The 136,577-nt window shown below is 42.9% G+C and overlaps 6 protein-coding genes across 7 annotated transcripts; 3 read left to right on the forward strand and 3 right to left on the reverse strand.

Annotated features, from left to right (window-relative positions):
• The first annotated feature begins 7,468 nt into the window (after positions 1 to 7,468).
• LOC149288760 (beta-citrylglutamate synthase B-like) lies at positions 7,469 to 11,694 on the forward strand. 2 transcript variants are annotated; one of them, XM_089491565.1, is made up of 6 exons: positions 7,469 to 7,640; positions 10,084 to 10,314; positions 10,500 to 10,586; positions 10,786 to 10,989; positions 11,189 to 11,519; positions 11,565 to 11,694. In XM_089491565.1, exons 1-6 carry the CDS (start codon positions 7,469 to 7,471, stop codon positions 11,692 to 11,694), a joined length of 1,155 nt encoding a protein of 384 aa, XP_089347691.1. The 2 variants fall into 2 exon arrangements, with proteins under 2 accessions (XP_089347691.1, XP_089347690.1); XM_089491564.1 differs by having other exon boundaries at positions 11,189 to 11,694.
• A 2,707-nt stretch (positions 11,695 to 14,401) lies between these two features.
• Positions 14,402 to 49,232, forward strand: LOC149288761 (alpha-2-macroglobulin-like protein 1). The gene is made up of 33 exons (XM_089491453.1): positions 14,402 to 14,407; positions 15,128 to 15,347; positions 17,925 to 18,039; positions 23,905 to 24,094; positions 27,239 to 27,398; positions 27,488 to 27,540; positions 28,379 to 28,399; positions 29,017 to 29,176; positions 29,385 to 29,469; positions 29,579 to 29,636; positions 29,838 to 29,955; positions 31,072 to 31,181; positions 31,584 to 31,748; positions 32,194 to 32,424; positions 36,239 to 36,388; positions 36,835 to 36,931; positions 38,057 to 38,171; positions 38,492 to 38,717; positions 39,904 to 40,080; positions 40,388 to 40,439; positions 41,011 to 41,097; positions 41,375 to 41,551; positions 41,638 to 41,719; positions 42,081 to 42,237; positions 42,476 to 42,550; positions 42,627 to 42,789; positions 42,966 to 43,159; positions 44,242 to 44,457; positions 46,113 to 46,237; positions 47,009 to 47,099; positions 47,511 to 47,579; positions 48,055 to 48,157; positions 49,186 to 49,232. The coding sequence occupies exons 1-33, from the start codon at positions 14,402 to 14,404 to the stop codon at positions 49,230 to 49,232; spliced, it is 4,095 nt and encodes a 1,364-aa protein (XP_089347579.1).
• Positions 49,233 to 49,992: 760 nt separating this feature from the next.
• On the reverse strand, positions 49,993 to 70,774 carry LOC149288762 (alpha-2-macroglobulin-like protein 1). Its single transcript, XM_089491455.1, has 32 exons — positions 70,742 to 70,774; positions 70,356 to 70,521; positions 66,257 to 66,309; positions 66,036 to 66,056; positions 65,689 to 65,842; positions 65,124 to 65,208; positions 64,596 to 64,719; positions 64,094 to 64,208; positions 63,459 to 63,571; positions 62,805 to 62,972; positions 62,133 to 62,351; positions 61,868 to 61,931; positions 61,582 to 61,730; positions 61,200 to 61,349; positions 60,870 to 60,966; positions 59,972 to 60,055; positions 59,342 to 59,392; positions 59,039 to 59,165; positions 58,190 to 58,415; positions 57,794 to 57,920; positions 57,314 to 57,435; positions 57,100 to 57,151; positions 56,675 to 56,761; positions 55,447 to 55,623; positions 55,096 to 55,177; positions 54,819 to 54,975; positions 53,940 to 54,177; positions 53,449 to 53,660; positions 52,901 to 53,116; positions 51,925 to 51,993; positions 51,344 to 51,446; positions 49,993 to 50,147 (listed from the first exon to the last, which is right to left on the reverse strand). Exons 1-32 carry the CDS (start codon positions 70,772 to 70,774, stop codon positions 49,993 to 49,995), a joined length of 3,996 nt encoding a protein of 1,331 aa, XP_089347581.1.
• A 2,703-nt stretch (positions 70,775 to 73,477) lies between these two features.
• On the forward strand, positions 73,478 to 85,618 carry LOC149288763 (transient receptor potential cation channel subfamily V member 6-like). The gene is made up of 15 exons (XM_089491456.1): positions 73,478 to 73,620; positions 77,994 to 78,091; positions 78,410 to 78,532; positions 78,853 to 78,993; positions 79,525 to 79,623; positions 79,715 to 79,887; positions 80,290 to 80,436; positions 80,539 to 80,751; positions 81,396 to 81,482; positions 81,996 to 82,072; positions 82,585 to 82,750; positions 83,372 to 83,438; positions 83,966 to 84,234; positions 84,775 to 84,881; positions 85,354 to 85,618. The coding sequence occupies exons 1-15, from the start codon at positions 73,478 to 73,480 to the stop codon at positions 85,616 to 85,618; spliced, it is 2,175 nt and encodes a 724-aa protein (XP_089347582.1).
• A 1,441-nt stretch (positions 85,619 to 87,059) lies between these two features.
• On the reverse strand, positions 87,060 to 99,526 carry LOC149288764 (transient receptor potential cation channel subfamily V member 5-like). Its single transcript, XM_089491457.1, has 15 exons — positions 99,459 to 99,526; positions 96,285 to 96,382; positions 94,490 to 94,612; positions 94,042 to 94,182; positions 91,921 to 92,019; positions 91,093 to 91,262; positions 90,807 to 90,953; positions 90,505 to 90,717; positions 90,258 to 90,344; positions 89,813 to 89,889; positions 89,499 to 89,664; positions 89,199 to 89,265; positions 88,621 to 88,889; positions 87,919 to 88,025; positions 87,060 to 87,519 (listed from the first exon to the last, which is right to left on the reverse strand). Exons 1-15 carry the CDS (start codon positions 99,524 to 99,526, stop codon positions 87,060 to 87,062), a joined length of 2,292 nt encoding a protein of 763 aa, XP_089347583.1.
• Positions 99,527 to 107,627: 8,101 nt separating this feature from the next.
• On the reverse strand, positions 107,628 to 117,976 carry LOC149288765 (transient receptor potential cation channel subfamily V member 6-like). Its single transcript, XM_089491458.1, has 14 exons — positions 117,885 to 117,976; positions 115,408 to 115,505; positions 114,554 to 114,676; positions 113,649 to 113,789; positions 113,071 to 113,169; positions 112,666 to 112,838; positions 112,399 to 112,545; positions 112,099 to 112,311; positions 110,908 to 110,994; positions 110,285 to 110,361; positions 109,534 to 109,699; positions 109,014 to 109,080; positions 108,248 to 108,516; positions 107,628 to 107,738 (listed from the first exon to the last, which is right to left on the reverse strand). Exons 1-14 carry the CDS (start codon positions 117,974 to 117,976, stop codon positions 107,628 to 107,630), a joined length of 1,863 nt encoding a protein of 620 aa, XP_089347584.1.
• Positions 117,977 to 136,577: the final 18,601 nt, after the last annotated feature.

The raw sequence follows: 136,577 nt of genomic DNA on the forward strand, positions 1-136,577 counted from the left end.
ACACACACACACACACACACACACACACACACACACACACACACACACACACACACACACACACACACACACACACACACACACACACACACACACACACACACACACACACACACACACACACACACACACACACACACACCAAAGCAAACTTTGCAGCAGCCATCACGCGCTATAATTCGTGTCAGACCGCCTGCCTCGCACTTTATATATGCATATGCAGCCCCTGCTGACATCATCGGAAACCCCTTGGGCTCAGTGTTGCCAACTGTCCCCTAGCACGAGCTCGTCCAATCCCGCCCACTTAAGTTTTAAGGCCCGCTTCCCTCACACGCCTGGCCCAATGATCGCAGGCCCTTCCGCCGCACCCTCCGTCAATCTACTTCTCCCGCCTCCGCGTCTTTACTCCGCCCTCCCCTTTCTCCTCCATTCCCGCCAGCCGAGCGCGACCAATAGGTGTCGCGGTTGGCTGTGTTGGCCCAATAGTGCTTGGCTTGCGGTACGTGTGGGTGTGGCGTGGTAGCAGCGCGTGCTGGCGAGGTTTCAGTCGCTGGCAGCTTGAGCGCAGTGCGGACGTGTCGCTGCTGAGTTCTGTCTCTGTGTCCGAGCGGCGGCGGGGTGACCGCCCGGGGGGTGAGGAGGGTCCGGACCGCTCAGCAAGTTACCCTCGCTTAGGGCTTCCGCTCCCTGCCTCGGAGTGGTGTGCAGACCCCCAGCCAACCCCACCCCGCTACAGGAGAGAGAAGGACAAAGAACCGAGCAGCGTGAGTGTGAGCGGGAAGATGCGGAGGGATGCTCACCTGCGGGTATCGAGGAGGGAGTAGTGTTTGAGGGGGATGATGCTACGGATGGCGTACAGATGGAGGGTAGCCGGGGGAGGTTTGCTCGTCGGGGTAGGTATAGGAGACGGGGGGTGTCGGTGATCGGAGTGACGCTGGGGCTGGGAAATGCATGTTTCAGGGGATCCAGCTGAGACGGGGGAGGCCGCGAACCGGGGTGGGGGGGAGAAGACAGCACGTTTGTGGGGGGAGTCTGGGTGTTAAGGCCCCTGCGGTGATGGCATCTTTTGTGGGTTTTTGTTGGAATGATTGTGAGTCACGTGGCAGCGGCATTCCGGGGTCATTCTGGAGGAACCAGTACCGTGATATACCGAGATTTACGGAGTAAGTGCCAACGACCTGGATCTGTGATTTGGAGTGTAGTGCGTGGTATTGGGGTGCACGCAATCTCCGTATGCTTTGGCACAGTACATGGTTTGAGCTGCAGTGATGGAGTGTACCCCACTACTGGCATTACCCAGTGTGTGGGTCCCCAATGTCTCTGTTGCTTTTATGGGGTATCTGGCCGGAGACCTTGGCTTTTGTCTTCTGGGGTTGCAGGATTCACAAGTTCTTACAGTGATAATGGGGGGGGGACTCCTGTGAGCCATATGGTGTGTCATTTAGCTCCTTGCAGTTCCTTGTAGCATGTGGAGTTGCGCTCTCTTGGGGTATATACAGAGTACATCTGGTGTTTCTCTCCATTGTGCCGGGGTAAATCTACAGCTGTGTGGGACGAATACTGCCCCTGGATCGCGCCACCAGGCTAAGATGAATGTCCGTTTCGGGGTGAATCAGTTGAGCTGTTTGAATGACAGTGCTGCATGGAGGTCAGGGTAATGCTTTATCCCTGGGGTAAATCTTCACCCACTGCACTGCAGTGAAGTAACTATGTAACACTGCAGGTTGAGGGCAATGCTTCATCCAAGGGGGTATGTAGTCTGCTGCTGCATCTCCAGGTAATTATATAGGGGGTAAAGATCAACAATGGATAAGTCTGTTCTGGAGCTTTACTGGGATGAGGTCCTCGAGGAGACTGGGCCTTCAGCGTGATGCTTGATAAGGTGTTTGGGAGGAACTGGCCTTGTGGTCACCATATAGATGCCTTATCCTTCAGGGCACGGAGTCTACAGGGGGCAGGAGATGGCTTGTGTTATTGGCTCTTTTTCTACCCTGTGCTACCCCACTATTAACCCAGCTAGATGACCCCCCTAATGCCCCACTCTACCCCCAACTGGAGAAGGTGCAAACTGCGTTGGTGAGATGGTGCTATCTATGCAGCTGTGTGAGGCCTATATATGTTCTTATCCATTCTGTCCCGTGACTCCGGTCCACATTGTCTTCGAAGCAGGACATTGTCTTCTGCCGGACCGGTGGCATCGGTCTGGTTCTTGTGTAACACCTGCAGACAGATGTTTGTCTCCACCTGTGTGAACGCCGGCCCCACACCTGTCTTACGGCTGGTAATACCTGGTTTGTAGTGAAACTTTACACTGATCCTCGGCGTTAGTCATCCGACGCTCTTGGGTTTCACTTGTGATGAATAAAGTAGGAGGTCCGGTGTCTGATGGGATCGCTGTTGGGGGGTGTGATCATTTCTCAGGGTTCTGTGATTTAAGGCCACGGTGTGATCTGCAGTGACATGTAGGGCAGGAAGGCACACTGTCTTGTCATCAGAGGGTGAGTACAGACTTCAAAGAAGTGTTCCACCTTGCGAGGCTGTTGCAGAGACTTGTAGAAAGCGCTTCGTGTTTGTCTGCGGCTTATTTTATTTGAAAGCAGGATTCCGGTGTTTTTGGTTAACTTCTTATCCACCCTGCGATAAAACTGACATTCGGCAACATGGATTGCGTCGTCTGTTGTGCCCAAAGATGGACCGGGTCTATCCATTTATCGGACCCACGGCTGCTCGGCAAATCGCGAGGCGTAAATAGTCGTGTTCATCCCAGGGCATGCTAGCCTTCCTCCGGCATCAATAGCCTTCATTGTTTAGGAATCAAGCAACATCCTCTGTTGCGCCTCCGGTAGCCATATCTGTCGGGACACGGTATGGATGGACACCTCTTCTGCCTCATTACGTCTTGTCCTGCCTGCCCTTTAATGTCACCTTTAAAACACATTTTTTTAAATTTTTCTTTATTCCCACAAAACACTTCTATGATGTTTAATAATGTAAAAAAAAAACCCCTTATTCTAGAAAACTATTCCAATAAGCGGCGGGTTAATAGTCTTTGGAGGTCAGTAGTTGATGGCACCAGGCAGTCTGGATTGCCTCATCTGCTTTTGCTGCTAATTATACGATGGGGCGTCAAACTTTGTAATACATTCTATAAGTGTGCCGTTCCCAGAACCCTTTAATTTTTTTTTATTTTTTTTTTCCCCCTGCATCTAGTGATTTTTTTTTTTTGCCTCAAACAGTGACCCCCCCCCCCCACAACTAATGAATTATTCATGGTAGGAGCTCAAAATTGCAAGTTCAGCCACATGCAATTCTTGAAGCATAGTTCCGTAGGAGATATCGGCGTCCACGAAATCGCACGTCAGCTGGAAAAGCTCGTCGGATTGTCCGTCGGGTTTAACCCCGGGGGGGGGGGCACCGAAGGAAGAGCTCACTGTTTAAATGTTTATAGATTTATTTTGCGGTGCCAACCGCTCGGACGGTGCCAATTATTCCTAGAATCAGGAAGCTGTTGTCTTTTATAAAGGGGCAACTTATTATACTTTAGATAAACGGTTGGCTAATTTCCCCTTAAAATCTCTACGTTAACTGCTAGGGTGCGTTTTTGAACCCTGAAACCTTAAGAGGCTCTTTTCCAGCTGTGTCGTGTTGGACCTGAGGGCTGTCCACATCCTAAAATGACTGACCTTAAGCCAGATCCTTCTTATTGCGAGCCAAATCCCAACGATGTTACAAATTAAATAATTACCATCTGCATTAAAAACTACACACCTTTTGTATGTACCATAAAATTAGCGATCTTGGCTCCCTGTTACAAGGATTAGCATAATAATTCCTCCCCGATATGTTAATCCATCCCTTTTCGGTGGCTTAGTCTGGAAGCATTAAACTTTTAAACATGAAGAGGAGAGTTCAGGGGTGGAAAGTAATTATGATGTCACGTTTGGGGTTTTGTTGGTTGGAAAAGTATTTCCGAAGCATTGACCCGGGTTCAAACTTTAGAGTCATGTTTTTCCATTCAGATGAGTTGAAGTTAAATTCATAAAGACTCTGGGTTTTCACGATCAGTCTACGCAAAGTCATCACTCTGTATTATGGGAAACAGTTCCAAATGAGTTTTATGCCGTTGGTTTGCCTGTAACTCTTGATATGATTGGCTCTGGGCTCTACACCTGTTGGAAGGGTGCGGGTCTTTAGTTAAAATTATAGTCGGTCCTGACCCTCTTAGAATAGGTGTGGGGTCACATCTGGGGCTTTGTCGGCTATAGAAGAGAGGCAGTTCCTTGGGGCAGTATATTAACATCAGTGCTCTACAGTGCGATAGTTGCGCTTCTTCTGTTTGGCTCTATTTCATCAGCCAGAGAATGCAGCTCACAGCTGCGTGAAAACATTTACAGTGAAGTCTTCATTCTAGACCACGAGAAACTAACTTAAAGTGACGGCTGCAGGTATTTTTTCCATCAAACGCTTACTAATTCGGTCAGATAATATAAATCCAGTGGCTGTAAACTAGCAACATGTAGCAACGTGTTACTACTTTGTTGTGCCACAAAAGTGTCAAGAATGGTGCTACGTGTGGTCGGGGAGTTCTGGGCTTCTATCAGCCGGTTACTGAATGTCGTGACTGTGGCTGCTCTTGATGACAGAGGGTCTACGGCGATTGAGATATTGGGTTTGGGCACCTACTGGAATTCATTGCCCCCTTTCTTTTTTTTGTTGATGTTACCAAAGATTCCATCACAGAAGCAGCTTGGATGTTGCCCTTTTTAGTGCATTCGCTTCCCGTAACTTTCGTTCCTTGATCGTTCCAAGCCGTCACAGCGCAATAACCAAACCGATGAAGCTGTTTTCATGTCAACATATCTCAAGGCTGTTGGCGTGCTCGTAACTGTAGGATTTTTTTGGTTTGTTGGGACCAATGAGTTCAATGTGGAAGAGGCACGGGAGAGCCACAAATATGCACTAACCGTACCTTGTGGGTTTATTAACCAAGGTAAGAATTCGGAGGAGAGTTAGAACTGGCCGACCCTGGCGAGTTCCTACCGGGATGGTCTAAGGTGGCCCCTTCATTATGTGTAGCTTCGCTTGTGGCCCTATCATCCGGCCCCTATCTGGCTTTCTGGTCTCACTTTCCGCTGCCTTATTGGATAGCGGGAAGGGGTCTGAATCTGGAATGTGCGGATGAGTATTCCTTGAAGGCAGAGTAACATTCCTTAGGAAACATGGAGGAAACATGGAGGAGGAACAGAGCTTTTTGGAGGCCTCCTCGCTCGATATGTATTTATAGTATACCCGGTATGCTCTTTCTAGTATGTTTATGCAGTGGGTGGGACGCCGTATGGAGTTAATACCCAGCTTTCAAGAGCCTCTCGTACCCCCCCGAGGCAGGAGGTGTGAGCCGCAGACGTATGAATTTGCTTTTATTTTTTCTTGCGTGTTCACATTAGGGGATTAGCATGTAGTAGTAAGCGTGTTGCGTGACAGGTTTGTGTTCTAAAAAAAAAAAAAATGCAGGGTGTGGGGCTTAAGCCTGCCATCGCTTAAAATCACAGCATTAGCACATTATGGGTCCGCTGCCCCTCTCTGGGGGATGTGGGGGGTACCCGTGGAACCTGCTATAAAGAATGTTTGACGTCGCAAGACTGGGGCTCCCCCCCGCTCTCGTACGTTGGTTTTAATCCTCTCCCCGTATCCTGTTGTGGCGCATGTGCACGTAGTATGACTTCCCTCTGAAAGACATTCTTCGGATATTTAGTGTCACATGATGTTTTCCTCGGTCATCGGGATTGCTGCGTACTGTCTGCAGCCTCTCGTCTCCCGAGTACGCACGTTGACCAGGAATGGGTTAAAACGTTTACATTAAAGTAAATGGCTGGAGACCCCCCCCCCCCCCCGCGGCTTTGTCTGGCATTGGCTTACAGCTGGGCTGATGGCCCGCTATCGAAGCCTTTTGTTGCAGATTTGGTATTGAGGTTGCAGGGAAAGGGTTAAAAAGGTGCATGCGCTGTATTCTTCATCTGGTAGGAGGCGGAGCGCCTTGGTGCCTCCATTAACCCCTTTGTGCACAGAATGAAGCCTGGGGCTGCTTCCCACAATATAACCTCCCTGTTGCCTCTGCATTCCCCACCATCGCCCCATCCCATCGACTGTTCCTAAATTAACCCATGCCTGCCAGTGCAGCATTGGTCCATGACCTTTACGTATGTGCAGACCATGCGCCTGAGCAGCTCCTGATAATCTAACGTGTCCTTGGAGTTGTTCCTTTATTACTGGTGGAAGACCAGAAGAGGGGGGGGGGGGAATCTGCCAGGATTTTTGTGCTGATGCCGCATTCTTTCTGTAAGGTGGTCCGCCCAACAAGAGTCTGTCTGCCCTCCATCCTTTCCCTGATTCTAATGGCTTTCCTTCATTGTAACTGAGCAGGGGGAGGGGGGCGGGGGCTGGTTTCAAAGAAACCCTTCTAGGTGATTAATGAAAAGGGGTTTTGCCTATTTGCTTATTGTGGAAGGGGGCAGTAGTGGGGGGAGGGGCTCTTTCTCGGCTGGGGGAGGTGGCTGGATGCAGCCTGTCCCTGCATCTCCTTTTGTGCAGGCTGCAGGCTCCCCGGGCTGTGGGGCGGATGGGGGAGGGACGCCCGTGGCTCCCCATGTAACATTACACGGAGCCTATTGTCTGCTGGATGCATCTCTGCAGCTGGGGGGGGGGGGGGGGTTGTTGAGCAGCGTCATCGGAGGTTATACAGCATCGCCAGCGTGCATGGAGAGGCGAGGGAGGAGCAGCATGGGAGCTCTTTGTAACGTCAATGATGCTCGGCGCATAAAAATGGAAAGCTATTTCCCTTGTTTCCCACCAAGGCGACCCGTGGCTGCGACGATTGCATTACTAGGCAATTTCGTTTAGCTCCACCAAGCTTACGACATAAGTGATTAAAACACATTACAAAGGGACCCATCTCCCCAAAGCTCGTCCCGATCGGCTAAATCAGGGGTGCTCAAACTGCGGCCCTCCAGCTGCTGCAGGACTACATCTCTCATACTCCTCAGCCAGCCCCTTAGCTGAAGGAGCATTATGGGAGATGTAGTCCTGCAGCAGCTGGAGGGCCGCAGTTTGAGCATCCCTGGGCTAAATGAACGTCGTGCGGTGATCTCTGGCTGGTTATTATACAAATAAAATCACACGGCGTACGTTTCAGTTATGCGTGGGTTACTCTCTTTTAGCAGATCAGCAGATCCATTTCTCATATCTTCCAACATGTCCGCATCCATGTTATCCCTTTTGTTTCCCGTGGAAGCCATAGTGGTGGGAATGGCCAGGGCGCTTATCGTAGACTAAGGGGGGGCGGGGTTTGAACTGGTGGGGGTCTTAATATGCTATTTTATTTTTGCATTTCTTGGTGTAATTTTTAATTTCATATTTTTGCAGAAATCCTATTAGGGAGAAATCCCATATCTTTGTCTCGGAGCCTTTGAAGATGTGCAGCTCCAACGGCCGTATTTGGTTCCTGACAGACCGTAGAATAAAAGATGACTATCCCCAGCAGGAGATCCTGCGCGCTCTCAAAGCAAAGTGCTGCGACGAGGACTTGGACTTCCGTGCGTTGCTCATGGATGAAGTGGTGCTGACTGTTGAACAAGGCAATTTAGGTGAGTGAGCCTTGTGTAATTGTGGTCAGTGCTCATACACGCCTTACACTCACATCTCCTCTAAGACATTAACTGATCCCTGTGCGGATCCGTTCCACTGATTATGGCGGACCCTGTAGACTGATCCATTTCAGTGACTGCTTGTAGACGGTCTGAATGTTGGTCAGCGGTAGGGTTTACATTTGGCCTCTCTGGCATAACTACATGACACTTTATGCAAATGACAGATTTGCATAAGGGGCTAGAAGCAGCCAATACATCACTAAACCACTTTTTATCTTGATTAGACATTTAACGCTTATCTGCAATGCATGCTCCTTCACCATGCTGGAGTCGAAGCCATGCGTCAATTTAAATTCCGTTCTGCAGTGATTTGGGGCTTTACATCATTGTATTCAGAGTCTAGTGAGTGAGGTCAGAGATTACCTAGAAGTCTCCACGCTGATCATATGATGGCGGCTCAGCAGACAGGGCCCATCCCTACCGGGTTTGATCTTCTTAGTCTCTTTCCTTGTGACTCTTTAGTCCCCAGGCTCCTGCAGAGATGGTGTTTTTACCCCGCCAGTGTTGAGTAAGCGCCCCCTGTCTTTGTTTCTGCGTTCTCTTGTGCTGTCTCTCCTCTCGTTGCTTTGTGACTCTGAAAGCGTGGGCGTCCCGTTGCTGCCTTTCCTCTCCGCATCCATCCTCTTCTCTCTATACACACGCGTTGCATTCCAAATTGTAACCAGTCTGTCAGAGTGAAGAATGTAAAGGAGGGGAGGGTGGTGGTGGTGGGATCACGAGACCAGTGCCGAGCGCCCCCCCCTCCTCTCAGAGCTCCCCCCCCCCTCCGGATAAACTTCCTGCCAGCTGACCTGTCACAGGAAAAAATGCGGAGGATCCAGTGAGGGGCAGCGTGCCGAAAAACTGGCAAACGCTCCTTCGTGTGGGCAGGATAAGCTTTTACAATAACTGTTGGCATTGGAACGGTCTGGGTGGGCAGCTTTCTCCTTGCCGCCCTGGCAGCGGCGATGGGTACGCGTTTTATAAAGAAGTAGGAACCATAGTGTAAATACAGATTCATATTATATTAGTAAACGCAGGTTGTGTATCCAGGGTTTTCCAGTTAATAAAACTATGCAGAGGTTTCTGCAGATTTAAATTTAGCTATATATTTAAAGGGACTGCCTATTGTACCAAACAGCCTCACCAATGATAAAGGCACGTTAAAGTGCACATCGGCTACCTCCACCTACCAACAAAAAGGACCTGCCGGAAGCACAGCCTAATTACTAAGAATAAACGGGGCTGCTGTCTGTGCGGGGGGCTCATTAGACCCCCCTGGAAACCCCACGTGAGCCAGTGCTGGGGCTGGCCGACCAAGTTTCCTTGCGCACAAACGCATCTGACCGAACATATCTAATGCCAACCAAGACCCCGCAGTGCATGGAAAACGTATGTATGTGTGATATGTATATACAGTGTGTGTGGATATACCACTTTAAACAGCAATTGTGTATTAAGGGTTGTATGACTGTGTATGGGCCGTCACACATTGTGTAGTTTTAAAGTATTGAGGGGCATTTAATTCATTTTAGGGCAAGTAATGAAAAGGTTTGCTTCGCAAGCCCGTAAAGCGGAGTCACCCGCCCTTCCCTACGCTTTCAGTTCCCAATCATGTATTCTGCGAGACGCCTCCCTGTCTCTGTACAACAAGAAACGCTCTCTGCTTCCCTCCGCCGCTCGCTCTCTGCTTCCCTCCGCCGTCTGCAATGCGGCAGCCGTGAAAGTAGCAGCGATACGGTGGGGAGGAGCAGGGGAAGCGGAGTTGCAAGGGCTGTCCTTTGCGAAGCTTTAACACCTTGCCTTCCCCACAGTGGAGCCCAGCCGTTTATGTAGCCGGTGCCTAGTAATTTCTCTTATTCAGCCTCTCCTTATAGAGAATCGAATGCTTCTCATGCTAACGCACCTTCCTGCCCCCTAACCCCCTCTGTGCCCCCTGACGTAGGGGCAGATCATCTTTAATCCTGGTTGCGGAAGGTCAGAGGTCAGTGAGCGCCACACAGTAAACACAGGCCTGGTTGGACGCAAACATAATGCGGCTGCTTTCAGAGCTCATGGATGTGTGAAGTTGGCGTTTTTGTTGAGGGCCTTCCTGTTTCCTTGCTGACCGAGCAAACCCTATTTCTGCTTTTATTTTTGGCGTGGTTTTTATACATTGCTCCTCAATGTTTCTGACATTTTATATTAATGTATATATTTACATTATATCAATCTCTATTGCGGTTCCTGGTTTCTAACGTTACATCGGTTTGTCCTGCCCTGTTTCAATAAACTATAAATGTTGTTTTATTAAGAAAATGTGCCGTCTGTAGTCTCGCCCGTTCAGTTTGTTTTTGGTTGCCGTTTACGGCACGAAATAAAGTGTAATGATATATATATTTTTTTTTTCTTTCCTGTTTAGGGCTGCGTGTGAATGGAGAATTCATCTCCGCCTACCCCCAGGTGGTGGTTGTCCGCGTACCTACGCCATGGGTGCAGAGTGACAGTGACATAACTGTCCTCAGGCACCTGGAGAAGATGGGCTGCCGTCTGATGAACCGGCCCCAAGCCATCCTAAACTGTGTCAATAAGTTCTGGACGTTCCAGGAACTGGCTGGTCATGGCGTACCTCTTCCAGACACCTTCTCCTATGGTAAGAGTTGGTTGCCACATTCTAGGCTAATGGGGCATAAGAGCGATATTCATTCAAATTTCAGAAGATTTACGGAACGCTTATACTCGGCCGGATGTGTCCTGAGGCTGTTGGCCTTTGTAGATCAGCATCGGGGAAAAATGTACTTGTGCATTGTGAACATTTTTTGGTTAATTTACTTGTAGGAGGCCATGAAAACTTCTCAAAGATGATCGACGAGGCGGAAGTCCTAGAGTTTCCCATGGTGGTGAAGAATACTCGAGGTCACAGAGGTGTGTACTCAATATGCAGACTTTTACGTAAGGTGATGAATAGGGTACAAAGCAGTTTTCCGTTCTACGTATGTTTACCTTGTACGTCTTTAGATCTGACATCAGTGCTCAGCTAGAACAAAGCACACAAGTGACGCCTCTGATTTCAACCCCCCCCCCCTTTACGCCTTATTTACCATTTATTTTTTGCGTCTGGTAGGTAAGGCTGTGTTTCTAGCCCGGGATAAGCACCACCTGTCAGACCTGAGCCACCTCATCCGTCACGACGCTCCCTACCTGTTCCAGAAGTACGTGCAGGAGTCGCATGGCCGGGACGTGAGAGTCATTGTTGTCGGAGGTCGAGTTATTGGCACGATGCTGCGCTGCTCAACCGATGGGAGGATGCAGAGTAACTGCTCGCTAGGTATACTCGCGATGAAATCTTTGTTCTGGGAATCTAGATCTGGTACCCCCTGTCCTGTGTTTCTATCCCCCTCCGAGTCTTTTCCACCTTCTCCAGTAGCATGATCTTGTCATGCCTCCTTAACTTGCCACGTTCTAGTTTTAACGCATGTTCTGCGTTGCTCTTTTCTTGACCCAATTCCTCATCCCTCTTAAAACAGGAGGTGTTGGCATGATGTGCACGTTGAGTGAGCAAGGGAAGCAGTTGGCAATACAGGTCTCCAATATCTTGGGCATGGACGTGTGCGGCATCGATCTACTGACCAAGGAAGATGGCTCCTTCTGTGTGTGCGAGGCAAACGCGAACGTGGGCTTCATTGCCTTCGACAAAGCCTGCAACCTGGATGTGGCCTCTCTGATTGCGGACTATGCCTTGTCGCTTCTACCCAGCCGACTGACTCGACGAATGTCCCTCCTCTCGGTCGTTTCCAGCGCAAGCGAGACCAGTGAACCCGAGCTTCCTGGTGTAGCTTCCGGCACGGGGATTGACGTGTCCGCTCCACTTCACCACCACCACAACCACGAGGCTGGCGACAGCATGAGTGCCAGCTCCAGCTCTGTGGACAGTGACCCAGACACTGCCACGGAGAGGGAGCTCCTCACTAAGGGATCCATTTTTAACATGAACCAGCTTCTCGCCAATGAAATCAATCTTTTGGTGGAGTAGAAGACGGGGAGGGGGCAGAATTGGGGGGGAGGGAGGGTGGGAGGTGGCCGCCTGTTGGGTTTACAGCACGTGTAAATATTGAAGGGGCCATTATTGCTGGGGGGGGTGAATAGGGTTGGAAGGGAAGGGTTAACTTGCAACTCCCTGTTGTGGATGAGGCTGCACCACTGAGCTATGAATTGGGGAGAGGGTTATGATAGGAGACGGGAAACCACTTCTGCTATATTATAAGGGACCTGACGTTATAAGATATTTAAACGGCAGAAGCGTAGCCGCTAACAGCCTCGATAAATGCAGCCCTTATCCTAACTGCATGGAGGAAGTCTTGAGGAGTCATGTTGTTTCTGGAGATGTCCTTTCAATACGGCTGCCTTGTTGCTCTGCCATTACATCCTATAAAAAAAAAACAAAAAACTTGGTGAATTCCCTAAATTTCTTGATGGTCCCTTGTAATCTGGCGATAAGAAGCTGGTTACCTATTCAGGCGAATGTCCGGTATACGCCACGCAAGTGATTTGGTGGGGAGGGTTCTGTCCTAACTGCATATAGTGCTGCTGACGCATGTCCCTTGGAGTAACGCATTTAAAGGCTGGGGTGCGACATAGACGGTCTTGTACCCCTCCTATACGCTGCATGTGCATGTAATATCCCTTCATGTATTACTGCAAAGACCAGCAAATGGTCTGCGACCTGTAAAGTCCTATTCCTGGTCACGTTAGCTAACGTCCCAGGGGGTTCCTCCTCTGCTACGTCTGAGTGCACGAAAGTTTATGCAGCTGGTTTTTGGAGACCCACAACCGGTGCTGTCACTTCTGTGGACCGAGACTCGGTACAATCATCATGTCCTGAGACATTCTCTTAGGACGTGTAGAATATTGATTAGACACCTAAAACTAACAGTATTATCTCTTTAAAGTCCTCCATGGGAGGGACAAATTTGTATTCTTGTGTCCTTTTCCCCTAAAACCTGCAGCGATTACTTTGGAATATTGGCGTACGAACTTTGTGACGAGGAATATTACTTTCTGCAGGAAGCTCCACCAGCCTTCATTAGTGGTCATCTAATGTCCCCTGTTTGGTTGAGCATGGCCACCCCCTGGGCCTATTTACTACTCAGACTCCCTGTCCCCTCTTGTCTTGTGCCTCAAACCTGCCGCTCTTGTATGTCCTGACCCTGGTACTCCTGCTACTGCGTCTTTATCCAAAGCAGCCTTCTCCTCCGTAGAATCTCCTCCATCACTGTTCATTGCAGCGCATTCCTGTGTGAGTGTGATAGGTATGTGTGTATATGTATACATGGACACGCACACTCGCATATATATATATATAGCAAGAGCATAACTTTATGCATGTTATATGTATAGATATACACATTCATGCAAAATGTACTCGGTTTACTTTGTTCTGACGCTTTTCTGTCGGAAAAGCCACGGTGGTCTTCGCACCAGTCTGATCACAGCGCATCTGACGGTGAAGGGTTTATGCTCCTTATCTGCCCTCCTTCCCCACTTTCATTCCTTAACCCTGTCATTGCTTATGTGTGGAGCCAAGAAGGACCCCACTCTAGCAGTGAGAGGGTTAACAGTGTTACATATGATGCGGTTTTTATTGCCTTTGAAGAAAGTGTACATTTTTTTTTTTTTTCATCCTTTTTAAACCCATATTGCTGCTTTCCTTTTTTGTTTGTGTTCTGGGTGGAGGGGCTTTTGGCAGAGGGGGGAGTTATTATTATTTTTAGGTTGCGCATTGCCCCTATATCCTGGTCCCCCTGTAGGGCCACAGGGTTTAGCTGTTTTGATTACATATTAATAGTTCTCAGACACATGCCGAATAGGGGCAAGAAAAATCTGCCCCATACAATCTCTTGGTTTTTTTACCCACCCCTGTTAGCCTTTCCTCCCTCTCTTTCAGGATATGATGGGGGTCTCATCCCGTAGTCAGCACCATATGTTAGGTTACGGGTGAGTGTGAAAAAATAAATAAAAATAAAGCCCAATGAGTTCCTTGTTTCTGCCATCACGGAACATGCGCAGTGTCCCGTTGGGTTCTTACGTTTCTACCTCCTTTCCTAAATCAAAGTGCCCTCCATGTCTGAGCCAGTTTGCGTATTATTGCACGGATTCATAAAGGGGGATCCCCAGTCATTCGGGGGTCCCCAGTCTGTTACATTCCTACCTCTTCCCCTGCCCCTACCTGTTCAGTAAATTGCTTGCACCCACACACTACAGAGGGAACAGGGGGATCTCCCCCCTCCTCTCGCTCCTCCATCTCAGACTTTACTTTTTTGTTTGTTTTTTTTATTTTTTATTTTTTTTAAAGTCTTATTTAAGCAAACAGCCAAAAAAATAATAAAAATTACAAAAAAAAGCTGGAATGTAATAAAATGTCATTTGACCTAACATGCCTTTGTCTTGTTATAGTTATTGATTTCATATAGCGCCAGGTAATGGCTCTAAGTACCACATAATTCGTTATTGGGGGTGAAAGAACACAATCTGCCGGCAGATCCAACCCACCGCCCATCTAGTCGCCCGTTTCTCCTGCTGTAAAGACTCAAACCGTAATCAGTCGTTGGTCTCGTCTTGTTTAAATCCCCTCTACCACTTCAGCTGGGATGCTGTTCCACGTATCTACTACCTCAGTAAAGTAAAACTTCCTTGCATTATGTCTGAGCCGCTAGTTCTTTCGTTCTAACCGTTGTACATTGATGGAGGTCGGTATTCTATGCCCAAAGACCAAAATAATTAAAATGCATTGGCTTACCTTGCTTAAGGGATTTGTTTCTTATATTGACCGCATCCCATTGGCTAGCGGTTCTGAGCATGTGCATACTGAGGTATGCTCCCTGCTATTGGAAGAGGCAGCTGGGGAGGAGTCCATTGTTTCGTTTTCTAACTTCAATAACTAAAGAATGCCTGCGTGGATTTGAATGCCGTAAATGGCACTGGAGTCCTTATGAAACTAACTCCAGTACCTGTGTAACTTGAAAATAACGCTGGGGTATTATGTATCATGACACTCGCACGTCCCCACTGAGTAATGTATACTAGATGGGGTAGCATAAGCCTGCAATGTGACTGGTTTACTTAACAGTGGGCAGTAGGTAAGTGGAACTGCCTCCCAGCCGAAGTAGTAGATGCTAATGCGGTAATGCATTGGGTAGTCAAGACAAGGGACTTATTTAAGGGTTGAGTCTTTACAGCGGGGAAAAACAGGCAGACCGGACGGGGCCGAATGGCTCTGATCCCTCATTGCCTACGTTGTTGCCATTCTCTTGACTTCTGGCCTTTACCAGGAATCTCGTAGGTCACAAAACGTGTTTTCAACTTAAGTAACACCTTTACAATGAATGTATCATTACGCACCCCAGGGGAGGGCAAACCCCACGAGCCTTTATGCTGCTCTTTAACTCTTTGTGTGATCATTGGGCCAGTATAACAAGTGGCTTCTGAAGCTGTCGGCCTGGCTGCTGCTGAATCCCGTTTACCGCTGGCAGATGTGGCTGCAGCTTCGTGCTCCGGTCCGGCGTGTCCTCGGCGCCCCGTCTGTCAGTCTGTACATCTCTGCGCGAGAGCCCGGCCGAGTGTGCTGTCTATACGTTTCCTTCGTATCGGATGAAGACTGTTCCGGTCACATGCTGGGCTACCGGGCAAGTACCGTTGGCTTTTAATGTTTTATTAAATTTAAAAGCATATTTACAGAGACAATACTAGGCGCAGTAAACGGTAATTCATGCTTCGTGCAGCTAACGTCTTTTCACTTTTTTTTTAATTATTTTTATTAAATAGCTCAGTTTTGAATACGTTCCTGGTATATTTTGCTGCAGTTTAACCCTTTTTTGTGCTTGTATGATGTATGATATATATATATATATATATATATATATATATATATATAGCGAGGCGGCGTTTAACGATGCACGTAGAAGTACTTTAATACGCATTCTTCAGTCTGTATAAATCACTTACCTTCAGGAGAAGCGGCAGCTCCAGAGACAACCTGTGCCTGCCTATTTTCACTCCACTGATTCATTGTAGCAGGCAGTCAATCAATCAATGGAAGTTCTTTCTTTGCATGCGCACTGGGGGTCTCATGAGACCCCCTCCCCGGTTTCTTGCTGCGGTTGGGTGCCGGCAGCGGCTCCTACAAACTAAGCAGCTACGGGGGGTGGCAGGAAAAATGGTGGCTGAGCAGGATGCCGCCGCGTGTCTGCAGGGTCGGGGGTGATTATTTAAAGGGACCAGCCCCATGATGATCTGCTCGGAGCTAAATGTATCCCTGGTGAGCGGTAGGTTCTAGAAGCTCGGTAGCTGGGGGTCGCAGGAAATGCACGGAGGGGGGGTGTGATTGAGCAGGATCGCTCCATGCATTAGCAACGGGGAATCATTATTTAAAGGGCCACCCGGCTATCATGCATTAAAGTGCATATAATGCCCAGAATGTCCCTTTAAAGTCTTTTTGCCCCGTTTAATCTTTATCGCTTGCTCTATCTCGGCTCTGAAAGCGAAACTTCCGTCTCATCTGAAAGCACAGAGGACGACGACAGCAAGGATCTTGGCCGTTTATTTGAGAAGGAAGAAGAAAAAAAATAAAATAACGTTATTGCCCCATTAGTATCTCCTACTGAGAAATGGTTCCCTAATTACCTGGCAGGAAAAAAAAATAAAATAAAATTTATATCGGTACTTAAGGAATTGGCAAAAAGCAACAAAAACCCGGACTTAAGGCTTGTACGCGACGCCGCGTGAGATGCCTTCATTAATATTCTGCAGGAAAAAGAAAACATATTTTTTTTAAAGCTTAATTTTAAACTGTATTATAATTTTTAAATTCTAATAAACTGATATTAGAAATAATAATAATAAAAAAGGTTATTTTTAGGATTATAGACTTGAGGCATCGGGTGTGAAATATTTGCAAATGCCGGAATTACACCTTCGTGTAAAAGATGCGAAGAGAATTTGGGTAGAAAGAGGGAAAAATGTCTTAATTCAATCTGTTCTGTTTTTATCTCTGAATCACTATTTCCGATGAATCTCTTAAGTAACTGCTGTTGTATTCAAGCCCCCTTCCCATCGGTGGCTACCCTTGTAGGACAGAAGTCATTCGGTCGTAATTATTGCTTTAAGTATCGCCGTCGTAAACCATGGTGTTGTGCAATGGACACACAGGATGGGGGGGGGGGGTGTATGTTCTGGGTAACTATTACTGGCATTTAATTTTCCTGTGGTGTTTACTGGCCCTGCATATTAACGTACTCTGTAAGCGTTTAGCATAATTCCTCCCCGTTCTAGGCCATACGCATATTTGGGACTTTCAGCCTGTCTCGGTCAGCTTTATCTGGAGACCTTGTGCCATTTTTGTAGCCCTTTGACCTTTATCTGTTGTATTTGTCTTTCCAAGAGATAAGGGATTGTACTGAGTAACCCAGGGGATTGCAGGAGAGTTAAAGAGTTAACGGGGAGCTGTCGCTGCCAAACTCCCTTATTTAAACCAACTACAATTTAGTTTTCTTGTTTGTCAGTCTGATCTGGAGTTAAAAAGCACGCTTGAAAAAAAACTGTTCTTTTTATTTAAAAAAAAAAAAAAAATTTAAATTGTTCAAGTTTCAGGCAGCTGCATATCAGCCATTAGTATGATTCTCGCTCTGTTATCTGAGCCCCGATCTACTAAACCCCCCACTCCTTATCATACTGCCTGTGGGGAACAATAGAACGGCTCGGTCTTAATCCCCCAGCTGGACACTTTGACTAATGAATGTATGGAATTGCTGTAAAGAATCAGCCCGGTGTGGTGTCTGAGCAAGCTGTACTGTTGATGAGACAGGGAGTGTGTGTGTGTGTGTGTGTGTGTGTGTGTGTGTGTGTGTTACACATACACTAACACGATTAAAGGAGGTGGGCCGGGGCAGGGCTTATAGACGTATCTGTCTACCTGAATTTTTTGTGGGGAACAATAAATACAATGGACACAGTGCAGAGATGCCTTTAAGACACAGCACGCTGGCATGTGGTATGGATGTTGCCCTGGGCTGGGGCTGGGGCTAGGGCAGCGCTCAAGGCAAGTACACCCATGTGAGACATTTTAGCTAGAATGACCCCGTTCTAGAGCTGCTGAGGTCTGATAATCCTAAGGATTCCAACAGCCGTCTCCTACGGACGTCCCAACTGTCCTGCTTTTGATGACCGTGGGAATCGTGGACAGGTCCTGTAGAACCTCTGATCTCCCAGGACCAGCCCGACGTGGAATGACATCGATTGAGGTCTATGCCCCCGCAGAGCACGCTCCGCCATCAGCCCCCACGCAGCCAGCCTGCGACACATGGAAGATGCAAGTGCAGCAAGGGTAAGGTAAGCGGGTGGTCGTGTACTGGTCATGTCTGTGACCGCGCTACTAATAAACATGTCCCAATTTGGGCCATTTTCTGCATGTTCGAGATTCCTGACGTTAGGGATTTTTAGAATTTAAAAGCCAAATGTCTATAATAGTCTATAAAATAGTTATCAGCACCAGCTACGGAATATCACCGTATGCATCATTAGTTCAATGTTGGACCCAACACAGGGTAGCTTGCAGCGGGGTAGAGGAGGCACCCTAATGAATTACGGGAACTTTTCCAACGTCCATGAAGTTCTGAATGGGTATAGAGTCCCAGCTGCTGGTGCGTTATCTCCACTATAATCTCTTCCAGTCTAATCGGCTCACGGTTAATCTTCTTGCAGACAGACGCCTTATTGAGCAGCGCCAAACATGAAGAGTCAGCTGGTTTCCTTCACGGCTTGGCCTGGCCTGGCCCGGCCTGGATTGGAAACGTCTGGCGAAAACAATGTAGGGTACATTAAATATAATGAACGTGATTCCCACCGCAGAAATGGTAACAGTAATGGGGGGAGCATGTTTGGATAATATTTCTGCACCGTAACGGGGTCACCGAGTGCAGAGCCAAGTACAATGCCAAGCGTTGGATCGATGGGGTGTAAAGCAGCCGCCACTGGACTCCGGAGCAGCCGAAACGGGTTCTCTGCAGTCTGATGGGCGAACCTGGGTTTGCCGGATGTCAGGAGAACGTTACCTGCCTGACTGCATTGTGCCAACTGTGAAGTTTGGTGGAGGAGGGATAATGGTCTGGGGCCGTTTTTCAGTGTTTGGGGCCCTTCCTTCCTGTGCAGGAAAATCGTAATACTTCAGCGCTTTCAAGCTTGTGGGAACAGTTTTGTGGAAGACCCTTTTCTATTCCAGCGTGGCTGTGACCCGGACCACAAAGCAAGCTCAACAAAGACATGGCTGGATGAGTTTGGGGTGGAAGAACGTGACCGGCCGCACAGAGCCCTGACCTCAACCCCATCCAACACCTTTGGGATGAAATGGAACAGAGATTGTGATCCGGACGTCTCATCCAACTTCAGCGCCTGACCTCACAAACGCATGAATGGGCAAAATCCCCACAGAAACTCCCCGAAATCTTGTACAAATACTTCCCAGAAGAGCGGACGGGGGGGGGGGGCGACTTCATATTAATGTCTATGTATTTAGAATGTGATGTCATCAAAGTCCCTGCTGGTGTAATGGTCAGGCGTCCCAATACTTTTGTCCATATAGTGTAGTTCCTCTGACAAAAAAAATAAAAAAAGCGCTTTTAATGAGTGTAATGTTAAGATCTGTCAATGGGGATGTATCTTGTGATAATGGGGCAAACTTCAGCTAGCGGGTCCCCCAGGCCAAGTTGTACCTGACACCACCAGACCAATGCTGGGAACCCACAATGAGCCGCCCTCCTCACGTACAACTATACGGGGTCTAATGTTAGAACTGCTGTGGCCCCTAGGTGAGGCTGGGCCTAAACCTCTGCCCCTTTCGCCCTGTGTTCAAGATCCTGGCTGTCATGGTGACGTCACCCCTTTAAATAATTTTCTAGAGCTTCCCAAGATTTATTATTTAGTCAGGAAAACAAATGTCTTGGAGTGGCCATTAGTAGCAGTCTGTCATGATTTCTGTATTCAGGAATTTCTGCACTAACACCGTCATTCTTTTTTATTCCTGAAAAGGCAGATGAGATGTACGAAGGGCAAGTGTTCCTGAAAAAAAGATGGCTGCCAGCTCCTCAGCCCCCACGCTTGTGGACACTTTTTCGTCGTTATTTTCTAGTATTATTTTTTTTTTATTATTACATTCAGGGAAACTAATTATAGGCGTCATTTACAAAGCACACTCTTACCCAATTTTTCGCTAAGTAATATCAAAACCCACATCTTGCGGAAGTAATTATATCTAGAGACAAACTCTGTACAGTTGAAACCAGGTCGACCGAGGGGGCTCGGTGAAGTATTTATCTATGTTATGCCCGTACCTGGGAACTTTATGGCTCCGGCTACCAGGAGCCCTCCCTTGCGGGATGCTGGCAAGGAGTCGCAGGGTGGTCCCGCTGATGCCAGTGAGCAGGGGAGGGCTGGCAGCCTAAGGCCTGGGGGGCAAGTCAAGTGAAGTGGCCCGTTGTGCCACGAATCAGCCCACCATACATGCCCATCTTTTCCTGAGCGCATGTTCATTATAAAAAGACAAATATGATTCAAATGTGGTTCGGCATAAGTAAATGTAATAGCAACAAAGGATGGTAAAAAAAAATAAAAATCAAACCCTAATGTTCCCCTGATGCTCAGCCAGTTAAATGTCCCCCATGATACTGGCTGAGGATTATGGGAAGTATAGTACACAGCAGCAGGGAAATTGTAAAGGCTAATATGAGTACCCTACCAGGATCATACCTTAAAGTGGGCTGATTGGGCACAGAGCTGACACTGAAGAGCTGAATGGGGACAGCAATGTCAGGGGGGGTCGAAAAGGGACAGAGATGACACTGGGGAGCTGAATGGGGACAGTAATGACACGGGGGGCTGATTGGGGACAGAGATGACACTGGGGAGCTGAATGGGGACAGCAATGACAGGGGGGGTCGAAAAGGGACAGAGATGACACTGGGAGGGGCTGATCGGGGACAGAGATGACACTGGGGAGCTGAATGGGGACAGTAATGACACGGGGGGCTGATTGGGGACAGAAGTGACACTGGGGACACACTTACATACACACACATATACCTATTTTTTTTGTTTTTAACAAATACAAAAAAAATATTATATAGCTTGTACAAAAATAAAATTGGTTTACTAACCTTCTACTTCCACTTTTGGGGGGTTTCGTCTAGACCTCCATACCCTGGTAGCAACAGACGGTTTTCTATGTAGACAGGATGTCAGTGACACGACATCCGCTGCTCAAGCAGCTTTCACCCCTCACGCTGCTCCCATCACTATGCGGCCATCAGACTGCTGGAAAACTGATCTAAACGGCCGCTGGGTGCTGACGCCGTCGGCCGGAGCTACTTTAATACTTTTAAAAAAAAAAATTAATATGGCAAGCTGGATCGGCTATTAAATTAAAAAAAAAGTATTAAAGTAGCTCCGCCCGGCGGCATCAGCACCCAGCGGCCGTTTAGATCAGTTTTCCAGCAGTCTGATGGCCGCATAGTGATGGGAGCAGCGTGAGGGGTGAAAGCTCCGCCCCCTCGCACTCACCTTTCACCCCTCACGCTGCTCCCATCACTTGGCGGCCATTGCATACGGCCGCTGGGTACTGATGCCGGCGGCCGGCGCTACTTTAATACTTTTTTTTTAATTTATTTAATTGCCGATCCGGCTTGCTATATTACATCTTAAAAAACAAGTATTAAAGTAGCACCGGCCGGCTGCATCAGCACCCAGCGGCCATTTAGATTAGATTTCGGGCGGCCTGGGGGGCAATTGCCCCCCTGCCCAGCCCGCCCCTGCCAGTGAGGGGTCCCGCTGACGTCAAGGAACACACAGCTGTTTTATTGGGAAATCGGTGGGGAGTGGGCACTCCTGCAACCCAGAGTTCTCTGGTGATGACCCACCACGGTCACGTAGCTTGAGGTCAGGCGTATCCGGCCGATAGCACTCAATGCGCTGCGGGAATGGGAGGGTACTCGCCCCGTGTGCAATGGATGGTAATAGGATGGTCATCCTATTCGCTTAGGATGAGTTGGCACGAGACCCATAGATTGCCCCCCTTTTGACCTGTAAACATATCAAATTCATTGTTTAACACAATGGTACCAACTGAATAAAGTCACGCTGTTACAGGTCTCCTGTGACCTTCTCGTGTCACCATCCATCCGAACAAAAGATATAGTGAACAAATCATTTTCTGCTCATAACTTTGCCACGACGGTCACTCCGGCAGCTTCTCACATCACTTAAAGAACCCTTAACAGTTACATGGAGAGGTAGAAATGGACAAAGACGGCCGGGAATTACTTAAAGGGTTAAAAACCTGGACCGGCAGATCGGCCCCATTCGGCCCCCGTCTAGTCTCCCCGTTTCTCCTGCTGTAAAGACTCAAACCTTAATCAGTCGTTGGTCTCGTCTTAGATTCAGATGTACATATAGGGACATGCGGATACGTATAGAACAATGGGTCGGAAATTCTTGGCACTGACTAGAAACACAATCCTTCACCGGTCCTGATATTACACTTTTTAGATCTAAGTTATTCTCTGTTTTTAGAAAGCGTTGGTTGGAGGTTAGAAGGACAATAGTCTGAGCGCCTGTTTGTACGAGGGGCTGATATTCCACCCTCATCCATTATTATACCCTGGTTGAAATAACTCTCGGCAGCCACAGAACCAAGGCGGCTGTCGGTGGCCAGGTGAAGAGTCCTTGTGCGCCCCGGCTGGACCAGGCCTTGCAGGTTGGGTAAGGTTATCTGGATTGTAGATTTGATGGGTTTGGTGATGAAGTGAAGTCAGTGGAACATTTAGACTGGTCGCCCAGCGGGAGCCTGGATTTAATTCATTATTTTATTTTGTGGTGGTCTCATTTTGTAAAAGAGACGGTGACCTTGGTAAGCATTCAGGATGCGGTAGAAGGCACAACTTGCCTAAGTTGCAGAAACCTTAGGACTGTCCCTGGATCCAGAAAAATATTTAAGGACCCAGAGGAAATGTTTTTACCCCCCTATAAACAGTACATATATTTATATATATATTGTATGTAGTCTGCTATGGGTGAAGATGACTGTGAGGTCTCCTTGACAGCAGTCAACACACAAAACAAGCACTAATACCATGGTGGTTCACAGGTCCTCCTTGAGTAGGAAACCACCCCTATTTATACTCCATCTGTAAGAGAAAAGCAATAAAATAATATTATTTTGTATATTTGTATCTCTGCACATGGTGGTAGAGCGATCAAGTCCACTCATGTCTGATTTATGCCCCACGTGCTTCGTGGTTGTGTACTTTTTTTTGTCTCTTATCAGGTTAGTGAGCGCCCATTAATCTTCAAACAATAGGAGCAGAAAGTGTTTGAAGATCTGAGAAGCGAATTACGTATGAATTATTGGGCTGGACGGGTACAGGACCCCGAGACCATTATATATAAAGAATCACTTGGCTGCAGACAATCAGAGGGACAGGGCTGAGAGCATGAAGTAGAGTAATGCAGACAGTAGAGATGTTTCTCCTGAAACCAGGACAATTCTATTTGGAGTGTAAGATGTTCCTTGTCTTCCTGATTGTTCTGTTCGGGAGAGTAGAAGCTCAAGCTCCTCAAATGTAAGTTCTCTAACTGGAAAGGGAAAAGGAAAAATGGGTGGAATAAGGGTCCAGGAGAGGTTCTGCTGAGGACAGCAACCAAAAATATAACCAGGCTTTTAACCATAATGACCACGAAAGTGATGGAAGAGGTCATGATCATGCATCTAGGTTGTCCTAGCTTGGCACTCTTTATGGCTACTGGGTGGTTTGTCCAGGCCGTGTAATCTTTATTGTTTATTGTTGGTATTTCTTATATAGACAACGGGGAGTGAAGATCAGATGAGACAGAGGAGCAAGTATACTGTACATGGTTAGTAGTCAGTAGGGGTGGTTTTAAGGGAATTTAAACATGCATGGGATAGGGAAATGGCTCCTGAATCTAAGACGAGACCAACAACTGATTAAGATTTGAGTCTTTACAGCAGGAAAAACAAGCAGATTAATGGGGCCATCTTCTACATCATCTCAGACTCTCCCCTCTATGGTTCTGCTTCATAAGGTTCAATTGTTGGCCTCTTTTCCCTCTATGGATAATCCTAACCTCCTTCCCTCCCTGCCACTATCTCCTCTGGGTTAATTACTAATTCATTCTTCTCCAGATACTATGTCCTACTGGTGCCATCCGAGCTCCACTTCCCTTCCACAGAGAAGATGTGTCTGCAGTTGGACAGTGAACAACGCAGCGTTGTAGCCAGTGTTTCTGTGACCTTGAATGTAAAAGGACAGATTATTACGCTGTACAATGGGAAGATGCCCCCTACTGGCTTCCTCCAGTGCTACAGCTTTCAGGTGAGGTACCTCCAGTCCATCGGGAGACCTTCAATCTCTCTTAAGGAGGTCGTAAAATCTCATTTGTTTTTGTTTTTTTAAAAATAATTTATAAAAAGTTCTTTTTATGGGAAACTAGGTTTTTAAATCATTCCTCTTTGTTTACACCTGTTGACTGGCCACCGGGCAAATGCCCAAGTGGTCTGGTGGCCAACAGCGTCACTTCAGGCTCGATATGCCTGGACACATGCATAAAAAGAGCAGTGTGCGGACTTAAAAGTGCCAGGGCCACCCCACCATCGCCAGTCCGCCCCTATGGACAGGGGGCGCCATTGCCATCGAGGAGGAATTATCCGAGACTTGGTAAGACATGATGACTGCTTTGGAGAGAGACATAGTTTGCCTTAGTGAATCTTAGAAAAAAAAAAAGTGATTTCATCATCATCCCTAATTTTACCTAATTTGCTGTTTTTTCCCCTCTCTTTCTATAAGCCTGGCAGGATAAACAACATTCACGTGAAATTGCAGATGGCGCATAAACCAGAGCCTCCGGAATAATTGTCATGTTCATTATGGGCACGTCTGCTTTATATGTAGTAAATCCAGATAAACGGCTGTATAGCCCCCAGCTGGATGAGATTCCTATAGCGGTCCGACCAGCTGGACCGTCCCTTCCGCCCATGAATGTATTTGGTGAGATCATTTGGGGATCTTCTGATCTTCAGCAGGGGAAGGAACAGACAGACACCATATAATATTATCATTTATTGATTTATATAACACCGTCATATTCTGCGGCGCTGTACAACGGACATACGACCATCACCAATGATGATTTTAATTTTGACCACATTTCCCATCCTTTTGCGTGTTGGTGCCATTATCATTTATCGTATATAATATTAACCCCTTAATGACAAAGCCTGTACATGTATGGGCTCAAAATGCATTGTTTTCAATGGGTTTAGGGACCGCCCATTGTCCTTAAGGGGTTAATAACGAAGCCGGGGTACGTGAACTGTACATCCATGGGTTTTATTTGGACTGACCATGACCAACGGGGATCAGAGGATCGCACCAACCGGCTCTTTGATACCTATTGTGGGATAACACGACGGTGCCTGAAAATCAGGACTGTCCTATAAAAATTGGGACACTTGGGGGGCATGAAAAGGGACAGTGACATAAACTGGCTGGTCTGTACAGAAAATGTCAGAATCACCCTCTTAAATCAGCCGGAGGTAGGAATCAATGAGCTCATCGCATCATTTTATTGTATATTTCATCATCAAAAGCGTCATCTTCGCCGAGTATGGAGTATTCTGAAGAAATAGTATTTTTTATAGGGAAGTTTTATGAGTTTGAGTTTATTACGGTTGTTACGTATGTCAATCCAATGCGGGCGAACCGGTAAATCTACATTCTAATTGCTTCTATTCCGTCACGCTTTGAGCTCCCGATTATTTCGTAAACTCCGAGATAATTCTTAAATTCCCCTTTATATCTCAAAATATTTGCCCGTGTAAAAAATGTAATCACGAAATGTAATTAACCGCTAGAGGCATAAACAAAATCACTATATTTTTGTTTATTGTTTATATTTTGGAAGCGTTTTGGGGCTAAAATGCAAAAAAAAGCAGGCTTTTTTGATGCACTTTTTCCGTATTTTTTTATGCAATATTTTGCTCAGCTTTAGCTGGTATCTTTTGTCCAGAATTATTATTATTACATAAAAGAGGCTTAGATGTAATGCAAGGAAGTTTTACTTTACAGAAAGGAAGGTAGATAAAGGGTGGTAGATATGTGGAATGGACTCCCAGCAGAAGTGCTAGAGGGTAATACAGTGAGGGTATTAAACATGCGTGGGATAGACATACGGCTCCTGAATCTAAGACGAGACCAACGACTGATTAAGGTTTGAGTCTTTACAGCAGGAGAAACGGGCGACTAGACGGGGGCCGGATGGGGGCATTCTCTACAATAATAGACATGCACACGACTTCAAATAATGACTTTGGTGCCACCTTGTGTTAGAAAATAATATTTAGCAAGCGCTATCATTGTGAAGTGGAAGCGTCTAGGAGTAACAACAGCTCAGCCACAAAGCAGTAGACCACTCAAACTCATAGAGTGAGGGTATCGAGTGCTGAAGCGCGTAACACGTAAAAAACGCCCGACTTCTGAAGCATCACTCAGTACTGAGATTTAAACTGCCTCTGGAAGCAACATCAGCCGTAGCGCTGTATGTCGGGAGCTTCACGAAATGGATCTCTATGGCCAAGCAGCTGCATACAAGCCGCAGATCAGTGTGCCCAATGCCAAGCGTCTGCTGGAGTGACGTAAAGCCATCTCATGTATGCACAAGTCCACAGAATTTTTTTAAAAGTAACTTTTAATCGAAAACAAAGTATCTTTCCCTAAAGACACATAAGAAATATACAGTACTTTGAATTATTGGTTAGGGGATAGAGTTTGCTACAATGTAATTAGGATGCGTTAGGAAACATCCCAATTAATATTAAATAACATATATAAAATATATATAAAATATTACCCCAACAACTAATCAAGGCGAACATGGCAATGTATGGGTGTGATTGCCATAGTAAAGCAGTAAAGCATAGGAAAGTCATGTCTAATCTCACATTCATGTAGCGATTAGTTTTATTGAGGTATGTAAAGACTGAAAATGATGGAAGTTTGGAAACGAAGATGTCTCCGATAGATGGATCTTGGTGCGTCTGGTAACTGGGGTAACTCTCATCTATGGGTGGCTTGGGGGTCACCTTTACTGGTCCAGTGACAGGAAGACCTCTTGGTCATAGTCACTTGGTCTATCTCCTAAAATGGTCTCTTAAACCATTGGATTATTCCTTTACAATCCTACTGATGGGTCCTGATGCCTCAGATACATTGCGTTCTTTTTGATTTCCTTTCTTTTTTCTGTGTTCCTCCGCTGTTTTATTTTTTCGACTTTTTTGGCCGAATAAAGAAAAATTGGTCTGTGGAATAATCACCAGATTCATAGAAACGTCATTTGTTAGTCCTTTGATCTTGTTGAATGTATCTAGGACACTTTACACTTTTATTAGAATGAGCAGGGTAAATAAGCACAGATTTGGAGGATTTAGGTGGTAACGTCGTTCTTCTGCATTTTCCACACAGGTTCCACCACCCTCAGGGGGACAAGACGAGGTGGCTGAGATCCAAATATCAGGGAGCGGTGCCGTAGAGTTTAAAGACAGTAAATCTGTTCTGATTCAGAGAATTAACAATGGCGTTGTCATCCAAACAGATAAACCTACGTATAGACCGAGCCAGACTGGTGAGTGACGGGGAAAAGACGGCCAATGGTTAGAGAGTTTTGGGCGGAGGATACCTTCATCTCATCACAATGTTTCTCTCTCTTTCTAGTTAACTTTCGTATTGTGACTCTGGACAAGAAATTTGTGGCTTCTACGAAACCGGTGAGATAGTAGACCATGAACGAGGGTGTTACAGGGTCACCGTACCCAAGGCTGGGTACCCCTGTTTGAGGGCTGAGGAATCACCAGTCAGTCCCTCATACGGATCGCACTCAGCTATCCACGGATCATCCAGACCACCATTCGTAGCAAACCAAGAAGAACTCTCTTTATTACAAACACACAGAACTTTATACAATCTCAATGCAATGAGTACCGAACCCAACCCCCAATCCCATCAGCCACATCCCATCACAAATCCCATCAGTATACGGGGGATGTATCAGGTGAGGGGATTACAGAATACAATGGGTTCCCCCACCTGTGTTATCCCCCCTGTAGTGCGGGTGCCGTCTGGGCAGACAGGGCTGTGTTGGCTGATTAAGAGCCCCAGCCAGATTATAGGATCGTCTCTTTGAAGGCTGGAGCTGAAGCCACATCAGTCTCTGGGCCGGTTACACAATAATACACAATATAATATATTACCGGGTCACGGTATACGGAACCGGACACAAAAGTGCTCCATGACCCGGCTAAACTTCATATGACATATGAGCCAGCTAGCCTGGCCCTGTCACAGAGGGTAGATAGTAGCGATAAGTAATGTGGCAAAAGAGACGAGGATATAGTTTGTGTGTCTAAGAGAGGTTCTGAACTCTCGAAGTTTGCATCTCTGTGGGTTGAGAGAGAGGAGGAGAAGAAAAATGATGGATAGAGAGGGAATTGGAAAGAGGAATTGTGCCGATGAGATGGGAGATCCCAGGAGACGTAAAGGGAGAGGAGATAATGGGATGAAAGTCTTACTGATCATCTCACTAATCTATGTCCTTCTTGTTTGCAGTATCCCATTGTGCAATTAAGGGTGAGTAGTGATTTTCCTGGTGTTGGCAGCATGGGCAGTGATGGCTTTCAGCGGGTTTATAGATGGGAATAAGGGTAAATGAACAGACTCATGGGGATGTTAGCGTGTAGGATAGTGTGAGGGGGGGCAGGTGGTGAAGGTGGATTACGAATTGATGAGATAAGGATGAGGAGGTGGATTACAAATGGTTGAGGGTCCGGGGGAAGCAAGGTGTGGATGGAACTGATAGAGTAGGTGAGGGAAAGAGTTGACAGATAAGAGAGAGGTGCAGACAGTATTAGAAAGGGTGTAGAGGTAAAGGTAGTGGAAATATAGGAAGGCGTAAAGTGAGGAAATAGGAGTGATGAGGATATGGAACGGGTTGGATCTGAGACATAGGGAACTGAGAACGAAAAAGACCTGAGATGCTGGGGAGGGCAATGCAATATTGGAAGGGAGAGAAGAGGGGCTGGCTTATGGGTGACTGGGGGAGAAGGAGACTTGGAATAGAGATGGGGTACACGGAGTGAAGGGTAGGGAGCAGGGCTCAATTGATGGCACAGTGCAGTGCGGGTTGCTCGGTAGGGTACTCCACCGTGATACTAATGACATTTCCTCTGTTTTTATGGGATAAACAGGATTCTAACAATAACCGAATTGCTCAGTGGCTGGAAGTTCAACCCAATATGGGAATTATTGACCTGAGCTTTAACTTAGCCTCCGAACCTCTTTTGGGAATCTACACCATTAGCGTGGACAACGGGAAGGCTTTGAAAACCTTCATTGTTGAAGAGCAAGGTACGGATGTTCTAGAATGCAGTTCTTGGGATCACTGTTTTGTGAAGGTCCATAGAACATCGTTAAATGGTCTCCCACAGACCCCAGTAAATGTCCACCATGACCAATGTTGCTACCTACCCCTTGTTGCAGACACGTCCACACGAGCCCACTCACAGATCTAATTCCACGCTAGATCCATTTTCCTCAGTTCTCTTCTGTCTTCTAGTTCTTCCCCGTTTTGAAGTCACCATCGAAAGCCCTTCTGACATATATGCACCGGACCCCACCTTCCAGCTGAAAGTCTGCGGCAGGTGAGAGGCTTAGAGATCGGCGCCGTGCTCCGACAAAAATAGGTAGAGCCTCCTGTCCGGCCCCCATTGCTGTCCTACTTACTAATGTGTGTTTTTGTCTTATTTTCAGATACACATACGGGAAAGGAGTAGACGGTCAGTTCAGTGTTAGCATGTGCAGGGAGATGGTATGGTACTATATGAATGGAAATACAATTTGTAGTAATGCTGACGGAGAGGTGAGTTCACATTATTTACTTGATATGTAATATATTCCTTGTTTTCTCTGTATCTCTCTCTGTTTCTCATTCTGTTTCTCGTACTCCTCTCTCTTTTTTCTTACTCTCCGTATCTCTCTTTCTCACTCTGTCTCTCCTCCCTTCTCTTAGACAGATGTTAACGGCTGCTTTTCAGCTACGGTCGATACTACCGACTTCAATCTGACGGAGTTACGATACTTTAACTTTTACATTGTGATGGTCGCTTCTTTGGTGGAAAGAGGAACAGGTGAGAGTTCTGGCAATTCTTTGATCTTCATCAACTGGTTTCTATAATTTAAAGCAAAGGAGCATATTTACTAGACTTGGGCGCCGGCCAACTCCTCGTGTTCGTCTTCGTGGGGAAAAAAATCTTTGTGTACATTATTCATGTTTTTTTTTTTCTTTGTTTTTTTTAATAATAAGGGGTTAATACGGGGTTAACGTGGAGTGCAGCAGCTTTGGCGCCAGGATTTTAAAGGTCCGTACGAGCAACTCTGTTGGTCACCAGCAGGGGCCTCCTCTGCCAATGAAGTGCAGCTGCTCTTCATTGGTTGATGTCAGACGAGCCCCCTGCCTGCAACCAATAGAGTTGCTCATACGGCCTTTAACGCCTGACGCCGAAACTTGGCCTGGGGAGGGAACAGGCGTTAAAGATCCATAAGAATGACTCTATTGGTCGCCGTCAGGGGCCTCCTCTAGCATCAACCAATAGAGTCGCTCGCACGGACCTTTAACGCCTTGAGCGATCCTACGGATTCCCGCTCCCGTTAACCCCTGCGATGCTGCGTAGACAAGGTAGGCTAGAAGGAGAAGGGACCAGGGAGATTAGTTAGGAGATACTAATGAAGACGAACACGGAGATAAAAAAAAACATTGGGTGGGACGATGAGAGTTTCCCATTAAGCAATTGTGAAGGGTCCCTAGTAATCCATCACACCCCTTACAGCGGCTTGTGCTTCCATGTTGCCTCTGTAGAGTGCTAGGTCCACTTTCTACCGGAGACCTTTATAGTGAGATGAAAGGTAAAACTATGGGTCAAAGAGCTCATGTTTCTCTAGAAAGACAGCAGTTTCTGGTATTTTAATAAATAAGATGAGTTCTTAGTCTCAAGGGGAATCAAAGAGATCTTGCATTGACCATAGAAGGTGGTAGAAGACACGGTCATCTTTCGACATAGTGAGGCCTTCTATTGTTCCAGTGAGTTATGAAGATCACAGTCGTCTTAAAACATGGAATAATCCTTACTAAGGTTTATAAAGCCCACAATCTCATACTGGAAGGATGGACATTTCGGGTTATGGAATCATAGAAGACAAAATGAGACATCCTTTATTTAGTTCAATATTTAACTTGTTTATTCCAGGGGTAAAGCTTGAGGCATCTAGAAAAGTTCCTGTTTCATACGTGTTGGGAACACTGAGATTTGAGGACGTGGACACATACTACAAAGTTGGATACCCCTTCCATGCAATGGTAAGAGATGGTCTTTTAATGATGTTATTGCCGATACGGTCTTTTGTTGGAAGTTTGAAGAAAGAGAGAACCCCAAAGCTGATTTTGTGCGGAGATATTGGGGTAACATGAAGGCAATGCTCTCAAGGCTGATTCTCTATGAGGTAGACATTCCCTAAACAACTGTACATTGTATAGAACGCTACAATTTTAGGATCAGAATAAAAACAGCGCCTTTGATCACTACCTTGGCATTTGGACCAAATCCCACCCATGGTCTGCCCAGGTCCAGCCTATGTCCCAAATACAGAAGACTCGTATCGTTCACATTGTTGGGTTTTATTGAGTTGAGGGTTGCCATGGCCTTTGTGTCTCTGAGCTTTTGGGATTTCAATCCGGGTGCATTTTCCGCGTTTCGTGCAGTTGGTGGTGCTGAACCGGAATGGATCGCCGTCCAAGTTCCAGAAAGCTTCTCTCCAGATTCAGATAGCAGACGCCGTGATTGAGATGGAAAAGCTGACCGACAACATGGGACAAATTCACTACAGTCTCGACACCTCTAAATGGACCGGGACCGTCAATCTGAGAGTGAGTTCAGGCTTTCACCTCGGCCCATGTCCTTTATACCATTTCACGGCAGTAAAGATTACATATAAAAGATTTCTCACAATAAAATGATCGAATCAAGGATTAGATAATCCTTTTTTATTCATTATCCTTGGACATTACTGATTATGCCTCCCCGTGTAGTTAGTAATCTTATCCTAATTAGAATATATGTGTTTAAAGTGAGATGTTCTTACAACCAGTGGGATTTCTGTAAATTAAGTTCCACTGACTTGGTTGCTGCTTGTGTCAGACTAACAATACTGTAGTTCCCTGACTCCACGTCTGTAATAACCTTATCTCGCTTGTATATTGTTTCTTTCAAGCTCATTTCACGCATCTTGTTCCCAGTAATCTCACTCTCTCATTTATTTGCCCCTCACTCAGGTTTACCTCTCTCTCACTCATCCTGTGCTCCCCCCCCCAGGCTTATGTGATGAAAACCCCTTATAACAAAGCATGGCCAGGGCTGACTCCCTATTATAATGAGGCTTATCACGCGGTCCTTCCGTACTTCAGTGAAGCTCGTAGTTCAGTGAAGTTAGAGCCCATCTATGGGGTCATTTCTTGTGGACGCCAAGTGAACATAAACGTTACCTACGAGCTGAGTAAAGAGGACCTGAGACCGAACAGCAACAGTGTGGCGTTCTACTACCTGGTAAGTGCTGAGCTTATTGCATGTTGCGTGTCACGTGTTTATTGGCGCGCGGGGTTATATCAGAGCAGTCAGTATAAAGAATGCAGAGTGTGGGGTTATATCAGGGCAGTCAGTATATAGAATGCAGCGTTTGGGGTTATATCAGGGCAGTCAGTATATAGAATGCAGCGTTTGGGGTTATATCAGGGCAGTCAGTATATAGAATGCAGCGTTTGGGGTTATATCAGGGCAGTCAGTATATAGAATGCAGCGTTTGGGGTTATATCAGGGCAGTCAGTATATAGAATGCAGCGTTTGGGGTTATATCAGGGCAGTCAGTATATAGAATGCAGCGTTTGGGGTTATATCAGGGCAGTCAGTATATAGAATGCAGCGTTTGGTGTTATATCAGGGCAGTCAATATATAGAATGCAGCGTTTGGGGTTATATCAGGGCAGTCAGTATATAGAATGCAGCGTTTGGGGTTATATCAGGGCAGTCAGTATATAGAATGCAGCGTTTGGTGTTATATCAGGGCAGTCAATATATAGAATGCAGCGTTTGGGGTTATATCAGGGCAGTCAGTATATAGAATGCAGCGTTTGGGGTTATATCAGGGCAGTCAGTATATAGAATGCAGCGTTTGGGGTTATATCAGGGCAGTTAGTATATAGAATGCAGAGTGTGGGGTTATATCAGGGCAGTCAGTATATAGAATGCAGCGTTTGGGGTTATATCAGGGCAGTCAGTATATAGAATGCAGTGTGCGGGGTTATATCAGGGCAGTCAGTATATAGAATGCAGCGTTTGGGGTTATATCAGGGCAGTCAGTATATAGAATGCAGTGTGCGGGGTTATATCAGGGCAGTCAGTATATAGAATGCAGTGTGCGGGGTTATATCAGGGCAGTCAGTATATAGAATGCAGTGTGCGGGGTTATATCAGCGCAGTCAGTATATAGAATGCAGCGTTTGGGGTTATATCAGGGCAGTCAGTATATAGAATGCAGAGTGCGGGGTTATATGAGATGTAAAGTTCGTTGACTCCAATATGTTTAAATACTTTGATGCAGGTTATCGGTAAAGCAGGGATTCTGCTATTTGGCCAAACACCTATTCCGATTGGCAAGTCAAACCGTAAGTCAAATAATGATAGTGAATGAAAAAGCATTGCTCCCGGGAACCCTTTTGATTGGCTGCAGTAGAAGGGAACTCAATCTGTCCCCCTAAATCTTACAATTTAACGTTCTATCCAATGATCGAATCTGAGATAATCTTACTGTATGTACATACCATAGAAGCAGATCCCTGTTATTGGGATCTGTACGATTATTCCTCCCCAGTAACATATTGTTAAGTTGCTGATTGTCCCTGATTGGTTCAGGCAACCATTGGCTTTAATATTTGTATACGAAAAGAAAAGAACTACGACGAGCTCCTGTAGCAGCTGCAAAAAGGACCCCAAAAACCTTAAAATGTGCCAAGAAAAAAGAAAAGTGCCCTGTGCAAGGGAAATAAGAATGGAATAAGTAATTCATAAGTTAATGAATTCATCAATAAAATATACTAATTCATCCATCTAAATAAAATAAGCAACATATAAGCGATATAAATAACTATATCAAGAAATATATAAATAAGTGAATAAATATCTAAATAAATTCATAATATATAAAGAAATAAATGAATAAATAAAAGAAAAATGCATAAAGAATGGACATAAAGCCAGATTTTTTTTTTGACATTTTTTTGTTTGGTTATTATTTGTTGATTTATTGATTGATTGATGTATTATTCATCTATTTATATATTTATGGATTTAGTTATTTGTATGACGTATATGTTGCTTATTTAGATGAATGAATTAGTGTATTTTATTGATTCATTAATTTATTAAATTATTATTTCACTTATATTTAGCGCAGGACACTTTTCTTTTCACTTGACTAACAATACTGTAGTTCCCTGACTCAATAAATATATAAATATGTTGATACATTTATAAATAGATGAATATTTATACATAAAATTATATAAATTGAGAAATAAACTAATCAATCAAAAAAAAGACATAAAGGTTGGACATATACCCAGAGTGTTTTGATGACATTTCGATGAAATTTTTGCATTGATTGGTTTATTGATTTCTCTATTATTCATCTATTTATACATTTATTGATTTAGTTATTTATATCCCTTATATGTTGCTTATTTAGATGGATGAATTAGTACATTTTATTCATTCATTCATTTATAAATTATTTTTTTCAATCATTATTTCACTTATATTTAGCGCAGAACACTTTTCTTTTATCTTGACGATTTGTGTCAGACTAACAATACTGTAGTTCCCTGGCTCAACAACGTTCTTTTTGATGCACAATTAATTCACACTACTTTTTCCCCAACTCCCAAGTTGATATTGCTCCTTACTCAAGTTTACTTATCCCCTCTAACTCATCGTGTATATCCCGCCTCAGGGTTATGTGAAAACCCCTCATAAAGCGGGGGTGATTGCCTATTATCAAGACATATGTCATGTGGTCTCCCTACCCCCCCATTCTCACTATCTACCCTCTCCCTACCCCCTTCTCACTTTCTACCCTCTCCCTACCCCCCCTTCTCACTATCTACCCTCTCCCCACCCCCTTCTCACTATCTACCCTCTCCCCACCCCCCTTCTCACTATCTACCCTCTCCCTACCCCCCCCTTCTTACTATCTACCCTCTCCCCACCCCCCTTCTCACTATCTACCCTCTCCCCACCCCCCCTTCTCACTTTCTACCCTCTCCCCACCCCCCTTCTCACTTTCTACCCTCTCCCTACCCCCCTTTGTAGGTCACTTACCGTGCAGTCCTGTGGTGGGGGCACAAGGCCTCTGTCTCGCTGCTCTGCCGCGGTGCGCACGGCTTCACTGCTAAAGCGCCGGCACCCGAGACAGACGCCTCACGCTCCCACCACTGCAGTCGGGGCAGCGCTGAGGCAGGCGGCAGTGGCAGGAAGCAGAGGAGACAGAAGGGAGCCGAGCGGTTGCTGAAAACGACCGCTCAGCACCCCTTGGGCACCCCTGACTGGCAGGACTCCAGGGCCTGGTTGCAGTCCTGACCCCTGCGACCCCGGTAGTTCCGCCACTGCATGTGGTACATCCATATTACAGACATAGGACCAATGGTTTAAAAGCCCCGTGGGCCCCAGGCTGGGGCCAATTGGAGATGTGGGGCATTATTATCATATGAAGATTTAGACTGGTAATTGTATCATTGTAACTGCAAGATACGTGTGTCGGAGTCCTCTAATCCAATACATCTCCTTGTTCAGCTGTCAAAGGGGTTCTAACGGTTCCGTTGGTCTTCACCTCCGACTTCGCTCCAGGACCTAAGATGATTGGCTACATTACGTTAAGAGATGGGATGATTATCGCAGACAGATTGAAATTCAAAGTGGAATATTGCTTCTGGAACAAGGTGGGAGATAATTTGGTTTATAATTAGTTTGTTTTATGATTTCACTACCCACAATCGCCGAAACAGAACCCAGCAGACAAGAGCCCCTTATACCCTCCTTATGGCTCCCCAACCCTCCATGTTGTATTTTACTCCAATCATGTTTCACGTTTTCAGAAATCCCATTCGTGCGTCCGGGTTGCCACGGAAACAAGAAAGAAATGCTTAAAAGAACAAAATTGTCAAGATTCTCCTTCTTTTAGTCTAGTTAAAATGGCGGCCATGGTGATGAACCAATTAATGAATAGTTTCGTATTGCACATGCTAGTTTTTCCATTCTAAGGACGTTTATCAGATTTCAGATGTTTTTTCCCCGCGTTCTCTATGTGCAGGTGAATCTGAAATTCCCTCAGGAAGAGGCTCTCCCAAAATCTCAGCTGAATTTACGCGTGGAAGCCGCGGCAGGATCCCTGTGTGCCCTCCGAGCGGTGGATAAGAGCGTCCAGATCTCCTACATGGATCAGGAGCTGACTGCACAAAAGGTATAGAAAAAAAGCGTGTGGGGGAAACAGAAATGGGAAAAGAGAGGAAAAAAAAATGAGACTGGCAACTGAAACTTTATCCACTTCATCCCCAGATTTACAATCTGTTTCCATTCTCGGAACGCTCCGGATACAATTACCTGGTGGATGAGCTTCAGTCCAATCCATGTTGGGAGTTTCTTACTCGGAGGTGGAAAATTCCATATGAAAATAACTTTGTGGATATTCTAGGTCTTTTCAGGGTTCGTTTTTTCTGGTTTTCCCATCTTCTCAGTTTTTGTTTTTTTTTGTTTTTTTTTAAACACAATGTCGTTTTTGACCACCACAAAATCTCACCCGTTAAGACCTTTTTACGTGATCCATTCATGTAGAAACCCTCACTTCTTCCGTAACACGATTTGCTTGATTTCATATGTCTTTATATTCTCTACGATTCATTTTTTCAGGACATCAGTGTGAAGATTTTGACAAACCTTCATATTCAGAAGCCGCTAGAGGAGCCGGAGCCGTGTAGAGGTCCAATGGTTGAGAGTCTGTTTCAGCGTAAGATATAGAGATTATCCTTAAAAGTCATAGAGAGTCCTGGCAATGCGCTTAGCTATCTGTTCATCGAGAAACAGATGGGAATAATTAGGTGTCCGTCTTTCTGAGTGCAGGTGTAGGGTAGGGAATGGTAGGTTATGTTGTGGTGGTTTTGATGGCTGTTTTATTCCATGGTAGTTCTGGAATCTAGGTGATTTGATGGTGGTTTGGTTATTTAGCGGTGGATCCAGTGGCTGGCGTATTCCATGGTGTTTCTGGTAGTTGGGTGATTTCGTGGTGGTTTTTGTTGTTGGGTTATTTTGTTGTAGTTTGATGGCTGGCTTATCCCATGGTGGTTCTGGAGGCTGGTCTATTACATGGTAGTTCTGGAATCTAGGTGATTTGATGGTGGTTTGGTTATTTAGCGGTGGATCCAGTGGCTGGCGTATTCCATGGTGATTCTGGTAGCTGGGTGATTTCATGGTGGTTCTGGAGGCTGGCTTATTTATTGGTAGTTCTAGTGTCTAGGTGATATCAGGGTGGCTCTTGTTTTAGGTTATTTAGTGGTGGTTCAAATGGCTGGCTTATTCCATGGTGGTTCTGCTGTCTGGGTGATTTCATGGTAGTTTTGGTGGCTGGCTTATTCCGTGGTAGTTTTATTGTCTGGGGGATTTAATGGACGTTCTGGTTGTCGGGTTATTTAGTGGTGGTTCCAGTGGCTGGGATATTCCATGTTGGTTCTGGTGTCTAGAAAATTTCATAGTGGTTCTGGTGGCTGTCTTCTTCCATGATAGTTCTAAAGTTTGGATGATTTTATGGTGGTCCTGGTTGTTTGGTTATTTAGTGGTGGTTCCAGTGGCTGGATTATTCCATGGTGGTTCAGGTGGTTGGTTTATTCTCCAATGGTTCTGATGGCTGCGTTATTCCACGATGGTTCTGGTAGTTGAATTATTTTATAATGGTGCCTGGAGTATGATTTTACTGGTGGAATGGATCATTTCATAGCGATCGTGAGTTAGTTCAAGGTAGTTCTGGTGTCTGGATTGAGTAATGCTGGTGCAGGGTTATTTTTGTGTTATTGTTTATAGTCTGGGTCATTCCTGCAGTTATTTGGTTATTGAGTACTGTTTTTTTTGCCCCATTCAGCCTTAATGTTGAAAGAACCTGTAGTCCCTGAGGCCCCATTAATCAGAGGTGATTCGGAAGAGAAGATTCGCAAGTATTTCCCCGAAACCTGGATATGGAAACTTGTGCCAGTAAGGTGAGGCCATTCAGCACATAGATACATCTAGATACAGCTCCAATGTCACTAGTATTTCAAACATTACTTTGTACCCCAACTAGAACAAATACAACTACCACTTCTTACCACCTCAAGTAGACTCGGTACTTCTAATACTGCCTTTTACCATTGCTGCGCCTGTTATTAGTATTATTAATGCTTTATTTTACCTTAACTATGTAAACTGAAACTAGACCTCCTCCATTCCTATGCTTAACGTAATAATATATGCTGTTTAGTCATCGTGGGAATTGAAACCATGTATTTCTTTCTTTATTAACCCCTGCCATGCCTCTCAGTAAGATGGGCCGAGCAGACCTTACGGTCACCGTTCCGGATACCATCACCGAATGGAGCGCAGGGGCGTTCTGCACGGGACCGGACAGCTTCGGCCTCTCTCCTGCGGTTTCTCTGCGGGGTTTCCAGCCATTCTTCGTGGAGCTCATTCTGCCGTACTCTGTGGTGCGAGGAGAGAGGTTCGCTCTCAAAGCCTTGGTTTTTAACTACCTGCAGCAGTGTATAAAGGTGAGTCCCAGCTTTCATACTGGGCGTATTAACAAAAAGACTGGGGGCATTTACTGTAAGACCTTAGGTCGGTTGTTACTAGGCCGAGGCTAGATGTAGGGACTGGGAATATTGTAGGTTTCGACTCGGAGGACTCTTACACGCAACCCTGTAGAGGGCCAGACTAGGGATAACGAGGCGGCCCTGGCACTTTAAGGCCGGTGGCTGCCTAATGGTGTAAGTGCGATAGGCTGTGCGTTATGTTTTTATACTCATGTAGTGTTCGGCTGGGCATATGTAGCTGGCGGCCACATACTACGGCACTCAATCTGCTTCTAGGGTGAGTATGGGGTGTCTGACCCTGTACCCACCCGCATAGGATCCCTGAAGAACACCAAAAGTCCTCACTCAGGAGGGGATAGCCTGGAACCAGGAGGGACAGAGAAAAAGTACAGTTGACAATGGCTAGTGCAAAATCCTCTCGATACACACGTGATAGGTGCGGGCAAATGCTATTGTGAAACACGTGAAGGACTGGATCTTTTTTGGGAATGTTAGGGCTACTTGATTGAAATCCAGATTCCAGATAGAATCCTGTGTTCCCTAGATAATCATTTTTCACGAGGCAGTAATGTGCCAGTAATCTCTGGGTTGGAATACAGGGATTGAGTAACAGAAATGTTTTAAATTTACATTTGTGGGATTTTTTTTTAGAATTTTGGAAGGAAATTCCATCCAATGGAAAAAAAAAAAATCTTTTTGAAATGAAGGATATATTCTTATTACCTATTTTTAAAATTAAGTGCGTAAAGACGTATAAAGAGAATAGCATTTAAATATGATTAAAATTTAAGTCTGAGTAGAAAATTAATTGACTTATCAGAGATATTACTTTATTGCCATACTTCCCTAGTGTCCCTCTTTAGGAGGAACAGTCCTTTTGGCCCCAAGGCTTACGTATCTCGTATTGTACCCTTTTCTTTTCAAATGTCTTTCTCTTTAGACCTCAACAAGACAGGTAGAATTATATTAGTGCATATATATATATATAAAATATATTTATATATATTGTGCATGTGTATTACCTTTTTTAAAAAATTTTTTCATTTTACAATTATCGATCAGATAGCGGTATCGTTATTGCCCTCCCAAGACGTACAGGTGTCGAACTGCCTGGGCTGCAAGACCTCTTCCTGCGCATGTCCAGATCGAGCTGTTGCCTTTGAATGGGATATCACTCCTCAAAGAGTCGGTAACCAGACCTAATGTTTGCCCGTCGGCGGCTGAGCTTCCGCCTGTGACCACATTGTTAGAAATAGATCTCTCCGTCTTCATCGTTTTCATCTTTTATCTCTGCTTGGGCTTAGGCTCCGTGACACTTACAGTGAGAGCTGATGCCATAAACAACAACATAGAGACCTGCGATGGAAAACCGTTTTTTAAACCCACTAGTGGACAGACGGACATTATCAGAAGACAACTGCTGGTTAAAGTGAGTCTGTTTGTTCCATTTTGTCCCCTTCCCCTTTGTACTGTACCGCTGCCATTGTTGACATGCCTTGCAAGACGATAGGTATACCTGTCATGAGTAAATCCTGGGCAAACCCGGGATTAAAACTGGCCACATGTGGACGTGTCCAGCCTCTCTCCAGCTCTCCCACTCATGTTTTTTTTTTCCTTTTATCCTTTAGCCTGGAGGTGTCAGGAAAGACATCACCCAAACTTTCTTCTTGTGCCTGAAAGGTAAAATCTTCTCACATCACAGAATCCTAAGAAATGTGTGGAATGAGTGGAGATTCCCTGTTAAATCCACAATGTTAACTTTGTTTACATATCCATCCAGTAGCTTCCTAATGTTGCCTTTCCTTGTTGTAGCTTCCACTTTTTACCCCTCTCCCATTCCTGACCTTCTTTCTCCACCAACTGGCCACCATGTTTTCCACTCTTCTCTCTCCACCATTCTACCTACAATTCCTTCCTTCATCCCTTCATCAGGGAATTCCAATTCCTGCCCTTCTCTCTTCCATCCAAAATTCCAGTGGTTTCCACCTTTTTCTCATCAATTATGATACCTTCTAGTGGCCAGGATATACAGGGTCAGACATCCTCAGAGGTGCCACCACCTCTCAGAGGTGTCTAGCCTCCATCTCTCCCCTCCATCTGAATTCAAATTCATTGTCTTCTCCCTTTATGATTCAACTCTCCATATGGCCTCTAACTCTTGCCCTTTGCCCATCCGGTATGTCATTTCACATCCACTAGAATATCTAGTAAGTAACACCAGATATTGTGTTGGAATCTCTTGTTTTTTAAGGTCCCACTGCAGTTCAGGAATCTTTCTCCTTGGCGCTCACAGAGGTGCCGGTGGAGGATTCTGTTAGCGCAGCAATCTCCGTGATGGGTGAGAGATTACTATATGTTTACCCGTGACAGTTGTATGTATCTATAAGTGACAGATAGCTCTATGTGTCTCCTAGCGACAGCTATATGTACCATGTAGTAGTAGTAGATAGCTGCTTGTATCTCCTAGTATCAGGTAGCTTCATGCACCTTCTGGTGACAGATAACTGTAGCGACAGATGGTGCGTGACACCTAGTGACAGCTCCATGGACCTCTAAGTGACAGACAGCTGTGTGTTTCACCCAAAGACAGGTAGCTGTATGTCTCTCTGTTGCAGGGGACGTGCTGGGCAGTGCTTTACAGAATCTGGACCGGCTGATTGTGGCCCCGTACGGCTGCGGGGAGCAGAACATGCTGAACTTCGCTCCCATTATATATGTCCTGCAATACTTGGAGGCCACGGGTCAGCTAATGAACGAGCTGAAAACACAAGCCACGGGCTACCTGCAGAGCGGTGAGATATGTCCGCACACATTCACACAAGACCCTAGACCCCGATACCGAACGGTGTTAAACCTGTCTAAACCTCCCCGCTTTCAGGATATCAGCGGCAGCTCACTTTTAAGCATATGGATGGATCATTCAGCGCCTTCGGACAGTCGGACGGTGATGGCAGCAGCTGGTAGGTAGCGGCTTTCACCTATCATTAAATCACCCATCCAATCCTGATAGGATTATAGATAACCAAAAATCCCCAGTGCCGCTAGACTCACAATCACAGACTATTTACCCCAAACCTCTCATAAACGAATTCTCACCTGATCTGACTCGGTAAGTTTACAAAATATATGTACGCCGTCGCCACTACCTCTGTACCTTCACCTGGTCCTCACCCACTACTTCTAGGCCGCAAGTCCTCTTCCTAGCTCACTTTTCTTGACCCTGACTCTTGCCTTCAATCTAACGATGGTGTCATTCTCCATGCTTCCTATCCTTTAGCCCAATCTTTCTCCCTTTTGACCTTCTCTCCTTTTTTTCTCCAGGCTCACTGCATTTGTGGTGAAGTGTTTTTCCCAGGCAAGGAGTTACATATTTATTGACTCGGACGTGATCAGCAGAGCGGTCACTTGGCTTTCATCCCTTCAGGAGCCTGGGGGATGTTTCACCAAAAAAGGGAAACTTTTCCACACGCTCATGAAGGTAAAACACTTATTTTTTTCGTAGTCAGTGCAGGACCTGTGGGTTATAGCTGAAGTTCAAGGCAGGAGAACCCTATTCTTGGTCCTGTTCTCAACTTTTCATCCCGGGCCAGTCACTGATTTGGTTCTACCTGCCATGGAGCTCTCTTCCTGTTCCTTATTCTTTATTTGTAGGGTTAGTGTTTCATTTAGTATGCTATTGTGGGAACGTCATGTTCTTCTTCTTCTTCCATCGGCAGGGCGGTGTGGAGGATGATGTATCGCTGTCTGCATATATCACTGCTGCCCTGCTAGAGGTTGGCACCTCGGAAAACGTGAGTATTTATTTAATATTTATTAAAGTGTGCGGCTTTCGCTTTTGGAGACTCAGAGCGAGCTTGTTTTTTGTAGGACATCATCCTGGTCAATGCTTTGAACTGCGTGAAGGGAAAAGTCTTGGGGTCAACAAATCTTTACACCCAAGCTTTGCTTGCCTACACCTTTTCGCTGACTAGCGACACTGCAACGAGACAGATCCTTCTGGATAAGCTCTACTCAAAAGCCACAACATCGGGTAATTCCCATGCAGATCTCCCACATAATTGGGCTAAAGAGATATAGGGCCATCAATGTAAGCTCTTATATGTTTATCCAAAAGAGGTCACATGAAAAGACCTTCTAGAATCTAGAACTTATCGGGTTTTCCCTGGATCAATATAATTTTTCCAGATTCTACCCCTCTCTTGTTAGGAGGGCAGATGTTCTGGGAGTACAAGCTCCTCGCTTCGAGTGCGGTGTCAGCCAACGTAGAGTTAACTTCTTATGTTCTGCTGGCCTTGGTCTCAAGACCCACAGTGAGTTCCGAAGAGATCCAGAAAGCATCCCAGATTGTCAAATGGTTGACCAAGCAGCAAAACCCCTATGGTGGATTCTCGTCCACACAGGTAACGGAAAAACAAGCTGGATTATGGCCAGAACGTAAAGGGTTACTCTGTAAGGCAGTGTCACTGTTAGGCTCTGAAGGGTTATTTAAGAAGCATTAAAATCCAGTGTATATAGTAATTCATAATTTATCTCATTTTGCTCCTGGAGCCGCCGTCGCTGTCAGTCATGTGATATTTTGGGTGACTTTCCCGGCTCAAAGACCACACTGAGCTGATGCTTTATGGCAATGCTAATGAAGTCCGTTCCTCCATAGACTTTCATTAGTCCGGGGGTCAGGCTGGGAGATTCATTCTATTGTTTCCCAAAGGCGGTATGATAAGGAGTCGGGGGGGTTTGTCTAGTAGATTGAGCTCAGATAACAGAGCAAAAACTCATACAAAAATGGTGCCTTAAACATTATATTATGGGGCAAAAGCTAGAACTCTTTAAAACAAAGAAAACAGAGCTATATTTTTTCTTAAAACTTTTTACTGATACCAGAAATAATAAAAACAGTGATTTTTTTACAAAAGGTCTTAAATTAAATGGCAAATGATTTTGGTAAATTAGAAGAATGAGCAAGAGTTTGCCAGCTGACGTTTGCGAAATAATGCACTTTGGGTATAAAAAAGACATAATACAGAATTAATTTATATACACACTGTGACGTGTTCTGGAATATGGTGGCAGTGCCAGGGTGGGTGGCATCAGACCCTCCCTATTGGTCGATCAGGCTTCCAGGCACAGGACCGCTCCATGGGCTGGTATATGGGCCCTTGTAACTGGCCCATATACACTATGGAGGGCCATAGCTTGTGGAGGCAAGTGGTGTCAGAATGGCTGGAGAGCTGCCCAGGCCCACGATCGCGCCCCGCCAAGATGCGCTACTGACTATACAGCGACACAGGACAGACCCGAGGGAAAGGCTTTCTGTAACCCTAAAGAGTGGCCGGAAGGTAGAAACCTCTAAGATTTGCGGGGCAGAGTGTGTAGCTACACAAGGTATATATTTGCACCCGTACCCCTCGGGTATATATTTGAACCTGTACACCCCCCCACAATTAGCATTTTTTTTAACCCATCCACTGCTGCCTCTTCGTAGGATACAGTGGTGGCCATTCAAGCTCTAGCGAAATACGCGAGAGCCACGTTTAATGACCAAGGGAGCTTGTGTGCCACGGTGACCGGAGCGAAGGGCTTTTCCAAGAGGTTCCATGTGGATAAACGTAACCGGCTCCTGCAGCAAACGGCCGCCCTGCCAGCGGTGCCGGGGAAATACTACCTTCTTGTTAACGGCAGCGGCTGCATCTATATACAGGTAACAACGTTTCTGCCTCATTGTCTTCCCCTCCCTATCTGTCTTTAGAAACATGAATTTATTGTGTCACCAAGCGATAAATACCAGATTTGCAATGGAAATATCAAGAGTTATTACAGGGGATGGGCCGGCACCTGCTGGCCCTAGAGGGGGCAGGTAGATGAGTGACCCCTACCAGGTAACTAGAACACGCATTAGAACACACACACAGCTCTTACAGAGACACATTTACTCACTTCAACACACACTTACACATTTACCTTAAAACATGTTTATTCTACCACACGGCTTCCTTTATAGCTGTTTGAGCAACCAACTTATTACAAAAGGGTCACGTAATGTGGACTGGTCCGGTACCAGCCTTGTTTGAAGAACTTGGAACTACCCAGGGGGGCAATTGGCCGCCAGACCATCCCACCGTTACTGTGTACAATTCTGCTTTCCAGGGGTATTGCTGCAAACAGCAGGGGTTTTGACTTGGCGTCAAGACAAACATGTCCACAATGTTGAACCCTGTTGGTCTGCAGCTGACATCTAATTAAAAATCTTTGATGTTGGAGAAGAAGAGGAGAAGTGGAGAACTCAAATGCCCTTCTTCACTCAGCAGAGATGGAGCAGACAAAACGGAAGAATGTTGGTGATTCACCAGACACCATAGAGGGTCTACAGAAGCAGGTTGGGGACATGGAGACATTTTGTCTAAGCCTCCAGAGCTGCCATGGATTAACATCTGAAGCTCTTTCATCATCAGCAGTTGGAGACCATGGATGAAGCAGAGACATTAAGAAAAAAATAATGAAAACTATGGAGAACCTGCTGGAGTCTCAGACCCAAGAAGCAGAGATGGTGGCGAGAGAAATGGAGGAATTGGCAACATACAGTATAAAACTAAGAAAGAAGTACAACAGCCTGAAGGAGGCACAAACAGCATCTTTGGAGATGACTGAGAATTTAAAAAGGGAGTCTGTCTAATGAGAGGGCCCAGAAAGGGCTGACATTAAATTTTAGGAGCTCAATACCATCCAGATGGCTCTCAGTGTCATCCAAAAAGATCTCGGTGTCACAAGGAATTAGAGAACACAAACCAAGTTATCACAAGCCTTAAGAACAAAGTCGAGGTCCCAGGGAAACCTCGTGCCTCTCCATTAGTAGCCCAAGATGCCATCAGCTGAACTCCAGCTACTAAAACTCTGCCTCCCTGAATTCATAAACCTCACAGTTCCGAAGAAAGTCTACAAAGCTCTGAAATACTACTAATACTTTAAAAATAATCTCTCTTGTGAAATACGGTAATTGTTTCCTTGACAAAATGTGGTCTCTCAAAATTGTTTAGAAAAAACACTTTACTTATATAAGTGTAATTTCCTGCATTTGACTCTTTGACATTTAGTCGTTGTTGATAACTTTTATTCCGACGACATGGAAAAACGTATGTAAAGTTGCATAAGCTTTCAAGTCCTGGGAGAACCACGAAATGTCCGAGGTTCCAAAAGTCTATGTGACTTCACGTGTTGGTTTTTTTAATGGTTATATCCATTCTCCTGTCTATCAAGTTGAAATAAGTAAGTAAAAGAAAGCTCCTTCTATATGTGTTCTTTTTCTTGCTACCCCCCTACATCTTCTCTCAAACCTTGCTTTACTTTCTTACCCCACAGAGTGTTCTAAAGTACAACGTGTATCCAGAACAGAACAACTTGGCATTCAACCTAAGAGTTGAAGCTCATCCTTTCACTTGCAGCAATGGGACCCTAATTGAATTCCTACTTCCCATCTGGGTCAGGTAATGTCCTAAAACCCAAGGAGCCTTGTGTGAAAGAATATTATTTAGTATAATAAATAATCATAGCTGCAAAGAACATGTTGCTTTGTTTTGTTTTCTTCTACATCGTTAATCTCCCCGTCCCTGCCGCTAACGTTCTCCTAAAAATGTCGATGTCGTCACGTATTGTCTCCGTAAGTAGTGGTGCTGGCTGCATCCATATTATCTCATAAGTAATGTGGTTTGGGGCTTATATAAAAGAGACCACTTGAAAGGCGATCTTATTATCCAGATCTTGGTAAATCATTCCGTTTAGATTCCCGCCGACTATACCTGGGAAATCTCCAGGTTTCACCCAGAGTCTCAGGGTGAAGTTCTGCTTCCCTGGGGTCTCCGGTTCAGTTTCCTCTTTCTTCGGTCAACAGAGCACCATTTGATCCCACTCCCTCCCTGCCCATCACTCCTCCTACCCCTCACCCACTAAAGCCTATCTGGGGCCATACTAGAACAGATATTATATTTCCTCCTATTTTGGTTATTTGTTGAATCCCCTTTTTAGGGGTAGGTAGTCTGCAGTAGACACCACCTCCATGCCGTGGTGGGTGCAGCTGACCCTATGTTTGATTTGTATATTACTTGTTCATTTAAAACAAAACACATCAAATAAAAACCCAATAATTTCAGATTACATTTTTCAAATTATCAAAAAAATCAATTTTTCTATCAAACTAAACATGTAATATATGCATTTAGCGCTATTGACCTAATCTGGCGATTGTTATTTTTTTTCAGTTACAACGGGAGTCGAGAATTTACCAATATGGTTGTCATAAGGGTGGAAATGCTGTCGGGGTACAGAGCACAAGAGGACACAATTAAACTGGTAACGTTTATCGCTGTCACTCCTCCTTGTACCTTCCTCGGCATGTGTCGTAGATCACAACAGTATAATATGATGTGGGGGTATTAATTGAGATCTCTCGTAAGTTCATTGTTACCACTGAAGAGAAAAATATATATATTTTTTTAAAAAAATTTTACAATTTCTTTTTTTCAGCAACAACAAATCATTGGCGGCTTTTGTGTCGCATGACAATTATGAATTCCCTAAAAAAAATATGAATAAAAAAAATTACACTAATAAATAATTGTTTTGGGCAAATTTTTGAGTATAGAATAACACTTCAAGTGCTACATTTAGTTTTAGTAGTGATAAATTCAGTGACGCCTTTAATAGGTACAGTGGAAAACAACCCCAAGAGCTTACACTTTTTTTTTTCTTCATATTCTGCAGCTTCTCAGTTCCCCTCTTGTTAAGAAAGTCAGCATTGATCTGGATTCTGTGACCATATATCTTGATGAGGTGAGTAATTATGCTTTGTATTCACAATCTTTTATATTATTAATATAATATAATAATTATTTTGAATAATACATTATATTATTATTCATTTGTGGGTTAATTTAGCCGTACACATATTGGTGCATTATATAAATAATAAATTAAATTAAATAATAACCACACGGAATGTAGGCACTGTGCTGATTAGATATCGGAGGATCTCCCCAGCCCATCCAGAATCCATACTTTTAGGAAAATCAGGACTGTCCCGGGACACTTGGCAAATATGGGTACCCGCAATCCTATAATATACCCCCCCCCCATGATCATGCTATGGCTTCTCGTAATGTCTACATTTGCTGAGTGAAGAATTACATTTGGTGGGAAATTGTCAAATCAATGACATTCACTTGGGGGGCTCCAAGCGCTTTGCATTGAACCTAATAGAAGCAGAAGGGAACACAATGTATATAAAATGTTGCGTTCATCCCTTCAGCTCAAGCACAGCACGGAAATGTATTTGTTGGTTATTTCACAAACGAACGTCGTCCAAAATCTGAAGCCGGCGGTTGTCAAGGTTTACGACTATTACACTCCAGGTAAGAAGGTGAAGAATGCTCGGAACATACTTGTTAATAAACTTATCTCTTATGGCTTTAAAATATGCCAAGGTTTCTGGATGTCTCATCATTCCTATCCCTTTGTCTCATTCTCACTGTCTCAGGCAGACTAATTCTGGTCTCTAACTTCTCTTTAGCATCCAGCTCTTCAAAAGAAATTATTATTATCTTTTATTTATATAGCGCCAACAATTTATGCAGCGCTCAATACAACACATATATATTCAAGGGGTCTGACCAGACGAGAATTGACAGACTAAGACAAACCGATACATTAATCAATGACATCATACATGTCTTCTTGAGTTCACCTGTGTAAAATTTTAGGACCTCTTCCCACCAGGAGAAGAGAGTCAATCAATGTTCACCGTAAACACATTCTTTGGTTTGGGAGGAAACTGAGTAAGGACAGAGCCTGGGACCTTCATAGGACACAAAGGGGTTGTTAAGCCATATATATGGATTTATGGCGGCCATGATCCTTATGAGTGTTGAAGCATTCCTGTGAATTAGAGTCCATGGGTCCATTACTGGTCTGGCTGGACACAATGAACATATCTCCACTGGACAAGATTCCAGTAAATAGACCCATATATGAATGAGAGGGAATTGCAGATTCCCGTGGAATCTAACTGTAGAGTCAATATCCTTGTATCAGAAGCTTCTAAGATGCTGTCAGGTTACACCTGAGCAATCACGAGACTGCAGGGTCTCTCAGGAATGCTGTTATACAGAGACAGCCCAATACCATCTACAACTAATCTATTCAAGTATACAATGTGGTGTGGCTGAGAGTTGTCTGAGTGGTCGACTGATTGAGGTTTGAGTCTTTCAAGCAGGAGAAATGGGCAACGAGAGGGGGCTGAATTTGGCCAGCAAATTCTATGTTTCTAAGCAGACTTCAAATTTTTTCTTAAAGATGATCAATTTGGAAGGTTTCCCGTATGTATTTCTCTGCTTATCGTATACTGAGGTCCTTTACTCAAACTTCATACATTTCATTTCAGAGGAAAACACAGTGGCCAGCTACATCGCATCCTGCTACGAATTTTAGACTCTACTCTTAAATTCTTTCTTATTGCTTCCAAAAGTGTTGGTGAAGGATACCTGGCATGCAAGTGGCCCCCCGGGAAGACGTTCCATTTTCTGTCTCTTTTCCAAATGATAATGTAAATCTTACAATTGTACAAGAGAAACAAAAGCCAAAATGATGGGTTTTCTTAAAAAAAAGAATTGCAGTCCTATAAAGGCACAAACACCAAGAACCCAACACTTCTAAAGTCAAATCTTACCTTTTATTAATATGTCCTAAGAGTGCTTTAACTTGTAACTATTCTAAGTACAGCAGCGTAAATGCCTGAATCGCAACAAAAAAAGTTTAAAATTTTGCTTTCAGTTTAATGTTCTGGGAGGTTGTTGCTCTTCCATGCCTGATGGTAACATTCTAACTTCTGAGATGTTAAATAATATCAACCCTGAACATTACTAGTGAGATCTGAACTAAATGCAGAGAAGAGACCATGGAAAAGGGTCATAGAGAGAGGAGTGGGGCTAAAATAGTGCATTATCCACTAAATTCAGCAAAAAGAAAAAATCCCTCTTATGGCATATTAATAAGTTTTCTATTAGAAATCTTGGGTTGTTAGTGGTAATTATTGAATTCCATAATTAATTTACCTATCATCTATCTATCTATCTATCTATCTATCTATCATTCATGTATCATCTATTTACCCGCAAGCTACAAATAAAACACCCAGCCGCAGACTCATTCTCGGATGTATTTTTAATCCATTGATGCTGAAAACATAGGTTTACTGATAACTGCATAACTTTTTCCTGCTTGGGAGCGGGACGTCCAGGTGATCCGTGTGTCCATTAGAGAACGTTTCAGGCCTGTGGGAGACGATGTGAATCATATGACTGTCGACGTATACCCTGACAATTCTAACGCTATTGGGAGAATTCCCTGCAGAGGTACAGATACACATGGAATTAGACCTTAAAGCAACTTTCTAAAGGAACTTGCTACAAAGACAAATTTTAGGATGTTATCAAAGGGTTAATACATTCTAGAGTTTGCAAAGGGTGCCAGAGAGTTTTCTAAAGCAGGTCTCAGAAGGGGTTAAACAGACACAGGCTGGAGTACCACTTACCTCAAGGACAATTGCTCAGGTAGGTGATTGTCTTCTCATCATCTGAAATGATACATAGGATTATATTCTTACTGGTACAGGGCTGTACATTACGCCATCAAGAGTTAAAGAGTGTAATGTGAGATATCATAACGCAATAGGACTGAGTATCTCCTGCCTCTATGTAACGTCCAACCAAATGTTCTCCCATCCTTTTGAGACCAAGTCGCTTGATACACATGACCCGGAGCGAATGGTAATCTCAAAACTTCTTGGGTCTACTGAGACAAAGTTACTTGTATACATCTATAAATCACCAATCACCCTGCCTATAGTTATATTTATTGACGTCCGTAGTGAAGGGGTTTCATCCTTAATGTGGGATAACAAGATGCTCAGTTGTATATTCCATTAATAAACATAAAAAGTGATGCCGGTGTCTGTAACTTTAAACCGTGTGAGTTACGGTTGAGTTTTTACAAGCTGACAATTTTCAATGGGCCAAAGATGAGGACTGAAGGGTGAGGGCCAAAGATGACGACTCTAGGATGTTGATTAGCAATGGACCTTCTTTACATAGTTCCTGTCACTGTTCCACCCCCAAATAGTGCATGCGATGGAGCTCATTCTTTCTTTCTTTCTTTCTGGGGTAATTAGACATAGGAGATAAATAGCTGTTTTTTTATTTATTTGTTGTCTTCTATATGTAACTCTCTTCATCCCACAGCATAAGGATTGGGGGAAACTACCTGCCGTCCTCAAAGGGGTGATGTGCATTTTCAGCCCCTTCAAGTAATGGAGAGAGCAGTCATGCCCCCTTAAAGGGTTAATCTTTATTTTAACCGCCGTCATTCTACTAAGCGCAGGATGTAGGGGCATTGGTGGGCTCTATGGCTCCCAATAGGGTTTCCTCATCTCAATCCCACCAAAGGCAAATAATGAGCCCCCCCCCCCACAAACGGTAAAGGAAAAGGGGACCCCACCCCCACCCTTGGTTAAACCAGCTGACAGAGTCATATTTTTTTTTTACCTGGTATGTAATAATCATAAATTCTCAAAACAGCGGGTTTCAGATCAGTCACTTGGACTGTCCGCTCAGCCGCAATCATCAGGGTCTGTGGCTGTGAGGTCACCTGGGGATAATTGAAGTAATTAGCAATTTAGTAAAAAAAAGGGATCACATTTTGGGTGACGTGTCCGTTTAGTGCTCTCCAGCGTCTGTCCTGCTCTTCCCAAAAGCTATTTCTGAACAGCATGCAAGCCATTGCAGTTTGGTTTAGAACTGGTGCAGGACTCGCATAGCGTCTCACTTGCAGGCTGGTTAAAAATCTTCTCTTCCATTAAAAAACATTTACAAAAAAATTTAAATGAATTTACTAATTATCAGCTAAAACAAATCTGATATTAATCTAAGAAACCCTGAAAATATGGTGGGTCTTAAGTTACAGGGTGGGGATCCTTGGTGCCTGAGACCAAAATAAGTTTAATGTTAAATGCCCCCAGACCTTGGGCCACGGAATAATCATAGGTGAATAGTTTATATCTAACTTCAGCAACAACCAGACAGGCTTTAATGTTACATTGTAACAGGATTGGAATGGCGGCTCTTACCTCTTCTATGTAGATTGTTACCGTGTCTTCTTTAGATTCTACTCTCTTCACCAGGGGTTTTTTCTTCAGCTGAAATACAGGAGAGGGGCTTTACATACAAGCTTCTGAAAGTCCTACAAGTCAGAAGGTGGCCGACTTACAGTATACTTGGCTCTGGGGTTTAGATTTGGCACAAAAGACCTGATGGGTGATTGTTACTGGGTTTTAGCTTTTTGGACATTTTCACCAGCCCTTATCACTAGATTCAGAAGCTATGGCATCACTAGGAGAACCTGAGCAATTCTACAATCAGTAATTCTAAATCATTAGCAGTATCTCTATGGGAGACTTTTAGGACCTGTTAGATCTAGGGTTTAACAGAATGAGTTGATGGTAGGGTTACCCGGAGAGGTGGAACTTCAACATGACTTACGATGGAGCAGATGTTGTCCTCTCTAATCTCGCTCTACTGACAGGACCCAAGCATACCTTTTCTATGGATTCTTTTTGTGGAACATATCCTGAGATCACCTTCAGTTCAAGCAAAACCATATTGGTGGATTGACGTTCTCCATGGTACCTGTAGTGAATGGAAACAGGTCCACCCTTTGCAAATATCCTCCAACAACCTCACATTTTCTACCCCCTTCTACCCACTTTACCCCCCCTGTTTTTTCACTTTTAAACTGTTCTCTTCCTTAACTTCAGTCTCTCCTTGTCTAGAAGATTCTGAAGTATACCTTAAGGATTCCTCATTACTGCAGATATGTTTTTCCAATGACACGATCGTCCTTACCTGAACTGCACCTCGACTTCCAGTACATCTTTCTCCCTACACCATGTCTGAACTGACAGATCGAATGCGGCTTTCTTCTCTGGAGGAGGTGTGTGATATCTCTGAGTGATCTGCCAGACATTTGGAGACAGATAAATGTATGGCAAGGACTATGAAAAATGTAAAGGGGAGGGGGAGGGGGTCGCAGTGGACTCATCTCACCTGCACGTAGACGCTACCTGTGCCTTTTGCGGACACCGTGTATTCCCCAGGGATGTGCGGTAAGAACACTTTCTGTAGGATAAGCCGGTTACTGTCATCCACATGGCGCTCATGCCAAAACCCTTCATTTGAGATTATTGTGACCGTCACATTCCCTCCTTTAGTATGAGTCAAAGAAGCGAACTTGGACAGGGATTGAAGGGCCACCACGGTGTCCTGGGCAGGCAAATGGTAAATGAAGTTAAATACAGGCAAATGTAAAGTTGTGCATTGTGGGAAAAATAATAACAATGCAACATATTCTTTAAATAGTTTCTCCATGAGGAAAAACTGCTAAGGATAAGGATTTAGGAATAATTGTAGACAAGTGCACAATGCCAGGCAGCAGCTGCAAAGGCCAATAAGATATTGACATGTATAAAGTAGGATATGGATTCACAGGAGGAGGTACTGGTCCTTAAAAAGGATATTATGGAACTAGAAAAGGTGCAAAGGAGACATTCCCATTACCAGTAACCTCGCACATCTAACCTTAAGTGTTGGGTTACCTGGGTAGAACAGAATCCGCCATTCCCATTCTGCTGCTTTGATAACCAGCGTACGATGGACACCATGTTTCCGAGATCCATCTTTGATGCTTCTACTTTAGAAGCCAGAGTCAGAAGAACGTAAGACGTCAGCTCTACGTCCACTGACTTAGGTTTGGACCAGTACATATCTGGATCGGGTTTGGATTCTTGAGTCCAGTACATTAAACCATCTGCGAGGAAAATGGGAAAAAATGCTCACTTTATTCAATATTTAAGTTTTTCCCCCAAAAGAAAGATGCTTCACCATGACAACCTGGCAATCCCGGGTTTTTGTGGAACAAACCTAATTTTCAACAAATATTTCTCATTCACAACCGAGAAAACATGCAATTTTGCACCGTTTTACACCCAAACCCCATATTTTCTTTTTTTTACCACTCCTGACACTGGGATTACTCTACCTGTAATATTGAAGTTGCATATCAAAATAACATGGCTTTATAACCTACCTGATTTGATTGCCCTGTTATACAGTTTCTGAAGAACATCGGCTCTGGCGTCTGTAAGGTCGGCCAAAGTGAAGGCGTACGCCATGAGGGCCAGTTTGTAGGTGCTTGCGTCCTCTATCGATGCGTTCCTCAAACACTTTATTCCTTTTTCCACCATGGCATCCTGAGGGGTTATTCCAGTTTCCATAAGAGCAGCCAGAATATAACCAGTCAGAGAAACCTCGTCATCCACACCCCCCTACAGAAAAAAACAAAACAGGGCATGAAGGAAACAGCAATGACATCATCAGATCAAAATGCACCCCAATGACATCATTAAACAAATGTGCAGTGCGTACCACTGACATAATTAAACCGATATGGAGATTATCATGAGCCTAGTCTCTGGAGGGGTACCACAGCCCCAAGTGCTTCTATGATATTATGTGACCCCCTGGGGCAATATTTTTGGTGGCATCATTGATTCTTCTTCCGGCAACCCGTTGGCCTGCCAGTGAGTTAAAATTGGTGAGGCACTTTAGATGGGCCTACGTCTTCCTGGGGGTGGAGATAGTTGCCCTTCTGCCCCCAGATTCTAGTATGGTTCAGGCTTGATGTTGCGCTGTGTAGCGTATGTACAGTTTCTATACTGCGCTATATAATGGGGGTCTAGTTGGATACTTTTCTGGATAATCTATCTCTGAATCCCCCTGTACATAAGATAACCTTGAATTAATGGCATGGAGTTAGAGTGTTTCCCGGGGTATACCGGGCGCTGCATTGGGTAAAGGGGTCTCCGCGTTGGGCATTCTGTAAGACGCGTTGACGCTGGCTCCTGCTCCAGTTAAACTTTATTGAATGTGGATACTCTTTTCCCGAAATGTTGCCTGGCAGGCTCACCTTCAGCGCATTGTTTAAAAGACGACCTTTAGCTTGGAAGCATCCATCAGACCTTTGCTGTTTCTTCAGCCATTGAATCCCCTGCTTGATAACATCTTCATCTATGAAGACATACGGTCTGGCCTGGCCAAAGCATTTAATGACAAACGCAGTGAGCCTGAGGGGCGCAGAGAAAGCAAACGATTAGAGGGCCATAGGCCGGCATCCTGGCGGTTATTCTATACATTGCGATGCACCTAAACCCCACTTATTAATTATAATATTAGCCAACACTTGCCACGTGCTGCCCTCCTTATCGCTCTCTCCGAAGGCGCTGTAGCTTCCTTCGCGGTGTTTGTATTGGAGCTGCCTCTCGTAACCTGAAAAAAATAAACAACATATAGCCAACAATACAGAAATACAATATAGAAACTTAAAACCTGCCGGCCCCATTCGGCCCCCGTCTAGTCTGCCGTTTCTCCTGCTGTAAAGATTCAGGAGCCGTATGTCTATCCCATGCATGTTTAATACCCTCACTGAATTACCCTCTACCACTTCTGCTGGGAGGCTGTACCCACCATTCCATTTGTTAATAAGTTTGCACAAGAATTAAAATTATAATTATAATTAGTAATTCTGATCGACTTGCCTCCTATTAAGAAGTCCTTGGCCTTTTTGTTGATCTCGGGGCTGAGTTGCTGGGAGCTATCCAAATAATTCAGGATGTAGATATTGGGGGCAAAACGCACCATGTTCTGCTCCCCGCAGCCATACGACATGGTCAGGAGATCGTCTATGTTATTGAGCGCAGATCCCATTATGTCTCCTGAAATGAGACAACACACCAGGGAAAAAGAGACATATTAAACACAAATCCTTCCTTATAACTAGGTAAAAACTAGCCACAGCATGATGTCATCAGTGATAAATACATGTTTACTATGTTATTATTTTAAAAATAGAACATAATCTAAATTATATATTATATACACTTCCAATTAGCCTTTTAAACTTAAACTTGGATCAGCGAACACAATGTGCCATTGGGACACAGGAGTGATGGGAGTGATAAAGGGCCATTGGAACACAGGAGTGATGGGAGTGATAAAGTGCCATTGGAACGCAGGAGTGATGGGAGTGATAAAGGGCCATTGGAGCACAGGAGTGATGGGAGTGATAAAGGGCCATTGGAGCACAGGAGTGATGGGAGTGATAAAGAGCCATTGGAACACAGGATTGATGGGAGTGATAAAGGGCCATTGGAACACAGGAGTGATGGGAGTGATAAAGGGCCATTGGAATACAGGAGTGATGGGAGTGATAAAGGGCCATTGGAACACAGGCGTGATGGGAGTGATAAAGGGCCATTGGAACACAGGAGTGATGGGAGTGATAAAGGGCCATTGGAACACAGGAGTGATGGGAGTGATAAAGGGCCATTGGAGCACAGGAGTGATGGGAGTGATAAAGAGCCATTGGAACACAGGATTGATGGGAGTGATAAAGGGCCATTGGAACACAGGAGTGATGGGAGTGATAAAGGGCCATTGGAACACAGGAGTGATGGGAGTGATAAAGGGCCATTGGAGCACTGGAGTGATGGGAGTCATGAAGAGATTCCATTAAAATCAGCCATTTTCAGCTACAATAGTCATTTACAACATTAACCCCGTCTGTGCTGGATTTCTGATCCATTTCAGGTTTTTTTAATGGGGAAAATCTGCTTTTTTCAAAAACAAGGAAATTTCTAAGTGACCCCAAACTTTTGAATGGCAATGTATACAGGCTATATATATATATATATGTTCTGTGTGATGATCTGTTTTCCCGAGTAACTCTGCCTCCTATTTTTAGATATCCTCTTGAAACCAACTTACCGAAAATGCTGATGGTAGCCTTTGCTGAGCCTTCAACGCTATTCTGATGAAGTTCCAGATTCACGCGTTCTACTGACTCAGAGGATTCTGAAGGACGTTTACAATGTGTTAAGGTGCAGCACGCACACGATACATATCATAACACATTATGGAATTTCATTAAAAAAAAAGAAAAAAATAATGGCGCTTGAAAAGTTGAGTGAAAGCACAGAAATCTTTATCTTGTTGACATTATGGGAAGTTTCCAGGAGAGTTGTGGTTTCTACAACCCCAGTGAGACAACCCTGGTGGCCGGTAGAAGACGTAGTCCGGTGACTTTCAATTAATCCTAATAATTTTACTTATTTACCCGTTCTGCCAAACTATAGAAAGCCCTTATAGAAGGGTCCCCGGTAATGCATCGCCCCGGTACAGATCACACTCACCTTCGCAGATCAGCAGGGTGTTGTGAGTTTGTTCCACCAGTGTACCCTCGGGCTGAGATAAAACACATTATAAACCCAATTAAAGCCTTGAATTATTCCGGACCCCCCCTTCCTCATTTATTCTAAAACCACACATATATCCTTCTCACCCACAGAAATAAGCCAGCGCCAGCTGCCCCCTTATCCTAAAAGTTTCAGACCACCCCGAACTCACCTCCACCAGCACCGCCTGGGTCAGGGCGTCCGTCCGTCCTTTCTCAGGCAGCACAATTTCCTGGCCCTTGCAGAGCTCCGGACTGCTGACGGCCTGAGAGGCGACCGTAACGTTTACCTCTCCTGAAATTATACACAACGGGTGGGCGTCCGTTCCCCCAAAAGAGCTGCGTTACGGCGCATTATTAGAACGCTCGGCGTGCCATCATATCCGAGCGGTTACACATGGCAGGGGCAATCTGTTTGTTACTCATGTTAATACATGAATATGTTATATTAAGTAATATTAATTTCATCCATTGTTTGGACCCCCATTCTTTGTGAAATTTGTGACTTGGTGCCAAACGTTGGCGAGTATTCCATGGATCCTATTCATGAGATGGACCAGGAAGCCTCGTTATCCATCCCTGTCTGTTTGTGTTTAATGAATCTTAGATGTCGCAAATCTGAGTTTTATTTGATGATTTTTAATCGTTTTTACCTAGTTTGGTGGGTGTCACCTGCCAAGTGACGGTCCTCTTCTCCCCGGCGCAGAGGCAGAAAGTGTGGTCGCTAACGGAAGGGTCTTTCAGATGGAAATCTTCAGAAGGAGGAAGGGTGACCACAATCTAAGCGTTGAAGGAGATACGAAAAGGTGGAGAAATTAATAGAGAAAGGAAATCGGTGTGAAAACGGGGAATGATCAATGGTAATTGTTCCAACTTTATGGAAAATTTATGGAAATCCTAAACTTTATTGTTTTCATGCTCTTCTTGGTGGGTTCCTTCATGTCTATCTTGTAATTTTTATTCATGATCTTTTTATATCCTTCTATAGATATTGCTGACTTTGGAGGGTTACATCGTATGCGTGGATGGTAACAAAGTGTGGCCTTTACCTTGATACATTGTAGCAAGTAGTTGAAGACCGTCGCTTTGAGGTTGAATGTTTCTCCTCGTTTCACGGAGTACGGCAGGGTCAGGCCCACAAAGAAGGGCTGGAAAACCTTCAGTGTGGTAGCAGGGGAGAGGGCGAAGCTTCCGGCGCCTGTACAGAACATCTGCCCGTTCCATTCCGTAATAGAGTCCGGGGCAATTAGCTCCATCTCTGCATTGCCAGAGGACCTGGTGAGGAAATGCAAGGGCATGAGACTGTCCAACATGGCAGGGCATAGGACTGGCCTTTCATAGGAGAAAGACACTGTTAGGTGAACCTTTTTGCTATACCAGGGGCATAGGTGGGAACTCTCAGGGCTTGACCCTGAGTCTCATAATTTTTGCCCAAGTCTCAGGGTCTCAACGGGAAGGGGCAGAATCTCAGGGGTCACGCAGTCTGGAGAAGACTCCTTCCTATTCTCCCCCACTGTGATCACATCGAAGACTCCCAGCCTGTGCCTTTGCTCCCAGTATGTTATGGTTGACATTCCTGCTTGAATGCAGGTGACTCAATTTAGTGTATCTTTATCTAACGACAAGTCAGGTTTTCCACGAGGGCCGGGATTAGAGCCATTTGGTTAACACGCATGTTCACAATTGGGCTTTTAAATGGTTAATATTTCAGGAGTCTCAGGGTCATTTAGAAAGGAAGAATAAAGGAGTGACGATTAAATACATGTTCTGAGACGATTCTGAGAATCCCTGGGAAGTTCCATAATATTCCAAACGAGAAGGCCCCTGCGTATGAATTTGTTATTATGGAATCCCATTCAAAAGCTCGTAACGATCAGCAGAGAATGAACTATGCTCACGGGATTGGCTGTATATCAAACAACCAGGTTTCGGGGAAAAATGTCCGGATTTCTTTTTCTTGACTTGACTCAATGGCTGCTTCATTTGGAGAATCATCTTCAAAGGCCGTCGCCTTCATAACACTTGCTGAAAAACATATCAACAGAATGAGCAGCATATACAGTGTCCGGCTTTTCTCGATAATAATAATAATAATAATAATAATAATAATAAGGGCATTGGGTGTCTTTACTGAATACATTGTACGGGGTATATATATCGGGGCAGTCATGATAAGTTTTGGCGGTATTCAGAGCACCTACCATACGTGGCGCTGGGGGCAGAACGCATCATTGAATGTGCTGGCATCATGTCTGCGGCACAGAAAGGCAGTTTTACTTCTACATGTATGTGCCGGTCACGTGTTATACATCATGTTACAAGAAGAGTATAAATGCATGTTAATTACGCGTTATTATAAAACACGAGTAAAATGCTAACAAAAGTACAAAGTAGGGCTTTCTTCTGATAATATTTTTATATGTCGTTTAGTATGAAAAAAATAAAAAAAGCAGAAGGTTGAAAAAAAATGTTTTGCCGTTTTACTTAAATTGTATAATTGTATAATAAATATAAATTGTACACAGAAAACACCCAAGTAGTTTCGTGTACCTGTCCTGACTTTGGATTCACCCCGTTTCCCAAGGAACTTCATTTATTTCAGCAGTTTTAGGGCAAATATTAAAAGATGCACAATTTTCCCCAAATTTTAATATTTTTAAAATGTCCCTACCTTCAATAGTGCCCACATAATACCAGGGCTGTATACCCAGAGTAATTGGCACCCGGGGTAGATTCTAGATTTGGCAACCCCCCCCCCACTTTAAAATGTAAAAACACCCACACTCTCACTCTTACTCACGCTATCTCTCAACGTCTCAGAGTCTCCCTACCTTCTCCGCTGACCGCTTCTATGTCCCCGTCTCCTTTCCCGCAGCTCCCCTTTATCTCTTGCCCCTTCTTGCTTCTGTCCTCTTCTGACAGAAGAAAGAAGACAGAACAAGGAGCGGCAAGAGAAGCCTAAACCTTTTTATATTTGGACTTTTTAAATACTAAAAAAAATAATATTCTATTCTATATATCTAGAAGAAAGCAGTGCACCATATCCAGAGATACATGACGAGGCAGCCCGTATAAAGCGCTATCATTTGGATTGTCTGTTCTGTACGTTTGTCTATCACAGAGAATAGGAAGTGTTTGGAGGCAGAACATACCATATGTTTGAAATCTACAAGTTGTTGGAGCCACGATATCCCAGGTGGTAAGTACTGTGAGTCCCATGTCCTGCGGAACAGCAGAGCATCCATTTTACCGGTGCTTTCCGGTACCATCTTACCATCTACAAGCACAACGGCGTACGTTGGGTATCACGCTCCTTTTGGCTCATGTTTGCTAACATTCTTCTATACGTATGCTGGGAATACTCCACATCCACACACCTTCTCTCTCTTTCCTCATTCCTGAGTCTTTGGTGGGACTCCATCTTTACTTTAGCAATGGACGTCACTTAGGAGCCATATTTGTTCAGGATTCCTCCATACCTGTATGTTCTCAGTTCTCTTTCCAGAACAGCCAACCCCTCACCTTCACCGACTCACCTTTCCTTTTAACAATAAATCTTCTTGCCTCACATGCAAAATCACATCTTATCTGCTTCCTGACGGTTATCTGAATCCCCTGTCCGTCCCCCTAATGAAATACAAACCTGGATCAAGTTCTGGACATCCTTCTTCTTCTCTGGATATGAATAAGTGTGACGCCATCCTGGGAAAATGTCAGGTAGCCATGTACCAGAAATGGAGTTTGAGGGCTCTTGATTTTCGCAAAATTTATAGTCCAGGCTCTCATACGGGCGATAAGACGGTTCGGCTTTTACAAGATTCTGTATCTAAAACCATAAGAAAATGCTACATTAGAACATGAAGAACTCTGAGTACAAGATCTACGTCAAGGACTACACTTGGGACAGGCAGAGAGACCTCGAGAAGCTCAGTTCAGTGGTTAATGGGCAGATGGATTCTTATGTATCCAAAACTCCTTCCCGTCTACTGACCGGATAAGTAACACTGTTACTTTATCGTTACTAGTGTTAGGATGACTGTCGGTACCGATGTGTCTTACCTTGGCCTCCGTCAGCTCATCCTCTGGTTTCATAAGTATAACACTCTTGTCCACCACTCGCAACGCACAAAAGGAACCTGCCATGGCTTTGAGATGCAACTTGACCTCAGAACCTGGGATGACCTCACGCTCGGAGAATCCAAGACTCACCTGAGACACAAAATAAATAAATAACTATCATTTATACCTGCAGATACCCCCGCATTGGTTTCAGAATGCGAAATGTGTTCAGCACTGGTCTTGAATTGGGGATTAAAGACGAGCCCCTGGCCCCTAGGCATTACCCATGTCCCTAGTTACCCCCCTAATGTTTCATGGAGAGGTGTTTTTTTTTTAAAGACCAGTGTTCGATCAAGTGATATAATCTTCCCCCGACACTCACTTGTTGTTTCAGGCACGGAGACACTTGTAATGTTGCGGTGTCAGCAGCCACGGCGCCTGAACACGTCACAGAGAAAACCAGAATCTTTCCAGAGGGGGACATTTCTCGGACGGGAAGAGAGAGCTCCAGAGTTCCGGATAAGTCGGGAACTGCGGGAGAAGAAAAGGGTACAAGGAGCTATAGAGAGAGAGCTGCAAAGATATCCATTTAACAGAAGAGATCGTAAGCACGTTTCACGATAATAATAGTAATAATTCATAATACCAATACATGGAGGAAGACTTACTATCCGTATTAACAGCCCTTACTGTCCTCTGGCCGCTGAGTGAGATCTTATTATTTACAAGGACCTGAGAGACAAAGAGACAAATTTGAGTCATTTAGAGAAGCAGCTCCAAGAGGGGAACAAACAACCCCTCTGCTTCCCTGATAACCCGGGGTGAGGGCAGCACTGGAGGTAATCATGTCCCAGACATGTGATGGACATATTTCTCCTGAAGATAACATTCCAGGGCTTTGTCTACTCTGAAGATCCTACGTCTCATACTCACGAGGTAGAAGAAGTCCACATCTCTCTTTGGGCTCTCTCCGAAGTTGTAATCAACTCGGACGGTCACATTCTCGTGGCAAGCAGCCGAGCTCTTCATTGGGTGAATATAGACCGAGTCACGGCTGCTCATATAGATGTCTTTGAGATGTAGGTAGGCTCTGCCGTATCGAGCGCTGATGTGATAGCGCTTGTACTCCTCGTCTTCGTCATCTGTGGATGCCTGAAAAAAAAACCATGCAATTACAGAGGTGTCTGCGTTCTATTTGAGGGTTATTGTTATCTATTGTTGCGTACAGGGGGTAACAATGTAATTACATTCATATACATTACAGTTATGCTGAAGAAAAGACTCCAACGGAAGGGCTTAATACGGCATTCGTATTTTGCTCCTAAATTATCCACCGTAGTAATATTGTCCTGTTTCTTTATTTTGAAGACTGTGGTCCTTCCAGAAGAGTCAAAGTTTGTTGAGAACCCACCTAAAGCACCATCTTTCATCTCAGGGTATTTAAAGTTACAAAGGACACCTAGGAGTGGCCAGTTGGCAGTTTTGGGGATTGGAAAGGACCCCAGGTAGTCTTCTAGAAGCTCATTTCTAGATCAAATTTCACCAAAATTAATCTCCTTTGAGTTAAATTTTTTCTATAAACATATTCTATTACAGCATACTCACCTGTAATGAGATGGAGCCTTCACTCCAGTTCGAGGTGGACAGTTGGAAGGAAGCTTCTCCGTTGGAGTCTGTGACAAATGTCTCCTTGGTGGATTTTTCACTCAAGGAGACAGAGAGATGTAGTTTCTGCCCACTCAGGGGCTTCCCGTCAAAAGATTGCAACACCAGCTGTGGAAAGAGAACAAGAAGAGTTTGGTAAAACTAAATATTTGGTTGATTAGGAACCTAACTGAAAAACTGCGGCCCATGGAAAGGGACCAATCCAACAAAAAATAAAATAAAAATAAAAAACACAGGAAAAAATAATCCTCATGGCAACGGAAAGCAATGAATTGGAAAATACTTTGCTTTCTTCATTGACTATGAGGGTTATGGAGGATTGAAGGCTGAGGGAGGCATGGTGGGCACATCCCTCCCCAAAGGGGTAAAACTCTTTTATCCTCCTAATCCGACTGTGAATGGCGTGGGGTGGCAGGGCATAGGCTGACCATATGCCCTTTGAGATTTTTTTAGCCCCCTATCCCACTGTGAATGGGTTTGGGGGTGAAGGTGGAAGCACCGGTGGTCTCCCTGCCTCCCCATGGCTTTGTAATTAAAGACCTCCTGTAATTCTGTGTGTCACAATGAAGCCGCATGTTTCTCATCGTTGCCCACCTTTCCCCTGTAGGGGGCTCCAGCTTGATAATAGGACTTGGTGTCTTTGAATGAAAGCTTGGTGATTTGAGATGAGATTTCACATTGTCCTCTTGTCGCGTTTATCGTCACTCCTGTGGACAACATCGAGAACGGAGAAAAAGTCATCCCGAGACGGACTTTCCCAAAGACTATATTACAATTTAAATCATTCAGAACCGACCGTGCAAACTCGTACGACGGCCCCCTGTCCAGAATCCTTAACGATGAGAACGTTAATGACAGAATTGGCCAGACTGCCGGATGTCGGATTAGTCTGTAATCATTTACAGGTCATTGAATTTGAGATGACAAATTACTTTTTTTGTGTGTAAACCGGATTGTGTGTCGATAGTGAAGCAGAACTAATCCCCAGCTGGAATCCTTATTTATTTATTAAATTATACCTCCTGTACCTCTCACGTCTCACTAACCATATTTACTCAGAGCGGTTAGAGCCAAATAACCTTCCCCCTTGTATCTCTTATACTTCTTAGTACTTTCATGCGATTCTTCCTTCTTAATTTCTTAGAATTCTGCGGTCTCCATCTCCCGAACTCCTTTTGTATGTCCTCCTTCTCGCTCATTAACTGTCCTCATAATTCTCTAGGACTCACCAGTCCCTTCTTCTTCCAGCGATGCCTCAACTTCCAATCTTCTGTTGTATCCGTTGTCGCGTATATTGAAGTGGGAAAGGTCCACGACGGTAATAAGGCAGCCTGATGGATCATTCTGTGGAGTGGAATAACTTGAAACGTTGGATAATCAGACACATTGTAACACTCCATTTGATACATTTTACGTTGGACCCCACACCTCCTCTTAATATTCTTTTCCTGTCTCCTTCCTCCCGTTAGTGGCAGTAATCGTCTATCCCCGGCTCTCCCCTCTTCCTCCCTTCCACAACCCCCTTTCTAAGGGTCTGTAACCGCATCTCCCTAATTCCTTACCTAAAATTTGAATAGTTAACAAGCCGCCATTGCATCTGTCGCCCGTTTTCACTTCTACATCACCCCATTACTATTATATTCTGGCCTCACTCCCCTTCTTTTTTGATCCCACCTTTGTCACCCTCCCTCTCGTGCATTATTTGATCTCTCCAACCTCCCTACGTCTTACCTTTTCGGTATGGACGTGACACGGATTCTGTTTCTGACCCCTTGGCTGTCTCCAGTAGGACCAGCCTTTCTTCTGGCAAATCTCAAACGTCACGGTTCCTGGAACTGGTTGTCCGTATGTATACCTGTCCGCCGCAAGCGAAGCCACACATCACCGGTCTCACCAAAGCTTTGTTTCATCCTGACCTCCACTATCCTAGAACCTCCTATCGCTGTCATGATTAGCGACTCCGTGTCCTCAGTGACAGTCAATTACTTTGATTAACTCCTGTTCTTCTCTTACTCAAGTCTAGAGGTAGGCGGAAAAACTTTCCCCCATAAGAAGGTTGAGAATGTGTTTCCCGTTCAGAGGTTCCACTACAAGTTCTCTAACATTTATCATGACTGTTAAGTCTTCCCCACGAGTTATTGCAATAATGTGTCACGGTCCCGATATCGCTTGCCCCGGTGGTCTTGTATTTGTGACAATCAGCCTTTATCTCTAAGTGATTTGGAGGCTCCCTTAAAGTTACCCCAAGCGTGTACTCACCGGGCGCAGACCGTCACAGTAACATTAGTATCAAAGATTGTGATGGTCGATGGGGCATGAATCGTTACTTCAAACTTTGGCAGTACTGAGGAGCAGAGAGAGAGAGAGAGGACAGGAAAGAGCTTAATGTCCGATAGAGACATCAGACATGGAAACGTTCTGTCTGCGCATCGAGCGATCCAAATTGGAATGGAGCCAGAAAGAGTTCCCAAAGCAGGACCGTTCTTCAATTACTTCCACATAACGCATGTATCAGAAATCACCATAAACATAAAAAGTCATCATTTCATCCGCTTCAAGAAAATGATACATTTTTTATCTAATTAAAAGAAAGGGCTGGTGTTGAGTCTTTTGTTTAGTGCTCTTGGCTCTGATTTATGTAGGTTTTTTTTGTTAGTACCTTTATATTAAATTATATAATAAAATAATTTACGTTCTTTCGGTTTGCTTAAACTCGACTTTCTTATATCCAGTAAGCTCCAAATACGAGCCTTGTGCGTAACATCCGACTCAATCGTCATTAACTCCTTTATTGCTCTGCGTTTCTATTATTTTTTGCCCTCACCATATTCTTCCACGGAAAAGTAGTGCCTTGTTGCTCCAGTTTTGATTGTGTACATGCCCAATGAAGGCTCGGGAGACAGCTGGAACGAGAGGTCCACGATACCACTGTTTGGAGCCACATCTTTCCACTGGGCAAGACGGTTCTTCTGGGGGTCCTGTGGATAGAACATTAAGTTCAAAAGTAAGTAAAAAATGCAGTTTTAGACACAGGCAGAGGCTACAAATTACCCCAAGTAAAAGTTTACCCCCTTGGGGAAATTTATGGAAGCTCCTGCGCTAATGTTCCAGTGTTTGAAGGGTGTTGTGAAACGTGGTTGAAGGTTAAAGAATAAATCATATAATACTTACTTGGAGCTCTACCAGCGAATACTGCCAGAAAAAGACAAACAGAGACACAATGACAGTGACAATGAGATTAAATACAAAAAATAATCATAAAGAACTTTATACATGCTGTTCTATGAGATTAAATAATCCCGACGATGAAGATAACTAATAAAAATACATATATTATAAAAAAATATATTGAGTTCAAATTTTGCGGCATAAAACATAGACAGATTTCTTACCTTCTCGTTGCTGGATTCCAAGTCCTGATTCAGTGTTACCATTCGGAACCTCACTGAAATGAAACGAGAGGGATGAGATATCCTTAAACCGTCAATAACCAAACAAATTTGGTTCATAATCAACCGATATTATTGAATAATTGAATAATTAATTAATTTATGTTCTTAGGATAATTCTTGAGTATCGAGGAAGATGTTTGAAATCTGTCTGCTGCTGGTTCCATGAGAACGTTTACAATTCAACATGGTGGCAATGGCTGTGAAGATCATCTCAACGGCCAAGTCTCCGCTGAGATCAATGGGATCCTAGCCAAGCCAAACAGATCCTTAGGGTCCAATAATTTAGATACTCTTTGGTTGAAGTTGATACTGTCAGGAACCACTTTTTTGCTGCCTGAACCATGGCTTTTTCATACCTGTGCCATTTACATCTGCTACCACTAGTGGCCACCCTCCGCCCTCTGGAGCACTCAGAACTCAGGTGTGCCTTGTTACCTGGGTTAAGCCCTAGTCAATACATCCAGCTGGGCCTTGTTACCTGGATTACCCTGCCTTTATGAACCTGCCCTGCCCTTGAGTCAGGGCCTTTGTATTGAAGTCTATGGACCTTCCTGCTGTGGCTCTGCACCTGTACTGTTCCTGGGTCCCTGCTATTGTGTCCTTCCAAGTGGACTCCCTGCTATTGTGTCCTTCCAAGTGGACTCCCTGCTATTGTGTCCTTCCAAGTGGACTCCCTGCTATTGTGTCCTTCCAAGTGGACTCCCTGCTATTGTGTCCTTCCAAGTGGACTCCCTGCTATTGTGTCCTTCCAAGTGGACTCCCTGCTATTGTGTCCTTCCAAGTGGACTCCCTGCTTTGTGTCCTTCCAAGCGGGCTGTGTGCCTTTCGTACCCTTCCAAGCGGGCTGTGTGCCTTTCGTGCCCTTCCAAGCGGGCTCTCTGTCTGTCGTGCCCTTCCAAGCGGGCTCTCTGTCTGTCGTGCCCTTCCAAGCGGGCTGTGTGCCTTTCGTGCCCTTCCAAGCGGGCTCTCTGTCTGTTGCGCCCTTCCAAGCGGGCTCTCTGTCTGTTGCGCCCTTCCAAGCGGGCTCCCTGCCAAAAGACTTATTACCTGTATTTTATTTTGCCATACGTCCGGTTACTTGCTTAGACTATATTACCCTTATTTGCTGGCCCTGTTATATACATGAAATACACTGCATTACCTGGATTTCTGTTTGTGGTGTCTTTGTTTGCATAATCATGCACCGTGGGTTACATACTGAACCCCAAGTATCCCCTGCGCATGGGCTCCTACCTGACCTGATCACCCGAGTCCTGACAGAATACAAAGGCCATTACAAGGAGTCTGCGGGGTTACTTTCAGTCATCAAAGTGATAGGAGAATGCTTGCTTGAACTGTGCAAATCATTAATGCAAATCTGGGACTCCAACTCCAATCACTCTCATGAAGACCATTCACCTACACCTGCTAAAGCACCTGAGAAATCCAACGAGCGTGTTACCAGTATTAAAAAGGAATCTCCTAGGAAATCTAGGAAACGTGAACCCCTTACCACAACCGAATTACAACAAAGGCGTGATGAGGAATCTTGCTTTTACTGTGGCAAAAAGGGACACTGGATCACCCAATGTCCTCTGAAACCTCCCAAACCCTCTGTACCGGTTGAACAGTCTACGTCACAAGCACAGAGCTCTCCTAAAAGGGGAAGTAGCTTTATTCCCCAGGACAGTGAACCTATGGAGTATATACCAACCCCTGTGATTCCTAATGCTTATCAAACTCCAGTGGATGTCCAGCTGAAGCCTGATGATGATTGTTCTGTGATGGAATGCAGTGTCTGTGATCCTATAGTCTGTAGCAGTGTGGGTTGCTCCCATATGGATAAACTTCCTATTGCTTTCTGTTCAGCCGTGATTGCAACTCCTATCACTGCTACCTCAGCAAAGTGTGATACACCAGAGACTACCATAGCCCCTAATATCTCCTCTGGACTGGTAACAAAGATGCATGACCCTATTCCATCTCTGGGTAAGAAGGGGCCTTCCATCAATGCTTCCCATACTGAACTGCCCTCAGTGGTGCCCTGGGTACAGGGCAGCTATGTGACCCCTGGTACATGGACAGAGAAAGCACTGAACCATACCTTCTCCTCAACTTCAGCATCCAGTCCTACTTTGACCTACAATTGCACCACAGATAACCTCTCCTTTGATTGTGTTATTACCCCTAATGGCAATATAATCCGAAAGGAAGACCTGGAGATCTGTGAACAAGCTTTACCGAAAAAGAAAAAGAAGAAGAAAAAGAAATCACATTAAGTACACCCTTCTGCTCAGTTTATTAAAGTTGTACAGGTTTTGTTTAGACTGTTCGCGTTCTGTGACCGCTCCTTGGGGAGGGGGTACTGTCAGGAACCACTTTTTTGCTGCCTGAACCATGGCTTTTTCATACCTGTGCCATTTACATCTGCTACCACTAGTGGCCACCCTCCGCCCTCTGGAGCACTCAGAACTCAGGTGTGCCTTGTTACCTGGGTTAAGCCCTAGTCAATACATCCAGCTGGGCCTTGTTACCTGGATTACCCTGCCTTTATGAACCTGCCCTGCCCTTGAGTCAGGGCCTTTGTATTGAAGTCTATGGACCTTCCTGCTGTGGCTCTGCACCTGTACTGTTCCTGGGTCCCTGCTATTGTGTCCTTCCAAGTGGACTCCCTGCTATTGTGTCCTTCCAAGTGGACTCCCTGCTATTGTGTCCTTCCAAGTGGACTCCCTGCTATTGTGTCCTTCCAAGTGGACTCCCTGCTATTGTGTCCTTCCAAGTGGACTCCCTGCTATTGTGTCCTTCCAAGTGGACTCCCTGCTATTGTGTCCTTCCAAGTGGACTCCCTGCTATTGTGTCCTTCCAAGTGGACTCCCTGCTATTGTGTCCTTCCAAGCGGGCTGTGTGCCTTTCGTACCCTTCCAAGCGGGCTGTGTGCCTTTCGTGCCCTTCCAAGCGGGCTCTCTGTCTGTCGTGCCCTTCCAAGCGGGCTCTCTGTCTGTCGTGCCCTTCCAAGCGGGCTGTGTGCCTTTCGTGCCCTTCCAAGCGGGCTCTCTGTCTGTTGCGCCCTTCCAAGCGGGCTCTCTGTCTGTTGCGCCCTTCCAAGCGGGCTCCCTGCCAAAAGACTTATTACCTGTATTTTATTTTGCCATACGTCCGGTTACTTGCTTAGACTATATTACCCTTATTTGCTGGCCCTGTTATATACATGAAATACACTGCATTACCTGGATTTCTGTTTGTGGTGTCTTTGTTTGCATAATCATGCACCGTGGGTTACATACTGAACCCCAAGTATCCCCTGCGCATGGGCTCCTACCTGACCTGATCACCCGAGTCCTGACAGATACCTTTTATTGGGCCAACACAGACAAAGATACAAAGTTACAAATGCTTTCAGAACCTCAGAGGTGTCTTCTTCAGATGGAATTAAAGGACGAAGAAGGAAGGTCCCAGAACCTTGTGTCTATATGTCCCCAATGAAAGGTCTTCTCTTCAACAAAAGACTACATTTTCTCTTGAGCTAATACAACTGTATACACTTTCTTCTACTTCTCTTTCAGACACAAGACATGAAGTGGACAACAAGAAAGCCAACGTTTCACTCTTTCCCTGCCTCTTGACACCGCCAACGTTCCAAACAAACATTCCACTATTATTCATAATTCCCACCCAATCCAGAAATTGTTTTTGGAAAGTTTTCCCTTTTCCCCCGTCAAACTATAAATGAACTTAAAAATATTACCATCAACCTGTCCAAAAAACCTAAACAAACTGAAAAAAACCCATAACAAAATAATCTGAAAAATCAATCATTATTTTAAATATTTAAAAAGTAATAAATCTATTTTTTTCCCCCTATCATTCTATATTAATAGTAGTATCAACAAAAAAAAAAAGAGTCCAAGTTCAACCTCGCTGATGATCCAGAAGGAGGCAAAATCCTCACATTGAGACAATTTTCAACTTTGGCCCCCCAAAAAAGGAGGAAAAATCCCTTCTTTACTCCAAAATGTCCTCTAATTTATCACGAGATCGAGGTCTTGGTGATGTCTCTTACCATTTTGTCCTGGTTTATAGACAGACTTGTCGGTTTGGATAAAGGTCCCGTTGCGTTTTGCCCGAATCGTCACTTGCTTGGTGATGATTTGGTGACACATATTATCAGACGTGACCCCTCTTATCTCGATATTGACTTTTTGTTTGGTGCCAGATGGTGCCGGGACCTGTAAGACACAAGGTGGAGGCGTTAGCGAGATCAAGTTGGCCAAGTGTCACGGAGGCTTAGAAATAATGTAAGGAAGTGTTACTTTACAGAGAGGGTAGTAGATAAGTGGAAGAGCCTCCTAGCAGTAGCGGTAGATGTTAATACACCGAGGGAATTTAAACATACACGGGATTGACATCTGGCTCCAGAATCGAAGACAAGACCAACAACTTTTTTACAGAAGGAATAATGGCCAGACTTGAAGAGCCCATTCGGCCAATTTTCATATTCTGGAATATCCCAGTAAATAAGAAAATAAAACTATAACTGATTCACCTGGAAGAAAGGGCAGTGAAAGGGTTCGCTTCCTCCATTCACCCGGTAGATGTTTGTGTCTCCGGAGTCTGTCTCCAGATTTACCGACAAAGATGAGAATTTACCGAGATCTCCGCCGGTGTGAAAGCAAAAGGTCGCCACGGACGGAAAATAGAGGTCAGACGGGAGAAAGAGACCTAAATATCTGTAAATATAAAATATGAACGAGCTCTTCTTCATATAATAATGTCCATGTAGAATATATCCAATTTTAATCAACCCTCAAGACCATAATATAAATTCCACATAAAAATTTTATAAAAATTTTTTTGTTTTCAGGCAGCTGCATATCAGCAATTTGTATGATTCTCGCTCTGTTATCTGACCCCCGATCTACTAAACACCGCGACTCCTTATCATACTGCCTGTGGGGAACAATAGACTGATCCAGTTGGATATTCTGACTATCTGAAAATCTATGGAGGAGCGGACTTCATTAGCATCGCCATAAAGCATCAGCTCAGTGTGGTGTTTGAGCCGGGAAAGTCACCCAAAATATCACATAACTGACAGCAACGGCGGCTCCAGATATGCAGATAAAGGGAGTTTATTGGAACAAAATGAGGTAGAACAGGTTTCTGTTCAGGTGGGGGTTATTACTGAATACATCACTAGGAGTATATTACTGTATACAGCACTGGGGGTTATTACTGTATACAGCGCTGGGGGTTATTATTATTACTATATACAGCACTGGGGGTTATTATTATTACTGTATACAGCGTTGGGGGTTATATTATTGTATACAGCGCTGGGGGTTATTATTATTACTATATACAGCACTGGGGGTTATTATTATTACTGTATACAGCGTTGGGGGTTATATTACTGTATACAGCGCTGGGGGGTTATTATTATTACTATATACAGCGTTGGGGGTTATATTACTGTATACAGCAGTAGAGGTTGTTACTGTGTACAGTGCTGGGGTTTCGGTTTATGGTAGATTATTTATGGGCCAGCATTAATAATATTTGATAATATTTCACACAAGGTATTTATCTCCCATTCCAACTTACGGGACGCTATGATCCTTAGCCAGGCCCAGGCCCAGGCAGAGGAGCAGAGATAAAATCCACCCCATCGGAGCCGCCGGCGATCAATCCTAGGGACGGCACAGAGAAAGAACGACTGAGAAACTTGGGGGGAAATCTCTGAAAATGCGAATTGTTATGAGATGCACAACTTATTATATCCTGTTTAAACAATCAAAATACTAATAATTAGTTTCATCTATCTATTTATTATCTATCTGTCTATCCATCTAATATCTATCTATCTATCTATCTATCTATCTATCTATCTATCTATCTATCTATCTCTATCTATTTATCTATCTCTATCTATTTATCTATCTCTATCTATCTATCTATCTATCTATCTATCTATCTATCATCTATCTATCTATCTATTTATCTATCATCTATTGATTATCTATCTATCTATCACCTATTTATCTATCTATCTATCTATCTATCTATCTATCTATCTATCTCTATCTATCTATCTATCTATCTATCTATCTATCTATCTATCTATCTCTGTCTATCTATCTATCTATCTATCTATCTCTATCTATCTATCTAGGCAATTGTTTAAAGAAAGTATGTTTTGAAACCCAGAAAACGGTGGCCATGATGTAACAAATGAATGAATCAGTGGCGGGTAAAGTCTCCGTTGTTTGTAGTCTCCGTGTCAGCGGCTGTCTCTCTCCTCGCACGCCTGTTTGTGTGTCACACGCTATGTGTTTTGTGACTGTCTCTAAATCACATGATTTATGTGTTCTTCTCCTTTGCCTTCTAGCTCCTGGCATCTGTCACATTGTCTCCCTCGCTTTCTCTGTCTTTTCAATGTTTCCAGTGAGTTTATCTTTGGATCTGAATTCTAAAGGGTTGTTGCCCATAGCAACGTCACCTTTTTTTCCACTTGGGCAGTTCCAATAGCAGGAGAGATCTGACAAATGGAGACCGCAGTGACTCGAGGTGATGGGCAGAGCGCCCTATAGATGTTTGATTGATTACCTGACCAGATCGGCAGGTAAATGATCAGGTAAAGACTAAGGGATCTCATTATGTATGGGTTGGAGGAGAGAAGAGAGAGGGGATGGGAGAGAGACATTAAAATACATAAGGTACAGGAGGGAAGTTTATTTTAAAGAAGGAGAAATGTTAGAACAAGACGCCATTATCTAAAACTAGAGGGCCAGAGGCTTAGATGGAATGTAAGGATGTTTTACTGTACTGAGAGGGTGGTGGATAAGTGGAACAGCCTCCCAGCAGAAGTGGTAGAGGCAAATACAATGAAGGAATTGAAACATGGATGGGATAGACATACGGCTCCTGAATCTAAGACGAGACCAACGCCTGATTAAAGGTTTGAGTCTTTACAGGAGGTCCTGGAAGCCATAAGTAGAATTCCAAATAAAAGAATGTGTCTGCAAACACCTATACGTTACTGTATAATACATTCGTTATATCCCGGGATCTCACTCACCTGCGATGCAGCTCTTTGTGAGTCGGAACGTCTCCCTGGTAAAATGCTTGTCCTCGTTCTGAGATTTATTGCCTAATTTTAGTGATGCTGACGATGGTGGGGGAAAGATGGGACGTTCTGTTGGTCATCACTCAGTAGACCAGCACTTGGCCAACTTCACGCTCATTGAGCGCGTGGACATTCTGGCAGGTGCCCTGTGGAACTTGTTTAATGCCAATGGAATGGTTGGACGATATAATATGTGGTCTTTGTACGTTCTTAATTCGGGGTAAAAAAGGTGAAAAGGCTACCTTGTCTGGCTTCTGAAGACTGATGTATATTTGGAGTCACGCAGCCTGGTGGGTGTAATTCGCTTAAGAGAAGGACTTACTGAATGAGAACAGATTACTAAAGGACTTTGGTTTCATTTAATTAATAGAATTATGAGCCAAAATGAATCATTTTCCTTGAAACTGTTAACCTTTCCTTAACCTAGAGGAATTTATATGAATTTTGTGTCTGTTTAGAGCAGGGGTGCTCAAACTGCGGCCCTCCAGCTGCTGCAGGACTACATCTCCCATACTCCTCAGCCAGCCCCTTAGCTGAAGGAGCATTATGGGAGATGTAGTCCTGCAGCAGCTGGAGGGCCGCAGTTTGAGCATCCCTGGTTTAGAGCCTCTAGAGATTCCAGAGAGCATTCAGAGGGGGCAACTAAAAAGATGAATGGTTTACAGGATAAAACCAGGAAAGAACAAAGGATCTCGATCTGTCCGGCTTGGAGGAGAGAAGTGAGAGAGGGGAGAAAGACATTTAAATACTTAAAGGGATTCAGTACAGGGGGGAAGTTTGTTTTAAAGAAGGAGAAAAGTTACAACAAGAGACCATCATCTAAAACTAGAGGGTCAGAGGCTGAGATGGAATGGAAGGAGGTTTACTTTACTGAGGGTGGTAGATCCAGGAGCCATATGCCTGTCCTATTCATGTTTAAATTAATCCACAAGAAAAAGCACCAGACTTTTTTTCCTTATTAAAACTAAGTCTGGTCTTTTTAATCCACGTTGCTTTATTTACTCCATGAAACCGGCCCAACTGGGATTTTTATTGGTTTATCTGGTGTTGAAACCAAATGTTCATAAGTGTGGTGAGCGAAAGTGAACTTGCAAACATTACGTATATATACTTATGCACGGTGCGTGGCGATCAGTGACTGGCATTTACTTGCTTCAAAATAATGGTAAAAAGAGACCTTTTTGCATACCAAGAATATACGCCATTGTCTCTATTTGAGGAGTTATTTCTATAGCTACCGCTTTACTGTTCTCTTGCTTTGATAAAAAGGTGGTGGATAAGTGGAACAGCCTTCCAACAGAAGTGGTTAATACAGCGAGGGAATTTAAACATGCATGGGATCGGCATACGGCTCCTGAACTTAAGACGAGGCCAATGACTGATTAAGGTTTGAGTCTTTTCAGGAAAGACGGGCAGACTAAGAGGGGGCCGATCTGCCGACAAATTCTGTTTTCATGAAATAGACTGTAAATACAGCAGCTGAACACTAGATGTCGCTATTGTAATGTGAATGGATCAATGGTCAATGACCACACCTGACCACCAGGGGCAGCACAACCATTGTCTTTATGAATTAGGGCTGAATAGATACTGTATAATATTATGGATACATTGTTACTGTTCTGTTAACAGGTTCTGTTTTTGTCCAGTGTTTTTGTTTTATTGTAAACTATGTATCAGTTAGTGATCTTCAGTTAGTGATATGTAGCCATTACTACCCCATTAAGGACCATGTGACTTGAATATTATGCCATCTTTTGTCGACATATAAATGACTTGATATTTTTTTATGTTGGAGAAAAATTCATATAAGAACAAGAGGGATTTTATCATCCTTGCGACCAATGAAATGGTCCAATAAGCGAGAACATTGCTTCTGCGTCCAGCGCCATTTGTTATTCTGTTGACTGGTTCGCTTTGACGTTTTGTTTCGTCTTCCATACTTCACCTTGGAGGCAGATATCAATTTATCATCTGCCTCTCTGGTTTACTCATTAGTAATACTAGTTATAACGAAAATTATTAGACGGGGACTTTTTATGGTTGAGCGTCCACAGGCACTAGTTCAAATTAACCTGTTAAATGCCATAACATTACATTACATTTATTTATAAAGCGCCTGTATTACGGTATGTATTTCTGCCCTTGGAGTCACACCACGACATAGTTTTGTTTCCAGCCCCAGGGGAGGTTATCTCGCTCCCTGTATAGTATGTCACATAAGTCCTTCATCAGGTCTCTCCGCATTCTTGAGCTTACATTGGGCTTCCTGTTATCCTCCCTCCTCTAAACACTTCAGACCTGTCTGGTTATCGAGTCCTTTCCTGATCAGACAGGCGAATATGGAACTTTAATCTTCAAAACCACCTGCGGACAAATAACCTGTTCACAAGGGCTGCCCCAGTACCACCTCGTGCAATATTATGGCGCTATAATAGAGAGGAGACACCCGCTTGGCACCTGTACCTACTTACTATTGACCAGGATAAAGGTGAGTAACCTTTCACTTGGGCTGGCTGTATCTCTATATGACTATTTGAGCATTAATCCATTGATAGCCCATCGTAAGATCCTGAATGTAAGACGACCCTATAGGAAACAAGTTTTACCAGTAAATGTTAATTCATGTAAACTATTTTTTTAAATAAAAGCTATGATTAAGAAAAATATTTTTTGTTTTTATTTCCCTTTGTTTTCCAACCTGTCCCCCAATTATGCACATCTGCCTCCAGGCTTACCACTCCTATATGGCACTGTGGCCCATGATATGGCACTTTGGCCCCTTTTAACCCTCTAAATGCCACTGTGCCCCATGATATGCCTTTTGACCCCCTATGTGCCACTCTGCCTCCAGAAATGCCTTATACCCCTATATGCCACTCTGGCATTTAGGGGGTTAAAAGGCATATTAGGGGGCAGAGTAGCATATAGGGAGGTATAAGGTATTTCAGGAGGCAGAGTGGCGTATAGAGGGTTAAAAGGCATTTCTGGAGGCAGAGTGGCATTGAGGGGGTTAAAAGGCATTTCATAGAGCACTCTGCCTACAGAAATGCCTTATGCCCCCCATTTAACACTCCACTGCCCCCCACACACACACTTACCGGTGCTTTCGACTTCCTGCTGTGTAGCCGGGGCAGAGTGTAGACGTGTACGCGATTCGCGAAGGCAACTTGGCAATACAGATGTATTGAATAAGATAAATTTTATGTAAATATATTGTGTGATATCACTGCAGCCCAGAGAACAGCCGCTTTATTACCCTCTATGTTTATTTATTTTTATTCATTTTTTCTTTCTTTATTTTTTATTTCTACGTAATTAAATTTTCTTTTTTTTTTGTGTGGTATTTATAGAGTTTTCTACATCACAAATCTCCTGTAGATAGTTAGATAATTTACATTCTGCTATTTCACCTATTTTAGGCATGACTTTCCTAACCTGAAAGTCAAGATGATCCAGAAAAGCATCCATGATCTTTGCTTCTGTATCGGCGGCTTGGGATGTATGGAAAAGGAGGTCAACACAGACCTTCTACAGCAAAAAAGGTACCTAATTCACATTCGAATTATTATTAATACGATCGCTGGCCATGCTGATAGAATGTTTAGGGGTACATATATTAATTGATTTAGATCAGTGCTCACTTAATTAAGCAGTAAGCACATAAGGCGATCTATACATTGAGCTAACAGAACTGCAGGCAAAGGTATAGATCAACAAGAAATGGGTTTTAGAATTATTTATTATTATTATTTGTATTATTATTATTATTTAAATATTATTTATTGTTATTATTATTATTTGTATTATTATTATTATTTTATTATTAAAATATTATTATTATTATTATTATTATTTTATTATCATCATTATTATTTTTATTATCATCATTAGTACTGTCATTATTATTACTTTATATAGCACCATCATATTCCGCAGCGCTGTACAAAATGCTGTTCAACAACTGCAATAGAGAATAATGAATTTACATACGGTGCCGAATGCTGATGTCACAAATGAGGGACTGATCCTGCGACCATATCCCTAATTGTTCTTGTTTTTTTTAAGTTATTTATAGAAGATCTTTCTATTATTTGTATTAATTTTCTAAATCCCGGTTAAGTGTTAAAGCACAAAAGTACCATGATTGTAAATCACAATTGTAAATACGGGTTTAAAATTCCAGTGTTACATCCTATTGTCAACCTTTATGGGGATCTTGGGTGAATTTGTGTGAATTTTTTGTAAAATGTTTAATTAGCATTTTTTCAGGCAAAGTAAAGCACTACGCAGTCAAGTCAGATGTGCAAAAACAAGCAGGTTTTGGTGAAATGAGTTCCTAAAATTAGTTCTTTTTGGGTTTTACCCTCCAAAATAAAGAAACAAATTATCTACATTTCTACTTTCCCTTAAAAAGGAAAAAAAAAGTTTCTCCGAGAGACAACCAACCGTTTGGTTGGTAGGTCTGATGACATCAGGACGTATTTTTTTCTTGATTTGCTACATAGAACGTTCCATGCGATCGTTAGAATCATTGGAAGCCTCGTCCAGGAACAATTTCTCTTTTTTTTGTAGTATTTGGGAATTACCTCTGCTTCTCGCTGCTAAAGAGAATAACGTCGAACTTCTCAGGGAGCTCCTCGCGTCGGAAAAATGTGACCCTTTTCAGAGAGGTTAGTGAAAGAAACATCTCACTGTCTTGCTTCTTTCCCAATAGTTTGTTTTTCTTGGGTCTGTTGGCATCCCAGCCACACTCAATAATGTTGGTAGGTAAATGGAACAGCCTCCCAGGAGAAGTGGTAGAGGGTAATACAGTGAGAGTATGAAAGATGCATGGGATAGACATACGGCTCCTGAATCTAAGACGAGACCAACGACTGATTAAGGTTTGAGTCTTTACAGCAGGAGAAACGGGCGACTAGACGGGGGCCGAATGGGGCCGATCTGCCGGCTGTTTCTATGTTTCTATGTAACCGAATTTACTTTTTCAGGAGCTATAGGAGAAACAGCTCTTCACATGGCGGCTCTGTACGACAACTTAGAAATAGCCGAACTTCTCTTAACGGAGGCTCCTTACCTGGTGAATCTTCCAATGACATCTGAAACCTACCAAGGTCAGACAGGTCGACAACAATACATTTCTGGATTCTACGCGTTCTTCTTTATCCAACCATCAACCTTATTCTTGCAAAACTGTCAGCATTACACAAATCGATAAAAATGGGCAAATTATTAGTAAAAATCTATATTTTTTTTGCTTTTATTTGGTATATTTTAAACATTTTTGTTACCATTAAGTATATTTGTAAGCTTTTACTTTCCTTATCTAGAAGTATTTATGCACGTTGGACATGGCTTCCCACCAGAATTCATATATATTATCACGTCTCATACGACCTTCAATGGAAACTCATGATTCTGGCTCTTCTTCCAGGACAGACGGCTCTGCACATCGCGGCCGTCAATCAGAACATGAACCTCGTCCGCATCCTGATCCAGAGAGGGGCCGACGTCTCCTTGCCTCGGGCAACCGGGAACTTCTTTACCCAGAAAGCCCAAAATCTCTTTTATTTCGGTGAGCCAACAAATTAAACAGTGGAATTAAACATCAAATAATCAAAAAAGTTTTATTAAAATATTTATGTATTAGAATGTATTATATTTTATCGATATATAGTTTATATTTTTTTATTTTATTTATTACTTTTTTTACTATCATCAAAATGTGTTTTATGGTTGATAGACCGCCGAGAATTAATGTAGTTTTATTATTCTGTATTAACCTGATTTATCGATATCCAGACCCTGATATTATCTGTATATATTCTACCCCTATAGACCAGTGCATTATTATTACCAGTTAATAATGAATGAATAATTAATAATAATTCTATTTCACTATGCTTTATATGTGAATATCCACGAATGATATCTAATAAATATAATATTTTTTTCCCACCGTATTAACCATTTCTCTAAGTCAAATTGTTACAATACATACTACTTGTTGTGTCCTGTCTACCCATTGTACAGCGCTACGGAATTTGATGGCGCTATATAAAACAATAAATAATAATAATAATTTCTAGTTATTCTGTATCCCCAGGGGAGCACATCCTGACATTTGCGGCTTGTGTGGGAAACGGTGAACTTGTGAAGTTACTTGTAGCTAATGGGGCAAACTTGAGAGCTCAGGATTGTCTGGGTAAGAACCAAAGGGAATTCTCCCCAACTAAATCTCAGATGAGACCCCCCGTGTCCCCTCTTGAGACCATTACTGCTTTCTTTCCTTTCAGGAAACACAGTCCTTCACATCCTCGTCCTGCAGCCCAACAAAACCATCGCCTGCCAAATGTTTGATCTGCTCACGTCTCTTGATTGCGACCGTAGATACCCCTGTCTAAACCAGATTGAAAATAATCAGGGCCTAACGCCCCTAAAGATGGCGGCGGCAGAAGGTAATGTCACGGTGAGTGAATATTCCGAAAACGTACGGTCTTACTTCGCTCATAGAAGTCGGCCGGCGCGTCAAATTGTGAAGATGCACGGAATGAATTGTTTGATTCCATCCTATACGTAATCAGGGATACAAACCCAAAGGCCATGGAGGCAAACGTTGAATCAAAAGTCAACAAGGATACCAAAAATAACAAAGTCTATGAACTAGGGACAGAGATGACGGGCGATTTCCTACAAAAATAAAATATGTGCCTTTGCTACAAAGTTGACCCTGACAATAGTAACCATTACATTTATTAGAAGATTAGTAGCAACAACGCTTGTCCGTCCGTCCGTCGTGGTGAATTAAGATCGCTCTGTGCCTGATGTTATCACCAATAATAACCACAGCCTTTACCCTAATACCTTTCAGATGTTCCAGCACCTAATGCAAAAAGATGTTAAAAAAGTCTGGTCGATGGGTCCTGCTTCGTACACGTTGTACGACCTCACGGAAATCGATTCCTGGGGCTCTCCGTGCTCCGTGCTCCATCTGCTGGTTTCTTCTAACAAGTCCGAGGTGACAAGATGCCAAAATTCCGAATTCTTTATCTTACTCTGCAGTTCCATCCTTTTCTTATCACCTTATAACTTTATTTTCCTTCTCATCCTTCGTGGTCAGGCCCGTCGAATCTTGGATCTCTCTCCGGTGAAAGATTTGGTAAATGAGAAGTGGCGAAGCTTCGGTCGCTCTTACTTCTGCTTCCTTGCTGCCGTCTATGTGCTCTATATGATTTGCGTGTCTCTTTGCTGTGCCAACCGTCCGCTCAAGCCACTCGAAAAAAACGGGACGGATCCCCGGGACATCACTCTGCTGGTACAAGCCAACCTTCTGGTAGGAGAACATTTTATGGATGTCATCGAATTCAAACAGCAAGTTATCTATTCACTAAAAGTAAAAATGCTGTTAGATTAAAAGCTGTCGTGTTTGAGAGCTTCAACTCCCACTCGTGTTGTGATTTGAGTGGCACTCAAAAGCTAGTGAGCTACTGACAATCACCAATGACACGTTGACCGATGGGGCTTCAATTGCCTTGATCGTCTCGTTGATAGCCCCATTTGTCAGCCTCTCTAATTTATCGAAGGTCTGATGTTTTTTTTGGGTCATTTACCCACATCTGAGGATTCGAGTTGATTTTGTCCACTTAAAGCGAATTTTAAACTAAAAAAAAAAGGCAATTTGATTCAACTTGTAGCTGCCAAGATTTCCACTGATACAGTCGAGCAGTCAGTCGAGAGTTATATAGTTGTTGAGTAAACTTTTGTGATTAGACAATATATGACATTTCAGCCAACTTGGTTTAAATTGACCAGACAACTATACATTTCTGCTTCAAATGCACCCAAAACCTTGTTCTAATTAATTATTTATTATATTTTTATATATTATTTATATATATATATACACATATATACATAAATAAATATGTACATATGTATAGATATATATAGATAATTTTGTCATTAATCTCTTTCTAGGATTCCTACCAAACTCCGATGGCTGAGTTAAGACTAGTGGGTGAGCTGATCACAGTCATTGGAGCGGTGGCTATGCTTCTTCTCAAGGTAAAACACATTGAGTGTTTGTAGATGAATGAAAGATACATTCCTTCTATGTAACAAACCTTCACTGTCAAGACATTCCCGCTGCTTGCTTGGCGCTTCAATGTCACTCGCTTTTCCAACGTCGAATATATGGAACGCTCTCGTAATTTATTAGAAGAAGCCCACATGTACCTTAAATGAGCTTTAAATAGGGTATGGTGGTCAAGATTTAATTACTGGAGACTTAACCGTCCTGATATGTGATTCTTTTATTACAGTCTATGTGAGAACTAAACCATAGAAAAATAAAATATGTCTATCCCATGCATGTTTAATACCCTCACTGTATTACCCTCTACCACTTCTGCTGGGAGGCTGTTCAGCTATCTACCATACTTTCAGTGACGTAAAAATGATAGAGTTATCATTAGAGTTGCCAGAAAGGCAATTATGTTCTAAAAGTTCTTCCGTACAACAAAGGAACGTAGACATCATCCAGCTCTAAATACTCACGCGTCTCCATTCCTTGTGCAGATCCCAGTACTGATGAGCGTTCGGAATATTTCCTTTTTCACCGACACGGTCTCCGGAGGGGTTTTTCATCTCATCCTGTGAGTAACTAGATGATGTATTAAAACACGCGCCACGACGAGGGAGAAATTCCCCCCAAACTCCATGGACAAATTCCATTCCTCAATCAAGGACTTAGCGCATTCAGAGCCCTCCAGGGCTGGACTGGCGATGGTGGGGAGGGCCTGGCACTTTAAGGCCGGTGGCCGCCTGATGACATGAGTGTGACTGGTAGCTGGATATGCGGTTTTATGTTCACGTAGTGCGCGGCTGGGCATATCTTGATGCTGGTTGAGTCCGTGGGGGCTGTTGGCCAGCGGCCTGTTGGGCATTTGCCCCGTGTGCCAGATGGCCAGATGTGAAGAAAGTCCTTCTCTGCTCGAATGGACCCTCTAATCCTCACATCTGGCCTCATATTCTATCCCGTCCTCATCACGTCAATCACGTATGTAGAATGTTCTAGAGGCGAATGGACTAAGTATATTGTTGTACCCCAATCCCTCTCCTCCTCCCCATACCCCGTAGACCTCATGCTCCGTCATTGTCTCCTCAGCGTGTCTTTCTCCTGCCTCATCCTGTTGACCCTGGTCCTGAGGCTCACGGATTCCGGAGGGGAGGTGGTCCCCATGTCTCTGGCCCTGGTCCTCGGCTGGTGTTATCTCATGTACTTTGCCCGAGGGTTTCAAATGCTCGGCCCATTTACTGTCATGATCCACAAAGTAAGTAAAACTCTTTCCCATTATCCGAAAGTTCTTTTGGAACACGGAGACGATAAGCGTTCATAACGACACAATCGTGGAGATCTCGTTATTTAATAATCACGTATTGGTACAAAATTCATCACCGATTGTTATATTTTGTTGCATAATCACAAAATTAGTTAATATAATTGTTGCAATTTTGTTATCTGAAACATTCATTAAAAAACATTACTTAATTACTTGAATGCTTACATTGGCAGTAAAATTAAAAAAATACATTTTTTGACATGGTCTCGATATTCTTGATCACTCTTGAAACTCTCCAACCAACTTGCCAATGTTTCGAGGGAACTTTAAAAAAAAATTAAAAAATATTATTTTTATTTATTATTTAAATATTATCTAATCGCATTTTTTTTAAATTAATATGGACCAATGTCCTTTTTTTTTACAGAAAAGAAATCCAGTCCATTTTCTAGTTAATCTTAAATAACAAAATCCAGACCAAGCAGCACCATTTATTGATTTCTATAAAAATAATTAGTAATCGTATCAGTCTTTTGAATGTTTGACCCTTTTTATCAATTATTTGCTTGTTTAAATATATCACAGAGGTTTTTTTTTTTTTTTTTTACACAGATAATGTTTGGAGACCTGCTGAGGTTCTTCTGGCTCATGGTGATCGTCATTATTGGTTTTGGAACAGGTGTTACATTTTATCAGAAAGACTCATCTTACAATCTCCTTCCCGAAGCCAAAATCACAACCCTGTCTCAATAAACCAATATACTCAGTTGCTATGGTGATAAAGCCACATTTTAAACTTTGCATTAGAATCTTTTTGCACATTTAACCCCAACTTTCTTCTTTCCTTTCCCCCAATCTTTCATCTTTCTCTCTTTCTCTTGCACTTCTATTTAACGTGAAACTCTCTCTTACTTTTTCTCTTTTTTTTTCTCCCCTCTCTTGTTTTTTTCCATTCTTTCTTTCATATGCCATCAATTTTTTCTTATTTTTTCTGCTTTTCTCCCATTTTTCTGCTCCCTCTTTTTTCTTTCTCCATCTTTTTTGCCATTTATCTCCTCTCCGCAGCTCCTCTCTTCCTTATTATCCTTCTCCTTTCTCCAGACATTCTCTCTCCCTGATTGTCCTCACTCCCCACCGCGTCACGTCTTCTCCTCTTGACCTGACATTGGCCGTAAATATATACAACGTGTTCCATTTTCTTTCCAGCCTTCTATGTGATTTTCCAAAGCGAGGACCCCGCATACATGGGGATGTTTTACAGTTACCCCATGTCACTCTACAGCACCTACCAACTCTTCATCAATGTCATGGACGCCCCTGATATTTACGACGTTGACCTTCCTTTGGTCTTCAGCTTCATCTACTTTCCCTTCACGTTGATTTCCACCCTGTTGATGCTGAACCTGCTAATTGCCATGATGGGCGATACCTACTGGAGGGTGGCGCAGGAGAGAGACAAGCTGTGGAGGGCACAGGTCAGCGGGGATAATCGCCGTTCTGTTACATTGTATCCTGGCCAGCTTGATGACAATCTTACTAAATAAGAAGAAGGAACGTATAAACTAAACAGAAAAACAGAAAATAAATTCCCCCAATTGACCCCTAATTTTATAACGTAATACTGACCATGACCATTATTACTAAAATACCCTGAGAAGCTTCAGATATTTACCCTTTAATGACCCATTATGAATATTTGATGTAGTGACTCACAAAATGTGTTACCCAATTGGCTCTTATTCTGTCCTCATGGAAACCTTGACTTCATGGAGTCACCTAAATTCAAGCAGGGATATCAACCACCATTTTGGTAGCAAAAGCACCTTAGATATGATCACGGTCGTATAGAATAGGAAGGAGTCAGCTTTAAGGTCCGCTTGGTTCTAACCAGTACAAACTTGCATAAATGATCTCACCAACTGATATTTGCCCTCTTCCAGGAATATAAGCCACGCTACCCGCCCTGCCTGTATGACCGTCATTATTCATAACAATTTCTTTGCCATCCCACGCAGCTTGCAGCCATCACGGTGATGTTGGAAAGTAAACTCCCCCGATACTTCTGGCCCCGACTCGGTGTCTGCGGGTCCAAGTACGGGCTTGGGAACCGCTGGTATTTGTGGTAAGTGAAGCTCCGGCGAAATTAGCGATAAAACAGGAAGATGAATAAATAATAACTCCGTCCATCAAACCGAGGGCCATCAAACTTACAGCATCCGATAGCAGATGGCGTGTTACAATGTATCTGATTGACATCCCATGTAAATAATGCATGATGGCTTAGATGGAACTGAAGGACGTTTTACTTTACTGAGAGGGTGGTAGATGAGTGGAACAGCCTCCCAGCAGAAGTTTTAGAGGCTAATACAGTGAGGGGATTAAACATGCATGGGATAGACATACGGCTCCTGAATCTAAGACAAGACCAACGACCGATCAGTTTTCACAATGAATCCACATTCATTACAACTAACCAAAAATACATATTGTCGCACTTATACCTGGCGTAATAATACCCTTTAACCCACGATCTTCCTGAGCGAATTCACTTTCGATTTTACCGCTTTTTATTTTGCTGATTTTTATTGTTTTAGCGTGAAAGACACCCAGGATCCTCAGAAGTCAGGAACCGTCCCGCCCAACAAGACTGAAACCATGCAGAACACATCCGGGAAAACCATCCCCAAAATACAAATCTCCCCCCTTCTGGAGGATGAGGAGCAGAGAGACCTGGTAGAACCGTTGGCCGAAAGAAGGTCAAGCCGAGGCTGGCAAATCGTACGGAGGGCAACCATCGACCAGTTACAAGGGATGGACGTGTTGGCCGGAGAATCGGAACACGAAGTCTTTCATATCTAGACATTTCTACAGAACGTGAAAAAGCACCACGCAGAACACGGATTGTTGGATAATCACTGCCAGGAAACGCTTCATTTATTATTACATTGACTTATGACACGGACTTGGTTAGCATCACTATGAATTACGTTGGGGAGATGATGTCATAACACATCAAGTGGTTCTGTAGGACGTCCACCCTTATTATTATTTCAGATTATTAAGAAATTATAAACCCTTCAAATTTTAGGGAGGGACGTCAATGAAAAAAAGGTTAATAAAAATGTAATAGAAATACATTTTTGGTCATTTTTTTTTTAATTTATGAGCCTGAATGTAGTTTTATTCAATGTTATGCATAAGAAAACATTATGATTTAACGTACCTCCCACCCATCGCATTTTCCATAGGATAGTCCCAATTTTCAGAAGTTGGCAGATCACAGATGGGGGGCATTAAGTCATATCAAGCCACGCCGTGTTTTAAAAGGCACGCAGCACCTTTTAGTGCAGTCTATGGTGGCTATGCTGGCTCGGTACAGCATTCAAAGTGTAAATGGGCCGGTCCTGGAGATCAGAAATCTCTCCTGTAACCCCTCTCCCTTTACATTTACCCCCTATCATTAAAAAAAAAAATGTAACAACTACGTAACAATGTTACCAGATTGCAATACGAAATATACATTAGAAACCCATACCCATGAAGAGCAGCCGTCTTAATTCCCTTTCTAAAGATATTCATGCTTATTTAATAAATAATTGCTAAAAATGAAATGTTAAACGTTTCTATCGAAGTCATCAAGAGTTTAAATAGACAATTCTTAATACGTTTGTACCCGACGGGCATTCTGTAACTCGGTTACCTATATCAGCTCCTTCCATAAAGCAGCTTTTACGTGGAGTTTTACCTCTTTTAGTGTAGTTTTGGGAGCGAATGTTAGTTTGAGATACTTTGTGATAATTGAGAGGTCAGTCAAAACCAAGAGCTACACCCATAACACTTTTTATTGATAAAAATAGTGATGTTTTTGCTTCTAAAATTTTTTTTTTTTTTTTTTTTTTGCATTTTTTATTATAATTTTTATTTTTATTTTTTTTTTACAAAAGTGGCTTATTTTTATATCATGTGATCCCACAGATCCACGATGCAAATGTATCATCCTTATTTAAACCCTTACTGCGCGGGTACATTTGTGTGGCAGACAAACGGTTAACAGCAGCGACACTATAATATGGCGTGTAACAGTTTTAGGCCCCTTTTAATGTCTTAATCATTTACGTTAAAACAATCCTGGTTCATTTTGGGGTAACACCAAGAAAGTCAGTCAGTTTTGGCCGGCACCTTCTTCCGTTTTGGCTTTCCCCGGGGCCACAGTCAGTTTTAGCATCCGCTACTGCATAGCTCTGGCATTCTAAAAGACCCACAACATCTAGCCGTGATTACACCTTAGGTCATGCATTTGTCACACGTGGTGTATCTCCTCCAACTCCTCTGTGCTACTCTGTGGTATATGTCCACGTAGCTGCTCAATGGTGATTGACCTCACGATCTGCCAGCCACGGCCACTGGCCTTTCTCACTGGAACCGTCCTGTTTCCTGAAGCTGTGGGGTCTGTCCTTGTGTCTTCTACACATATTTGAGGCAACTCAAGTCTGGTTGCACATGGGTTATCTTGCCCAGAAAATGGACCTTGGTTCCGTAGGTAACCCAGCGTTTGCATGCTTTTCGAAGGTTCGTTGTCCTCAGTGAACTCGAAGGTTGGGAGATTTCCTGGGACGCTGTAGATTATCCCCTTGGTCAAATGGATATTCCTGGTACGAGGCTTCTCAGGTTTAGGTTTCTGGTGTTCGTTTTCTGGACCTTGGAACGCCTCGACGTAACGGCGAATCTTCTGCTGGCTGAGGTCCCTCCTGGCCACCACTCTGCAAATAGAACCAGATAAGACCAAGATTTATTCCAAATGATCAAAAAATGTATAATAAACCTTCCAAATGTAAATTCTCATCATTATTTTATCTTCAAAAGTGATATTATCCACCACTGGTCGTCCGATGGTTTGTGTAGAGAGTTTTCTCGATGCACATCCACAAAAGTTAACAAAAGCCAACAACTCATATTTGCAAATGATCTGTGGTAGAACATTTTCAAAGTGGATACCAATAAAAAATAAGAATGTGTGGGAGAATTAACAGAAAGCTTAAGAAATATATATATATATATATATATATATATATATATATATATATATATATATATATATACACATACACACACACATTTTTTTTTTACTGTTGAAATAGTTCAAGTGATGGTGAACTCACCGGAGGTACCAGCGATCCCCCAGTCCATAATCTCTGCCACAGACACCCGATCGTTGCCATAGGCAACGTGGAAGTTTTCTCTCCAGCATCACGGTGGTGGCTGCGACCTGGAAGGTAGGCCGAGGAAGGGGATATTATAAAATTTAACTAAATTGACAAACGGGTCAAGAGTAGCCAATATGTGGTTCCTCAATCGGCATTTAATACAAACAAAAAAACAAAAAAAAAATCCTAAATAATAATGGACAGCATTTAATTTAGCAAAACGTCTGCATAAATTCTAACTTTGGTCCAGCATATCTCCCTAAGCGTGGCATTTTTTTGTGGGAGAGTAAGTAAGGTAGGAGACTGGGCCTAGTCTTTAACTCCATCCGCCTATACTCTCCCACGGAAGGTGTCCCAACTTGGACACATGTACATAAGGTCGATTCGTTTTTTTTTTTTATTTTTTATTTCTGGAGACAACCATTTATTACACATATGTACGCAAAACATCATAATAGAGAGATTTCTGACAGGGCAGCAATTCCGGACTTAGTTTCTTAGATGCAGAAAACAACATTTTCTCAATTTATTCTACAAATATTCCTGAAGATAAGTCATAAAAAAAAATAAAAAAAATAAAATAAAAAAATAAATAAAAAGGAGCTCTGATCAACTGAAAGAGTAACGTGAATGGAGAGGTCAGATGTCGCTCAATACCTGTGCTCTCCACAGCTCATCCCGCTCTTGCGCCACCCGCCAGTGCGTGTCCCCCATCATAGCAATCAGGAGGTTCAGCATCAACAGGTTTGCAATGACCGTAAAGGTGAAGTAGATAATACTGAAAATGTAAGGGAGGTCCACATCATAATTTGTCGGGGAGTTGATGACATTCAAGAAAAGCTCAAAGGTGCTGAAGAGAGACATGGGGTAGCTGTAGAAATGCCCCAGCTTGGACGCATCCTCCGTCTGGAATATGATATAAAAAGCTGGGGAGACAGAGAGAATTGGTTCCTATGAAGATCAACCAACATTTTCTTGACAATACATTAAATAGCTTAATATTTAATCTGTGGGTTTCGCCATGTCCATTGGTTTTGAACTGTTCCATAAAGGTACTCAGCCAATCAGAAGCAAGAGAATCATTGATATGCCAAAAACGTCCACAAAATATAAATCAATCTCAACTTGATGGCTTCCAACGGTACCAAGCGCACAAAGTTTAGTAAAGTTATTATTAATTATTATTAATATATGGCGATTCTTCCATAAGATCAACCCACGTATGATTTACTTACCGGTAGCAAAGCCAAATATGACGACAGCCATTAACCAGCAGAACCGCAACAGGTCCCCGAAAATCATCTGGAGAGAACAGAGTAGAATTAAGGGATTAGTGGAGGACGTTTCTATGGAAGGAGCTAAGAAAGCATAAGAAGCAAATTGAAGAACTTGTGGTGAAATACTCTCTGAAGGTTGAACATAGCTTATTTAGACCTCACTCTGGCGCCAACTGACATTATAGAGGTTAGTAACGGTCTTGGGTTTTGTGAGATGTTCGTTAACTGGTAGACTATCATCCCTTTAATTCTCCTTACTTTGTGAATCATGATGGTGAAAGGTCCGAGCATCTGGAAACCTCGGGCAAAGTACATGACGTAGCACCATCCGAGAACCAACACCATGGACATGGGGACCACCTCTCCGTCTGTGTTAGTGAGTCTCAAGATAAGGGTCACCAGGATCAGGCAAGGAAAGGAGATGCTGTCCGGGCACAGAAAATTCAAAACGATTAAAAAAAATAAATTTTTTTTTTTATAACAAATACTTTCTTTTATATAGTGCCATCATATTTTGTGCAAATATAATATTTAGTGTTCTATACAGAAATATAAAATTCCGCAACACTTACATAATAAGGGTGAACGGCCCACCCTGGACAGCTTGCGTGAGGTACCTAGGATTTTTTATCTGCAGCAAGTCAGGGATCTGAAAGGAAAATCGGGAAGATTGTTGAAATTCTAGAACTGAAGATCTTCTAGTTTATTTCACCCTTTCTGGGTCGTTCTCTCCACCGAATGGAGAATCAGGGGGCAGGTCAATGGAAGAGCCGCCATTTTGTTGGACGTTCGCACCAGGTTATGCCCGTGGCGATGGGGACGAAGATATAGAAAAGATAGAAGATGTGGAAGGGGTTGGCAGAGAAGGGAAACTGTTGGAGAACACGAGAGCTAGTGTGAGTAAGCGCGCCAAACTTTACAATCGCTACGTCAACATCTACTCAAAAGAAGGGAGCTTTTAAGTTGTTTTTTTTTTCTTGTTGGAAAATATAAACTTACACACATCAGGATATTTACCTTCAGCAGCAGAATTATTATTGCCCCGATAACACTGATCATTTCCCCACCAAGACGGGCGAGGTCTTCAGGTGTGGAATAGGCTTCCTGCAGAAAAACAGCCCAAAGTTACTGAAGAAATATTTCCATTTTGAGATAAAGTGACAATTTTTTTAAATTTTTGTAACCCATTACACATATATTTTCAGCATAATTGAAGAAAATGACTATTGTGATATATAAAATACATAGTTCACCCTTTATTCACCTTTAGGGATTTTTGCACAAATATTGTGATGTCCCTGGGGTTCGTGGAATTTTCGGTTTTGGATTTTAGAGGCCGGTTGACACAACAGAAAGAGACGCAGGCCATGTATAGGATGTAGAGGACCGCCAACGACCAGAAATAGGGCCGGCCAAACCTCTGCCACTTCCTATTAACCAGCTCCTTAACCGGGGAGAGGTCCAGAATCCGACGCGCCTGGAAATTAACCAGACACGTTTGGATGAATTGATGCACAATAATAAAACCAAACCCTAGAGCTATCTTTAATCGGGTCATCCCGTTACCTCTTTCTTTTCTCCAGAAACCACAAGATTGAGGACAGACTTGGGGTCCCCCCACGTGTCAATCTCAGTCAGGTCATAAAGGTAACAGCTAATAGGGCCAAAGGTCCATTGGATCTGTCTTCTCTTCTGAACCAGATGCTGAAACATCTAGAATATGAATAAATATATAAAAACTTAGATATTCCATTAAGCCTACATGATGAGAACGGTCAACTCTTCCATTGGCTTCCATCCTAAAGATGGCTTTAAGTTCTCTAGCACTCCGGATGTGTTGTAGTTGACGTACCACAGTGTTACCCTCTCCTGCGGCCGTCTTTAGAGGCGTGAGACCGTCATTGTTGCAGATGTCCTCTAATGATCCTACTTTCTCTTTGTGATAGGCCAGGATGAGGTCATACATTTGACAGGCGGCCATCTTGTGCGGCTGAAATGCCAGAATGTGAAGGACGGTGTTACCTGTGGACAGATAAGAAAATGCATAACCTTGAATTAACTTTTGCTCCAAAAACAAAAATATATACAATTTTAATTTCCTTGTCCGGTATGACTTTGGGGTAGGACATAACGCGCTAGCTTACAAGCGGAACTTCATTTACAGAAATACAAGATTTAAAAAAAAAAAAAAAAAAAAAAAGAAGAAGAATGCAAAACAAGAGAAAAAGGTTCCGCAAAAACAAAACAAATATATAATCCTCATTTTTTTCCTTAATGTGCAAATTCAGGAAACTTTTCTTATTTCTGCTTTGACTAGTTCATGACACAATGGCCATTTTCTCAGGATTGTGTTCTCTGTCATCTATTTGTAAATATTTAGAAATGCCAAATTAACAAAACTTGGAGTCTCATCACATCAGATGTCAAGTATTATAAATGTGAACGATCGAAACAAAACCCTTTGCTTTTCACCAACTTCCATTTTTTTGATCCAGGCCAAGTTTGCCTTCATGAAGGTCGATGAATGGCTGGCCGGCCGGCCAACAAGCAGCAGAAAAAAAAAGGAAGCAACGGGGCAGGGTGAGCGGTTCCAACTACCACCAACGATCAGGAAAACCTAATTGTGTTCAGTATTTTGGGTCCGTAATAGCCCCAGTAACTCAACAGAACCATTCTGTACCCAGCGAGTCTTTGGCCTCCGGATCTGCTCCATGCAGAAGTAATAACCGAACAAGCTCAGCATTCCCCACGCAGGCAGCGAACGACAGAACGTGTTCTCCTGGAAGGGGAGGAAAAAATAAAGACAGCAAGAGACGTCGTTAGCTGGAAAATAATAAAAAAAAAAATCTTATTTGAATTGAAACACAAAATATTACATGGTTATATATTACATAAAGAATGTATATTTCTTACATATCGCATACAAACGCACATTCCTGTCGCACACAAACGCATTTCACCTTTGGACTGTAGTAAATAGGTTACCCCAGTGCGGTGGGATGAGGCGTTCCATTATTCACATCCTATAGCAAATATATCTTTAGGGTGTTTCCAATGAAATTGACCGCATTAACCCTTAAGATATGCTGCAGGTGGAGTAGATACAAAGTTACTGATTTCAATGGTTATCGTTCTCTTAACGTTCTATTCCTGTTACCCAGGGATGTAAATTCACAGATTAAGAGAGAAATGCATTTAAAATTGCTAGAGTAATTTATTCACAGAATTGGCAAATATTGTTTTACAATCTGAATAAATAATAATTTTATTTAATGCAACCAAAACCACAAATGAAAGTACATATGTACTTTAATGCAAATTACACCCGTAGCGTAAAATTCTGTAGTGGGGTTATAATAAGGCCCCACCTGTGTGCATGCACAGAAAGTGGCATGAAATCACACTATGAAGGAGATGTTCCACTGCAGCTCTGGAGCTGCAGCTTCTCCTAAAGGCAAGTGACATATTTTATGAATGTATGGTTCGGAAGGCTGCCTGGGACAGCGGAAAGTCGACACATCCCCAAGACTGTGACAAAAACAAGTGATGAGTACATTGCGTGCCTTATGGATCTTGTATCATACACTGTACATTATACACTAAAGAATGAGGAAATTCAGGTCTGGCATAAATAAAACCAAAATCAGATACGGCCACTGACTAGACTCAAAACTACATGACAGGCAACGAAAGAGGAAATATCAGAGAAGCCGCCAAAAATCTACCAGTTTACCCAAAACAATAAGCAGAACATCAACAACTCCACCTCGTGAACTCGTTCCTCTGTTTGTTCTCCGCTGGTTCCTCACCTCGATCAGTCCGTAGTACACAGAATAAAGACGTACACACACAGAACAATCCATCATGTTATATAAGGTGACAGAGTTTTGGGGACCAATCCCAAATATCTCCGACAGGCCAAGTCCAACATCTCGCTAAGACCAGTCATCGAGATGGTGACGAGAAAGGTCTTTGTCATAGGCCACCTTGTCCACTTGGAGACATAATGGCTTCTACATAGGATACTTGCAGCTTTTCACTCTTTATTCTACTAGATTTTTGGGACAAACGGAACTTGGCTTCTCCGTTGAGCCCTGCGGTAGCTTTAACGTTTACAAAATGTAAAATACGGAGCCTGGACAACCAATCAGTAAACTGTATCCGCTTCAACTACAGACTCCATTTTTAAGGTTAATCTGGATATATCATTTTTCCTACCACTTTTTTTTTTTTTTTTTTTTTTTCCTGGCCCGAAAATTCTGAGCTTGTTGCCTCGTTTTGGGGGCTTCATACGAATCGCCGAATTTACCAAAATTCTGTAAATTTGCAACTAATACAAATTTGAATGCACAAGTCAAAGAGAGAGCATGACCCGATATCTGACATGACTAGAGGGATGCAGGTTTCAAGGCACATGGTTAGTGCGGCTGGTGGTGGGCTGTAGCCATGTGACTTTTGTGCGGTTTGAGAGCCGTTTCCCTAAAAAAGGTATTTTGTGCTTCCACCTGGTCGTGTGAAGATCGGAGACATGCGCGCCAAAGCGGTAGGGCCACAGTGAAAGCTGAAGCCATGCTCTCCATGGGCTGAACTCCGCTATATACAACCCCTTCCTTCCCTCCTTGGTTGAAGTCTAAGGGAGGTCTGGGAGACCTCAAAAGGGGGCAGTAAGGAATAAAAATTTTAAAAACTGCATGTAGGTCACTGGATAATGCTAATAAGAGATTAATATATGACCCCAATATCATAACTATTAGAACCGTAGAGCGTTGTATACAAGGAGTTAGGCGTATCATGTTCTTACCGTAATAGAAAGAGTTGGTGGCCTTCAGTTTGAAGAACGTCCCCATGGCCCGCGCAGTAGACACGTCTGCTCCTTTGTCGATCAGCTCCCGGGCGATCGCTACGTTTTGACGCATCACGGCGATGTGCAAAGCAGTCTGGCCTGGAGAAGAGAGTCCGTCGGAAATCAACATAACGACAAATACATTGGACTTCATACACCGGAACGACCAGAGAAAGATTCAACACATGCACATGGACTATAAGCCACATTTCTTTAAAAAAAAAACAAAAAACAAAAAAAAAACACTAAACTACGAAATTAAAAGTTTCCATGGAGTCACAAGTAGGGAAAAATAACCATTTAATAGGTTACTAAGGTCAAAATGACGACAGAAGAATGATGAAGAAGGAACGCATGTATGACGGAATGACGCAATGTCCACTTCCCTTGGAGAAGATGCGCTTACCTTCATACAACTCAGAAACCATGGGTTGGTTAACCAGATCAGGGGCTTCTTCTAAGAGGACCTTCACCGCTTCGACATTGTCATACAGGACGGCCAGGTGTAACGCGGTCTCCCCGACGGCTCCTGATATAAAATGAGGCATTAGAACGACATGAAGCAACAGAGCAGGTTTTACTTCATCCGGAAAGCTCAGGACCTGAACCTGATGGTCTGGATGATAATAAACAATTAAACCCATTCATGGACCTTTATGGTAATGAAACGCTTGGGCTGGAACCAACAGAAACAGGACAACTTCCACATTTCAAGTAAGTTACTGCAGGAGTTATTTATATATATAATATATATATATAAAAATGAATTAAGGAGGTTACAACTAGAATATTTGGTAAAAATGCACAGAAATATAACCCCCCAGCGCTATATACAGTAATATAACCCCCCCAGCGCTATATACAGTAATATAACCCCCCAGCGCTATATACAGTAATATAACCCCCCCAGCGCTATATACAGTAATAGAACCCCCAGCGCTGTATACAGTAATAGAACCCCCAGCGCTATATACAGTAATATAACCCCCCAGCGCTTTATACAGTAATATAACCCCCAGCGCTATATACAGTAATATAACCCCCAGCGCTATATACAGTAATATAACCCCCCAACGCTGTATACAGAAATAGAACCCCCCAACGCTGTATACAGAAATAGAACCCCCAGCGCTGTATACAGAAATAGAACCCCCCAGCGCTGTATACAGTAATAGAACCCCCCAGCGCTGTATACAGTAATAGAACCCCCAGCGCTGTATACAGTAATATAACCCCCCAGCACTGTATACAGTAATATAACCCCCCAGCACTGTATACAGTAATATAACCCCCCCAGCGCTGTATACAGTAATATAACCCCCAGCGCTGTATACAGTAATATAACCCCCAGCGCTTTATACAGTAATAACCCCCACCGCTGTATACAGTAATAGAACCCCCAGCCCTGTATACAGTAATAGAACCCCCAGCGCTGTATACAGTAATAACCCCCAGCGCTGTATACAGTAATAACCCGCAGCGCTGTATACAGTAATAACCCCCAGCGCTGTATACAGTAATATAACCCCCAGCGCTGTATACAGTAATATAACCCCCAGCGCTTTATACAGTAATAACCCCCCACCGCTGTATACAGTAATAGAACCCCCAGCGCTGTATACAGTAATAGAACCCCCAGCGCTGTATACAGTAATAACCCGCAGCGCTGTATACAGTAATAACCCCCAGCGCTGTATACAGCAACATTGGTCGGCATTAACGAAAACCTGGTTTTATCCGATTTGCTCCAATAAACTCCCTTTATCTGCAGACCTGGAGCAGCCATTGCTGTTAAACACCACACTGAGCTGATGCTTTATGGCAATGCTAATGAAATCAGCTCCTCCATAGCCTTTCATTAGTCAGAGAGTCTAACTGGGTGATTAAGACTGAGCCATTCTATTGTTCCCCAAAGGCAGTATGATAAGGAGTCGGGGGGTTTAGTAGATCGGGGCTCAGATAACAGAGGGAGAACCTCATACAAACGGCTGATATTCAGCTGCCTGAAAACATTATGGAAAACTAGAACCGTTATAAAAAAAGAGAAAACAGATTTAAAATCCATTTTTAAAATATTTCTGATACTTGGAATAAAAACATGGTGGGAGACCCATTGCAGAGATGTATCTGTTTGAGTAGAACAGAATTGGAGATGCTTTTAGATAAACCCCAGAAAACCTCAAAAATTGTGAGTTATTTACCTCTCTGGAAGCGGTCGGTGGATTTACACGCCAATAACTTTTTAAGCGTCCTCACGCGGTTCTTCTGTGCGGAACAAAGCAGCGGGATCTCCTGGATTCTAAAAACAGACGAGACAGCGCGGAATGTAGGAGGACAACATCAGAATCATTCATCAACCTTACATCCGCGCAAAAGATTCCAAGGATGGTTTATGAGAAGTCACACTTAGCCCATTGTCAGGTGGGATCCCCGCCCCCCAACCTGCCCAAAATGTTTATATCATATCAAAAATGGTTAAAAAGACAAAAAAACAAAACAAAAAAAAAAAAACAACCCTTGCCCCTCTTTTCTAGGAGCCCAGCCGGGCTTGAGGGTTCTACACGCTTCAAAAACCACAATAATGCATTATTCATAAACACGGCATTTATTTTCTTACTCCGTTACATCAAACCTCAAAATGCCGCATGAAAAGTCCTGGTAAAGCCCCTCTTATGGTCGCTCTGACCCTTTAAGATGCTGAGGGGTATATATTATACAAGTGGAAGGGCACATGCTGGCAGCAGGTCCGGTGGAGAGCAGCCAGTCCCGCTCTATTGGGTCTCGAAGCTCCCTGTGGCGCCGCTGCTTAGCGGGCCGCTTATAGGGCCGGCCCATTAACATGATGGCGAACTTTTACAGCATGGCCTTAAATTGGAGTGCTGGGATATGACATCATATCCTGATGTCCAGCGTAAGAGCAGAGGCCCGGTGGGGCCGACGGGTGGCGGTGCCATGGATTAGTAAAAATAAATGAAATAAAATGATAGAGCTAGCTGAGAATTTGAGAAGTGCATGGAAAAAAACCAAAACGCACATTTTTATATTACTTTTTTTTTTGGGCCAGTGAAGAGGTCTTCTAAAATTAGGCGAAGAATGTTAGACTCTTTAAAGTTGTTTTGTGAACCCTTTCGGGTGAATGGTACTGTAAAGATCAAAGTGTCAGATTCCAGAACGGATCTTCCTCCCCGATAAGGAATAAGACAATGGACGTAAATATTTGCCGAAACCCCCGGAGGTTACTATCTACTAAACGAGGTCAGACTCTCGGGTCACCTCTCATACAGACCGGGGCATGCGAGGATTTATTGGACTATTGTGATTTCCTATTCTTTCAAATGTAATAATTCTGTAACTACACGCAAAATAAAAAAAAAGCAAAAAACCCCATCATTCCTAAGATCACTAAATGCCAAAACCCTTCCCAGAAATAGCATTTTAGGCCATTCATATTTTTTCAGGGCATGCTTAACTGTCATGTGACATGTAGCATTTGATGGCAGATTGGGCCCCCATTCGAACCCCGTCCAAGTCGCCTGTTGCTCCTCCTGTAAAGACTCAAACCTTAATCAGTCGTTGGTCTCGTCTTAAATTCAGGAGCCGTATGTCTATCCCATGCATGTTTAATACCCTCACTGTATTACCCTCTACCACTTCTGCTGGGAGGATGTTCCACTTATCTACCACCCTCTCGGTAAAGAAAAACCATCTCAAAATTAGCTAATAATAGGCCAAGAAGTAAAAAAAAAAAAACGTTGCTAAAATCAAAACTGTTCCTTTTAAGTGTTTGAAGGAGAGGTGAATAAAACGGGGCAAACAATTCAAGGAGGTTGTTTTTGTTCAATTTTAGCAAGTGAGAAATAAACCGGTTTCGTGTTTTTGGGACAACACAACTCCTGAAGTGTTTTATAAACATGGATCTTGAAATGACTGACAGGCATCAGTGAGTTCCCATCCTTCAATTTGTATTACGGGCCTCGACTGGAGCCACTTATTAAAGGAAATTGTAAAAAAGGTGGGAAATCATTAATTATATATATTGAATTTTAACAATTAACTCAATGTTTTTATTTTATTTCTTTAAATTTAGTTGCACTCAACAGATTAAGACAAGGCTGGGTTCTAAAATAAGCCAAGGATCCGTATTATCCAATTCCTGCCCTTATATATCAGCTCTCCTTCTCTCTCGTGCTCCACCCTTACAAAAGCTTCAAGAACCAATAAACCACAAAAAAAAAAACCATATATGACCCACTAAGGTCTTTAATGTGACAACAAGCCTGGCGAAAATTCCATAAAGAATATTATATTACGTAAGTAATTTACTAGTGTCCGTTCTATCAACCACTCCACGCCCATGGCCCTCCATCCCATCAACCACTCCATGCCCATGGCCCTCCATCCCATCAACCACTCCATGCCCATGGCCCTCCATCCCATCAACCACTCCATGCCAATGGCCCTCCATCCCATCAACCACTCCATGTCAATGGCCCTCCATCCCATCAACCACTCCATGCCAATGGCCCTCCACCCTACCAACCACTCCATGCCAATGGCCTCCACCCTACTATCCTCTCCATCCCAATAGCCCCAATCCTACCAACCTCTTCATCCCAATGGCCCCCATCCTACCAACCACTCCATGCCAGTTGTTCTCCATAATACCAACCACTCCATGCCAGTTGTTCTCCATCCTACCAACATCTCCATATCCATTGCCCACCATCCTAACCTCTCCATCCCATTGGCCCTCTAAATTACAGATGTTGGAGAACTAATAGATGTTTAGTGGTCTGTATGCAATAGTGGGGGTAATTACAACAATAACAAATAAACACTGTGGCAGGGACTAGCTGGGTCCACAAGGCATTTTTCTTTAGATGTTTGTAACCTGCATTCACAAAAAAAGCCATAAATTAAGCTGTCAGGCAGAGCCGCCGCTTCACATACAGGAACAACATGTTTTTCAAAGAGGTTAGTGGTTTTACCCAAACGTATTTTTACAGGATGATGGCTCCGAGGGATCGAAACACCCTGGGGGTTACGTTTCAGCAGCAAAGCTTGAGAAGTGGTTTTAGCAACATAGTAATCCATAAAATGTTTGGAACCATAACCAGAATAATTTTTCCCCAAAAAATTAAAGGCTTTAAGGAGGTAGAATTATTCTGACCTTTCTAAGGTCATCTATTTTGCATAAAGAATTCTAGGTCCAACATAGAATTCTTTATGATTATCAGGGAATTGCTATGGAGACCCCTAGCTTTGGTTCCCTAGATAAAGCTGAAATGATGACTTTGTAGAAGTCTTTTTTTTTTTTTTTTATTTTTTTTTTTTTATTTATTTATTTTTTTATTTAGGAAAAAGAAAAATCTCACCGTTTCTGTTGCAACAAATTGATTTCGCAGATATTGTCCTCTTGCTTTCTCCCAAACCAGAGGACCATATTGACCTCCGATGGCTTCGCTCTGGGTGATTTCACTCTTAGAATGCCGAGTTTGTTACAAACGAAGCGTAGCCCAAAATGTGTCCGGAAAACGGCGTTATCCTCATAGAGGCGAGAGAAAAAAATACACCAAAGTAGCCAGGAGTTACTGAAACTAAGCTTTCAGGTCCACAAATACCAGGGGTGAAATTTCTAACACAACCTGCTGTAGTTTCTGGTGAATTCATGATAAAATTGTTCACATGTTCAAGTTGGAAGTTCTCTCCTTAGTCATGAAATTTGCATTTCCAAAGGATTGTCAGCTCTGCAGATCAGTTGTCCACGTGGTCGCCACCTTTACCAAAAATAATTAATTAAAGTAGCTATGTTAATACAAGGAGGTACTTAGTGGCTTCAAGCTTCCATTATTATTTTATATAGAAATTGTATTTATTTATTTATTTTTTTAGTTCATGCACAGTTCATTCTTTACATTTCAAACAGTGATCAGAGTCTACTCTACAGATACAGGTGAAAAAGCACAGGATAACCTCTATAAGTTTCTATTTAGTCAATGTAATAAAATTAAAAAAAAAATACCGGTATATAAAGATTTTCCATTGTTGTACATTAATGAGACGGATCAGTAAAAAAAAAAAATAAAAAACAAATAAAAAATAAGAATACAATGACTGCCTCCATCCAAAAAGGTATATCTAGTGGTAACCAAAAGTAATACAAAAAAAAAAAAAGAAAAGAAAGGCAATTAGAGTTGCTAAAAGGAAAATAATGAAATATTACCAATACAAATTATTTTTTGAATGAATAATTCTGGCTTCAAACTAATTTTTTCTCCGTTTATTTTTTAAAATCGTTAAAAAAAAAAAAAAAATCCCAGTTTTAGGCAATTAAGCCTTAAACTAAACATAGTATTGTTTGTTGAGTGTGTCATAAACATATAAATTGCAGATTATAAGAAATGATAATATTGCTATTTATACAAACCTCACGTTTCTCCCGCATTCCCAGAATCCTCTGCTCAGCCTCTGGTCCACGCTGGCATTGAGCCAACGCAAGGTGGTCTTCACGTGCCCCTTGAAGCCCTCCTTGCCCTGTGTCTCCTTGTCTTGAGTCCTTGACTCCTTTTTTCGCTATTGGTTTCTTCCAAAAGTCTGAACTCCTGTCTTTTCGCTCGCTTTCCGGCCCGCAGAATGTCTTTAAACCTGCTGGACAGGTTAGACTCAGCGAATACAATATTACCGGGACTCCTATCCACATCAATGGGGCTTACCTTCAACAAAAGGCTTCCCCTGGCCCCCCTGTTGTCACCGAAGATCTTATCGGTCACTTTTTTTATTTTTTATTTTTTTTTCTTTCTTTCTAGTAAATTCTGCAAATTGGCTGCATTAACTCCTTCTCTGCCAAACAATGTTAATTACAAAATTAACAAACAAACAAACAAAACCAATACCAGTTCCACATAACACCGGCAGCTTTCACGTGTCCGCTTTAATTGTTACAATTCCGAGCTAGGTTCTCGACACCAGTTCCAACAACAGCCGTGTCGCAGCACAAAACTTCCTTACATCTCCTAACTAAGCCTGTGGAAAGTCCGTAACCAAAGTCAGCCAAAATGTCTATTATTTGGCAAACTTTACTTTGTATATTTCAAGGACAAACGCTACTTAATCTCACCAACCTCCTGGTACCAGCGGCTCAAAGATCCCACATTTGTCATTAACTATAATTAAATCAATCATTGAAAAAAAGGAATTATTTTCGTTATTATTTGTATCAAATGTTCAAAAAAGAAATAAAATATTTTTTCTGTACCACTTTTACCAGCAGGCTGTGCAACGCAACAACTACTCTTTCGGTAAAACAGCCATTTATAAGTAAAAAAAAAAAAAAAAAAAAAAAAAAATTACAATAATAATTCTCACAGCAAGCTGAAGTACATTCTATCCCTGAAGGTAAATGTGTTATTCTTACTTTTATCACATATAATCTTTAAAAAAAAAATATATTAAAAAATGATGACTTAAGCTGAAAAGCCTTTGCCTGGGGCTTCCCAGCTCAAAACTCAACATTATAGGTTTTCAAAGACCCGTCTAAACCAGCTTTGCCAAGCCACATCTCAGCAGAGCCAGTCTGCATCCAGAAGAGGCTTTTAGAGACCCATGAGACCTCTCATGGTTGGACAGGTCCCTCGAAGGTGAGATGCCGTATACTGGTGAATCGCACTGCTGGTCAGCTTTATGTTCTTTTTAGGACACCCGGTGGCCGTAGACCATTCGGAAGCTTAGGTTATCGAGGCCAAACTTTGCTAAAAGTGATGATGTCATACATTCATGTCCCAACATATCAGGTGGCCAAAGTAGACGACCATCCTTTTGGGGGAATTATTAGCGATAGGGTTACAGGTGGAGTTGGGATTGGGATCATTACAAAAAAAAAAAAAAAAAGGAAAAACGTATTGCGACGACCTTAAGATTTATTTACATAATATATGGCACCGATATCATATACACTATATGGATATACCGTAGTATTGGGACACCTGACCATTACACCAACAGGGACTTTGATGACATCACATTCACTAAATACATAGACATTCATATAAAGTTGGTCCCCCTTTTCTGGGAAGGTTTTCCAAAAGATTTGGGGGAGTTTGGGGAATTTTCGCCGGTTCATCCAGTAGAGCGTTTGTGAGGTCAGACACTGATGTTGGACGAGAAGCCCGGCTCACAATCTCTGTTCATCCCAAAGGTGTTGGATGGGGTTGAGGTCAGGGCTCTGTGCGGCCGGTCAAGTTTTTCCACCCCAAACTCATCCAGCCATGTCTTTATGGAGCTGACCTCAGAGGGGGAAACTCTAAAAGGTAAATACACTCCCGGGTGAGGGTCAGGGCTTTAAATCCTAGAACATGCAGGCAGCCATGTGTGAAAAATACCCCAATAGACACGGGATGATGAGTTCAGGTCTAACTCGGCCGATCTGGTTTGGCAGCTTCTGTCCTCCTGTCCCCTGTAGACTTACTTTGAATCCTCATGTGCTCCGCGGGGTTAAAGGTCAGAGGTGAAATACAACAATGGTTTGGAGGCAATATCTTCTTGTTTTTCGCCTGCTTTGCCGTTTCGTAATTGACGTTTTTAAAAGTAAACCAAAACCCATCAATCAACGTCAGTCAGTGGAAGGAGAAGTCATTCCACGCAATCACTTTATAAAGCGGATGTCACCGGGCATCATACGTGTTTAGCATGTTCAGATCATACAGTCCTCTGATCGACGCAGGTCTGCGCGGTTCATGCTGGCGATGGTTTTCAGTCCCCGAGTATAATTTGATAAAATAATAATAATTACTAGTGAAAATTCTGAGAAATATTCCAGTTGCCATGGCGATTGCCATGCTTTGTCATGTTGGCAACCTGTTTGGCTGATATCTAAGACCAGATGCTTGTTAAACCGAGATACATTCAGCCAAACAAGCTGTAACTAAAACAAAGGAACAGGGAAATCGCTGTAGAGATAATAAAATATATCAGAGAAGGGATCTAATTCTTCTTCTTCTTCTTCTTAAGGCGATATAAACATATAATACGGTGGCAGATAAGACCCATAAATAACTTAATCAGTCGTTGGTCTCGTCTTAGATTCAGGAGCCGTATGTCTATCCCATGCGTGTTTAATACCCTCACTGTATTACCCTCTACCACTTCTGCTGGGAGGCTGTGCCACTTAGCTACCACCCTTTCAGTAAAGTAAAACTTCCTTACATTTAGAGGACATTTTCTCCTTTGCTCTGACAAATAAAATAAACTTCTCGCCTGTAGTTTGTTAACGTGATAAAAATTGTTTGGTTGGTAAAGGCTGTATCCAGAAAGATATTTTAACGCCGACATCTCCGTTAGAGGAGGGGTGGGTAGTTTATTACCCCCTGCGGGTATTAGGATTTTTAAGCCTAATTTGGCAACCCAATACACCACATTTCTCGCCATTGTTACATCTCACAGCTATTTAATTGTACAGCGCCGCAGACTTATGTCAGCACATAAAATAAATATTTAAATAAAATTAAAAAAATATATAAATATATATACACACACACACAATACAATAGCAATAATCAAAATACATATACACACACAAAATAAAATTTAAAAAAGCAATAATAATAAAAAATATATATAGGTATACACACAAAAAATAAAAAAGCAATAATCATAATAAAAAAAATTATATATATACATACATACACAAAATAAAAAAAAAGCAATAATAATAAAAACAACAGAATTTACCATTTCTTTCATTCCAAAATCTTATTTTGATAAGGCCAGCCGGCATACACCGTGTGACATTCAGGAGAGAGGCCGCAGCCCTTGTGCTGACATAACCTCCTTCACCTGTCGCCTGATCATAGCGTCTGATCTCTGCCTTTTAAACACCTTTCTTAAATATTTTACATCATTAACATTCATCCCCCCAAAAAATCAAGATCCGTCTGTGTTGTATAGTAACAAAATTACACATTTTATCCAATACGTTTGTTAAAATACCCCTTTTTGTATAATTTTCGTGTTTTTGCTTACTACACGCTTTACTTGAAACATGTTACTTAACCCTTTCTCTGCAATGCCTCATTTCATTAAACCTACCCCTACAAAGTAGTTTTAACTTAAACATTTCCCAGCATGCATTGCTTTGTGTTTAACCCCTTCTGTGCAGCACGACGCTGAACATACACCCGCTTCAGAATTCTTTATTTAGCATGAAATAGGTTTCTAAGACGTGATATTTTATGTTAATAAGTCAAAGGTTAAGCATTTTGAAGTTCCTTTCATCATTATAATGATCTTGCGTTCCTTTTAAGGATTACTTTTGTGGCATTAAAGAATTCTGGGAATTGGCTGCGTACCTCAGCCCTGGGCCTTGACTCTAAAATGTTATTTTGGATACTGCTGTTTGTTACATAAAAAATGATTCTTAAGGAGACAGTGCATACATTTTGTTTTATAAGTAATTTTTTGATTCTAGGAATATTTAGTTACCTTAGCATAAAACAAATGTGATAACCATGTGGTAAAATTGGATGGTGCTTTATGGCTTTTCCGTGTGGCCACAATACCTTAAAGGGCATCTCCCACCATTTTATTTTTATCAGGTTAAAAAGAAATTTTCAAAATAAAATGGGCTTTTCTTTGCCCCGTAATATAATGTTTTCAGGCAGCTGAATAGTAGCCATTTGTATGATTCTCGCTCTGTTATCTGATCCCCAATCTACTTATCATACTGCCTGTGGGAAACAACAGAATGCCTCGGTCTTAATCACCCAGTCGGATATTCTAATGAAAGTCTATGGAGGAATGGACTTCATTAGCATTGCCATAAAGCATCAGCTCAGTGTGGTGATTGATCAGGGAAAGTCCCCCAAAATATCACATGACTGACAGCAACGGCGGCTCCAGGTCTGCAGATAAAGGGAGTTTATTGTCAATGCCAACCGGCATTACTGTATACAGCACTGGGGGTTATATTACTGTATACAGCACTGGGGGTTATATTATTGTATACAGCACTGGGGGTTATATTACTGTATACAGCACTGGGGGTTATATTACTGTATACAGCGCTGGGGGGTTATATTACTGTATACAGCACTGGGGGTTATATTACTGTATACAGCACTGGGGGTTATATTATTGTATACAGCACTGGGGGTTATATTACTGTATACAGCACTGGGGGTTATATTACTGTATACAGCGCTGGGGGGTTATATTACTGTATACAGCGCTGGGGGTTATATTACTGTATACAGTGCTGGGGTTATATTACTGTATACAGCGCTGGGGGTTATATTACTGTATACAGTGCTGGGGGGTTATTACTGTATACAGCGCTGGGGGTTATATTACTGTATACAGCACTGGGGGTTATATTACTGTATACAGCACTGGGGGTTATATTATTGTATACAGCACTGGGGGTTATATTACTGTATACAGCACTGGGGGTTATATTACTGTATACAGCGCTGGGGGGTTATATTACTGTATACAGCACTGGGGGTTATATTACGTATACAGCGCTGGGGGTTATATTACTGTATACAGTGCTGGGGTTATATTACTGTATACAGCGCTGGGGGTTATATTACTGTATACAGTGCTGGGGAGTTATTACTGTATACAGCACTGGGGGTTATATTACTGTATACAGCACTGGGGGTTATATTACTGTATACAGCACTGGGGGTTATATTATTGTATACAGCACTGGGGGTTATATTACTGTATACAGCACTGGGGGTTATATTACTGTATACAGCACTGGGGGTTATATTACTGTATACAGCGCTGGGGGTTATATTACTGTATACAGTGCTGGGGTTATATTACTGTATACAGCGCTGGGGGTTATATTACTGTATACAGCGCTGGAGGTTATATTACTGTATACAGTGCTGGGGGGTTATTACTGTATACAGCGCTGGGGGTTATATTACTGTATACAGCGCTGGGGGGTTATATTAATGTATACAGCACTGGGGGTTATATTACTGTATACAGCACTGGGGGTTATATTACTGTATACAGCGCTGGTAGTTATATTACTGAATACAGCGCTGGGGGTTATATTACTGTATACATCGCTGGGGGTTATATTACTGTATACAGCGCTGGGGTTATATTACTGTATACAGCGCTGGGGGTTATATTACTGTATACAGCATTGGGGGTTATTACTGTTCATAGTGCTGGAGGTTATTACTGTATACAGCGCTGGGGGGTATATTAGTGTATACAGTGCTGGGGTTATATTACTGTATACAGCGCCGGGGTTATATTACTGTATACAGCACTGGGGGTTATATTACTGTATACAGTGCTGGGGGTTATATTACTGTATATACAGCTCTGGGGGTTATTACTGTATACAGCGCTGGGGGTTATATTACTGTATACAGCGCTGGGGGTTATATTACTGTATACAGTGCTGGGGGTTATATTACTGTATACAGCGCTGGGGGTTATATTACTGTATACAGCGCTGGGGGTTATATTACTGTATACAGCGCTGGGGGTTATATTACTGTATACAGCGCTGGCGGTTATATTACTGTATATAGTATGACGTAGAGAAAAAGCTTTTAGTATCTCAAAATACACTTCAGACGGAATCCAAGAAGAGACCTACAAGCTTTTCCTGCTTTATGTCGGCCCAATAAAATGTAACAACTTTGACCAAAGAAGACTCCATCTTCCCTTGGACTGATAGGACGATATCCAATTTATTGAGAGCAATTTATTTCACCTATGGATCTTTTTAAATGCGCTCCCCAAATGGGCGCACATCATACTATGATAAAAAGATTGGAATGTGAAGACCGCTTGTGCATTTTCTAAAAGAACTCTATAAGTGGAATATCTCTTCTTCCGCTGTCGTGTCATTTATTGGATTCTCGCTGTTCCCGTCCTGAATGATAACAGCTGGTATTCTGTGATCGTCACCGATTGTGTTACAATTATTATTATCCGTTCCCTTTTCTTTCGGCAAATCTGTGACATCATCAGCATCATCTGATTCTTCGCTAGAATCGCTTCCATCCATTGATGGGAGAGGATGCCATCTTCTCTCCTCAACACTGCAACAGCAGAAGAAAGACTTCCATGAATTAGACTCTGCCGTAAAACATGAACATAGGAGAAACGTAAGAGTGTTGGTGCCACCTGCTCTGAGCCAACTACCTAGGCTACCTTTAGAGTAGGAACAGCTCCGCCACGTCCGTGTAGCAAGATTTTGGGGAGAGGTGAGAAGGACTGAGGTATGGCCACCTGCCTGCTCGTGTTAAATGGCGGCCATTTGGGAGGTTCAATTGGAAAATCAATCAATAAGGCCAGACCAGATGATCTTCATAACAGGCCCATGCTCGCATTGCTTTAAAAGTGGGACAGTGGAGCAGCTACCCAGGACAACGGGGCAGAGCCTAAAAATCAGGACTGTTGGGAGATATGCTGCTGGTACCTCTGTTTAATTCAGAGTTCAGCGTGTGTCAGCGGGACCAGGAGTGTTACCATGTGTTACCACAATGGTCGCTACTTTATGTTTTTACCTCCTATACAGACCTGAGATATTGCTTTCCTTCCAATTCTTCCTCAATGGATCTGGAGCCGAACATCAAACCCCTTGGGAACTTTTGTTCCATGGTTACTGTAGCACTGGTGATCTAACAGGCAGAGGTGGGAATGAAGAATGAGATGAAAGAATGAGGTGAAATGGTATTTGCCCCCTTGCCGATTTCTGCCTATTTGTCACATTTAAATGTTTCAGATCATCCAATTAATTATCGTTTTATTTATTGTAGATAAAGAGTTCATCAAAATCTATTTCAACCATGTGAAAAAGTAATTGCCCCCCCTAAGCCTAATAACTGGTTGTGTCATCCTTGGCATTCTTTTACATCACTATGGAGGAATTCTATTCATTTTTCCTGGCAGAATTATTTTTTTTCAGCCGACTTCGCTTTTGCAAGTACTTAGGTGTGACAAATACGCAAAAATAGGGAAAATCAGGCAGTGTAGATCTTTTGGGTGGATCTGATGGGCTCACTGGATCTGATGGGTGTCTTCCTTTAAACCTAAAATACTATGTTACTATGTAAAGTGTACAAAGTGTAGTTAGGAAACATCTAGGACGGGCCATGGATTTCTGGAGGGTGCAACATTCAGGTCTCACCTGCGCCATCCATAACTCCTCTTTCTTCTTAGCCATGGCTGCCTGTGTGTCTCCCATCATGGCGATGAGCAAATTGAACATGAGTAAGAAGGCAATGACACAGAAGGACGCGTAAAGGAAGCTGTACATGTCGGGTAGGTCAACGTCATAGTTGTCAGGTCCATTGAGAACATTAAGGAAAAGCTGGTAGGTGCTGATCAATGATATTGGGTATGGACTGAACGCTCCCAGGGCTTCTGGATTCACTGTCTGGAAGACGATATAGAGAGCTGGAACGGAAATAAAGAAGGAGATGGATAGGACAAAGGAGGACAATGATTAGCTTTCGGTCAATAGAGAGTAAGAAGTCCCACACTGTAAGGTGAGTATATTTCTATAACCATTAAAACACATTAAAATTACTTAACCCATTCCGTTTTACTCTTTTTGACCCCCCCAAAAAAGTTTTTCCTGGAATTGTTTGGAATTACAAAAATGTCACTGTAAATTGTTGGTGCTCTATAAAAAAAGGTAATAATAATAATAATAATAGTAATAATAATAATAACAATAATAATAATAATATTATTATTAATAACTGTAGCCAACAGTAAAAAAATAAATAAAAAATAGAATGTATTTAAAGGTATAAAAAATATCCTTAATTCCAAAAAGTGAGAGGTGGTGTAATAGGTTTTTGGTATGCACAGAGGTTACAATTAGGAAGTTTCTATAGGTTACGTTGTAAGATATCGTCGAGTTCCAAACCCTTTTTTTTCCCACATACCTGTGCTGTACCCAAACACAACCACAGCCATCAGCCAAACAAATTTGAGCAGATCACTTGCTGCCATCTGGAATTAAGAGAGACTCGGTGTCAGAAACAAGGATAGTGTGGTGGCCACAGTTAATAATCACATGACATTAGATTTAGAATAAGAATGATGTAGACTTGGACGAGAGCTGGTAGTAGCTTCCTAATTAACTATTTGTTTTCATCCAGTTACTGTTTATTCTTCAAAATAAAGTAGTAAAGACTTTGAGTGAAAGGGAAGATTAGTAACATAGTAGTAACATAGCAACATTGTAGTAACAAAGTAACGTTGTAGTAACATAGTAACATAGTAGTAACATAGTAACATAGTAGTAACAAAGTAATGTTGTAGTAACATAGTAGTAACATAGTAACATAGTAGTAACAAAGTAACGTTGTAGTAACATAGTAATTTAGGTTGAAAAAAAGTCCCATCGAGTCCATCCTGTCTTCCTATCCCGCCTGCTTTTGATCCAAAAGATTGTCGCGGTACCTTTTGGATAATGATGGTGAAAGGTCCGAGCATCTGGAAACCTCGGGCAAAGTACATGACGTAGCACCATCCGAGAACCAACGCCATGGACATGGGGACCACCTCTCCGTCTGCGTCAGTGAGTCTCAGAATAAGGGTGACCAGGATCAGGATGGAGAAAGAAAACCTAAAAGGACACATATTAGGATAATAGTACATATTTTTACATTATTATATCACATTTCTACATTTAATATATATATAAAAATTACATTGTTATCCATATTTTTAAGAACCCCATTCTAATAATAATAATAATATAATAATAATAATAATAAAGTTATAATAATATCTGGAATCATGTGCTTTAATTACAGTGATCGTTGGCAGATATGTTCATATTTTACTCAAAAAAAAAAAAAATTAAAAACATTTTAAGCTGCTCCTATAAAACATTATAATAAGCATGATTAATCCATTTTATTTTTAACTCTGAAGGTTAAATTGCATGAAAAAAATGCAGGCTTCTAAGATTTTTTTTGTTGGAAACAACATATTGGTTTCTGCTTTGAAGTCATGTGACAATTAATTTTTTCTGGCAAAAATTACAAATTACCAGGCAAAATTTGGCTTTTCTAAAATAATTTTTGTTCTGGGACTGGTTCGTGTCTCCTGCATTACTAGGGGAGATGCTCTAATGCTGCGATTAGTTATAAAAGAGTGTGTTTTATGTTACAGAATAGTTTAAGGAGTTTAAAAGTTACAATCTCACCTGATAACATGAAAAGGTTCCTCCCAAATCTTGTAGGTTACAAAACACCTTAGTCCTGCTTTCCACATCTGGATGATCTGAAGAAATATCCGGGTTACCGCATTTTTGAAACTTGCCAAATGCCCAATATATATATATTTGCGGTCTAAATTTCTGCAGAATTTTATGCTTTTTATTGCGGTATTTATTGAAATGTAACTTTATAGCGTGGACGTTACGCAGAGATAGGTACGCAGAATGTCTCGTATGTATTTGTGCATTTTCTAGTAATTTGTTTTGTCTAAAGAACGTTTACCATTTGGCTTCTATCTTTTTAAAATGAAAATAGAAGTTTTTGTAGACACGGCTGATATATTGTTGCTTTTAGTAACTGTGCAGTCATGTTTAGGGGTTGGTATTACCCCCGCCGCGGCTTTAGTGGGGACGAGAAGAGGAAAGTGGTTGGGGGGGGCTGGGTTGGCCAAACAGCACTTTCATGGCCGGAAAAAGAAGAAACTTACCCCGGAGACCCAGGTGAGCAGCGATTCTCCCGGAGACTCCAGGTCGTACCTGGGCAGTTCCTAGGTCTTTCCTCCAAGGCTTTGGTTCAACCCAAAGATGACTCTTCCCCAGGGAATCCTTACCTCTATCACTATGAATAAGATGGCTCCGATCACAGATATGATCTCCCCACACAGTCGCAGAAGATCCTCGGATGTCACGTATGATTCCTACAAAAATATATTAAACCTTGTAACGAGAAACATATTGTACTCTCAGCTTATAATTGTGTGCGTGAAATCAGTTTGGAACGTATACATTGTATGTCTGAATTTGGAGATAACTTGTTGTGCAATGGTGGCTCATTGATTTTGGGTAGTGAGTAGGGTGAAGGTCTAGTCAGACCCAGTAAGGTATTTCGGTGGGCTGTATTTAAGAGCAATGTCCATGGAAATGGTTATTTAACTAAACAAGTGAGTTTCGAAGGATTGACCCTTATTAAAATTATTTTCCAGGAGGGTGTAGTTGGAGATGCAGTCCTCTTTGCTAATGTTTGCTAATAGACCCTTTTGCCCTTGTTATCCTTGCTTTTCTCTACGTGTACCAGACCCCGGGTATCCTTAGCGTGTTCCCTCCGTGTACCAGACCCCAGCTATCCTTGGCGTGTTCCCTCCGTGTACCAGACCCCGGCTATCCTTGGCGTGTTCCCTCCGTGTACCAGACCCCGGCTATCCTTGGTGTGTCCCCTCCATTTACCAGACCCCAGCTATCCTTGGCGTGTCCTCTCCATGTAGCAGACCCGGCTATCCCTGGCATGTTCTCTATGTGTACCAGACCCCGGCTATCCTTGGCTTGTTCTCTCTGTGTACCAGACGCCGGCTATCCTTGGCGTGTTCCCTCCATGTACCAGACCCCGGCTATCCTTGGCATGTCCTCTCCTTGTACCAGACCCTGGCTATCCCTGGCGTGTTCTCTATGTGTACCAGACCCCGGCTATCCTTGGCATGTTCTCTATGTGTACCAGACCCCGGCTATCCTTGGCGTGTCCTCTCCTTCTACCAGACCCCGGCTATCCTTGGCATGTTCTCTATGTGTACCAGACCCCGGCTATCCTTGGCGTGTTCTCTATGTGTACCAGACCCTGGCTATCCTTGGCGTGTGCTCGTACCAGACCCCGGCTATCCCTGGCGTGTTCTCTGTGTGTTCCTGTGCTCGGCTATTCCTTTACTGCCGAATTGCCTGCTTTTTTGGGTTAGTTTACACCAGTTCTCCTTGTGGAATAACTCTGTGTTCTGTTAATGGCTTTATTTTTGTTATAAGGGATTGTATTGCACCTGTAGCGATTTCTTCACATACTGAGTGATGTCTCTGGAGCTGGTCGTGTTGTCTTCTCGCGGTTTAAGAGGTCTGTTGGCACAACATAAGGACACGCAGATCATATACAGCATGTAGGCAGCCGTCAGGATCCAGAAACACGGCCTCCCTCTCTGACGCCATTTCTTTTTTAGCAAGCTTTTAACTGGTGGGAAGTTCAGGATTTTTCGAGCCTTTTAGTAAAGGAAAATAAACAAACTTTTTTGGGGGGATCAGAAATTAAATTTTTTGTGTACGTCGCTCTCTGTAAACGCCCTCACCTGACTTTTGTTGGAGGACACTATGAGTTCCAGAAGAGATTTCTCTTTTTCCACAGAGTCGATTTCCGACAAATCATAAAACATGGATGTAACGGGACCGAATGCCCTCTGTACTTTCCCCTTCTTCTGTACCAAGTGCTGAAACAGCTAATAGAAGGGAAGGATATTTTTTTGTATTTCATTATCATTGTATCCATGGTCAAAGTCAATCTTTCAAGTTTTCCACCAAAAAAAAAAAAAAGCTTATGGAAGGTCTAAGGATCTCACCGTGACATTCCCCTCGATAGCAGCCATCTTCAATGGTGTGAGCCCCTCTGCGTTCGGAATCTGGCACAGGGATGGTCCGGTTAATCGAACTTCCCTGAAGAGCAAGAAGTCCAACATCTGGCAGGAGAGGACCTTGTTTGGTTGGAGAACCAGGATGTGCAGAACGGTATTCCCTGGGGAGTAGAAGACATACATTGCAGTTCGTTTAGAAAAAACTACTATAAAGTAGTGGATTTTCATAATATAAACATTTATTAGATACTGTTATATCCTTAAACCTTTACAGTTCCAAGAGGCTACTAGAGTAAGAGACCACTTTGTCCCACATCTCAAAGTCTTCCATAGGAATTTAAAATTGAATCTGTAATAAGTCATCCTTGTGGAACCCCGCTTGACCCTCCTTACCCCAGCTGTCTTGCGCTCGTAGGTCAGCGCCATTATCCATGAGTAACTCGGCTATGTCGGTGTTTCCCACACAAGCAGCGAAGGTCAAAATGTGTTCCCCTGCGGGGTAAAGAATAATATTAAGCCAGGGTTAATATATATAATATATTTATTATATATATATTATATATAATATATTTTATATTATATATAATATATATAATATATTATATATAATATATTATATATATTATATATAATATATTTATATTATATATAAATATATAATATATATATAATATATTATATATAATATATTATATATAATATAAAATATATAATATATTATATATATAATATATTTATTATAGATAATATATTTTTTAGGTTTCCATACAGTATGGAACCTTTACCCATGTTTTTTTTTTTGTATTAAAAATTATGATTTATCTTCCGTAATTGACCAGAAGGTTTTTTTTTTTACATTTAGTTTTTTGCACATTGTGAATTTGCTTCTAGATTCTCTTTGTGAATGTTGACGAAAGTATTTGTTACATATATCTTGTTTCAGGGCATCTGTCTGATCTGAGTTTACTGACCAAAGTAAAAGATGTTTGTGGACCTTAGAGCAAAAAAAGTCCCCGTAGCCCGAGGCGAGGAGACATCAGCGTTTCCGTCTATCAGGAGCCGGACCAGATTGATGTTCTGATTTACACTCGCGATATGCAAAGCGGTTTGTCCTGGGAGGGAAGACAAAGGGAAAGAATCTTCTCTTGGTTCATGTTATTCGTCATAAACAATGTAGAAATGTGTAACATCTAGAGGTGGAAGATTTCTGGAAATTTTGAAGCCGTGGGAAAAAAAAATTGGTAATTTTCAGAAAAAAATGCAAATGGAGTGGAGCAAATAAAAAAGTTAAGTAACTGGCAAGATACAATGTGTCCACTATCTTTCATAAAGGTCTTCATGTAATATAGTTTGAATGCCGTGCCATAAACATATTTATCATTGTAAACAAAAATATTCCACACTCCATTTTGATTACATTTTTCAATAAAAAATGGCTTTGGAAAAAAACAGAAACATTTTTTTTTTCCAGTTTTTCTGTTTTTTTTCCCCCAGACCTTCCCATCTCTAGTAACATAAGAGAACTCTCTGAACTATGTCTCATTTTTTACCCCGATCTCAGGGTCTTGGGGTGAATAAGCAGATTCTGACGGTCACACGTTCTGGAGCGAATGTTCCCTGATTTATCTAGTGACAGCTAAGCACATAGCTTATATTATAAGCATGTATATCACAGTTGAAATCCCTGCTTTAATACAGAATATTTAATTCACAATATCTTTACCTCTTAGCTTTTTCCAAAGCCTATCATTAGACCTTTTGTGATGGTCTAATAAAGAGTTAAAGTTATAAATATTAAGGGATAAATGAGAAATATAAAGCAGGGATGTTACAGGACCGGTACATTTAAGGAAAGGAATTCAGTTAACCGTCTTACCCTGATAGAGGTCCGAGGTCATGGGTTGGTTAACAAGATCAGGAGCTCTTTCTATGAGAATCTTGGCCGCTTCCAGGTGATTGTGCTGGACGGCAACATGCAGAGCCGTTTCTCCCACAGCCCCTAATGATACAATTCAACCAAGTAACCATTCCATTACAACAATGTACAATGATACAGCAACAGAAAACATAAAATAAATATAACGAGAAGGACCACAGGAACCAGGGCCGGACTGGGAATAAAACCCTGTGCTTATAACCCGTTATATCCCTGTATATTCCTCATATTATATATTATATACTCTCCGGCCGTATAACTAATCCCGTCCTTATAACCCGTTATATCCTGTATATTCCTCATATTATATATTATATACTCTCCGGGCGTATAACTAATCCCGTCCTTATAACCCGTTATATCCTGTATATTCCTCATATTATATATTATATACTCTCCAGCCCATATTTAGAGGCATCTATTGGATCTGATAGCACAGCCTCTGTGGGGAGCGGATTCCACATCTTTACTGCTCTTACTGTAAAGAACCATTTTCACTGATTTACGTGAAAATACTCTCCTTTTCTGAATGGGTGACCTTTTGTTTTTTGTACAGGCCTTTTAACGCGTGCCTTTCACTTAGCTGTTTTTTGCCCCATGTCAGCCGACCTCTGCCCACAGAATACGTCGTGTACATGCCATACACACACGATTCACTGCATATCGTATGTTGCCTCTCAAACTGATCGATACCCCCGTAATCCCGATCTCCTGGAATTGCAGTTTTCACCATTAGACCCCAGGGTTTCCGTCCCCCTGACCTCGTATTTGGCAGGAGCTGCTTCAGTACCGACCTCTTTGAAGTTTATCACACGTCTCATCCTCTAGAAGTTCCCGTAGAAGAACAACATTATTTTCCTTGGCAGCCAGAAGAAGCGGCAGTTCCTGAACCCTGTTCCAAAAGCCCAGAAACAAATGTCAGCTGCTAACGGATCATTCCAAGTAATATTCATGGGATAGACGCATCGCAGGCACTCATATTATTTAAATAAAAATGCAAATAAATTTAAATTAAAAAAAAATATATTATTATAATTATTATTATTTTCTAGTCCTTCATTGTAGGAAGCATCTAGTGTATATTAGAAACACTTAAATTATTATTTTTATTATAATTATTATTATTTTCTGGTCCTTCATTGTAGGAAGCATCTAGTGTATATTAGAAACACTTATATTATTATTTTTATTATTATTATTATTATTATTTTCTGGTCCTTCATTGTAGGAAGCATCTAGTGTATATTAGAAACACTTATATTATTATTTTTATTATTATTATTATTATTTTCTGGTCCTTCGTTGTAGGAAGCATCTAGTGTATATTAGAAACACTTATATTATTATTTTATTATTATTATTATTATTATTATTATTTTCTGGTCCTTCATTGTTGGAAGCATCTAGTGTATATTAGAAACACTTATATTATTATTTTTATTATTATTATTATTATTATTATTATTATTATTTTCTGGTCCTTCATTGTTGGAAGCATCTAGTGTATATTAGAAACACTTATATTATTATTTTTATTATTATTATTATTATTATTATTATTATTATTATTATTTTCTGGTCCTTCATTGTTGGAAGCATCTAGTGTATATTAGAAACACTTATATTATTATTATTATTTTTTTTTTTATTATTATTATTATTTTCTGGTCCTTCATTGTTGGAAGCCTCTAGTGTATATTAGAAACACTTATATTATTATTTTTATTATCACAATAGACCTATGTTTATTTATCTAATTGTTAGCGAGGTCACTTTCATCCTGTATTTGTTGTCTATATACAGGGTGATGATCATTGCTATAATCTCTGTTTAGACAACATTTCACCGCTAATGTTTTTACCTGCCTGTCACTTGAGATAAGAGCGTTTCAAGTTCAGCTCAAACCGGGCCAGGAAACCAGCGTGGCTGCTTCCATCATAGCCAATATGTATGATATATATATATATATATATATTTTTTTTTTTGTATTATATGGCACCATCATATTCCACAGCGCTGTGCAATGATATATATCTTACTTTTAATGGTTAAATCCCCATTATGTTTGAAAGATGATGATTATAGCTGGATCTGGCTGGAGTTGAGGGAAGTGCCAGCCAATTCTTCTTCATCTAAAGGATTTTATGTTGGTGGAAGGTGAGACTCGTGGCTTGTTGACTGACGTGGCTCATGGAGCCAAACCAGTCAACAAGCAGACTCATCCACCATTACTAGTGGTTTACCAGAAAGTGATACACAATATGTGACCACGCAGAGATTTAATTTATTATAAGGACAAGATGAACCTCCAGTGATGACATTTTAAATTACTATTAATGTTATTTAATAAATTCATTAATAAATAAATATTTTTTGGAGAATGGGTCCGCTAATTCCTAATACGTAAAATATTATGTGCAGAAATTAGATTGTATTTATATACCAAATAGTTACATTCTTCTTCTTCTTCCAAACTGCCTTGCTAATTTGAGATATGGGGGGGTATCTGTACGTTGGCGGCTCATAGAACAATTATCTGGCACGGAACACGGGAGAATATATAACAAAATTCTACAGAATGTATAGAGGAACAAAAGAGAAAAAGTAAGTCTTTTTTAAAATCTGGATACATTTAAAAACAAACAATAAATCAAACATTAGTCACGTGGTCCAACTAACACGATCTGTGTTATTTTTAAGGTAATTGTAGTGGCCAAAGTAGGATAAGACTACTGTATGTCCACCTTTTGAGGACTCTCGTTGACCTAAATCTGGGACGTTTTGCCCTTGAAACAACTTTTTCATTTGGAGTCCAATTGGAAGCATCATTTTTAATTCCAAAATGTCATTGTATTTAATATAAAAACCCATTAGTAAAAGGAGCATTTAAGGTGCGTAAAGAGATAAAAACGTTCTGCCATTGGAAAAAAAAAAAAAAATAGCCATTTTAGCCCAAGAGAAAATCCCGTCTTTTATCGAAGGAGACCTTTTATTCGGCCAACATGGAAAATGAGATAAAGTTTTCGGGACCTCAGCTGTCTATTCTCTGAGATCCTTTTTAACTTTTTCCGTTTTGGGCCCATTGAAAATTTCAGCTTTGATCGAGGACGCCAAGGTTTTGCCATCAAAGAATGGAACACGATATTACATCACTATCATGATTAATGATAACAGTTGCTTTATTGTAGATATTCTATTCTTGTGTAATTATTGTGATATTATGGCGACGGGGCCCCGTATAAAGCTATTGCCGCCCCTAATTTTACTCTACCTTCTGTGCCGAATGAGTTCTGTGGTTTCATCTTCCAGTGACTGATCCTGTCCTATCCAGGAGTTCAGTCCGTGGATCACTTGGGCGAACATCTCAACGTCTCACTGCAGTCGCCATATTCCGGGATAGTGTCTCCACTCGTCAATACGCTTCGTGAACGTGGTTTGTCAGACTGTGACACCGAGACCTGTATTTCTCCATCCCACCCCCTCTCATTCTCGCCGTACCTGTTCTTCTACTGCACGCCTTCACCCATTGTGTCCCGGAGAGGTTCTTTGCCCTAAACCGAAGCGATGTACAATTAGATCACATGCAATTTAATGCTGACTCCTTGTGGTTGTGAAAATTATGTTTAATTGTGTTTATTTTAAGTAAGGGATTTCAAATCCCATATCACACATTTGTGTGTTTTTTTAAATAGAATAACGTTCATTTATAATTAAATATAATAATATATTATAATAATATAAATTAAATAATATAAATAATATATATATATTAAATATTATTAATAATAATAATAATATATTTCTAAATTTTTTATGTGATGTGAAAATTGCTGAATTGTTGCGCAAGCCTAGCAAACCTGTTCATCTGGTTCTCGGTAATAAAATCAGTGGTCCGATGCTGACGTCTCTTTATGAGAAGCACACGCGGTTCTGCTTAACAGAAGACAACCATTCCGGTTATTATAAAAGAGGCCGCAAGGTGTCACTGCTTTTCTTTCTTACAAATGTCATCCCAAAATGGAAAAACAAATATATATATTCAATAAAAAAAGATTTTATCAAATTCTGTTGATTTTTGTTTGTTTGTTAGTTTTTCTTACTGTGATTAAGTGTGCTTTATGATAATGCATATGTTGGCCACTTTGCGATGAAATCACAGTGGTTTGCTTTAATACATCACAAGGTGGTTGGATAACGTTCTTTCCTTGAATCCCTTCTCATCCCGTGTCTGACCGTACCCCCAATGGAGCTATCCATCTTTGGGCTCCTGAAATGTTTGGGGTATGGATAAGGATGCTTCTTGGACCTGGATTAAGCTCTTGGCCAAGAACCCATGAAAATTAGACTTGTGCATTCGTCTTCGGGCGAACATGAAAACGAGCACGAAGAGGCCGTTTTTTTGTTCGTTCCGAAGGAACGTAGAACAGAATACAGTGCCGGCAAACCGTAGGCGAAGACGAAGACTCACAATCACGAAGATTCGAAGATTCTTCGTGATCGTCTTCGTTTTTGCCGCGCAACCGCCAAAATTTCAAACAGGAGTGAGCTGATCCTCGTCTGTCCAATCAGCTCACTCTTGTGACGTAACGCTAAGGGTCTCGTCCAATGCCTGTGCTGCTGTTTTTTGAATTCTGAAGGCGCCTTTATAAGACCAGAGCTTGCCTGAGAGATCCATTCATTTTTCGCTGTGACTGCTTTGGCAACACTGCTGTGCTGCATCCGAGCGTTACAGAGAGAGATTGTTCTGTTCTGTGTGAGACTGGTAAGCCTTAGCCTGCCATTTCTCACTGTGTACTTCATCCTCACTTCAGTGCTACTTAATTAATATATTTAATAATAATAATTTGATTAATTTAATTTTTTTAAAATTAATTTGTCATCAACTTTAGTGTAAGTGCTGTTGAGTTGACAGTGCACCCAGTGCCTCAGTGGCACTGGGGTGCCCTTGCCCTGGGCTGGCACTAGTGCCTATTGCCTGTCCTGCTTAAATAAATTAAATAGAATTTATAAATTACAATTTAATAGAATCTATAATTTAATAGTTCATTATAATATTATATATATATATATATTTGTCAGTCATATATATATATACTATAGTATACTAGTGTAGAGTGTACTGTAGACATTCATCTACTAGTGTCTAATTTAAAATCAGTAATATTAATTAATATAATTAATAATTGAATTCATTATAAAATTATATATATATTTGTCAGTTATAGTTAGTAATAGTATACTAGTGTAGAGTGTACTGTAGACATTCAGAACATCTACTAGTGTCTAATCTAAAATCAGTAATATCAATAATTCTCTAATTCTTTCTTATCTTAATAGTTAATTAAATTAGCTATAAATAAAAGTAATAATATTAATTAATTACTACTAGCGTATAGTTCAGCTAATCTTATTAGTACTGGTGCTGCAGCTCTATAGTTTGTGCTTTGTTTTAGCAACAGTAAGAGACCAAGTCAATTTTTCTTAATTAATCTTTCATTTTATTTCATTTGTTTTGCTCACCTCAGTCCATCAGTGAAGTGAACTTGTTGGGCTAGTGAGTGCAGCCGCATAAGTGCTGTGTTTTTTTTTGATCAGCAAGCAGTGACGTTAACTGTTTTGCAAAGATTTTCTCATTTATTTTACATTTTATTTCAATTTTATTAAAAGTACCCTTAGTGTTTTGCTCACCTCAGTCCATCAGTGAAGTGAACTTGTTGGGCTAGTGAGTGCAGCAAGCAGTGAAGATAACTGTTTTGCTGTGACATTTTATTTTATTTCTAATTCTTTTCAAGAAAAATTGACTGTGACGAGCTGTACTAAGCAAAGCTTCAAGCTACTAGCTGTAGTACTAAAATAATTCTAATCTTCTTTAATCTTAATCTATAATATATTATAAATAATAATATTCTAATTCATAATCTATAATATAAGTAATTCTAATTCTAAATTCTAATTCATAATCTATATTCTTCTATCTATAATACATAATATATAAGTAAATTAGTTCTAATCTATTAATATTATATAACTTAATATTAATTAATAAATCATATACTGAATCTGATTTAACCTCACTTTAGCTTAGTGGGTTTGAGAGCGTCTGCCTAGAGGTAGACTTATAGTAAGGAAATATAGCTTTAGGCTAGCATAGTGGTAGGCTAAGCTCTTAGGCCCGTGTAAATTCAAATTAAAAATAAAATACTGCTAGTTATTAAATAGTTAATCTTGAGTTAATAATTTCAATAACTTTAGGATTTTGGCAGATTGCACACAGCACAGTGCAGTAGTGCATAGTTTTACTTTTTAAGCAGTAGCACTGAAGAGAACTTCCTCTAATTTTTTTGTCTTTAATTCGTTTTTCCTTTTTTTTATTTTTATTTTTTTATTTTTTTTTTTATAGTTTTTTAAACACTACACTACACTACACTACACTACACTACACACACAACACAAAATTTGAAATGGATCCTCCTTTTGGGACTAAGGAGGGACAAGCTCCATCTACCACCACCACCACCACCACCAGCACCACCACCAGCACCACCACCAGCTCTAAGATGCAGCCTTTGCGTCAGTCTAGTCGGCCAAGTAGGCCAAGCTCTCGCTTATCATTTGGGGAAGCATTGCTTGAAGGATCATCAAGTAAAGGAAAGGCACCAAAAGCAGGCAGTAGTAGTGCGGCTAGGCCCACAAGCTCTATGGTTTTTTACGGAAAGCCTAAAGCACCAGAAGCACGTTCAAAGTTAAAGGGTAGCACAAGTAGTACCAGCCCAGTGACTAAAAAGAAGTGCCTTTTGCCCCAAGCAGCATCTTCCCCATCCACCAGCAGCATGCAAGGTACCAAGCAGAGCCAAATTAGCAGCAAGACTCAGAGGGGTCCCAAACCAAAGCGATCTCATTCCTTTGTAGGGAAAACCACCACCACCACCACCCCCGCCTCTACCACCACTAGTGCTGCGCCTACTGTTCCCACTGGTACCGCCACGCCATGTCCTCCTAGTACCTCTAGCAAGCCACCAAGTCCTTACAAAATTTTTGTAAAGACAGTTAGAGAGAGGGCTACACATAGTGGAACTCCACCTAGCGAGGTAGCAGAGGAGCCTGAGACTGAGAGGCCAAGTGCAGAGTCTATTCTTCCTGCTCGCACTACTACTAGTCACGAGTCTCACGACGATATCAGTCTTAGCTCCAGCCTAGCAGGAATTCCATTCGATCTGGCTAATGAAGAGCTAGACTATGAGCCAGAGGAAGTAGAGGAGATGAGTGGTCAGGAATCAGATTCCTCAGGGAGCAGTGTCCAAATGACTAGTGCACAATTTTCCCCTGAGCCTCCACCTTCTCCGCTACGATCATCACCATCACCACCACCAGCAGCAGCAGCAAAACCTAGCAAATCTAAAGCAATTAGCAGTCCCACTATGGCCAGTACTGTTACCACCAGTCCCACCACCACTAGTTCTGCCTCTGTTCATCCACCCCGAGCAGTAAGAGCAGCACCCAAGGCACACTCCAAGGCTATGCGCGCCCCAATTTGGGAGCACTTTGAAAATGTTGAAGAAGGGCGCTATGGAAAGTGCAAACATTGTGGGAAGCTAATAAGCAGAGGGAAAGTGTCTGGCCATTTTACCAGTGCTAGCATGAAGCATCACCTCAGCACTCAACACAACGCTGTGCTATTGGGGAAAGATGCAGAGGTAAAACTTAGTGCAGGCAGCATAGCTGGTGGCCGTGGAAAAACCCCAACAGCTTCTTCTTCTGAGCCAATAGCAGCAGCAGCAGCAGCAGCAACTAGTGCTGGCAGCCAGAGACCAAGGCAGGTTGGAGCACTGCATGCCCAGCCCACCCTGGAAGAATTTGGGGCATTCCACTCCAAGAGAACGATGCCCAAACAGCAGGCCAATAAAGTAACGCGACTTATTGGTCAGTTCATTGCTGTTGGAGGGGCATCCTTCTCCATGATTGAAGGGGAGCCTTTCAAACAATTGATGGCGGCTGTGGCTCCACAATACACAGTTCCGTCACGTTCCACTTTCAGCAGGAACATTGTCCCCTCGCTGTATCGGTCCTGTGTTGCAGCAGTGAAAGAGGAGCTTTCCAAGGCTGCTGGTCAGTGTGTTCATTTCACTACAGATTTGTGGAGTGCACCTAGCGCCCAGCATGCCTTTCTTTCTTTGACAGCACACTGGTGGCAGCCCGGTGTGTCTAAGGAAGTTGCTGCAGCAGGCTACCGATCATTCCTTCTCCATGCAGAAGTGATGGATGAAAAGCACACTTCCCAAAATATTCTGCATGCGATTAGGAAAATGTTTAGCCTTTGGGTGGGAGCAGAGGCGGGCACCAATGTTGAAGTTGGTTTTGTGGTAACTGACGGAGGTGCCAATATGGTGAAAGCGCTGCGAGATGGTCATATTGTTGGTGTGCGCTGTGCAGCCCACATCATCCATCTTGTAGTGAAGGCAGCAATGTCAGAAGGAACTAATGTGGCAGCAGTAGTTCTGTCCCGCTGCAGAAAGATCGCTGGGCACTTTCACCATAGTGTTAAGGCTAGCCAACTTTTGAGGGAAGAGCAAGAGAGGTCAGGTCTTCCCGTACACTGCCTACGTCAGGATGTCAGTACACGGTGGAACTCCACGTTAGACATGCTAGAGAGGATTTTGGAGCAGCAGAGGGCAATCCATAATCTTGCCTCAGAGCACAATATTGGGATTACCTCTCCATTGAATAGGGAGGATTGGACAGTGATCGCCCAGCTAGTGGCAGTCCTTAAACCATTCAGGGATGCCACAGAAAATTTAAGCTCAAACACTGCCAGTCTGGCCCAGGTAATCCCAGTGTTCTCCCATCTAGGCAGCAAGATGGATGTGTTCCTTGGAAACCGTGAGGCTGTTCAAGGTGGCACTCTACATCCTGACGTAGCAGCCATAGTCAGGAAGCTGAAGGATCTGCTAAAAGTACACCTTCGCAAGCGAATGGAAGAGAGTCCCGAAATGATGCTAGCGTGCCTTTGTGATCCAAGAATTAAGGGAAAGCTAGCTTTGAAATTCAATGTTCTCAGTAGCTACCGGGAGCAATTGGTCAACAAGGTGCGTGACTGGCAGCGTAAAATGGGAATGCTGTCCGAGGAGGGTGAGGTGCAGGAGGAGGAAGAGATGATGTGGTCTGCTACCCCTAGCAGCAGCATCAGCAGCAGTGCCACAAGCAGCACAACACAGCTGAGTGGAGCAGCTGCGTTTTGGGAAGAGGCACTTGGCAGTATAGTTGGACCATCTGACAGAGCTAGCAGCAGAAAGGAGAGTAGTGCTGCTGAAATGGTCAAACTTTACCTCTGTGAAGTTCCTTCTGCTCCTAATGTTGATCCTCTTAGCTACTGGGATGAAAAGAAGAGTGTGTGGCCTGCACTCTCATGGGTTGCGCAGCAGCTTCTATCATGTCCGCCAACCACTGTTCAAAGTGAGCGCGTGTTTTCTATGACTGGAAACATACTGAGTCCACAGCGCTCACGCATGGCACCTCATCTGATGGAGCAGATTGCCTTTCTTAAATTCAATCTGCCCAAATTGGGTTACCCAGCTCTTAGCTTGGAAAGTTAAATTTTTTCTCTCTAATGTTTAAGGTAGTTTCTCCCCCTGGTTGCACTTGCTGCGGTGTGGCAATGCCTGCTACCTCCGCTGGTGTAGCCAATTTACGCTAGGGCCTAGTGTCTGAGCTCTGTAAGTCCGCTCCCAAACGCCTAGGACTGACAGTCTTTGGATGCTTTGCCCTGGGGTGAAACAGGTGAGTGGGTCGTCAATTGCCCACTCATTCACCTTTTTCCGTTTCCAACGCTGCTGCTGGTGGTGGTGCCAGTATCTTTTGCCAGTTCGCTTCCTGGCTGAAATCATGCCTCAGATGTCCCTAATGGAAAGGGTAGTTTCTCCCCCCTGGTTGCACTTGCTGCGGTGTGGCAACGCCTGCTACCTCCGCCGGTGTAGCTAGCTTATGCTAGGGCCTTGTGTCTGAGTTCTGTAGGTCTGCTCCCAAACGCCAAGGACTGACAGTGCTTGGATGCTTTGCCCTGGGGTGAAACAGGTGAGCGGGTCGTCAATTGCCCACTCATTCGCCTTTCCCAATTCTGCTGCTGCTGGTGGTGGTGCCAGTGTCTCTCTTCAATGCCAGTTCGCTTCCTGGCTAGTGTCATGCCTCGAATGTCCCTGATGGTAAGGGTAGTTTCTCCCCCCTGGTTGCACTTGTTGCGGTGTGGCAACGCCTGCTACCTCCGCCGGTGTAGCCAGCTTACGCTAGGGCCTTGTGTCTGAGTTCTGGAAGTCCGCTCCCAAACGCCAAGGACTGACAGTTTTTGGATGCTTTGCCCTGGGGTGAAACAGGTGAGCGGGTCGTCAATTGCCCACTCATTCGCCTTTTCCAATGCTGCTGCTGCTGCTGCTGGTGGTGGTGCCAGTGTCTCTTCTCTGCCAGTTCGCTTCCTGGCTAGTGTCATGCCTCAAATGTCCCTTATGGTAAGGGCAGTTTCTCCCCCCTGGTTGCACTTGCTGCGGTGTGGCAACGCCTGCTACCTCCGCCAATGTAGCCAGCTTACGCTAGGGCCTTGTGTCTGAGCTCTGGAAGTCCGCTCCCAAACGCCAAGGACTGACAGTGTTTGGATGCTTTGCTCTGGGGTGAAACAGGTGAGTGGGTCGCCAATTGCCCACTCATTCGCCTTTCCCAATTCTGCTGCTGCTGCTGCTGGTGGTGGTGCCAGTGTCTCTTCGATGCCAGTTCGCTTCCTGGCTAGTGTCATGAATCAAATGTCCCTAATGGTAAGGGCAGTTTCTCCCCCCTGGCTGCCTCTGTCTGCGGTGTGGCAACGCCTGCTACCTCCGCCGGAGTGGCCAGCTTACGCTAGGGCCTTGTGTCTGAGCTCTGGAAGTCTGCTGCCAAACGTTTAAGACTGACAGTGTTTGGGTGCTTTGCCCTGGGGTGAAACAGGTGAGTGGGTCGCCAATTGCCCACTCATTCGCCTTTCCCATTTTTCAATGCTGCTGCTGGTGGTGGTGGTGGTGCCAGCATCTCTTCTCTGCCAGTTCGCTTCCTGGCTAGAGTCATGCCCAAAATGTCCCTAGTGGTAAGGGCAGTTTCTCCCCTCTGGCTGCGTCTGTTTGCGGTGTGGCAACGCCTGCTACCTCCGCCGGAGTGGCCAGCTTACGCTAGGGCCTTGTGTCTGAGCTCTGGAAGTCTGCTGCCAAACGTCTAAGACTGACAGTGTTTGGGTGCTTTGCCCTGGGGTGAAACAGGTGAGCGGGTCGCCAATTGCCCTCTCATTCGCCTTTCCAATTTTTCAATGCTGCTGGTGGTGGTGGTGGTGGTGGTGGTGGTGGTGCCAGCATCTCTTCTCTGCCAGTTCGCTTCCTGGCTAGAGTCATGCCCAAAATGTCCCTAATTGTAAGGGCAGTTTCTCCTCCCTGGCTGCCTCTGTCTGCGGTGTGGCAACGCCTGCTACCTCCGCCGGAGTGGCCAGCTTACGCTAGGGCCTTGTGTCTGAGCTCTGGAAGTCTGCTGCCAAACGTCTAAGACTGACAGTGTTTGGGTGCTTTGCCCTGGGGTGAAACAGGTGAGCGGGTCGCCAATTGCCCTCTCATTCGCCTTTCCAATTTTTCAATGCTGCTGGTGGTGGTGGTGGTGGTGGTGGTGGTGCCAGCATCTCTTCTCTGCCAGTTCGCTTCCTGGCTAGAGTCATGCCCAAAATGTCCCTAATTGTAAGGGCAGTTTCTCCCCCCTGGCTGCCTCTGTCTGCGGTGTGGCAACGCCTGCTACCTCCGCCGGAGTGGCCAGCTTACGCTAGGGCCTTGTGTCTGAGCTCTGGAAGTCTGCTGCCAAACGTCTAAGACTGACAGTGTTTGGGTGCTTTGCCCTGGGGTGAAACAGGTGAGTGGGTCGCCAATTGCCCACTCATTCGCCTTTTCAATGCTGCTGCTGGTGGTGGTGCCAGCATCTCTTCTCTGCCAGTTCGCTTCCTGGCTAGAGTCATGCCCAAAATGTCCCTAATGGTAAGGGCAGTTTCTCCCCCCTGGCTGCCTCTGTTTGCGGTGTGGCAACGCCTGCTACCTCCGCCGGAGTGGCCAGCTTACGCTAGGGCCTTGTGTCTGAGCTCTGGAAGTCTGCTGCCAAACGTCTAAGACTGACAGTGTTTGGGTGCTTTGCCCTGGGGTGAAACAGGTGAGTGGGTCGCCAATTGCCCACTCATTCGCCTTTTCAATGCTGCTGCTGGTGGTGGTGCCAGCATCTCTTCTCTGCCAGTTCGCTTCCTGGCTAGTGTCATGCCTCAAATGTCCCTAATTGTAAGGGCAGTTTCTCCCCCCTGGCTGCCTCTGTCTGCGGTGTGGCAACGCCTGCTACCTCCGCCGGAGTGGCCAGCTTACGCTAGGGCCTTGTGTCTGAGCTCTGGAAGTCTGCTGCCAAACGTCTAAGACTGACAGTGTTTGGGTGCTTTGCCCTGGGGTGAAACAGGTGAGCGGGTCGCCAATTGCCCTCTCATTCGCCTTTCCAATTTTTCAATGCTGCTGGTGGTGGTGGTGGTGGTGGTGGTGCCAGCATCTCTTCTCTGCCAGTTCGCTTCCTGGCTAGAGTCATGCCCAAAATGTCCCTAATTGTAAGGGCAGTTTCTCCCCCCTGGCTGCCTCTGTCTGCGGTGTGGCAACGCCTGCTACCTCCGCCGGAGTGGCCAGCTTACGCTAGGGCCTTGTGTCTGAGCTCTGGAAGTCTGCTGCCAAACGTCTAAGACTGACAGTGTTTGGGTGCTTTGCCCTGGGGTGAAACAGGTGAGTGGGTCGCCAATTGCCCACTCATTCGCCTTTTCAATGCTGCTGCTGGTGGTGGTGCCAGCATCTCTTCTCTGCCAGTTCGCTTCCTGGCTAGTGTCATGCCTCAAATGTCCCTAATTGTAAGGGCAGTTTCTCCCCCCTGGCTGCCTCTGTCTGCGGTGTGGCAACGCCTGCTACCTCCGCCGGAGTGGCCAGCTTACGCTAGGGCCTTGTGTCTGAGCTCTGGAAGTCTGCTGCCAAACGTCTAAGACTGACAGTGTTTGGGTGCTTTGCCCTGGGGTGAAACAGGTGAGCGGGTCGCCAATTGCCCTCTCATTCGCCTTTCCAATTTTTCAATGCTGCTGGTGGTGGTGGTGGTGGTGGTGGTGCCAGCATCTCTTCTCTGCCAGTTCGCTTCCTGGCTAGAGTCATGCCCAAAATGTCCCTAATTGTAAGGGCAGTTTCTCCCCCCTGGCTGCCTCTGTCTGCGGTGTGGCAACGCCTGCTACCTCCGCCGGAGTGGCCAGCTTACGCTAGGGCCTTGTGTCTGAGCTCTGGAAGTCTGCTGCCAAACGTCTAAGACTGACAGTGTTTGGGTGCTTTGCCCTGGGGTGAAACAGGTGAGTGGGTCGCCAATTGCCCACTCATTCGCCTTTTCAATGCTGCTGCTGGTGGTGGTGCCAGCATCTCTTCTCTGCCAGTTCGCTTCCTGGCTAGTGTCATGCCTCAAATGTCCCTAATTGTAAGGGCAGTTTCTCCCCCCTGGCTGCCTCTGTCTGCGGTGTGGCAACGCCTGCTACCTCCGCCGGAGTGGCCAGCTTACGCTAGGGCCTTGTGTCTGAGCTCTGGAAGTCTGCTGCCAAACGTCTAAGACTGACAGTGTTTGGGTGCTTTGCCCTGGGGTGAAACAGGTGAGCGGGTCGCCAATTGCCCTCTCATTCGCCTTTCCAATTTTTCAATGCTGCTGGTGGTGGTGGTGGTGGTGGTGGTGCCAGCATCTCTTCTCTGCCAGTTCGCTTCCTGGCTAGAGTCATGCCCAAAATGTCCCTAATTGTAAGGGCAGTTTCTCCCCCCTGGCTGCCTCTGTCTGCGGTGTGGCAACGCCTGCTACCTCCGCCGGAGTGGCCAGCTTACGCTAGGGCCTTGTGTCTGAGCTCTGGAAGTCTGCTGCCAAACGTCTAAGACTGACAGTGTTTGGGTGCTTTGCCCTGGGGTGAAACAGGTGAGTGGGTCGCCAATTGCCCACTCATTCGCCTTTTCAATGCTGCTGCTGGTGGTGGTGCCAGCATCTCTTCTCTGCCAGTTCGCTTCCTGGCTAGAGTCATGCCCAAAATGTCCCTAATGGTAAGGGCAGTTTCTCCCCCCTGGCTGCCTCTGTTTGCGGTGTGGCAACGCCTGCTACCTCCGCCGGAGTGGCCAGCTTACGCTAGGGCCTTGTGTCTGAGCTCTGGAAGTCTGCTGCCAAACGTCTAAGACTGACAGTGTTTGGGTGCTTTGCCCTGGGGTGAAACAGGTGAGCGGGTCGCCAATTGCCCACTCATTTGCCTTTCCCATTTCCTTTTCCATTTCATTATTTTCCTTCTGATACACAACCAACCAAACATAACACACACAATAACACATATAACACATATAACACACAGTGACATCACACATAACACACATACACACACACTTACAATGCACAAAACACAAGGACCTTTTCCTTGTTATTTGCCCTGGCCTTCACTCACTAATAGCATTACATTAACACTATAACTCACACTTCACCCTATAACATTTTTCCATCCACATACCTGCCAACAGACCCAACTTTTTCAGGGACAGTCCTGCTTTTTTCCAGTCCTGTCCCATCTAATTTAGCTAAACTAGGTATGCAAAATGCAAATACACATAGGTAGTTATAGCTCGGTAGGTAACGCTACTATAAACATTTAATAAATATAATCAAGTACTAAATAATAAATCTAACTTTAAAATACATTTAAATAAACCCCTATTTTTTTTTAAAAAAAAACATTAAAATTTAATTATTATTATTTAGACATAATCCATCTTTAACCAAACCAGTGCACTGCTACTAATCTTAAACATAACCGTACATTAACCCTAAGCTATTTTTTAGTTCTTGTCCAACATTTTTCCATCAGCATACCTGCCAACACACCCAAGATTTTGGTGGACAGTCCTGCTATTTTCCAGTCCTGTCCAATAAGTAAGTTGGGTTGTTGCAAAGTATGCCATTGTAAATAGGTAGCAAATGTTAGGCATGTAAAGTGGTCCAAAATCAATTTAAAAATGTAAAATATTCCCTATTCTTTTATTAAACATCTATGGACAGTACACCTCGGTATGTGTGTGCAACTCTATTGGTCGTTTCGGCAGGGGGCTCGCCTGCCATCAACGAATGAAGTGCATTCTGCAGTTCTGCAATTCACTCGTTGATGCCAGACCAGCCCCCTGCCGAAACGACCAATAGAGCTGCACACACGTACCTTCACGGCAGCTGCTGCTGCTGTGATGTGTTATTAACCCCGTATTAACCCCTGCTAGGCAACCAGGAGGAAAACGAAGATTAAACGAGCACGAAGAATGTCCGCGAATATTCGCCCGAAGAGAAGACAGGAACGGGCGAATATTCGCGGAATACGAAGATTTTTTTTTCCCCGAAGACGAGCACGAAGACGAACACGAAGAGCCCCCTGGTGCCCAAGTCTAATGAAAATCCACCCATTTCTTCTAATAAGACTCCCGCGCCTGTCCCACTCATATCTTAGACAGCTTCACCCCCTTCTCATACAATATAAGCCTGTCCAATATCTTCTCTGCCCACCATCTACTACAAAAATGGCATTGTTTATCTGGCGTTAACCACTCTGACGCCCATTACTATTTTAATGGTTCGCGTCCTTCTCATTCCTACGGTATTTTTCTGCTCATTTTTCAGGCGGACCCCCCCTTGTTATATTATACTCACTTAACAAGGAACACCTGCTGGCTCCTTCTGCTGAAGAAGGCATTATTCTTATTTTTATAGAGTTTTTTTAAATGAAAAAAACCCATGTAAAATCTAAATCCTTTCTCAATGTATCTATTCGAAAACAATGCACATTTCACGGTAACATTATCCAGGAGTATGTATTAAGATTTTGCTGAAATAGAAGAGCCTCTATAATATATACACTTTTATAAATATGTTGTTTTTTTCTGCCTTGTGCCAAGAATTCCGTGATATTTTAAAATCTAGGAAAGGAAAGGACTATTTAAAACAATCTTTAAAGATTAGTGAAGCATGAAACCATTAAACCACTATTTTTTAAAGTGTTTTATATTATTACATCAGAGTTTTGGAAGAAGAGGTTTCTTATTTCATCTGAAGAAGAAACCTCTGCTGAGGTCCTGAAAGCTTATGCGGCATATTTTTCACCTAATAAAAGGTGTACTTTTGGCCAGTGCCATATTTACAAACCTGGAAACTTCCAGGCTCCAGCTTCCCTTCAGGAATAGCATCAGTGGGCGGGGCTGATGACATCACAGGTGGGCCCGTTGACTTCACGGAAGAGACCAGTGACATTCTGGGTGGGGAAAGACCAAAATACGTTTATATTTGTATGGGGTTGCGAGAGGGGGAAATGGTCATGGGGGGGCATGTCTAAGGAACTAAGCTATGAAATGTATGCCAACTCAGAACGGTCCTCTATAGTGTTAACGGGCAGCTTAGCTCTTTTAACGGATCCATTGAACAGTGGCACTCCAGGGAGCCTTATGGCCCCAAGGGCTGATTGGCTGCTTGTTATGTGGCATAAGGGCTACCACCTATTGAAGCTTCCACTCTAGGCCAAGGCTTAGTTGGCCAACTCCAGAAAACACCACTACTTTTGGACAAACCCCGCTATTTCCCTATTATTAAATTTGAATGATCTGGAGTAACCTCTGTAGGGAGACAAGACAGTAACCGCCACAACTGGGAGATATTTTTTCTGTTTGTTACACACGATCGTATAATTAAGAGTGATATAATAGCCTAGAGATGTAAGAGGGAGCTATATATAAATCCAGGTGTAGCCGGTGATTCACCAAAATGTGCGAAGACCAAAAACCATCCCTTGGAAAAATGAGCAGATCGTTTTATCAGAATTAGAATCATGTTAAATAACAAAAAATACCCCAAAGAATTTTTATTAGGGCGCCATTCTTTCCTCATTGTTAAAATTAAGAATTCGACGAAATAATAAAAATTACTTTTAATAAACTAAAAATAACATTTGATGTAGATGTTGTTAGCTATTAAATATACATTTTAAAGATTACGTAACCCATGGCATTACAGACCCCCTTTGATATTACGCCAATGCACTTATCTCCAAGGAGGCTTCTCGATGGAGGACTAAATATTAAAGTATTCTTAATCTTCATGGAAGAGATGCAGTGCAATCCATCCTCGCCAAGAACTGGTTTTCATACCACTTGCCTGGAGTAGCCAAAAGATAGCAGGAAAGCATGTGCACCGGGGGTCCTATTAGACCCCCAGAAACTCTCGCAAGAGACAGCACTGGAGGTGGCTGCCAAGGAGTACGGCACACGCGGGCAAGCAGGACATCTATTCGGCCAAATATACCTCCTGCAAGCCTAGGAGCTTTGGGGTGGAGAAAGAGACAGATTTGGAATTTCCAATGGGATGGAGGTTTAAAAATTAACCAAATACCCTAAGGTCTATGGTAGGGTATGGTGAGGGTAGTTAAAGGGCACAAGTATATATACATACCCCAAACTCTCCAAATAAAATAGATGCTCTTCCAATCACTCAACTCAATCGGCGGAACCTCAAGCAGAGACGTCTTGGGAAATACTTACTAAGTGACATTCTGTATCTGTACAGTTTAGTCTTATAAATCCCTGTTGCGTGTTATTGCATGTGGCTTGCAGGTACTCTTCACGCTATATCTAAATGTCAGCCTTTTCAACAACTTACAGAACTAGATGAAATATATGCTACTTTAGTATTATTAACACACACGCACACACACATATACCGGCAATATACACAGAGACATTATAGGCACAGTTAAACTACGGCTTAGATTTTGTTGAGTTGTAATCACAGAGGAAGAGTGATTTACAGAAGGTCACATGAGGATCCTGACTACATATTAAACAAGCCACGCCACGGCTCATGCTAGGATAAGGGCCAATGTAACCGAAATATCCCATGCGTCATCATATTATACAGCAATGTTATAAAGTGAAAGTCCAAAGAAAGGTATTTTTTCTAATATTTAGTATCCAAAGTGGTTATTTTTCATAGTTTTATTTGTGCTGTGTGTATGGTTATATAGATGTGTATGTGGAAGCATGTGCGTATGTGTGTGAATGTGTATATACTGGCGATTGGCTCTCTGTTATGCGGCAAAGGGGCTGCCGCTCACCTGGACCTGTTTCCCTAGGCCCAGACTGAATAGAAGACACCATTGTGCTGCGTATTGTGATATAACACAAACTCCTCCTCTCTTTACTCTTTATGTATAAGGTGTTATAATGTATACAGTTTATTATTTTATATTATTATATATACGTATTATAGAGCATATAACATATAACCCGCAGTGTTATTACCATGTGATCTTTGTTTTGGATGTCTATGTATTTGCAGCTGGGGAAGGACACATTCCTGGATTCCACGCGAGTGATGGCGAAGCCAAGAGATTAATTGGAATTATCTAACTTAATAAAAAGAACACACATACAAAAAAAATTGGACATTAGGTCCATTCCAAACTGGAACCAGTCTGCATGAATTTGATGCACGCCATGTCTCCTGCATTTGTGTACACTGCGAGTTTTAACCAGCTTAATGAAAAGTCAGGTCCCATGAAGATCGTTCCTGGATGCCCATCGATTCAAAGCCAAGATGAAAAAAAAAAATCTTCTGTCCTCCTGACTTAAGAGTGACTAAATATTCATAAAGAAAGTGTGGAGGTCAAGGGAGCAGACCCAGAATGGTCATCTGGCTGAGAGCACCGCACACTCGCTCCATGCCCTGCTCCGGCAGCGTGCGACCACCAGTTGGATGTGCCCGGCCCTGGTCATGGGTCTGACCTTCATGGCAGCTGAAAAAGTGCGGAAAGTAGAATGTTTTTATCTCTGGGAAATCTTGCAAAAAAAATAATACAGGAAAAACTTTTTTGGTTCGTCACTCTCTGCTAGCCGACAGTCGCAATATAATGACATCATTTATCATCTTCAGGCTTTGTAAATCAGGTTTTGACTCAATTATGAAACGATGTCTAATAAAATTCTTCTTGTAGCCTTTGGACGGAACGACACGATGATCACAAGATGTGACGGGGAGAATATTTTGAAACCCAACGCTGGAAAAAGTTAACAGATACGTTTTGTTACTATACTGACAATAGATTCTTCATGATTGATACAATATATATATTAAGATTTGGTGGGTCTCATTCTTTCATTTAGAATGTTATAAGCATTCTAATAGATATTAAAGTTAGCGACAGCCCTATATAGTTTTTTTTTCATACTAAAAAATAGAGTAAATATAACCGTCAAGACAATTATAGAATATTGTAACACATGTAAAACCGTAGCGCATGTGCCCTTAGATGCCACCAGTGCCCGCAGGGACAGTATCAACGAGCAGCTGGTTCCAGAAGCCAATGAACCAGAAACCCATTACACAACAGGACGGTAAGAATGCTATTTTACTAAGATTCAACGCTGTCAAAACAAATCCCAGCGAAATGCCTGCGTGTCAACACCGACTTAAAGCTTCACAAGACCGCAGATGGCAAGAACGCGAGTAGCTGGGGGAGGTTTAGAACTCCGATGACGGCACAGAATAAATATTTAAAGAACGTTCGTTGGGATTGGGCACGCCAGCTCGGTCAGCGCGCACACAGCTGAAGTTGTGTATATACACAGAGACGGAGGGATATAAGCGAATAAGATCCTATGGGGGATTCTGGGGGCACATTTTCGGTAGGATTTTATTCGGAAAAAATATTCATTTTAGACATGAGTTAAAACTTGATAGGCTGAGTTCCCAAGGTGTGATATGGGTAATCAGATTCTAATCTCCCAAATCATAATACTAAATGTATATATATACTTGTACACCCCTTATCTTAATTTACAGATAACGTCTTTAAGTATCAAATAATAAGTTTAAAGGGACTTTTCCATCATTCGGCAGGGTATTCCATGATGACCGCTATCCAAATGTCCATACAAGCCAAAATACCCCGATTTCCCAATATAAAGCGCGTAAGAAGTATGTCAGGATCTACATGATCTCCAGCAGAGTCAATGTTCAACCAGTCTTTGGGCCATCGCTTGGCATTATGTTGGTTTCGGTCTTGCTCAGTTATATCTCATGGGCACTATGGTCTGATGAATACTAAGGAGCATCCATGAATCTCTAGCTTTAATTGTAGGGAATGGCTATGATGTCGAGGAATCCTTGAAGACAACTTCTTGGTGGCCAATGACTCCACACTGTACTCCATACAACGAATGCACCCACAAAGCAGATCAGTCCATGATATTTCATAACAAGGACTCCTGTTGTGGACTCATTCATTTGGCCTCCTCATTGTTCAAGTTTGCACAGCATCCATGACCCACAGACCACCAATTCACCAATACATTTACAGCCATCAGGGTGGTTCAGCATCACAAAAGTAGCCACTTTCCCTGCCGTGGCCGCATCCGACACAATAATCACAGAAAGTAGTTTTCATCATCCAACTAATTTATTTCAGATGTTCAGGTATCTTCCACCATGAATACATTCTTCTCTGGTGGATTTCATTCAGACATGGGGAAATCACTAGATGGAGTCCAGTTATTTTAGGTGTACCATATATACTATAAATGCTCAAAAGTAAAAAAAAAACTAAATACAAAAAAAACAAAACACTGCAATTACTAGGACCTTTATAGAAATTAGAATTATGTTACCAGCTTCTGTCTGGAAACATCTACAAGTTGGCCATCTTATTAGATGCAGGTCATGTTCCTACTGAAATTATCACGTCGACAGATCCAACGGGACACACGGAGCCAACAAGATGTTTTAGCAGATAGAAAATGTAATAATTAGAGCTTAAAGTAAGGAATGATTTTTGAGGCTGTTTTAGTGAGTATGTATATTCCCTAAAATCGGAAACCGATCACACTGTACTCATACGCAAAATTCTCAATAAGGGACATCGGCCAACCCTTCCCATAATGAAAAGAAGCATTATACAAAGTAAAACTTTTATTAATAGACATCAGATCAATGATTTTGTACAACAGCTACACGGCACCGGGAAATCAGCAGCATCTGTGAAACATACATAAGAGAACATTGATAACCGATAGTTTGGGTACAACGATAAAAAGGAACAGCTTATGTGTTTGGCACACGGGTGCATTTATTTTAGCTAATGCAAAACATATAGTCAGGCACTGGATATTAACATTGTATATAGCCCTGAGTTTGTAACATGCAATAGCCATCTATTTTTTTTTTTTAATTATTATTATTATTTTTATTTTTTTTAAATAAAGTGCTAAAAGCAACTTGGAGCTACATTATGGCATTATAGAAGAAAAAAAAAAAAAGAAAAACACTAATACGATATTATTATTCTAAATTTGCATTAAAGCAAGCCCATGTTTTTCTAGTTTTTCTATTTTTTTTTGGAAATTAAAACAAAGTTCAGAAACCTCATAACATTTTACATTAAAAAACGAAAAATGAAATTAGAAAATCGGCATTATATCTGAAAGCACCATAAATCTGGAACAATGATTACTGTAACTATTACTTCTTAATGAAGCGATACAATGTTCCTATAAGATTACCCCCAAATATCCACCTTATTTGAATACAGACCGAAGAGACAGTGGTTTATTAGATTACTGGATAAAAATCACTGTTCTTTAGAAAATGCGGCGTAGCTAAGCTTACATAGAAAACAGAATGCCGAGTATAATTTTTATATATAAAACAAACAAAAACAAAACAAAAAAAAAAACCAAAACACAAAAATAAACAAAAACAGGGACACACAAAATATGATACACTCTTAAACGGTCTTTTCATAGATTGAGCCACCGCTTCCATGAAGTTGAAGATGATTTCTATATTGTTTATATAAAGTGCTAACGCGGTACCGCAACTG

This window comes from Sceloporus occidentalis, unplaced genomic scaffold, assembly GCF_023333645.1.
Source record: "Sceloporus occidentalis isolate IW3139 unplaced genomic scaffold, rSceOcc1.0.p SCAF_50, whole genome shotgun sequence".
In the NCBI taxonomy this organism is placed as follows: Eukaryota; Metazoa; Chordata; class Lepidosauria; order Squamata; family Phrynosomatidae; genus Sceloporus; species Sceloporus occidentalis.

Coding starts and splice junctions, on each gene's coding strand:
- LOC149288765 (XM_089491458.1), bottom strand. CDS start 117,976: ATGTTCGCCCAAGTGATCCACGGACTGAACTCCTGGATAGGACAGGAT. Junction 110,995..112,098: donor ATGTGAAGAAATCGCTACAG/GTGCAATACAAT, acceptor ATATTTTTGTAG/GAATCATACGTGACATCCGA. Junction 108,517..109,013: donor TGTGTTTGGGTACAGCACAG/GTATGTGGGAAA, acceptor TTTCCGTTCCAG/CTCTCTATATCGTCTTCCAG.
- LOC149288764 (XM_089491457.1), bottom strand. CDS start 99,526: ATGGTCCTCTGGTTTGGGAGAAAGCAAGAGGACAATATCTGCGAAATC. Junction 89,665..89,812: donor GGGCCGTTCACCCTTATTAT/GTAAGTGTTGCG, acceptor GTGCCCGGACAG/CATCTCCTTTCCTTGCCTGA. Junction 87,520..87,918: donor GGGGATCGCTGGTACCTCCG/GTGAGTTCACCA, acceptor TTCTATTTGCAG/AGTGGTGGCCAGGAGGGACC.
- LOC149288760 (XM_089491564.1), top strand. CDS start 7,469: ATGTGCAGCTCCAACGGCCGTATTTGGTTCCTGACAGACCGTAGAATA. Junction 10,315..10,499: donor TCCAGACACCTTCTCCTATG/GTAAGAGTTGGT, acceptor ATTTACTTGTAG/GAGGCCATGAAAACTTCTCA. Junction 10,587..10,785: donor GAATACTCGAGGTCACAGAG/GTGTGTACTCAA, acceptor TGCGTCTGGTAG/GTAAGGCTGTGTTTCTAGCC.
- LOC149288761 (XM_089491453.1), top strand. Junction 29,637..29,837: donor TTAGCATGTGCAGGGAGATG/GTATGGTACTAT, acceptor CCCTTCTCTTAG/ACAGATGTTAACGGCTGCTT. Junction 47,100..47,510: donor AAGAGGACACAATTAAACTG/GTAACGTTTATC, acceptor CATATTCTGCAG/CTTCTCAGTTCCCCTCTTGT.
- LOC149288763 (XM_089491456.1), top strand. CDS start 73,478: ATGGGACGTTCTGTTGGTCATCACTCAGTAGACCAGCACTTGGCCAAC. Junction 78,994..79,524: donor CCAAAATCTCTTTTATTTCG/GTGAGCCAACAA, acceptor CTGTATCCCCAG/GGGAGCACATCCTGACATTT. Junction 79,624..79,714: donor GAGAGCTCAGGATTGTCTGG/GTAAGAACCAAA, acceptor CTTTCCTTTCAG/GAAACACAGTCCTTCACATC.
- LOC149288762 (XM_089491455.1), bottom strand. CDS start 70,774: ATGGGCTCTTCAAGTCTGGCCATTATTCCTTCT. Junction 65,209..65,688: donor CTTTTCCGTGGAAGAATATG/GTGAGGGCAAAA, acceptor TCTGCTCCTCAG/TACTGCCAAAGTTTGAAGTA. Junction 61,932..62,132: donor ATGTGGACTTCTTCTACCTC/GTGAGTATGAGA, acceptor TTTGTCTCTCAG/GTCCTTGTAAATAATAAGAT.